The 142906-nt window shown below is 42.9% G+C and overlaps 1 protein-coding gene and 5 long non-coding RNA genes across 6 annotated transcripts; all 6 read right to left on the minus strand.

Annotated features, from left to right (window-relative positions):
• Positions 1-28494: 28494 nt before the first annotated feature.
• Positions 28495-33892, minus strand: LOC144146477 (uncharacterized). The gene is made up of 2 exons (XM_077678424.1): positions 31332-33892; positions 28495-28702 (listed from the first exon to the last, which is right to left on the minus strand). The coding sequence occupies exons 1-2, from the start codon at positions 33890-33892 to the stop codon at positions 28495-28497; spliced, it is 2769 nt and encodes a 922-aa protein (XP_077534550.1).
• Positions 33893-34921: 1029 nt separating this feature from the next.
• Positions 34922-115037, minus strand: LOC144146808 (uncharacterized). Its single transcript, XR_013317717.1, has 3 exons — positions 115013-115037; positions 36217-36283; positions 34922-35156 (listed from the first exon to the last, which is right to left on the minus strand). It is a non-coding gene; the product is annotated as an uncharacterized LOC144146808 (long non-coding RNA).
• LOC144144832 (uncharacterized) lies at positions 60065-63669 on the minus strand. The gene is made up of 3 exons (XR_013317344.1): positions 63611-63669; positions 61106-61182; positions 60065-60296 (listed from the first exon to the last, which is right to left on the minus strand). It is a non-coding gene; the product is annotated as an uncharacterized LOC144144832 (long non-coding RNA).
• On the minus strand, positions 73691-76356 carry LOC144146809 (uncharacterized). The gene is made up of 3 exons (XR_013317718.1): positions 76260-76356; positions 74987-75053; positions 73691-73926 (listed from the first exon to the last, which is right to left on the minus strand). It is a non-coding gene; the product is annotated as an uncharacterized LOC144146809 (long non-coding RNA).
• LOC144144833 (uncharacterized) lies at positions 98810-102435 on the minus strand. The gene is made up of 3 exons (XR_013317345.1): positions 102358-102435; positions 99851-99927; positions 98810-99041 (listed from the first exon to the last, which is right to left on the minus strand). It is a non-coding gene; the product is annotated as an uncharacterized LOC144144833 (long non-coding RNA).
• Positions 115038-138496: 23459 nt separating the features above from the next.
• LOC144146810 (uncharacterized) lies at positions 138497-142308 on the minus strand. Its single transcript, XR_013317719.1, has 3 exons — positions 142271-142308; positions 139793-139859; positions 138497-138735 (listed from the first exon to the last, which is right to left on the minus strand). It is a non-coding gene; the product is annotated as an uncharacterized LOC144146810 (long non-coding RNA).
• Positions 142309-142906: the final 598 nt, after the last annotated feature.

A 142906-nucleotide genomic window follows, 5' to 3' on the forward strand; every position in this document is an offset into this window, starting at 1 on the left:
AAACGTATGGAGCCGTCTTTTTTAGTGACGAGCACTACCGGCGATGACCACGGGCTTTCCGATGGTCGGATGACACCTCGCCGAAGCATGTCTTCAACTTGCTCACCAATGACGCGGCGTTCAGATGGTGATACGCGATATGGACGCTGGCGCAAAGGTGGCTGTGCGCCAGTGTCGATGTGATGGGCGACAGTTGACGTACGGCCCAAGGCAGTTTGGTTCGAGTAAAGGAAGAATGGAAGGCGCTTAGCAGTGCGAGCAATTGTGTGCGCTGCGTTAAGGTCAAGCTGCTGTCTAATGAAGAGGCGAAAGCATCGGCCGGTAGCGGATAGACAGGGGAGGACGGAGTGGTGAGAGCGTTGATGTCCAGGGCAGATGTCCTGGATTCGGCATTGTCAAAGTAGAGAATGGAGGCTATGGGTTCAATATTGCCGAGGGATTCGCCGCACAGCAAACTCAAAGGGCAGGGGGTCGGATTCGTAATCCACATTGACGTGCCGCCAGACTGGAGCTCCAAAACGGCGAAAGGAAGGGGTAGGTTTTTCCGGCGGCGGAATACTTCGGAAGGAGTAAACAGAACCGTGTCATCGGAGATAGAGCAGCAAGACAGAGGTACCAGAATACAGCAGTACGGCGGAATATGAGCGTCTTCGGAGATGATGATTTTGTCACTGGAAGAGGACGAACCGGAAACATCGCACAAAGTCTCATCATATTGAGCAGATAACTCGACCTCGGCACGGGCACAATCGACGATCGCGTGATGGCGAGACAGGAAATCCCAGCCCAGGATAATGTCGTGGGAACACGAGGCCAGGACGACGAGCTAAATGGGGTAAATGGCGTCCTGAATAATTACACCCGCTGTACATGTCGCATAAGGTTCGATTTGTTCAGCGCTTGCGGTACGAAGCGAAATGCCTGTGAGGGGTGTGGTAACGTTTTTCAATAAACGACAAAGTTTTTCACTTATGACAGAAATAGCAGCTCCTGTATCTACGAGGGCGACTGTGCGTATACCGTCAATTGTTACGTCGATGACATTTCTTGGGGGCGATCGAGGTCTTGTGCATTTCGATGGGTGCGCAGTTTGTGCCTCGTGAACTGCGCACGTTAGTTTCCCTCTTGGACATCTTCGGGGCGGCGACGCATGGGCGACAGTGAGCGGCGGCGTGGTGACTGTGAACGGCGGCTGGTGTCAACGGCACGACTGGGCGGAAACTGATCAGGAGTTGGACCAGGATGTGCGCCACGACGAAGCGGCGGTGGCTCATACATCGACATGGGATGGGGTGAGTAGGCAGCTGCACGAAGTGCGTCGGGACGAGATAGTGGCATACGGCGGCAATAACGTGCAACATGACCCGGTATGCGGCAGGCGAAGCAGATAGGCCGGTTGTCATGTGTTCGCCAAGGAGTGGTGTCTGGCGGCGTCATCTGACGAGGGGGCGGAGAAAACGTTGGCCCCAGACGACGAATTGCGGGGAACTGGCGTGGAGGTGGAGCTCGGGCCGCTAATTGAGCGTAAGTGAGCGGTGCGGCGTCTTCAGCAGAAAGTTCGGACGTCGGAAGCGCTTGGGCGATTTGCTCCTTAATAACAGTTTTAAGAGCAGGAGCTAGAGAGGATGACGTCTCCTGAAAGTGGGGCACGCAAGATATTTGGCGCGCCACCTCTTCTCGCACAAAAGCTTGTATTTTTGCCCAAAGGGACAGGCTATCCGAAGGGAGAGCGAGGCCCGATACGGTATTCACTGGTCCCAAAGATTGACGGGCCACGACCCGGCGCCTGCGCAGTTCGTCATAGCGCTGGCATAGACTTATAACTTGACTCACCGTGGTCGGATCTTTCGCAATGAGCATGTGAAAAGCACCGTCGTCGATGCCTTTCAAGATGTGCCGGATCTTCTCAGCGTCAGTCATTGCGTGGTCGACCCGCCTACACAAGTCCACGACATCTTCTATGTACCTGGTGAAATTTTCTCCCAGCTGCTTGGCTCGTCCGCGAAGGCGCTGTTCGGCGAGAATTTTACGCACGGGAGGGCGATCAAACGATTCTAAAAAGCGCGTTTTGAAGTCCGTCCAGGTATGAATGTCGGTCTTGTTGTTGTTCTACCACAGCTCTGCGACCTTCTCGAGGGAAAAACTCACGTTGTTGAGTTTCATCGGGTCGTTCCATCTGTTGTAGTTGCTGAAGCGCTCGTATGACGAAGCCAATCGTCAGCGTCATAGTAGCCAGTGCCGGTGAACTTGGCAGGATCCCGTTCCCGGAGCGCGCCAGAGCAGATCACAGGCGAGGGCGTCGGCTGCGGTTGAGTGGCGTTGTCGTTACCGGGCAGGGTTGGGGTTGGAAGCCACCGATTTGGAAGTTCCAGGGTGATGGGAGCTGAGCTCGAACCCGCACACTCCACCAAAATGTAGTGGGGTTTATTTAGACAGCCAAAGAACCGAGGGGCTCAAGCGACGGAGGCCAAAGGAGCTCGAGCAGCCGAAGAAGCAGGGGCAGCCAGAACTGAACTTGATCACGCTGTGCATGCTGCGCACTTGATGCGTGGGGATTGTCCGTGGGGATTGCCCGGCTCCAGCTTGAATTTCGGCCTGAGCTTTAATCCCTTGACCCGGACCTCTCTTCTTCGTTGCAATATGTTCTTTGTCCGATCAGAGTAGATAGGATTATCTTACAATCTTTACGCAAATCGAATATTTGTTTATATTGCTCCGAGTAGTGCATAGAAATATTTTGTGAGCTTCCGAATATAGGAACATAAAATTCGGTACCTGCTTATAGTATGTTGAACGCCTTGTTGCACTCTATAGAGCTGCTTCACCTTTCGTTATTCAGATTTGCTGCATTTGCATTTTTTTCTTTATACTGGCGTGTCCACATGCTTGTGGAGAGTACCACTCTTTTTGAAGTATAAACATTTTGTAGAACTGGTAACTTGTCAGCTTTCTAAAACTAGTCTTCAATATACACATTCTACGGGCGTATAAACAGCCCATTTATTCGGTAAGTGCTATGCCAGAGTATGAAAAAGAGCTGCAGCATTCAAATTTTGTTTATGCTTTGTAACCTATCCTCAGGCGCCTAGCAACTTCAGCTTCTTAGTAATCACAGTCACAAAATGACAGCTCCGCAAAACATTTTAGGCCAACTGCTACAACGCAAGGAAGATGTGGTTTGACATAAATTGTGGGGTGTTAAGGCATCTCCAGCGTGAGAAATAGAAGCCGAATTCACCTTTCTGGATACGTTCATACAATACTTCTCCTTTCCACATCAACCATCAGTCGATAATACACCAGAAACATCTAGAAATGTATGCTCTTGAATATTTCGAGTAAACATTCTTTGGGCAAAGAAGGACGAGAGATAGACCTTAAGGTTCTAATTATTATTATTCCTTATATATTGAGGAGAATACCCCTCCGCTAAAGCTGACTGTCCACTGAGAAGATAATGACAAATGGCTAACCTAATAACCAATGCAGTGATCGAGGTACCGTGGAGAAAGTGAAGAAGCAATAAAAGATCTCTTACCCCTTGGTTGGACAGCAGGAGAATATACGACCCACTTTCTATTTCACGTTTTGAGCACTGCTCCTTTGTGAGGAAGCTCGCATCATTGCGTACTGTTTACTAGTTACAGCTAGTGACTGTACCAGAGCATTCCACATGGGTTTTGGTAATGTTGCTGCTGAATGAAAACACGCTGCAAGGCGAGCAGAATCTGTTGGTTTTTCTCTTAATTTTTCAATGTTTGTGTTACTTTTATCTACGGCCAAGCATGCAAAACAAAATTCTGTTAAGCAAATATTGCCTCTCTTGCCCCGAGTTAGTACGTATAAACCACCAATAGCTATATTTTTTTGGTTTGTGAGCGTAGATAAATAACCAAAATGGGATGGAATGGAATGGAACCACCTTCCTTCATCAATACCTGTCATTGTTGATCATGCGTACTCGAACATGCTATAGCTAATATTGTATATTTAAAGGTTGCTTTGTTGTCATTTCCCTTCACGCGCATTAGCTAACACTGTATAATTAGGCTCAAATGTCTGATTTCACTATTTGCCTTATTATGCGTCAACTATATTTTTATGTTGAGAAGCCTATTTTGTAACCTTTTTAATGCCATTTACTGCTTTTGTAATTACGGTATTGTATCTAAACCACTCCCCTCTCCAATGGCTTATGGCCTTCAGGGTAATGTAAAGAAATCAATAAATAATAAATAACGTTACGCAAAGTGCCATTTGCTTTTTGACATTGCGGGGACTGTTCGTACCGCACCAGTGTTAATTTTGTATAAAGGTCAGAAGATATACGCACCTTCCCAAGAAGTACCTTCAATGGAAGAGCTGCCGTCAGATAAGGGGACACGTAGCACGCCTGCTTCCGTAAATGGGAGCTCCATCTCCTGATGGGGCAGCTTGTGCTCAACCAGCCAGAACAAGTACGCGCTAGCTACACTGAATGTAAGAAACGTTCCCTGTGTGCGAGATTACTCGCATCAAGGTACCTGCGCCAAGCAGACAGCGGGACAAATGGGTCCCACTTGAGCAAAGTGACCTTTCTTGGTGGCGGGCATACGGGTCTCATTTTGGTTCTGAGCAAGTGAATACGTCTTAGCTTTTGAATTTGTTTTGTTATAATCAAAAAATAGCAAATAGCTAACCTAGACAGTGTTAACACCATAACATATCTTTCCTTGTTGTGTCCACCACAGGGATAAAGACGCGGCAACAATTCCTAAGGAACGTTCACTCAAGAGAAGCCCCTCTTCCCGGTTTGACTTACGGTTTGCCTTCTTTGTTACGGTTTTTCGCGTGTAGTTTTGGCGGTACCATTTCTGGGGAAGCTCGGTGGCCGGTGAGAGGCATTCTTATAGGTGAACCGTAGGTTGTTAGATGACAGACAAATATATGGGGGCAATATTGCATAAGTTCCTACCATAGAGGTTTTTAACATATCTAGTGCGGTCTGGGTTGAAAAGCACTATCTTCCATCTACTTCATGCAAAATATTTTAAGCATGGTGGAAGTAATTTTGTATGATATAAGCTTAAATCGACGTTGTAAGGGATTTTCAAAAACAAATTTGCGTATGTCCGCCCGGATGACTGCGGAATTAATAGAAAATCCCTACTTTGCATTATGGCAGAAACATTGGCGCATCTTGCTTTAGTGGATCAAGTCTCAAGAAACAGCAAAAAATCCGTCCCCTCTATCTTCGTTGGAGACCCGGCTGCTGCACCTCCCATTTATTTTTGAACTCGCCGCTGAAAGTTGTTCGTGACTGGCAGACCCGGGTAATTTGGTCCGCAGGCTTTCACAACTCTCCCAAAGTGCACCGCGCTCGCACGCGGTAGACGACGCGGCCAATTACAGCTCGAGTGCCCAAGCTATGAAGCCAATGGAATGCTCTTTCGTCCGGAATCAGTTAGATGCCTGTTTCCTAAAGCCAGATATCCTGGTTTCATTTCAGCGACGGGAAACATTTTTTTAAATTGCCTGCACATATATTGTTCCCCTCCGCTGCAAACCCACCATACTCTCCAGGGTCTGGGGTGGCACCGTTGTGTGGTTGTGGTTCACGGCGTAAAGGCCCCAGGTTCGATTTCCCAGGACCTCCTACCGAAATTGTTTTTGAGGCCTCAAATGTTTTGGTACAATGGAGAGACGGCTCCGCCGAAATAGCCCTGCTAATGCAAAAGTTAGTATACTTCCACTATCACAATGGCTCTTTGAAATATGCTAACTATGAATAGACCTAGTAAGCAACTAAGGGTAGCAGTACATCAATTTATCTGCTGTAGTGGCTCAGTGACTAAGGCATTCTGCTTCTAAGCACGAGTACGCGGGTTCGATTCCCGGCCACGGCGGGTGCTTTTCTGATGGAGGCGAAAAGCGAAAACGTCCGTGCGTGTGAGATTTCAGCGCACGTTAAATATGCCCTGGTGGTCAATATTGATCAGGAGCCTTCCACTACATGCGCTCTTCATCGACTGCGTTGCGTCGACGCGTCGATGAAGAACCCTGCAATCAATTAATCAACGACATCAAATTACGGAGTACTAGATATCCGGCCTCCTTTCGTAAAAGCTTTGAGGCCAAATTTAAAGAACCATTCTGAGGGTAAACCTCTCAGTATTATTTATTTTTGAGCAATGTTAATAATAGTTCAAAGGAGTTTGCGTAAGTCAATCAAAAGTCGTCTTTAGAGGAGTTTACCTTTCATAGAACATATAAACAATAAATTCTGCAAGCCAGAACCGCAGTCAGAACTGCGAACTGCGCAAAACGCCGCAAATAAATACATGAATATGGCGTTTTCTTGAATTAATGCCGGTTTTGTGTGAATTCGTCTATGGATTTTTAGATGTTCAATATGTGTATTCATCACTCGATTCATGGTGACTTTTTTACACGCTTTAAAATGAAACCTCGGTATTTACACGATGTACGAGCGCTCCAAATACACCCAGAATAGAAGTAAATAAAAAACGCTACATTGCAGAATTGATAGTGACTTGCACCCAACTTTGCAATTATTCCCAAAACTGTGTTTGTATTATCATAACTATAATATTGATTAATGCGTTTGTATTCAGTACAGCACGACTGCGCGCTCAACAAAGACTTACCAGAACTACTGCAAGATTTCCAACTTTTTCTGGCCCCAAATCGTCGCAATTGTTCATTTTAATGGGTGCTTTGTATTACGTTTTTGCGCTTTCTATCCCGTGGCTGCCTTTTGTTTATTCGTTTGTCCACTTGTTATCTTTCGTATATGTACAGTAAACTCCCGATGAGAAACTCGCAGGGACATTGAATTTTTGTTCAAAATAGAAGAAACTTGTCTGAAGCGGGGTTTTCTCATTCTTGGCGTTACAAGAGAGCAAGAGAATTGTTCGTCCCAAAAAGATGTTCGTCCTAATCAAGTTAATACGGCGTATATACATGTGCGAATAAACAAGTCAGGAAACGATGAATCTTCGAAGATGCTGAGCAAACAAAAGAAAAATCGTCGGGCAAGGTGGCGGTTTCAGCGGCCTTGCTGAATTCATTTTCTCTTGAATATGGGCGCATTCTCTTGCACACAGACGTGGAAATTGACGTTTCTGGCACAATTTGTTGCTCTAGCCGGGAAGTACCTCACCAACCTATGAGCATAAAATTGTGAGGTGGCGGAACATTTCGAAAAAGGGTGGATACGTGAACAGAAAGGCGAAGGAGCCCAGAAATACATATTCCTGAGGCAAGTACCGTTCATATAATCATTCGGGCAACACCCGCGAGCTTAAAAAAATGACTCGAAATGAAGATGATACAACGCTCGACGTCTTCGCCAGTCTGTCGTAATGATTTGTGTGTGCATGATTTTTTTCTTTGGGTGGCGAGAAAATCTCACACTATTTTCGCACGCACCAGTTTCTCATTTTCGTTCTAGAATGCATCGAATAAGGTTGTCTTTCAGGTGTAAATAGTCATTTTCTTTTTCCTAGGAACACATAACTTTTGTGTTGGTTTACAAAAGCACACTCAAAAGGAGAGATAAATTTGGGCACCTAAAGCCATATAGTTTGCTCTAATCACCGCAATAAGAAGCCATTTTTTCCTAAGTACCTCTTTACTTGGTACGAAACCACGCCTAAGCACTGGTGTGACTATGTAAGCCCATCTCCACGCGCAAGCAGCTGGACAGAATAGAAGGTAAGTCTCACTTTTTTGCAAATGAGCTTCCCGTAAGTTGTTTGAGCTCAGTAGATTAAATTGCAATGGCTTCACTGGGACAATATGATCAAAAAGCAGGTAGTCAAATATAACGTCACAAAGATGCAGCCATTGTAATCAAAGAGCGGTCACGTGTAGTTTGGGAAAATTGGTTTCAATCTAGCGAGAAGGAGTTGAAGAAATTGTTTAGCTTATGTCAAGCCACGAGAATCCGCTCAGCACAGATTTTGCAGACACTGCAGAGACCCCATACGTGGCATGAGGGATATGTACTCCTTTGGCAGGGGATAGCAAAAGCGGCAGCTATCAGCCAGAAGCTACATTTTGCTGCAAAATCATAGCCAGCAGCAGGAAAAGCAGTTGCAGTAATGAATTGTTTTCAAACTTGCGGGTCATGCACTTCGCATTACATTTCTTTTATGCTGATGGCGTGGTGTTCCCTGAGATGCCATGTTTTCGCGGAGAGCACTAAAGCAGGCGAACGAATGAACCGATGAACAGGTATTTGGGGGAACGGGGAACTCATCAAATAATGCGTACGAGCAAAAATACAAAAAGACAACAGAGAGGTCGACAGAGGTTATCAACAATAGCGCAGAGAAGTTTTATACAGCTCCTAATGTCAGCCGTGGAAGAACTGTCACAATTGCACAATTCTCCACGCAAACTTTGTGGCGAATGCGCTAGTGTATTACGCAAAACAAAAAACTTTTTCTTGCAAAAAGTTCGCATATTTCATAGTTTATTACCCATGTGAGTATTCCCGTAAATTGCCTAAATTCGTTTGTTAATTTGGACCCGACACTGCGACATGGCACTATTATTAGACTGTTTACGGCTTCTTTCAGAGTTCGTGCCACGCATAGAAATGATTGACATTGTCACCTGTATTACTTTGTGATTTTTCACACCAAGTGAGACCATTATTATTCATTTAATATTGCAGTTTCGGTACTATTCCACGCAAAAAAAGTCGGATTTATAAACAGGATTTTTTTCTGAAGCCATTAAAAAAACGACCGCAATTAAGGGAGAACAGCTCGTTGCTGGGGATTTCTTCACCGAGCTTCCTAGTCCGGCCAAACACAGACGCTACGACAAGTGCAATCTCAGACCTCTCTGCTCATTCGCAGGTGTCGATACTTGTGAACGCCTACGTGATTTGCAGTCGTTGTCTGTGGGCTTTGGAGCAGTTCTACTGGCATCCATAACAATGAGTTGTGCCAAAAAGAATCACTATGCACGTGACTGTCGTCATTCGGTGGCTGGGAAACAAGCTTAGCCGAATAAAACATATTAGGACGCCCTATGAAAAGCGACACTCCGCCATGACTACGAAGAAGCTGCATCTAGAATATCCTCGAGCCTTTGCAAGAAATAGAGGTCGAGTATTCTGCACAAGTGTTATTACGGCTTGTAGTGCTAAGACTTGGGCAATTTTAAGCCGTTTCGTTTCCTTTGTGCTAAGGAGACAGAGTATTTCGCATCAACCTTACCGAGCGATATAGGTGGAAAATAGCACGAGACAACGGGGTGGCATGTTTCATTCACAGGGAGATAGGAGGAAATGTGGAACAATTTCTCACCCGCCGCGGTGGCTCAGTGGCTAAGGCGTTGCGCTGCTGAGCACGAGGTCGCGGGTTCGATTCCCGGCCGCGGCGGCCGCTTTTCTGATGGAGGCGAAAAGCAAAAACGCCCGTGTGTACGAGATTTCGGCGCACGATAAAGATCCCCAGGTGGTCAAAATTAATCCGGAGCCCTCCACTACGGTACGCCTCATCGCCTGCGTTGCGTCGGTACGTTAAACCCCACAATCAATCAATCAACAATTCCTCAGTGTAAAGAAACATGTCGGACTCGTGGTGGCCAAGCTCAAAAAACGATAAAGGTTAGATATATTACAAGCCTATGCACCAAATGATTGCTACGAAGATGAGGCCGTAGACAGTCTTTATGAAATGTCGCGTCTGGAATAAATAAGGAAACAACCCACTTCCCCATATAAATAAGAAACTTTAACAAAAAGTAGCTTGCAGCACAGCAGGGGAAATATGAATGCCATATTTCGAATATGCACTCGCGACAGAGAACCACTTATTGGATATGGGGACAGAAATACTCTGAAGATGCGGAACACATTTTCTCGAAAACAATGGAGTAGAAAATAGATATCTAAAGCTTCGACGGGATGTAAATAACGAAGTCTACTTAATAATATGTGGCAACCCATGTGTTATTCCCCATAACACATGGGTTGCCATGGGACATGGAGGTACTAGGCAAGATTTTTAACATTGATTGTAGGATAGACGCGTGAAAATGAGGCTTAATCTCGGAGGACGAAGACGAAAACAAGCGAAATGTAAGAAACTGACTATTGAGTATGTTAAAGCCAGGACACCAGGATAATTCAGATGAAATTTGCTTTATGAGCGGTTGAAAACGAGGAGAGTGTTAGAACTCTAATTCACAAACTAGTACCCCTGTAAAACGTGCCTATTTAAGTGCACTTGAGCCAAGTGTACTGGGGCTCCCCGAATGACACTTCTGCTGTGCGCTCTTAAACGACAAAGTAAGGTGCCTTTGTTGTCGATGTCAGTGAAGATAGCTGGCGTAAATATTCCGCAAATTGATTGGAAATTCCACCTTTTGTTCACATGAGTGACAAACTTGACGCGACATTATGTATACATTGTTCAACAATGCAACCGGCGTCTCGCACTGCGACTGAACACCGGAGGTGATGTTTTGATTGTTGTTTGCTGCGGAGTGAACCGCAGCACCATGATAGTGGAGGGAAAATTATCAGGCCGCTGGGTTCGTAATCGGAAAGATTGAAACGGGAACACGACCACAAAGCCACAACATAAGACTAACGCGAACGCCACAGAGAACGGTAGCATGGAGCAACTAATTCGAATTTTTGGATTATTTGTATTTTCGGATAATTCAAACTAAATGGCGCGGTCCCGCGATGCCCCATAAAGCCCCATGTTATAAAAGTTTGTAATACTGACGCCAATTTAGTCCGCCTGTAGTACTTGGTACTGCGAAGCGCCATAGATTGCAGCCGCTGTCGAAAATTGGGGCTGGCTAGATAAAAAACTCCACCAGTTGCCGCTGGTAGAAAGTTTTTATGCCAATTTCTCGAGTGATTACCTGTTCCTAGAACAACTAGGACTGCACCGTTGCGCTTCTCAGCAACCTGGGCCTGCTCGTGCGTGCCTGGGGCCTTGTTACAACGGCGATAACCACAAATTGTTTCCACCACCGCGCCTCCAGTGACGCTGACACGAACACCATTAAAATTCCAGGGAAGGTTCCCGTTCATGTGCGTGCTGAGTTCGGGGAAACGACTTTGGCGACCTAATGATTGTAAACCACTGCGCGGCTGTGTGCGGGGCCGTCACAAAAGACGAAATTATCGCGGATTTCTTCGGCGAAGACGAACTTGCCATGGACGATGACGACGCGAGTGCATAACATGAAGCAACGGTAAGACCTTCATTGTCAACAGTAATGGAATGCCTCGGTTACGAACGGCTGTTCTTAAGCTTTGAGGATGGGGAAGAAGACATGTTCTAGCACATTAGAGTTCTCGAAGATCGAGCAATGGTAATCGGATTTCGAAAAAAAAGCAAAGAAAATTTACCTAATTCCTTTCTCAATGAAGTATCCCCTGGGGCTGCTCCAGTTTCGTTTTCGAGTTTTGCTGTCTTACCCCATTTCGTTTGTTCGAATATCCGTTAATTGTAACTCGTTAGATGGCCAGGTAAAATTCTAAGTAACGAGCTTTCACTGTATTACACGGTCATCTTGATAACAGCAGACCTCCTAGTGGCGTGGAAAAAAACATTTGTCAAATCAATTCCTATTTCCGGAAAATTACGTAATGGTCCGGCGGCACTTCATCCCATATATCTGACCCTCACCATGGGGCTACCTTTCGAACGTGTGGTTGCACGCGTAATAAAGGGTTGGAAATTGTATAAACACCATGCATTCCCTTGAGTTCGTTCATGGTTTCTGTCTTTCCTTTCACTTTTCGACAGCCTTCTAATGATGGCTTATGATCTTCAAGGTTTTAATTAGCCAGGTGACCAGTATTCTCCTTCTTGGGAACGTCAAAAAATCTTTCGGCACTGCCCGACCAAAAATATACGTCTTCTCGAGGAGAGGAGACTTGGTTGGCAGCGAAGGCCATTTCTGGGGGGTTTTCTGCTCGAGCATTGCAAAACAGTTCAGCGGATGAGGAGTTCTCTACGCCTTGAGTGGCACATCGAGAAGCGCTGAATTGTGCCCTTTTAAGCCCGACACTAACTGATGTCTCGATTGCGTAATGACTCTGGGCTGTTCAAAAGGTTCCGTAGAAAGGACTACTATTTCTGCGGATGACATGACGTTGCCGACGAAAAACGGTAATTTCATAACACAAGAACAAACTATGCATCTAGTATTTCCTTCACAGTGGAAGTCCTTTGCAATCGTTGGCTTGGCTTCTCAGTTCAAGAACGTAAATAGCATCTACATGTACGCGGAGACGACCACACATATAAATCTACCGTTATAATCACGCTGTACAAAGACTCTAAGCCCCGCTGTTGAGCTTCTTAGTCGGTGAACCCAGAGATTCCAGCCCAGCCGTTTTCGACATGTTCAAACAACGGGCGGGTAATTTATTTATTTAAGATACCTTAAAAGCTAAATGAGAGCTTAATAGATTAATAGGGCGTTGCTCTATCATGCCGCTCTCTCACCTACAGTGAGGCCTTATTCAATCTAAGCAACGGTACGTTCTGCCATAAAATCCCAAACCATTTTTTTACTAACCCTAATAAAAGGAAAACTGTAGGATTGAGGATCGCATAAAGGAAGGAGAAGATACACACACATTCTCACAAAATGCACGCACCCAATAAAAGTGGTTAAGTAATTTGATGCCAATTATTCAGCAAGGTAAAGTAGAGGGTACAAGCTTTATTTCAAGAGCCAAAGATAACCGGCCTTCTCGAAAGAAGGCTGCCACGGTTGAGCTCTGTTTTTCTCCAGCTTGACCCCCTAGCGACAAATAGGTCCAATGCAACCTTGCCAACGCTGTATCTCTTCAGCAACTTCGCCATCGGCCCGATCGCTGGCTTGCATGTCAGCTCTAGCATCGGGAGCATCATTCAGTACGAGTTGTCCTGAAAAAATGGGTGAAAATGGAGAATGCGGTGCTAATAAACTTCGCGTCCTCTCCTTCTGAGGCACCGATTACGACCATACAAAAAAATGGAAGAATTGAAGAGGGAATAAAATAGTCACTCCAAAATTGAGCCCATAATGAGGAAAGTGACTGTAAGCAAATTTTTGGGAACAAAAAACGGGAACGCTTCAACATAAGCTATACCAACCATTACCCTCCTACTTTTTCAAAACATCAGAAAATAAAGGTGTTATTTTATATCACAATATTATTACATCAATTATAGCAGGGTATACGAAAGGATAAATGCGCTTCAATGTTGCACTTATAACCACAGCAACCCCAAAGAAGGGCGTGAAAAAATGGGAACCCGAAATATGCATGACTCCCAATTTTTCAATACAGAGACATTATATTGTTGCCTACGTGTATGGCGCAGCAAGGTAAACGAAATTGATTTGCGAACATCACTTTACTATTAAATACATTATCGTTCTCTCAGTGTTCGCTCCGTCTTATGTAGGGGGCAAGGATTCAAAAGCTCAATTCTTTCAATAATAAATAGAAGAAAACAAATATTTCCCCATATTGGCATTGCTTAAGGAAGGTCGCCATTGCTCACTCTAGAAACTGATATTTTAGACAACTTAGTGTAACAAAAATATCGTGTACATGTTTGTACGACGCCAATGTTTTTAGAGAGGAGAACTTAACATTGGCGCTTATAGCTAAATATGCACGCTTCACAATCTGGATTAGGCTCGGCCTAAAATTCAACTAGGTAAGCAAGAGTGGAGGCCCTCTTTTATTTCCCGCAGTTTGAGACACGTGACTACCAAAATTCCTGATGTGTTTTTTTCTTCTAGTGACAACATATCAACGTTATATAAAAAACGGAATATTTCCGCTGCGGACAGAGATTACAGAACCTTTCGTTTTGCGTAGTTTGAAAACCCAGTAATATATCATAATGCCATGATGTTTTGAAAACGTACGTATCACAAAGTTGGGCTGACATCTCTTATGAACAACGCAGATGTACCTTTATTTTTGAAGGCCTTGTGCTCCGTGAGGAATGAGTGAAATCTATCTACCATCTGCGTTATCTTACGCCGAGCTGGGCCCAGAAATTCCAGAAATTTTTCGGTAAGATTTTACCCACGGGACATTTGCGACAAAAACATGTCAAAGCCGGGAAGTATAAGCGGCGACGTTTTTTTACACATACAAAACGATACCATTTAATAAACCATGTAAAAAAAATTTGAACACGCTCCAAACTTTGTACATTTTGTGATGTTTTGTATCAGATGATACGTGCGCCAGCTTTGCGGTAACAAAGTTGTGTTTTAGACATTATCTGTCGGTGAGCAGGAAGTAATGTACCCTAGGAATTTCGGCCGGCAGTAAAGGTCACCAATATAGAACGCGTTGTTTTTCACCAACATTACGTATTTGTACAAGAGTCTTGATTTCATAGCAAAATTACTTTATAACCAAACTAACTTCACCTTTTTGGGCGTCCGAATGTTGTTTACTGTTTGCGTAGTCAGACAGTGTTAGCTTAGACAACAAATAATTAGGAATTTCAACACATCAGTCAAGAGTTTCTTCCAAAACAGAAATCAAGTATTACGTTTTCTTTCAAGTTTTGAAAAGCAAAGCATTTCTCAGCCATGCGGATGGATGTAACCCTACCTCAGAGTAACCCTGTCGGCAAATAACCTTGCCAGCCTGTGCGCACGAAGTCAAGCGAGCTTAATTTACATTTTTAGCTGGAGTAGAGACTCTTTTTGGAGAGTAGTACAGCACACTACTTGCGGTATCGCGGTACATCACTATTCTATACATTGTTTTTTCAGCCATCAAGCAAACGCATCTGTCCCAACAGGAACACGCATCACCTATTTTTCTCTTCGTTTTTCCATCCGCTTCCTACAAACAAATGCGCACTTGGCAATATAAGAGCCATTTGTTGACACTGTTTTTTCAACATGCTGATCAATCAATTAACAGAACACTGGACTCAACCGAAAAAACTCGTAAATAAAGCGGTTCACCAGTACACCCAATCTGAACACCGTGTGAATGTTTTACTGCAGTAAACGTTCCGCTGATATGCAAGTATGATCAGCAGGTATTGAGCCAGTTATAAGGTAGGATATTACTGGGATCGGTGAAGCAGCTTTGGACTATTTGTACTCGTTTGAACTCTAACACATTTTTTGCCAACGTTCTCAGCGAAGCTGTTTCCATTTATACCAAACAGGCTATTATATGGCGTCTTCAAGTACCAACATAGTCTGTTCTGACATGATGGGAGATGGTTTGTCTCAGCGTTTCTAATATGCATCCTTGCCTTTCGAAATCAAATAATAAAATAGGCGCGCATTGCCCTATTGTAACGTTTGCGGTAAATATGTGAAAATACTACTAGTTCCCTTTTCTTTATATCTGCTGTCTCTTTGTGCCTCGTGACAGCCGCTGGATATTTTTGCCACCATGTCAAATCTATTATTCCCGCAATATGAATAGCACTTTCAATATCCCAAATGTCTCATCCACGTATCGCACGCCTGTACCCCACATCCTACAAAGATTTTTCGGCAGCTCTGAGTATCGTGTTCTGGCCCGACGCAAACACTTTTTTTTTGCTAAACTACTTCATGCTGCCAGGTTCAAAATCCTAACTTCAATTTTACTCCGCATATTTTAACAAAAGGGATTAGAAGTGCAACCTAAAAAGTAACGAATGCTACGAAACCTTAGCACAATAACGACAATAGATAAACAGGTTACATCGTAGCTACTTCTGACTTCTCATATGCTAGGTCGCGGCGAAAAGTTGTGAATAAATGTAGGTATAAATACCAATATGCATTCAGCAACAGTTCTGTGGAGTTGACCACCAATACATTTTTCTGTACAGATTGTGCATATAATGAGAAATTACCGCATCGCTGCGGAGAGAAGAGGAGATAACGTCGCCCTGCTGCTCACCACGGAGCCTGGCCCGTGAATATCACACCACCCTTTGAAAGCGATGCATTTGTTACTGCTCGAATTGCTTGCGCATGTTCATGGCCGTTATTTCATAAACCATTCATCCCCAGTACCAGCGATCCTAAAACTTCTAGCTTTCCGTTATTTCTCCTGATGTGCATAAAAGAAGCCTTCAAGTGAACTCATGGTGGTCCATAACTTCCTTTTTTGCACAGAATATTTCAGATCCCTATTTTCGAACATAACACTGGGTTATCGTATGTCATATGCGCTAGAAGGGAAGGGAAGGGAAAGTATGAGGAAGCATTTTTGTGCACTTTCCAGCTAGTACAGTGAAATCACGATACAACGAACTTCAGGGGACCACAGAAAATCGCTCGTTATTCTGAAAGGTCGTTGTAGCAGAAATCGCAAATTTTCAGTCATAAAATAATATTTCAATGCCTAAAACCTCCTACCTGTACAGCAGTGTCATATTTAACAAAATAGGCACAAGTGATCATGAATAAATGGACGTGTATTTAAAGTAGTTGGCAAATTTTTTTTCTGGTGAGTGCTCCACAAGCTTTCTAGCACAAAGGACCCCAACTCTTCCACGTTCCTGTGGACTGACTCAGTAGCCGTGTGGTTTTTCCCCCGAAATGTGCGGAGTTTTCGTATGCTGTCCAGCACACTCGAGTGCTTCCGCGGCACATTCACGTCATTCACGCCGCCCTCGCTGCCTTGTTCCTCGTGAACGCTCACGCTCTGGAGAATGTCTTCTGTTCTGGAGGCATACGGGCCCCGAGTATAGGGGACCGCCCCATCGGTCGCCTTGATGGTGACCCCTCTATGGGCTCAAATAAAGTTCAACCAAGCAATCACGAAAGCGATCTGAGGGGCTAGTTGGTGTATTGACATGATGTAATAAGATTCGCATGTAAGGACGAGACAAGCGATGGGAGACAACACACAGCGCCACTGTTTTGAGCTCCACTGATGTCCGTGAAGATCGAGCAAGCCACCCGAGCAGCGGCGGAACGGAGAAAAACTTGGTGTGGGGCTCGATTAGCGCGACCGCGGCTTTCTGGGCGGAGGAGGCAACCCATGCTTCATTTTTTTCTTCTCCTCGCCTTCTTTTTTTTTTCTCTCTCGCATCGGCTCCCGCATTCTGAGGAGCAAGTTGCAAGGTGTCCTCTTCTGCGCTGCGCTTTGCCGTGTCGTCTGGTAGCATACGGCTCCGGTTGACGAGATCGTTTAACGGAAATCTAAGAATCTCCGGCCTCGAAAATATGAGTTTATTGTACTGAGGCGTTGTTAACATATAACGGAACTAAATAAAACGATCGTTATTTTGAAAAGTTCGCTATTCTGAAGTACGTACTACCGAAATAATTTGACTAAACCTATAGGCAGTCGGTGTGGGATCTCTTAAATGCTGGATAATCTGAAAAGTTCGTTAATGTGGTGTTCGTTGTACTGAGATTTGAGTGTATTTTAATTTTTATGTTCGTTTGTTTGTTGGTGCGGAAAAAATGGTTAACCGTTTTTGAGGAATTTCACCTTGACCTTAGAAAGAAGACACCCTCCTAACACGTCATTTAATTTGCCAAGTAAGCAGATCCTGCTGATAGATTGCAAAACACTGTCACTCCAACATCTTTTCTTAACTCCACAATTTTCTCATAACGTCACACAGTCACGAAGAGATGTGGCATGCTTTTTGACGTCATTGAAAAAGAAGATACTCTTAAGTGGTACAGGTTCAGAACCTTCGGCCGAGAGCCACGTCCTTAGGGAAAGCCCTGTCAAATGAGACAATACGGGGCTTAGCAAAGCACTGGACGGCACAACGACCTCCACCGCGTCAACCGACTTCGAAAACCTAACCTGCCATTGTACCCCATATACTGTTCCACTTTGTGAAAGCAATGTTACACCAGCAAAATTTTCTCACAGCAGAAAGAGTGCCATTTGGAGCCCTTGCCACCTTGCTATCTTGTACGCACAAACTAAGCAACAATAGTTATTTAGGCTATCTGAACATAAAATAAAATTCCTGTTTGCGATGCCATGTGGCACACGGTAAAATGCGGCAGTATAATATTTGTGCTTGCTTGTGTGCGCGTGTGTGCGTGTGTGTGTGTTGGGTGGGCTGAAGAGACTGATGATGGCAAAGAAGAAATGATCCATAATTGTTTCGTTTTGAGAACAATAGTTCTTGAAATGATATCAAATAATAGAAATTGTAGAACTAAATTATCTATAAAGGAAGCCGCATCTATTAACTCCTTTTATCTCCTCCCTTGATTTCGCATATTTCGAGAAACGCATCTTTTCAATGAGAAAAAAAAAACGAACCACTCTTGCAGTGCCTAGCGAGTATTCGTATTGTTACCACAAGAAATACCACCATTGTGCATCCGTGGGGGGATATAAAAACAGAACTATAAAAGCAACTGGTGAAGAAGACAAGCTGCCCCATGTCTGAAGTAGTTCGCCCCTTCTATTTCACAAAAACAGTGGTAAAATGTTTTAAAGAACAGAAGATGCGAAGGCACACGCCAAGATATCCCAAAAACAACCACCTAGGACTATGTGTCCACTAAACCCACCCGTTGATATTGCAGGCAGTATACCAGTATCCTAGCCACAAAATTCTTGTGTCTCTTTTTATCGCTCTATACTGGTTTGGAGCATCCCACAATGCCAGTAAATTTATGTTCAGCTCCTTGGGCTCCACGTAGTTGCCTTATATGTTTGTTGAACGGTTGTTGATATCAGAAAAATGCATCGCAGGCGGTAGCGTAAGACACAAGTGCCGCTGACGCGGTGCACATTACTACGTATAATGCTGTGTTCAGTAATTCACCATAGGATATGGTACCCTTGGATAATATTCACTACACTAGATTACAACAAAATTGTAGGGTATTTGAGGGTGTAAGAAGTCAAGGCATCAATTTAAAGCTTGTCTTAAAACGCTACCAGATATTTTTTTCTGACGTGCTGATAAGTAATACGACATCAACATCCGCCCTAAGTAACCTTAACTGCGTTGTAACTTGACGTAGCCATCACCAAGACTTCAATGAGCACCTGGCATGGACTACAGCAGTTGCGTTGTACCACAAAGCGGAACTTTCGGAATAATCTTGGGCCGCCGTATACGTCCTCGCCTACCTTCTCCTGGGCGTCAATTTTTGGGGGAGTAAGCTGTAGAATGGAAAATACTTGACGGTTCAGCAATGAGTCGCAAACCACTAACTGCAAAACCAGCCGGTGTAGGCTAATCGCAGTTCGCCCGAAAGATATTTTTGCGGGCAATGTTTATGGTAATGGTAGAACGTGTCAGGATGTAAAATGACTGTGTAATATTTCAGATGTCATGTATTTTGAATCTTGGTTCTTCACTGCCGATATTTTTTTGAGATTTGTTAACAAGGGTTGAGAGGAACTTATCCCCTTAAACGGTGGGCACCATTGACGGACAGAGGCTTCTGTTAGCGCAGCACATTTCCTAAAACAGCTACCTTTAGCATACGCTATAAGGCATGGATAAGGGAGTGGCAATTTCTACACAGTAGTCACCCACTCCTGCAGCGTACTGTGCCAATAGTCTACGAGAGTGGAAATGGCAGATGTATTAGTTTGTGTTTCATTTTTAAAATCCACACCCTTGTTTAGGCTAGCATATTGGTGCCTTCCTTCTGGCAATCTGTGCTATTTAAGACGTGTGTTCCCTTCGGTTTTGTTATTATACGAGACCCGTGATATCATCTTTTTGTGAGCGCCCAAGGCCTAACTCGTGATGCTCATGGCGTTTCACATCTTGTGCAGGGAGCTATTCTAAATTACTATGATGGTACCGGCACAAGTTGTAGTTCGCTTTGCAGCTTTCATAATAGGAACAAGTCCTGGGGCCGCCGTATATAAAAAATGAATCTACTGATTAGGTGGCAAATGGCAGCGCAACGTGGCTTTACATTGCTAACCATGCCTCTTCTTAAAGGGGAAGACGTTTTTCACGTAGGACTTAATTATTGACTGTCGTGAGAAAGCTGTGTAAAAAGTGGAATCACATGGTGTAACGTTTGGGCAGAAAATATTCGCTTTGTCAGAAGAATTCGATTTACCCTTTTTGATAATCTAACCTAACTCAAAACGGCACGCGTCTTTTGCAACCTTTCTTATCTCTGAAGAACCGACCCCAGAAATTTTCGAATGCGTTATGCTTATATTGCTCTCATCAAAACACACGTGGCATCAAAATTACTGTTATTTCGACCTGGTGAAAAGAGGTCATGGTTACACAAATAAAAATGCCTCTAAACATGTAGCAATTAAAAAGTAGCTTTTGCTTTTGTGGAGCTTTAGTGGGTAGTGATGTTTCAATAAAAACTGTCCCACAAGACAAGGCTGGGAATTGATGATGTACAGCCCGGAGCAGGACCTTTTTTCCAGGCTATTGTATTGAAGACAAACAAATAACGTATATCGAATGCTTTTTCGTAGGGGAATATACTGGGCCTTGAAAAATGCAGAAAATGTTCATTTAGCTGTTATCTGGACCTAACCCGGCCAGCCAATTATTTCTGAGAATGCAACAAAGCAATCTGGACATTTATAATCTACTTCAATTATGTGTATGTGCGTGTGTGTACAATGTACGCATACACGTACATGTAGGCGCACGGGTACGCAGAACATGGACAAATGTTTCGAGGATCTCGGTTTGTGTTGTTCATCATCTTATGCTGGGAAACGTGAATGTGCCATGAAAATGGTAAAATGGCGTATCTTGTGGCCATATGTGAATGAAGAATATCATGGCTAGCACTGAAATTTCGTCTTTGTATAAAAATAACCAGTGGAACAACTGGTTTTTGATGAACATTTTTTTGCCTCGAAAGAAGACACAATTTTAAGTATAAATTCCGAATACGAAACACAACTGAACGTCTTGAGCACGTGTATACCTAAGTACGGATAAAAAGCTACAGTGCACGTGTCACCACTGAGGATGGAAACCGTACAAACGGTTCCAACAAAGTGTCTCACTATCTAACTTTTTAATGATTGGCCTAGGAGTGTACTAGTCTGTAGAAAAGTGCATTCATGACGCGCAAACTTTTTTACGAACAGTAGCAACCGAGAACACCGTTGGTTTTATGCGAAATACCATCTTTTTGAACAAGCAATTCTTTTAACTTCTGGGCAACCAATAAAACGCTTGTGATTAGCAGCGAAATCCTGTTACATTTGCAATTGGTGGCATGGGTGGCATCGCTGCTTTTCGGAGAGAAATACGGTTGGTTGATGTATCTCGTTCCGACACTGCCCACTGTTCGGTACTAGCATAAGGTGTGCAATACCATGAACCCAAATCACAAGCATTACGTATTATAAATGTCTAAGCTTTCAATACTACTGAGCAGGCACAGTTGTTTGCGACAACAACATCTCAGGACACTTGGTTTGTAGTCCTTAAAGTTAAGACCAAAATGGCCTGCTTCGCACAGTACAGGGTGCCTTTACGAATCTGTTTTAACTTGGCACCGCAAAGTTGAACTTATAAAGGGAAAAAGAGAGCACAAGAGAGGTATCTCCAAAAATTAGCCAAAACAAATGCGGAAATGGTCGTGTGGGCAAAGGAACCACTAGAAAATAATCTGTCTTCTGACAATAACACCGCAAATACCCCTATAAAGTCCACACTGGCTGTTATCTCAATATAATATATAAATGAACTCACACTTTTTAAGGATGCCAATCTCGCATGCACATCGCCCTAAATTGCGTTCCCAATATTCAAACTTTAAAATCAACATCAACGTATGGAATAATAACTTATTATTTAACAGAAATATATTCTCTTATCCCAAACGCATATTCAAAAACGAATATTGGGAGGACAATTTTGCTCTCTTTTAATATCGATTGTTGGTGCCCTTACTGTATTTTTTCTGTCCTGTGAGCGCAATATCTACAGGACAAAATGCCTATCTGAATACTATTGAGCTGTTGCTAGGGATAGCGATTATCGTCCTTTATAACCGTGCTTTTGAGGTTTTACTCACTTCGCCGCATAAGCCATACTTTGGGCTTGTAGTACTAAGTATACAGCGGATATATGCGGAATAAATGCAGCGCGAACCGCTTGAGTGGCGTCTAAAGAACTAAAAGGAACCAAATAAATTCAGCAAGCGAAATTTGCGAGCATGGTCACGGCGTTATTTCTAAAGCCGGTAGTGGTTCCAATGCCGGTGCTGCTTCTTGCGCCCAGGCAGTGCCATCCTCCGCCTTATTATAGTATTGTACGTGCATGAGCAGGTGTTGGTGCCGGCTCGCTCACAATCCCCTGTGCAGTTACTGAGCTCGAAGAACTATAGGCAGAGCGAGAAATTTTTCATCGTGCTTCCACTAACAAATTACAGTTTTGCCCGGGCATGGGCCGGTGTTGGTGCCGTCTTCCACTCCATGTCCTCTATAGCTAGGGAGCTTAGAGTACAATAGGCACACCGACAAATATTTAATCATGCTTTCACTAACAAGGGGTGGGGGGATTTTTTCTGCTATATTTAGACCAAACTTGCGTCCATGATCTCTCTGGTTAATTTTGTTTCCACGGTAAGTTTCCTTTTCGTGCGCGATTGCAAGAAGTAGTTGCTGGTCATGCATCGGCTTGAACCATAGAGTTTCTTACAATATAACTAGAGGGGAAACTGGCGCTGCAATCGTACGCCTCAATGGTCGTGATGGGTAGTTGTGGATTCGGATTGGCGCTCGATGGCTCGTTGAACTCGCTATGGATTGCAGGCAGTTTCGTTTTCGTTTTGGATTTACATGAACGCATTTGCCTACGCGGGGTGTTGGGAGGAGTGATCAAAAATAAGTTTCTCCTTTAACTGCATGCCTCGCGTGCACTGACTCCGCCCTTAGTGGAATGTTTTATAACCAGAGTTGTGAATTCGGTTGCTTATCAATTCACTGCCGCACAGTGAGCACGAAAACACAAATGACGGCGCTCTGTGCGGTGAAGTTGTGTGCTAATTAGGAGTTGCGGCGCTGCTCATTCGGCAGAGCAATGTATTGTCAAAGCTGACGACGGTTGCGAATCGCTTGGAACAGCCACACGTTTCGTGCGAACGCCGGCTCCTACGGCGTAGAACACGGTAGAACAGCAGCACCGGCGGAGTGAGAAACTCTATGGATAGGAACGCAGCTTGATGGATGTCACTAATTCAGGCAAGAATAACTTCTCCAAAGGTAATCGGTTTCAATTTTTTATGAGCTCAAATCTTCTCTTACTATTACAAACCACCAGCGCCGAAACGTTTACAAGTAGTTATTAAAGAAGTCCGCACCCTGCAGTAGTTGGCGGAAAATGACAAACCTGCTCCACAAACCTCCTAGACTCCGCGTCTGCTTTTTATTTAAACGCGCAGTTTTTTTCGTACAAAACTGGTTTTTCGTCACCAACTTTCTTGTTCGCCATGTAATTTGCAAAGGGGGAACCGGGCAATAAGAGCATTCTTATCAAAACAACACATTTTGCGCAGCCACAAGCTCGTTTCGATCCCACGCAATCCGGTTCCAAACCTACCCATCATTCCCATTGAACCGTAAGCGCCGCTGCCATGTTCGCGTTGACACTAGCGCCAGTTTCCCCTCTAGTTATTTGTATGAAACTGTATGGTTTGAACACTTGCTCGGCCAGCCGAGCACGCACTGGCGGCATCCGCGACGAGCATTTTTCTGCGTGTAAAATTCTTGATGTTTTCTCGCGCTTTATCCGTTTACCTCCGAGCGATGGCCGCAATCTACAAACATATCTAATCTTTTGGGTAACCTAAAAAATTACCGAGAAAACAAGCTGCACCTCCCACTTTGGCTGGAGTCACGTGGAATCTCGCTGACTGTCCCAGGGACGCAAAAAACGCAAGCTCTTCGTGGGACGCTCACTCAAACAGCCATCCTATGTAAGTGTCCTTTTTGATGCGTTGCCTTTTCGCGCCTTTTAAAGCGAAGCTTTCTACCACTTCTCCGAAAGGTTTTTTGCAGCCGTTGGTGTCAACAGAAAACTCTCGAGAACAAATAAAGGAAGTTACTGACACCAGAAGGAATCAAACCTATAACGATTAGAGAAATGCAGCCAGAGCCAGTTGTCTTACCGATTGAGCTTCGACCCCACGCGGAGAAAGGGGAGACAGACGGTTCGCTCACTGAGCACATTTGCGGGTCTACCCCCTGCGTTCTCGCTAATTCAACGTGAAAGGTCCACGAGACCTCTCGCGCCACTGTGCGCTTCGTCCATGCCATTTGTGGGGGCTGTCTGCATGCGTTGCGCATGCGCCAGGAAGAATAAAAATTAATGGAAGCTCACACCAACACTTGTCATCGCACTTCTCCGTCTGTGCCGTCGATCACGTCATCTCCGTCGGCGGAGGCAGAGACGGAGAAGTGAGAGCGTCTGAAACCCCGTTTGAGCTTCCTTTAATGTTATAAAAAAAAGTCTCCACTCGTGTGCTTCTCCAACACAACTAAACCAACGACCGTTCATGAATCATGCATTCACTTAACCTTAGCAAAGAATATCTCTTTAAATTAATAAAGGGTGGGGCAAGTGCATATTCGCTTTTCTCTGCTTTTACTCTTTGTAGTGCCACGTGTGTGAGTTCAAGTGACTTCGTATGGCTAATCGTGGGTGTCGTTTACACCTTCCCTTTCCAGAAAACGTCACAGGGTAGATTGGAGCCCAGTTTTTTTTTATGCAAACATTTTTTTAAGGCGGGGAACTTAGTGCCCACTCTATTGCCAAAATCCCGTGCACGTCCCAAGAGAAACAATAATTCTCCAGATTTTTTGGTTCTGCGAACGCGGGCGATGGTGTCGCAATCCGCTCCAGGAGTTTAGACCATTGGCCCGCTATTCTTCATCTCCCTTCAAGGCTTGAAAAACCGACTAGTCGGTTTTTCAAGCCTTGAAAAAATAAAGCGGGAAAATTCTCGAACGTTTCTTAAAGATGGATTCCATATTTACGTGGGGACTCCACGGCTGCGGACTGCCACTTCTCTATGTAAATAATACGTAAATCTATAAAAAGCGTGAAAATATCTTTGTCCCACCAAATTTGATTTCAGAGTGCAACCGATTGTCAAAAAAGGAGAACTGGTAATCACCACGCGTTTCTTGAATTACTAAATGTATGCGCAGATAAAACATTAATTGGATGAACATCACTGCTAACCTTCATCGCCGAAGAAAAAAAATTTTGGAAGACAATCATCAGAATTTTTCTTACCTATATTGTGCAGGCCCAATCTCAGGTAAGCTGCTAGGTTTAGCAAGCCATCGATTTCCGGATTACCGAAGATGTAGTCTCCCATAGTGCTTGCCTGATGAAAAGTCGTAAACACATTTCAGCTTAAACGTCTGAGGACCTAGTATTCCTGTTCTGTGGGCAATAGAATAAAATCAAAACTTTTGAACAAGTCAATAAAAAGTACTCGTGTAAGGAGTTATCCTTTTACAGAATGTAATGAAGACTAATTTTTTAAAAGAGAACCAATGTGAGCAATGGTGAAACGCTGCGCGAAAAAAAACTCCGCCGGGTAACATACAAATCGTTAATGTAACCCTAAAATGAGCTAGTTTTCTGTAGCTTTACTTTTATTTTTTTTAAATGCCCAACGTAAGTACATATCAATCGTTTGAATCGGAATTTTTGAGAGACTTCCTAACAGCCACGATTATATCTACGCAATTTCGGCGCCCCCAGAATTCCCGAGAATGGAGACAGAGGTACAAATTCTCGAGTGCTGAACACGCAGTATCCTCCGCTCACTTGAAAAATCGTCTGCACGAGGGTCGTTTTATTATCTTTATCACAATCTTAATCAATAGATGTGTGTCTCAGGCAGTACAATGGCCTCTCTACCAGAGACCTATAAAACTCTTACACCAGGATATTAGGCGAAATTCCGGGCTGTAAAATGTTGATTTTTATTTTTTGACAGGTTTTAGTGTTGCGTGCTTTCTGAACATCAAAAATGACGGACAAAAAGAGAAAAAAATTGGACGAGGTAGGGATATCAGTTCGTTTATAACGCTTTCGCAAGAATGCTTGCGTTTTAGTTTTCTAATCCAAACCCTCGAAACGGCACAATGAGCGACTATGTTTATTTTATTTCTGTGGTATATGAACCGTTCGTCTGGAATATACACATGTACGTAGACAGTCATGGCAACATTTGCAGCTCTTCCCGGGAGCATTTCGTCGACGGCAAGATATGAATGCGTGAGGCGACAGCAGTTGTCTGAGAAAGCTCGGAGGGGTGAGAGAGAAACTGACGGAGAAGTGGGACTGCCAAGAGAGAGACAGAGGAAGGACGATAAAGATTGAACGAGGACATAAATGACATATAGAAGCGAAAGGCTGACAAACATGGATATTTCCTTACTACAGCTATCTGTAATTAATTGAACGCTGGCAACAAGGAAAGCGGAAAAGACCCAAAAGAAAGATGTGTGAAGGTCAAAGTTTACATATATTTGCCTTACTTTGTTACATGCTGTTTTTGCTACCTAAGGGATATAGCTTTCATTTCCCAACACAAAAATGTCATATTTTCTGCTGATTTTGCCGCAAAATTCGAATTTTTTTTTAACTATGGCTTGTCATTTATAGTAACCTAGGACCCACCGCGGTGGCTCAGTGGCTAAGGCGTTGTGCTGCTGAGCACGAGGTCGGGGGTTCGATTCCCGGCCGCGGTGGCCGCTTTTCTGATGGAGGCGTAAAGCAAAAACGCCCGTGTGTACGAGATTTCGGCGCACGTTAAAGAACCCCAGGTGGTGAAAATTATGGTAAATCGCTTTGTTTAACCCTCCCCCTTCCATTTTACTTAGAATAAAATCTTTGATTGAGCGCACGCGTGGCGTTTGTTATGCCTTCTTTGAAACGGCTGGGGGCATCATACGGTGGAACACATGTCACACCTTTTTTAAAAAAACACCCTACTCCATGATCGCACGCTCCACACGCTCCCCGAGGCCATTCGCCCGACGTCTTACTTCGACGAGGTGCTGCCTTTAACGCGGGACATCACCACGCTCACTTTGTTATGGACCTCTCTCGCCGCGTTTGTCTATGCCGACGAGGGTCCAAGGGGTGTGATGGGTAACTACTGCAGACACTCGCACCATACCACCCTCCCGCACTTACGCCCCACCACCTTCACAGGCCAGCAATGATGCAGACAGCAAGAGTGCTCTCGTAGACGTCTAAAATAAAGCACGTATCTCTCTCCCCATTAAAACAAGCTGGCTGATAGGGGTAAGGGTTTAGTACACTTCAATAAAATTTTCCCCAAAAGAAAATATAGTAGAAAGAAGGTTTTCTATTATGAATTTACATAACGTGTCTTCCGCTGTTCTTGTTATCGAAATAGTCGAGGACAGATTGGGGAACCTGGGTGTAATAAAAGATTAGGAATTGAAGAATTGACGGCTCACGTCAAGTCATGTGTTTCGCTCAATACTAATCTGCGCAATCCGAGGAGGCAGACGACCCCCGTAGGGGTAAGGTGAGACCCTGCATGTGCACCGTATGGTGGTGTTTCGGGCCGTGGCTGCTGTCATCGGAAGCTACATATTTTGACTGGGATCAGACTCAGAACCACGGGGATTATAGGTTTTTTCAAACTAACAGTTAACTTCCAATTCGCATTTGGTTAATGTTACATTGAAGGCGTAATATTACCAGAGATACCATGTCATTGAGGTCAGCGCTAAAATTGATGAAGACATGAGGGGAAAACCAGTGATTATGGGGATGGGATGGTGAAGAACTGTTGGGAAAGCGGCAAAAGAAATGCTTGCCAACTGAAAACAAAGTTTCAGTTGCGTGTACTAAAAAGAGACGTCGACAGAGCGTAACAAAATTTTGCGGTAAAGTTTAGACCACACATATTGTCATGCCAACTTCACGTTGTTTATTAGAAGCAGCTGAATCCTTTTCTTACGACGATAGAAATATCTGTACCAGTAAATGTTCTCCTGAAATTCAATGGTTTATTTGTTTCACTACACGCGATTTCCAGATTTTTCGGAGGACCCTACACGATCTCAGCGGTGGATAAACAGGTCCCGTCTACAAGAAGGGTGCAAAAGAAACAAGGCTAACCACGGGCAGGCCGCAATTACTTGGAAGGCGCCCACCAGCGGTGAAAGTTTGTTTTATACCACATTGAAATTATCTACGAGGGCATATGGTTAGCATAGCTGCAGCAGCAACAGGGAAACAAGGAACTGCAGAAAATGCTTGGTGTTCATTACTTTACGTCTGATATTGCTTCTCCCACGCTGTCACAATGTACCCGAGTTTACAGTAACATTCGCTACAATGAGTACTGTAAACTCGAGAAGACCCGACGCCGCGCTACCGTTCGGAACACCTCGCACTTTTATTTCTTCTGATTAAGCGCGAGCGCGCGCACAAAAACCCCGCGCTTTCTTCTCTTCTTCCAAGTGCTCGCGCACGCGCTCTCCCCCGTGCTCGAGAATCAACATCCTCCCGCGGCCGCGGTTGACTACAAAAGGCAGAGCCGCTGAATGGCGCGTCGGATTCGCTGTCCATTAGGTAGGAGAATCTCGTGGTAGCGCTGGACGCCATCTCTTCCCGGAAATGACTGGACCACACGGCCGATCTTCCAGCTCAGTGGGGCCACGTTGTCATCTTGAACCACGACCAGGTCCCTACGTGGAGTCTTGACGGGAGCGTTGACGTGCCGTGATGCGCTGATCGCAGAAGAAGCAGATATTCTTTCTTCCACCTGCTCTATAGTCGACGTACGGTTTCCTCTCTGTGCTTAGCACGTCGGCGCAGATCGGGTGCAGCGGACGTTGACATGATGCACTCTGTTTTCAAGGCCAGACTGACCGCGCGCTTCCCGATGAGGAAATCAGAAGGTGCGAGCGCCTTAATTTCGGTACTGTCATCGCTAACTGGAATGAGTGGACGGCAGTTCACAGCCGCCTCAACCTCCAACAGCACAGTCAGCAACTCTTCATAATCTAGACAGCTGCGTCCCAGACAACGTTTGAGCGAGTCCTTGATGGTACGGATCACGCGCTCCCAAAAACCGCCCCACCATGGAGCACGCTCAGCAATAAATTTCCACTCAATTCGCTTGGAGCTGGCATGATCTTGTATCTCTCGTGTAGACAACACTCGAAGCTGTCTTGCACAGCACTGGAAGGTCCTGGCGTTGTCCGAATACACAGTCGATGGTATTCCGCGTCTCGATGTAAAGCGCCGGAATGCGAGAAGGAAGGTTCGTGTGCTCAAATCCGAGGTTAGCTCTAAGTGCACCGCACGAGTGACTGCACAAGAAAACACAGTGATGAACAACTTCGTAGATGAATGGGAGCTAGTGCGTGAGTATAGTGGCCCACAGAAGTCCACACCTACGACGTCGAATGGTGAAGTCTCTGCTAGGCGATCCCTTGGCAATGGTGCCATAGGTGCTGACTCGGGACGGAGGCGCCTACGGCGGCACGGTAGACAAGACGTCAGTACATTTCGGACAGTCCGACGTCCCTTCAAAATCCAGAATCATGAACGGAGGTCGACCAGTGTAGTCTGAACACCCGCGTGTAGAAGGCGGGCATGCGTTGCATCGATCAACAGTCGGGTGAATCGGTGATCACCAGGTAGCAAGACAGGATGTTTCAGCTCCTCCGGGCTATCTAGTTCGTGTAGACGACCGCCCACTCGAAGTAGACCATCCTCGTCGATATCGGGTTGTGGGGTGAGCACCCTGGAGCTTGAGGGAAGTGGCTGGCCTCCACGATGTGCTGCGAGCTCGGAAGGAAAGGCAGTGTGTTGAACAAGTCGCAACCAGTACAGTTCTGCCTCGTTAATTTCCGTTGCTTGGAGTTGGCCAGAAACTGACGGCTTGCTTGGGGCAGCATTACGGTAGAACCTCATAACCCACGCAGTAACTCTGAGTAGCCTGGAGAGGCGACTATAGCGATCGAGGTCAAGCAGGTCGGCAGACTGAAGTTCCGGCCCTCGAACAACCCCAGCTGGGCACACGTATTCAAGCTCTGGAGACAGGTGACTCGTTGGCACTAATGGTAAAGTGGTATTAGGCCAGTCCTCTTCGGGAATTCTTAACCACGGTGGTCCCGTCCACCAAATCGTCTTTCGCGTGAGAGCCAGAGCCGACTCTCCACGAGTAAGCAAGTCAGCGGGATTGTGAGCACTCGTGCAGTGCCGCCAGGGACACAGTCTTGTTAATTGTTGAATGTCCGTGACTCGATTTCTTACGAAAGTCTCCCGGCGACTTGATTCCCCAAAATCCAGTGCAGCGCTATCGCTGAATCGGTCCAGAATGAAGCAAGACAATCTGCAAACTCCGGAACTTGTCTTATGTAGCTCCACAGCCTCGAAGCGAGAAGACATGCTAGTAGCTCCAGTCGGGGAAGGGAAACAGCCTTGAGTGGCGCGACACGGCCTTTACTCATAAGAAGCTTCGTGGTAAAGCTGTCGTCCGAGAGGTGTTGCCGGACATAAACAGCCACTCCATAGGCTAGAGGGCTTGCGTCAGCAAAAAAATGCAACTCGAATTTTGCACGGCCCTGAGATTCTGGGTAGCTGACGCATCTGCGAAGTCGCAGAGCAGACAGGGCGGGCAGCTCTGTTACCCACGCTTTCCACAGCTCTTCAACGTCTGGCGGTAACGGATCGTCCCATGCACAGTTGCGTCGCCACAGACGTTGAAAGATCAGTCTAGCTCGGACGTGAAACGGGCTTATCAAGCCTAGAGGATCAAAGAGCCGTGGAAAGGCTTGTAGCACAGTTCGCTTGGTGTATGGCTGTTTTGAAACGCAGGAAGACACGGCTTGAGTTGTCAGTATTATTTCGTCCGTTATGTGATCCCAGTGCAGCCCAAGAATCTTCGAAGTAGGCTTGCTTTCTCCAACGTTCTGAAGAGAAACAGAGTCCGCAACGAAACGGTCATTCAGTACGCCGGAGTTAGAGCACCACTTCCGAAGTTCCATGCTGGCATCGCTGATGATGGTAATAGCTGCTTCGTAAAGCTGTAAGGCTACCTTTTCTGACGATGTGCCGATGACAAGGTCGTCCACGTAGAAGGATCGCTGTAGGCGAGCTGCTATTTCTGGATACCGGTCCTTCCACGTTTCGAGATGATGCTGTAAGGTAGCTGCCAAAAGAAACGGGCTAGACGAGGCCCCAAACGGCACCCTTGTCATTCGCCATTCAACTATGTTTGGACTTGGATGCTCGCTGCTTGGCAGCCGATCAATCCACAGAAACCGCAGAGCGTCACGATCCTCTTGACGAATCGATATCTGTAGAAAAGCCTTTCGGATATCAGCAGTCATTACGACAGGATAGCACCTGAACTGCAAAAGTAACTGCAACAGCTCGGGACCAAGCTTAACTCCTTTGTCCAGCATGTCGTTAAGCGATGGCTCGCCTTTCTCGTGCGATGAAGCATCAAATACCACGCGAACCTTCGTCGTTACTGCCTCCTGTCTGACAACTGCGTGATGAGGGAGGAAGTAAACTGTTTCCCCGGGGACCTCCCGCTGCACCACTCGCTCAGCATGACCTTCCTTGAAGTATTCGCTGATGACGGCGTCGTACTCTTCTAAGAGATTGGGCTGATGTTCAAAGCGTTGTAGCTGCCGTCGAAGTCTGCTTTCCGCGACAGCTCGGTTAGTGCTGGACATAAGACCTGGTGTTTCGATCATAAGTGGCACGACGTATCGACCATCTTCCTCGAGTCCACTCCGAATTTTCACGAACGCATCGTAGTCTTCAGCCTTAGACTTCTCAGAAGCGTCCGTTATTCCTATAGCATCCAACCTCCACATTTCTGAGGGATCAATAATTTGGCAACTTTCGTCCGGTCCGTCAACGCAACCCAAAAACAGAGCATTCGTGCTGCTGCTACTCACCAGGGGATTGTGGGTACTTGAGTAAGGACCCTGGAGAACCCAGCCAAACACTGTCTCAACGGCGCAAAGGCAGTCGTTGATGCGCTCGATGCGTCCGCTCACGAGTCTCCAGTAGTTGTCGGAGCCCACCAGTACGCTTATAGTCGGTGTTTGTGTCTGCCCCTTTTCAGGTTCGTCGGCAACGAGTAACTTGCGGTCGCGAAGCAGCTTCACCACTTCGGTTTCCACGGGTGGACCCTTTACCGTGCAGACCTCTGGCACTTCAAGAGCATCGAGGGTAACTGGACTCAACTTATAGCGGCTTCGTAAGGTGATCGCCACCTTCCGGCACTGGTACGACCGCGGACGGTTCGAGCTGCCAAAAGTAAACACGGCCAAGTCCTCCACTCCAGAAGCAGGCAGGGCCAGCTGACGACACAGGTCACTGCTCACGAAGGTTCGTTGGCTCCCAGTATCGAGGAGTAGCCTGACCAACACCGGCCGACCGCAGTCACCAGATGCCCACACTGTAGCAGTTTGGAGCAGCACCGACGAGGAGCACGTGCTGCTGGCAGGAGCTGTCGTCACGTTACGATCTCGTTGTGGAAGTTGCTCACAATCGGTGTCTCCGTCACGGCGAGCAGCAGTCGTGGAAGTGGTCCCCGATCGCTCCCAAATGTCACAAAGGACGGTTATGTGAGGTCCCGAACAAGTATCACACTTGAGTGTCGTGCTAGAGCGGCAGCTGCGTGCCATGTGCCCTTGTCTCGCGCATCTAAAACAGCAGCGGTTCTTTGAAAGGCGGCGTCGCTTCTCTTCGACCGTCAAGACAGATCGGCATTCCTTTGCCTTGTGGCCCTGACTATCACACAGGCAACACATCAGTGGTCCTCCCGGCGGCGGATCCGTTGAACTGGATGCAAACCCAGCCGCCAATGCCAAGGCTGACGGCAAAAGAGGAGATGAATTTCTCGGCGGCTGTCGACCTGGTGACCTTTTCGACTCAGAATTTGACCTCAAAGCCCGACTCTCCTCCCTGCTCTCCACCTGCACCTTTAAAAACGCCATGATGGCCTTGACTTGCTGCTCTCGAGGCGTTGGCTCGGCGTTGGCATCGCTGGTTGTCTCCTTCATGCGCTCGCGGTATTGAAGTGCCAGGTCTTCTGACAGCGAGCGCATGAGGACTTGGTTCAGGATCACCGCGTACTCGGAAGCTGGAACGCCAAGGCTCTCGAGACAGCCAGTCCTGAATTGTACCTGCTCGTACAGGTCTCGGAGGAGTGCCACTTGCGTCGACGATTGAATCGGTGCGATGGAGAGTAGGCTGTCTACGTGGTCGTCCACGAGCAGTTCTGTGCGTCCAAACCGGTCGGTGAGGATCTTGACCGCCTGCCGGTAATTTGCGTCGTTTAGGCGAATCCATTCAACTGCGCGTTTTGCGTTTCCGGTGAGGTAAGATCTTAAATACTTAAATTTCTCTATGTCGGGTAGGTCCGGGTGGTTATGAATGGTCGCCTCAAAATGGTCCCAAAAGCCCTGCCATTCGCGTGGTTCGCCAGAAAAGTGGGGAACTTGCAGCGTCGGCAGGACAACCCGCGTTGTGAATGGACGAGAGCCGACGTACGGCGGCGGGTTAGGATGGGCTGCAGGGCGGACGCCTTCGACCTCCACGCTCTGCGGTTGAACTGGTGGTGGGTCCCCTGCAGTTCCTTCGCCGGAAGCTCTCATGGGCAACCGCAGCTCATTCAAGGCCGACCGCAGCCGACTGATCGCACGACATATGTTTTCTTGATATTCTATCACGTCGGCAATATCCTGGTCGAACTCGTCGCCTTCGAGTGCTTCCCCGATCTTGTCATCCAGTTCTTTCAGTGAGCGCTCTTTACTTGCCAGCTGGTCTATGGCCTCTTGCAGGTCACGCAAAGACGGCGAGAGGCTTTCGTAGATCTCGGTGGCTGCCTTCAGCAGCCTCGTGACGGCTCCACGGAGAGCGCCTCGCTGACGGCGGAGCTTGTCCATCGGTCAGGACACGATGCCGGTCTTCTCCCGGGTTTCACGGCACCAGAATGTAAACTCGAGAAGACCCGACGCCGCGCTACCGTTCGGAACACCTCGCACTTTTATTTCTTCTGTTTAAGCGCGAGCGCGCGCACAATAACCCCGCGCTTTCTTCTCTTCTTCCAAGTGCCCGCGCACGCGCTCTCCCCCGTGCTCGAGAATCAACAAGTATTTATTAAAAAAAATTTGGCCAACTTTACTGACGTGAAACTTGGGGAGGGGTAAAGCATGCAGTGTATAAGTGTATTCTTGGCGCCTCGGTCGTTTTGCGATTTGAGGTGAAACCGTTTGGAGGTAAGGTGTACAGCTTTGCTGTAAAGTAATATTTCTTTGAAGAACGAAGTTCTCTAGCGCGAGCCGTAAACGGGTGTACCACTGCAGTTTTATTACGTGTTAGAAGCGCTCAACGGGGCGTAAAGGAGAGTCACCGCGTTTTAACGTGAATACCCGACACGACGAAAACAACGATGACAGGAGGCGCCTACACACTCAACACCTACGGGGCTCCTCCCCAAATAGTACTTACCGTGACTGTTGCTTCTATCGGGTATTGTGGCTATTTTTCCTTAGGTACCTCTTGCTGATTTCGTCCTTAAAGCCTCCAAGCACAGAGTACCGCAGATAGTCATATGATTCCACGCGACATTAGTGAAAGTTTGCATAAATTCCTACACTATGCTAAGCAAGTACACGCCAGTTCAATGTTTCGCGTGAACATCCGGATGGCGACTTTCATCCTCACAGTGGGGCAAGGCCTAACCTTGGCGCCATCGCATAACCGCTAATTCTGTCCATCTGCAGCACACCATTCTCTGCAGAAGAATTAAAAATATATGCGGTATGCTTCACCAACGAGGCTACCACTACACAGAAAAAGTCTACCCAGTTACACCACATACATTTGCAACCAAAGAGTCAATACACACGTTCTCTCGAAACAGTGCTATACCATGGTAACTGTTGGTGTATGAAAATTCTCAGGCATCAATAGACTGGTGCGAAAGCAGTTTATTTTAGCAGCGATCGTGTCATCATTGGGCAACCACGAAGAAAGAGGGCGCGCACTGATCACTGCTTCAACCCATCTTCATCTTCTAGCCACAAAGAGATTCAATGCAGCCTGGGGGAAGAGGTGCCCGCTCCTGCTCGGTAGGTGCGGCTCCATCGGACCGTTCAACGGCGGGGCTGTCAGCGCTCGGCATGGGAGCAGCCTCCACTGTGGTTTCTGAAGGCACAGAAAAAAAACCGACAGCTGGTAGCTACAAACTTTGCATAACGGGCGACTGAAAATCGAGTAATGAGCATCACGAGGCATTAAAGAAGCCACATTATAAGGTAACTACCAGCTTAACAATATGCGAATGTATTTTTTTATTAAATATCGGCTGAGCCTACAGTAATTGAAATGGTCAAAGACATACCCCAAAGTGCGCAACGGTTTCTATGTTTGTGTTTTATAGCAAATAAAACCAAACATCGCTTTGTTTAGATCCAGTGCACCCTGCTGTCATTCTTCCAGAAGTCAAAATATCAGGAAAGCTCAAAACCCCGCATTTCTTTTTTCGCAGAGTTTTATTCAGGCAAATTGAAGGTTTAATAATACCTTGAGCAAATACTACAGAGAATAACGTCCTGAATGGACAAATGTTTTAGCTGGGTGGCACCAGAATCTGGAAGGTGCAACCTTGATCGTTTATGAAACAAAATATGTAGAGGTCCCAGCGCAGAAGCCGTAACTCGCATACTATATAGCAAAGCAAGGCTGAAATCGGCGTGCAGAAGAAAAAAGGAAACAGAGACAGAAAAGAGCTAAACTCTACAAAAGGTTACTTCATAACCATTCAAAATGTATTTTTTTAATTGATCCTCTTTGGATATGCATTTCTGCCTAACTGAGTTACACCGGGGCCTAATCGGAGTCTGAAGATTGCTTAAATGAATATGGTAGGCGTGGTAGGTGCCTAGAGTGAAAAAATCAGTCATTTATTTTTAATAGTAAAGGCGGCAAATTACGTCCTTCATCCTCTGAACTCTGATGCATCAAGCAATGCTCAGTTATCTTTTTGTTGAACCTCCGATTATAATTTAAAACCGATCTATTATAAATTAAATGTTTTGTCATTTTAAGTACGTCCTTCCGCCGCGATGTGGGCAGATACATATTTTACACTTTTTTATGTTTGTAATGCTTGAATAATTGTGAAAGCACACCCAGACGTTTTAACAAGAGGTATAGGAACCCTAGGACTGAAACTAATCATACGTTTTTCTGTCAACCTTCTTACCCGACACAAGAAGAAGACCGGAAATAGCCAGCGCAAGGAGCACCACTTGAAACTTCATGATGATAATCTGGAAGAACAGGAAGGCTCTGAGACCCAAATATACGTAACGACATTTTACATCAGAATGTTCAATCATCACAGCATTGATTTAAAAGTGTGAAGTTGAATTTTTTCTAGTGCGAACAATATCATACAAGCCCATAAATTTGAGATGTACGCCACGCACCATCTTTGTTTTAGTAGTGCTTCTCAAAGAAGTATTTGAATTCATTTACGTGGTTTAATAAAGTGCATTGCCACATTTCATAATGTTTTTTATCATTACAGCACAGAGGAAAAATCTAAAACCCTTAATTTTGCTGGCAAAGTATTTATAATGCCTTTGGGATTGTAGCAGCTACTGTGGTAAATTGGTTGCAATTGTACTCCTCCTGTGCTTGTAAAAAAATATGTGCTGCCTTGCATGCAGTGCCAATTCTGAAGTGATTGGGAAGTGTTTGTGCCTGCAAAGTTTTCGGTACATCAGGTGCGTACTGTGGCGTAGTTTATTGTATAGTAGTGGTCAATTTAAAAACTGTTTGTATATATGTCGCCGCAAAACAGCCCTACCCCAAATACAGTACGAAGTTCCGGCTCGCGTACCGAGCTACTAGTAGGTCCCATACAGAATCTTCCCTCTGCTTCCAAAAAACAAGGTTAAAAGTTCAGAAGCAAGAAAATTGTCTTTGCTTTCACTTTGCTGTTATTGTTTTCCCCACTGGCTTGTACTTACGATAGCTATTATGCGAGATGTTCGTGTCTTAGGCTACCGTGTGCCTGTGTGCGCGTCGGCACTTTTAGTGTGGACGGACACTGCCATTTTAGTTTTCCAGGGTGGGCGTTTAAACGTGTAGCGTTTAAACTGCCGAGGTATTTTTGAGTGAAAGCATCGAGATGCTTGCAGGTACTCTGTTGAATCGATAAAGTTACAAGAACACCTCAGTGCTTACTACACAAACATTTTCCCTTAAGGCTGAAGTGTATAGTAAAGTTATTAACGTATCTCGGCTAAAAAAGTGCTTGTTTGCTAATAAGAGTTTAAAACGAAATACGTCTAGTCTTTTTTACATGTAATGAATGTATCACTTTGCATATAGGGGAAATTTGGTACTCCTAAACGTACGTTTTCATCGTCGACATTAACGTTTGAAAAAGTCGAGTTTATGACCACATTTTTGACGTAAAGAAATATTACTATCAGCCACAGTTCCTTTCCAAAATAAAAGCCTCACCTTGAAACGGCAGGTGTCGAGCTAACCAAGTGGACCCTGAGGATGAACCTGTGAAGAAATCACCGAGTGCGGTGTGCTTATATTGTTCTCACTGCAAGGACACGTGACATTTGAAAATTCCTAATGTTCAATTATGTGACGCCAGGTCAGGGTTTCTCAAATTAAATGTCACTGCTGGAACTTATAATTGAAATGTCAGTTTTTGTTCTGTGCAGCCGTTTACTCGTCATTAATCGGGTCTCGATGTTTCAATGAAGATATGGCCTCGTAGCAAGTACCTGACATTTATTTTGCAATGCTATCATGCCTCACATTACCAAAAAAAAAATACATGTATAGGCTGCTTTTGACAACTCAGGTTACTGGACCGCGGGAAATGTAAAAATATTTGTTCTGGTGCTATCAAGCCGGAGCCTAGAGAGACCAGTAATCCCGCAGCAGCGAGAGAGTATATTGAAACTCTTAAGCTAGAGGGGGTATTGCACCTACGCAGGATAAGCAAAAATTTTAAAGATACCCAACGACTTTTGCATTCTTCTGTATCCGATGGTATACACTAAGCTTGTGTGTTTACTTAGCAAAAAATAACTATGAATTATTTTTGTGGCAGAGAGGAGCGTTTGCTCACCAGTGAAATTCTCAAGTTCGAAGCTCGTACAGAATAGTTTGGACAATCGATCTGTAGCCGTCGGAAAAATCGTTAATTGAGGCGAAGGTCCAATAGAGCTACAAACATTAATTTGAAAGTGTTGCTTTCCATATCTTTATGAAAACGTGTTTTCCCTGGCACTATCCGCACACAGGGATATTTAAAACGCAATTGTCAGCACTCAGTATTCATGCGATCTAAAACGTTGCGGCCGATTGGCTTCAACAAATCATTTTTCGGATGCATTGAAATCGTCGAACAACCTCACAGGATAATATATTCACAGGCATAAGCGTAACGATAGGCCCCAGCAAGAAAAACCTGCCCGAAAACTCTTTTTGAAAGGCTGCTCTTTACACCGTAAAAAAAACCTCCGGTTTAGGGAACAACCCAGAACTAATGAATTGCGGAGCACTTTCCGTAATTTCAAAAATGGACATTTTCAGGATAACGAAAATCTTGTTATACGGACTTCTTTATCTCTATTACTGAACTTACATGCATACTAAAATGTAAGGTTTACGTTTCCTTCTAGTTTAAATTCCGTAATTCAGAATCTTACGGAAAGCTCCCACTCTGCCAAACAACAATCCCCCTGCTCGAATTTAAAGTGTTCGTTCTCGTCTAACAATTCCGTAATTGTTATGTATTAACCGTGGTTTGGCAGTGGCTTGAGTAACCAGATGTCGAAAACATACAGGCGTTAAAATGTCAGTCCAGTATATTTCATCAATCATGTTCACCTTATGTATGCACGCAGGCAACGCCTGTAGCCCTCTCTCCGGAAGTTTCTGACACGTGGTGGGTTGAACACAAAAACAAACAATTTATTTTTAACAAACTGAACCCTTTGACCTGTTCCGTGGCATCGCCTAAAAGAGAGAAAGAAGAAAAAAATCAGAGCAATCCTCCGCTCCACGCAAATTTAACTTTAACACCAAATTTGTCTGTGTTAGATGTTTATCTGCCTAATACATACAGAGAGAAAAAGAAGTCACGGTGAAAAGCTGTAGTACACAGCTCGACAAGAGCGCAGCCCCCTCTCTACTCAACAAAAGCGTCGTGAGAAAGCGAGCGCAGGTATAACAAAGAAAACCGGAAAAATAAACAATAAAGAGCTTCTAGTCATACATTTCTTTGTATCTCATGAAATACCCGTTATCGGCAATGGGCGCAGAGAAATAAGCAAACAAGGAAGCTGTGTATACGGTTGCATAGCCGAACTAACCAACTGCTAATTTTCTTTTTGTCCAAACTGAGCCAAATTAGGCCTATGGTTTAAAGTAGCGTTTCTACTTTATATGGGACATGAAGACAGAGTGCAAGTTCGGGTTCACTTGAATGCCTCGTTAGAAACTCAGTGACTTTTACGACAAATTTTCAAAGAGTTTTTGAAAATATTCGAAGGAAAGAATTCAAAACGCACATCAAATTGTTTTAAGGTACCAAATGAGAAGCAAACAATGGAGTTTTCGAAGGGGACGGTTAAAAAGGCAACAAAAAAAGCCTGCCAAGGTGACGTCCCACTTTCCCCCCGTTTTCGCACGACCCCGTTGGAAATGGCACGTCCTTTGTGACAATGCAAAATAGCAAAAAAATGCACACAATTACACATATGAAATCAGCGTTCACTTTTCAGAAACAAAGAATATTACCATACAATTTCACTAAAAATACACATCAGCTCTTAAATTTCAGTAAACAATAAGTAAAATTCAAGATTCCACCCTAAAAAAGCAGAAAACCCGTCATCAGTTTTCATGAAAAAATAATATTACAGTACAAGATATCATGAAGTGAAAAAAATTACCTCTAGTTTTTCAGAAAGAAAGAAAAGTTGCAACACACGCTTGTTACTGTAGTTCTAAAAAGTACAAGCCTAATTTCTTTTTGAATCCTTGTTCAGATTTAGCATTGCGTGCCATTTTTAGAAGTTTGGTGTGTATATTTAAAAAGTTGGAAATCTGGTAGCTCAATTTCTCGGTACCGTAGTTTGTACGAGTTTTTGGTTTGGTGTATATTATCTGCCTAAATTCGTATGTATGTCTTGACGTGCATTTTCTGTAAACGGCATTAGGGTCAGTCCTTATTTCGTGATGAATAGTTTAAAAGAGTTTTTATTTAGAATGTTCATAATTAGAATGTTCATAATTGTCAATACCTGATCTTTCTTAAAAAAAGACTGACTGATTCGGGGGGCGTTTTCCATTATGCCTAAGACCTTTTTTTTGAACCGTTAAAGGTTTTCTATGTTTCTTTTTTCTGTTGAACCCCACACTAGAAAGGAGTAGTTTAGGCGAGAATGGACTGAACTGTAGTACAGTCGCCTTTTTAACCAAGCTGCTAGTAAATATTTCACCTTATAATTCATGCCAATGCACTCGGATATATCCATTCGAAGTTTCTCTATGTAAGGGGACAACGTTAAATTTTTATTGAACACAATTACAAGGAATTTGTGCGAACTCAATTGTTCTGTAAATTCGCCTCGGAAATGGAGGAAAACCGGTTGCCCTAAACTTTTGTTACAAGCTCTAAAAATTATATATTTTATTTTTTTGTGTTTATATTCAGTTTATTTGTACTAAGACAAATCCACAAATCTTCAATCCATTAATTTGTTTGTCTTTCAAGCGGCGCCACACCTCTCACAGAAAAAAAACAGGTTTGTGTAACCTGCATACAATAATATATTCTGGGTTAGACACAAGTTACCAATGTCATTTATATATAATAAAAAATTAGCGGGCCGAGAATAGATCTTTGTGGAATACTGTACTTAATTTGTACAAAGCTGGACCTTGCGTAAGCAATTTCAGAGCATTGAAGGTGATTGTGCAAGTAACTCTTGAATAGACTGAGGGACGTTCCCCTGATTCCTTAATAGCTAAGTTTCTGTAACAATATATCGTTTTTGATAGAATCGAAAGCCTTTTTAAAATCTAGAAACACACCAATCGTAAAAATGTTTATTCGTAGTTATCAATATTTTATCTTTTACATTTATTATTGCCATTTCGGTTGATTTTTGTTTATGGAAGGCATACTGTCGTTTGGCAAAGATATGGTTATTTTATAGAAGCTTAAGATTCGTGTAATAATTGCCTGTTCTATTACTTTTGAAAAAATGGGCAGAACTGAAATCGGTCGGTAATTGTTCATGTCATTTGTATCCGCAATTTTGAAAATTACGGAAAGTGGAAATTTTCAAAACATCAGGAGAATCACCAGAATTTATTATCAGGTTGCATATATGTGAAGTTGGCTTACATAGAGCTTTTGCGACTGCTTTTATCTTCTGTATTTTAAATTCATCAATCCTACATGCCCTCCTGTTGTTTCGTTTTTGAGTAAGCTCAGAGTTTCTGATTCAGTAACGGCAAACAAAAATATTGAGCATCCAGTACTAGATGGAATACAATGTTTCTTACTGAGATTATCTGTGTGTGTGACCGTAGCAGCACCCGATCATAAAAAAATGTTTGTTGAACTTATACGCAAGCAAACTTCACGTGCACTGTTCTCCGTCAATAATAATGTCAGAAATAACTCGTCTCTCGCCCTTCGCCATGAGGTTATTAATAATATTCTAGATTTTCTTGGGGTCGTTAGAAATAGCTGCAAATCTATTTTCAAAGCATGCATTACGCGCATTTTTTAATGGAATTTATTTGTTCGTCACTTTTTTAAACTTATTAAAAACATCATGATTTCTAGTCTTTATGAACGAAGCAATGAGTTCTTTTTTCTTTGATTCTCCTAAGGAGACCACAGTCAGTCCTTGTTTTTCTTATTTTTTGTTTCTCTTTAGCTCTACATTAGGAAATGCTAAGTTAAAATTGAAACTAATTTTGTGTGCGAACATGTTGTAGGCATCTTTAGGATTGGTCACAAGCAAAACTGGGTTCTATTAGGTTACTGCCATTACTTTCCGAAATATCGTAATAATATTATAATTTATTATTCTTGGCGTGGTGGGTGTATTTGTTGCAGTTTGTTTATGTCGACTTGAAAAGGGTGTGTAAAAAATGAAGATTGCCATATGATCACTAGCATCTGAAATTATTAAACCTGTTTGCAAACTGCTTGTTTCGTAATTCGTGACACATTATTTAATCAATGTCTGAGATACCACCGTTACTTGTGTTGGGAATAATAATAATGTTTTTATACCCACAGGGAAGAAAGATGTCCAGAAGATGTTGTGAAGAAGATTTTCGGGATAATAAATCGTCAATAAAATCGCCAGTTACGATTACCGGCGTACGGATAGATTCACAGTATTGCAAAACATTTTCTAATAATTCCAAGAACACAGTCAATGTGCCAGAAGGGAGTCTGTACGCAACAAAAAATACTTTTGAAACATCTTATCTTGTGATAGATTCGTAGTGAGTATTACCAGTAGAAAATTATCTGACAAGGGCAGAATGTACCTTTTCTTTGACGTAAATGGTTACGCCCCTCCACTCATATTGCTCGGACACATTGATGCACATCTATACACGGTAAAGTGCACATTATACCAGTCACCTGAAAACAATGCTTCAGAAAAAGCTAACAGATCAAAATTATGACTAAGCGTTTGAAGGAGCATATGAACAGAATCATTTTTATTTTTTAGGCTTTGAGCATTAAAGTGAAACAAGGAAAACTGCTGTTTGTGACGTAGCGCATCCCAACGCTTGAAAGAATCGCGATCAAGATAACTGTTATGTGCCGGATAACTAGATATTTTAGTACGAAATACCCCTTTTGTGAGGAGTAAGAATCCTAAAAAATGCAGCAAAAAGACTTAACTCGCCCAAAATTTGTTTAAAGGTGTGGTTTTATAAGAATTTAGTAAACCCTTTGGTGTGATTCAATTACTCGGCTACATGGTGGAATAAGCAACTTTCACTTTTAGAATACCCTGCACAAATTCAGCCACCGGAACAACAGCACGTCATGAACAATTTTCTTATTGATTACTAACGATTACTGTCGTGACTTTTTTCACTCGTTGTAACCTTGCTCTGGAAAAAAACATTGCTTTCATTGTGAATTCCGGAGTTTTGTTAAGTGTTCAGTTCCGCACTCTACTGTAGCATCAGTACGTGCTTTGAAGTAGTTCCTTGCAGCGGGGGGACTTCGTTCACTCTACATGGCCTTTTTCTTAAAACACTTCTATCTCCAGTGTAATCTATTTAGCTGTTCCCTTTAGTGTGTTTCTTGAGCTCACCCTGCCACTAGGCCTAGCACAGACTCCCAGACCAAGCAAACATTTCGTGACAGAGAAAGAACAGTCTTTTTTCTATTTGCTATTGTTCTTTGTTGTCATGAATACGAGAGGAAGGTTATGGGAATTTAGCGCTGAAAATTAAGGTTCACGGTGGTTCCATACGCGAGTGTTCATATTTAAAATGGTTCAAATTTGCTTGTTACTTTTACTGTAAACGGCGCCTTGCAATTTCTTTTTCGCTGTTCTTATTTGCGGTTCCTGCTTGCAGGAGGTGAAGAGTTGTGCGAGGAAATAGCAAAAGACAATACCAAGGTGCAGTACTCCATTACGAACAGTTTACACTCGCATATTCAATGATACACTCTTGAAAGCGCTGGTGGTAAACAGAGCCAGATGATCAGCGCTCGCTTTCTTGTGATGCAATCTTCTATAGATAGCTTCAGTTAACCGCACACCATTATGGCAGCATGCGTATGGAGCGAAGAGACACCAAAGCCGTTACGCGCGTAAGGCCAAAAACCTGCATACTTCAGCGTTACCTACTTCTGCCGGCCAAACCATAAGAACCGGCCAAAAACCGGCCAAACTTCGACACACTTAGAGCTGAATTTGTTGGGGTTCGATAGAATAGGTGACCAAATTTCCATCGACGTCGCTTTTATTTTTGTTGGTAAGTGAGTTTTAAGAATAGTTTGCGGTAAACCTTGAGTAGACAATAGCCTTATTTTGCGCCTTGTTTGATAGCGTTATTCGTAAAATAAATCTCTGTATTCTTTTATAGATATATGTAACGGAATATTCGTACCTGTTTATAACGACTGGTTTCATTGACCAACCAAAGCACGACACGTTCAAGCAAAATGTGAGACGTGTAAATTCGAAGAGTATTTATAGTCAAAATAAAATGTAAGCTCCGTTTAGCCTTGCCGTTTATGGAAAGAAATGATTCTTTAAAATTCTAGCCATCACGCATTTCCAATACCGCTTCTTGACACAACGTTTAGTTATTATTGGGATTGGTTGAATGTTTTAAACTAAAATATCGCGTTTAATTATAGGCACCCGGCGCCGAACAGAGCTCGCAGTGGGTGAACCCCATTTCCTCATATAGCTGCAGTAGCACACGGTAGAGAGCATCGATAAGGAAGTTGCGATTTCTTAACCAGTAATTACCAACTTCCCTGAGCGTGTTGTGGCAGTATAGTATACGGGGTTGCAAGAGATAAATGCATCGAATTGGCTTTACCATCTACGGAATTTCCTTTAGCAGTTTATTATATACAACTGCATAGGTGGCGACAACACCAACAATTGACATCTTGCTATGTCTCCCAGAAAAACAGTGCGTTCCTTTCGGTTTTGTATGATGTAAACCTAGATACCTTCTCTGTGTGGGTGCCCGTGAATTGATTTGAGATAATCATGGCTGCTGGTCTTTTGTGCAGGGCGCCAAAATTAAAGCAATTTATTTTACGTGCAGAGCACGGCATACGCTTTGCATCTTTCACAGCAAAGATAAGACCCGGAACAACAGGATATAGAAAATAGAGCAGCTGCTTGGGTGGCAAGTATAAGCGCACCTTTCAAATATATTATTCACAGTGCGTCAGCGTACAGGTGAAGGCAATTTGTCGGAAGAAGGTAATTTAAAAGCGGCTGCATATGGTCGTAACTTTCTGCACACAAATAATCTCTTGGTCATAATAATTCCTTGCACAATTTTAACGAACCAACCCTATTCAACAATACACGTGTCTGTTTGCACGAGTGCGCTCTCGGAAAAAACCTGCGGAGACGTTCCCGAATGTGATGAGCTTATATTGTCTTATTGCAAGAGAAGTGGCGTCGAAAAGTTTCGTGTTTTGACGCAGTGAGAAGAGTTCATGTTTCCTCAAATGGAAATGCGTCCCTAAAACTCGGTACTTAAAAGTATTTTTTTCCTTTCGTGAAACCCTGAACTGCATGCCAGATGGGTACTCATGTTTTCAAAAAAGAATTTCCTACAACACACTGAAGGTAGACAATATAGAGCTGGATATTTTTTTCTAGGCTATCGTGCACAAGAGAAACAAAAAAAACCTATTTCGAATTCTTTTTCGTAGCTGAGGTCACTAGGCTTGGAACAACGCAAAAAATGTTCAATTAGCCATTATCTCGCCATAGCCTAGCAAGCCAATTATTTCCGACATAGAAACGTAACATCTTTGACGTTTAGAAGCTAATTCCAGTACGTGTACATGTACGCAGTATACAGGTGCACGTACGCGTACGTGTTCAAAATTTTCGAAGGCCTCAAGTTATTTATGGCTACGCTTATGATGCCCTACGAGAGTCACGTGCTATAAGACGAGTGAAGTTATGTAGGTCGAGGCAACAACTGCCTTTAGAAAGATTGGAGTCTACAATCCAGCCAGCCTCTGCATTCATAAGTGCCCACGTAAAACGTCTACTTTATTATAAGCATTGGTTACCCACGAAAGGAGGCACAACTTCAGTAAAAAGTCTCAGTATTGTACGCAGCCCAACTTTGTGGGCGCGTTAATACACTCTCAAAAGACAAACATGTAGTCGAATTACCAGGGCTTAGAATCAAAACCCCCCAATGGTTCCAGAAAACTGTGACACTATCAAATTTTTAATAATTGGCTGATCTGCTGAATATCTTGAAAGAAAATGTACCCATGATTCACATACTTCTCTACAAACAATAACAACCGACTACAGCAACACCAGAATTTTTATACTAGACCAATGTTTTTGAACATGAGCAAGTAATTAAAGCAGTGCGATCAGCAGAAAAACACTTGTGCTACACTTGTGAACACACAAGAATTGGTAAAATGGCTGCCTTTCTCAGAGAAGCGGGGTCAGTAGACATACGTATCTTCCTTATGTGGTACTACCTTAAGGTTTACAATTGCGTGAATCATGCGGCACATGAAATACGTATAGATCCCGTTCAAAGGATGCGGTTTTACATAAAGATGAACAGTTTTTCGCAACCACAACTTTCACGAGCACCTTATTGAGATTCTTAAAGGCAAGAACAAAAAGGTCTGCTACGCAAAAGTACATTTCAATCCTCTGGGTCTTTTGTGATTCGCCGGGAAAAGCGCAACAAGACTAGGGCAACATCTAGTTCGAGAGAAAAACTCTAAAACCAGTGCCCAAAAACCGATGCAAAATCATTCGTCTGGTCAAAGGAACCACTCGAAAATATGCGGTACTTCCAGCAGTATTTCGGACTACTTTCTCCGCCTTAAAATTTAAGTATAAACACCTAAACATTTAATATTTAAATAGTCATAATAAATGAAAATTCACTGAAACTTTTTCAGTGATGCGAAACCCTTCTTTATATCTCCTTAATTTGTTTTTTCAGGAAAATAGTACCCAAATAGCTTTCGAGGTGCCAAACATACAAAGTGTGTAATAAACATAAGCGTGAGTATTGCTGAATTTTTATTCCTAACATATTTATTATCTTGTTAAAAATGCTTATGCACAAATGATTACTTGCAGGAATGTTGTGCTATCTTTTATTATGTAGCATTGCTGCCCTCACTTGATCTTTTCCATGCGGTGTGCTTGATTATAAGGTTTACCACGCCGAAACTACACGGGTTACGAGGCGGGCCATACAGAGGGGTTCCGGAGTAGTTCTGACGACCTGCGGATCTTTAACGTGCGCCTAAATCTTGAACACAAAGGCGTTCTGGCTGTTCGAATGCATTAGAAAGGCAGCAGCCGCAGCTGGGACTCGAATCCACGTCCTTTGGCTCAGCTGCCGTCTGGCGTACTCGATATTTGCAGGAAAGAGCCCCTAAATAAATAATATGGAGCGGTTGGTAGACATAGCCACTAGTGTGGTTGCTAATCCGGCTGTTCAAGTTTGACACGCTTTTTCGCCATATCCGCAACACTTCACCTCCACAGCACTAAGCAAGAGAACCACCGCAATGCTCGTAGATTTCGGATCTTAGATATAGATTTCTTGACATAAAAGTGGGTACCAAAGTACGGTGCCTGCGTGTTCATTGTAGGTGGATAATACCAGTAGTGCCAAGAAACTTGCTTGAATAACCGCCTACTTGAACCAGAGGATGTTTGAGGCAGGTGAGTGTTCGTCTAATTTACTACAGCATAAAAGTAAAAATCACAAAATGTTCACCTTTTCAGTAAATTCTTATGCCTCTTATCTAAATTGTGAGTTTTTTGAAGACGGGCTTGCCATTGAGTAACGATGACATAAGGTTGTTTACTCGTTTTCAAGTTCTCTTTTGTTTCTTTTTGCCAAAGATGTAAATTTATATCACTATAGCGCTAGGTGCCTATATTCGCAAATCATGTATTTTTAGCCATGGCACCAGGCAAGGGTGGACCGTTTTCGCTGCTTTTTACTCGTGCTTCCAATGCTCCTTTTTCACGCTTTTTAGTTCATTGTTCGTTTTCTGGAGTTGGATACGATCCGTTCTCTTGTATTTCGACAATTGCTTTGATACCATTTATGTTTTATATTTAGTAGTTCTCAAATTTTCAAAATTCAGCTCCACCAATTAGGTCAATTTGCATATTAAAATGATCATACATGCTGCTTCCGCAGGCCATGCATCTTGGTGAAAACGCCGCGCGTTACTCAGCTTCCCGTATTCTCTATTTTTAATTCACATTTTAAACGTTCCTTTCTGGGCTTCTGTATTTCGGACTTCGTTTTCTGCAGGATATGTATAAACTGCAGATTGTGATTTATTAAAGTAGTTTTTTTAATAATGTTATGTTCTCTCTTGTTCTTATCGGTGGTTTTTACACAATATATTCAAGGAAATCATTTATTTTTATGCTTTTGTAAGACTAAACATGCTGCTTCCACAAGTAATTATTTTTGTGAAAATTCATGGCGTTGCAAGACCGGCCCATTCTCGCTAATTTGTCGAATTTCGAACATTTTTTGGAGATCTTTTTTAGCTTTGTCCTCGTCCTATTGTAGGAACAGGATTAGGTGTGTGTGTTCAGTTCATCACATGATTTTTGTGAATTTTTTTTCTTTTCGTTGTTATATTTTCAGGTTATTTTAACTTGCGTTTGATTAATTATATCAATTTATACCACTATAACCAACAAATGTATTGCTTCCGCTACGTATGCTTTTTGGTAAAAGGAAAGGTGTTATAGTGTTTAACCGTTTTCGTTTTTCCACCGATATTTTCCAAGTTTTTATTGCGGTCTTTGTTTTTTGTAGGTGCAGAATATTTATATTGTTGATCTAGTCAGCGGTCTTTTGCAAATTGTTTTTTATTTCTCGTATTTGTTTTTCAAAATTTCGTTCTACCAGTTATTCACATTTACGCTGTTAATACCGAACGCCAACTCTATTTTTGTGCAAATTCAGGGCGTTGCATGGTCCTTCGTAGGGTGTGTGTGTTTGTGTGGGGGGGGGGCTCGGGAAACAGTGCTACGTAGTAAAACAACATACACGCCAAGGCCAGCTTGGCTGACTCTATACATACCAGCCATTCTTATGCGCTGCAGTGTAACTCGGCAGCAGCTCATGCCCATTCTGAGATAGAAGTCTCTACATCAATGCTGGAAAGTAAGTATTGTCTGATAACGGGAATGTAAGTAGTCTTATTGCGTATTTGGTTGGCCGCTTAGGTCCTCTGTCCCGGAGTCGCCAGATGCCACGGCGGCTCGAAATCAGAGCGCGAGAGGCAGCGTACCAACCGAATGCATCGGCGATCTCGGAGTAGCGCGCCTGTGGCACCACCTTGCAGCCAGCGCGAGAAGCCGCCGGGTAAACATGCCTGTGTTGTATCGACAAATGGTGCCGATCAGTTAAGTGGCCAAACCGCGGCGTTTTGTGTCACGTGACCCGTCTTCCCGCCCAGATCGCGCCACGCTCTCACTTCCAAGTCAGAGCGGTGGGGAGCGCTCCGAGTCGGAGGCTGACGCTCCACAAGAACCAACCGAAGGTAGTTCGAGCGCTTGAATTTTATCAACCGAAGGCGCGGCCGCTTTTCAAAGCACTCCAGAGCGGTCGTAAACGCCCAACCGAATGCGCCATTAGTATGTTTTGCATAAATATTCCCATTATTAGGTTTATAGTTGTTACACCACGCTGCACCTCTCCTTCCAGAGAACACAAAGGTAAAAGGGTGGACGTAGTTCACAAGATAGCCAATGGTATATTCGTACTAGAAGGACGGCTACTAATAAATTTTGCGTGAGGACGCCCCTCGTAATAATTGTTGTTAAGGTAATTTTCTTCCCCAAATCAAGTTTTTTTGGAATATACGTTTCTCTTAAACTCAGAACACTGTCGGTGGGTTGTCCACAGCGGATTCTAATTTTGTAACTTGCCAGGTGATAGTGCCACAATCTTTCCGGTGTGGTGTATCACTTTTATAGTTGTTCGATCAAGATAGCCTCAGAAAGCTTGGAAGCATTTTTCTTGATATATTACAATCGACATATGTTTGCATTACACTGCTTCTGACAAAATATTATCGAATATTCTTTTTTAGAAGAGAAATGTTTGGATATCTATTTCTCGTGTAACGCACTGACTTCAAGCGCTCTCGCACACTCTTCCCATTCGTGTTAAAAAGTATTTTTTATACGTTTGCTTCCTAAAACGTGGGCCCAAGTTCTCTAAAAACGACGGCCGTAACTTTGAACTGACCCAGCGTTGGCGCAAAAGTGCGTGTGTTTCTTGGCTAAGCAGCTCTGCGGGTGGCCTAAAAACTTCACAAAACAGGCAGAACCATCCAGGGTGAGGGCCTCGTATTCGACCTATATCGACACTTACAACAAAGACACTGAGAGCCTCACAGAAAGCAGTAATGACCAGAGGGCACCCTAACAAGCGTGGAGAATTTTCCCTCCAATTTTTTCGCGTTAGAGTAGCTCGGGTGCCATATGTGGGGATCGCGCAAGGCGTTTTGGAAATTACAGGCCTGCAGTACGAGCCACATTATTCATTTTGAATCTGGCAGTTATAGACGACAACTCGCGACAAAATACTTCCGATGTGCATGTTTCTACTTGTTTGACACCGCGCCTTCGTACGTATTTTATCAGGGTAGTTCTGATCTAACACATGAGTTCGAGCGTTTTGTTAAACTACTCGCCTTCGATAAGAGGCCAGGTATTGTCAGCAGTCAAGAGTTTCCATTCCCCTCCATGGTGAATAAATTATGACAAATTATAACCGTTGGTCATTAAGGGTAACAGAGTGGATCCCTAGAGAAGGCAAGCGTTGAAGGGGGTGGCAGAAAGTTGGATGGGCAGATGAGATCAAGAAGTTTGCGGGGATGAATTGGTCGCAGTTATCACAGGACCGGGGGAGTTGTAGAATACTGGGAGAGGCCTTTTCCCTTTAGTGGGCGTAGATAGACTGGTGATGATGATGATGATGATGCTGATGCTATTGTTGATGATTATGATGATGACAGATGTGAGTCTTCACGTATATTGCATGACTTTGTTCTTTATTTCGGACCCACGACCGAGCCATGACACTATTGTTAGGCTGTTTATGGCTTGCTTTAGTGATTGTATCATGCATAGGACTAATTGACATTATCACCTTGTAACATTCTCACGTTTCACACCAAGTGAGACCATATTATTCGTTTAATATTACACTTTACTCACTATTCTACGCAAAAAGAGTGGTTGCACGATTTTAAGATCCTAATTACAAAAACTTCATTGAGCCATGAAGATGGGATAAAAATATGAAGTTTTATTTCTGAAGCTATCCAAACAAAACAACAGCAATTAAGGGAGAACGTCTAGTTGCTGGGGGTTTCTTCACCGAGCTTCCTAGTCAAGCCAAACAAAGAGGCTACGAAAAGTACGATCTGAGGCCTTGCTGTTCATTCACGGGTGTCGGTTCTTCTAAACGCTTCTCGATTCAAGTCTTTGTTTGTGGGCTTGGGAGCAGCTTCTACTGGCATCCCTAACAATGATTTGAGCCAAAAAGTGATACTATGCACGCGACTGTCGTCATTCTGCGGCTGGGAAAGACGCTTACACCAACAAAAACTTTTAGGACCCACTATGAAAAGCGACCCTCCACCATTTCCACGAAGAATGTGCGTGTAGAATATCCTCCAGCTTATGCGAGAAAAAGAGGTCGACTATTCTGCACAAGTACTGTCGGCGTTACGGATTCTACTGCCAAGACTTGGGAAATTTTAAGCTGTTTCGTTTCTTATGCACTAACAAACGATCAAGCCGTAGGGATCAAGCCAAGCAAGCGATACAGGTTGAAAATAATAAAGGACCATAGGGTAGCATGTTTGATTCAAAGGGAGATAGCAGGGAACGTGGAACAATTCTTCAGTGTGAGGAAAAATATGTCGGAGTCGTTGGGGTTGAGCTCATAAAATGGTTAAGGTTAGAGATAGTACAAGCCTCTGCACCAAAAGCTAGCTACGATGATTTGGCCGTAGATAGTCTCTATGAAGACGTCGATTTAGAAAAAAATAACGAGACAACACATTTTCTGATGCTAATAAGATATTTTACCCAAAAATGTAGCTTTAAGCACAGCAGAAGAAATATTAGTGGGATATTTTGAGTATGCACTCGCAACAAAGAACCACTGAGTGGATATGGGCACAGAAATACTCTGAGGCTGCGGATTTCTTTCTCTCGCAAACAAAGGAGGAGAAAATTGACATAAACAACTTCTCCCTAAAGACCATAAACGAAGTCGACTTCATGTTAAGTGGTAAGCCATGAATTCAGGAAGACATGGGTGTACTAGGCAAGATTTTGAGCATCGATTGCAGGATGGGTACGTCAAAAAGAGGCTGAATCTCAGAAGACGAAGTGAAAAACAAGCGAATCGTAAGAAACTCACTATGAAGTCAGTTAAAATTAGGACATCACAATCCTTCTGTCGAAATTCGCTTCAAGAACGGGGGAGAACGAAGAGGGTGTTAAAACTCTAAATCACAACCTAATACCCATGTAAAACGTGCCTATTTAAGTGCCCTTATTCTCCGAGTACACTCGGCCTCCGCGAAAGACACTTTTTCTGCGCGCTCATAACGACGAAATAAAGTTCCTTTGGTTGTGATGTCAGTGACGATAGCTGGCGTAAATATTTGGCAACAAACTTGAAATTCCACCTGTTTTTTCACATGAGTGACAATGAAGACATGTCATTGTGTTAACGTTCTTCAATACAGCACCCGGCGTCTGGCACAAGTCTACAAAAAAAGCCGTTAGAGCTGCGACTGAACACCGCCGGCCTTGTTTTCCTTTTTATTCGCAGCGGAGCGAATCGCAGCAGCATTATAGTCGAGGAAAAATTATCAGGGAGCGTAGATTGTCCCCGAAAAGATTTAAATGGGAACACGGTCACAAAGCCAACACATACCACTAACGCGACCACCGCAGAGAACGGCGACATGAAGCAACTAATTCAAATTTTTCGATAATTTTATTTTCGGATAATTCGAACAAAGGGGTGCGGTCCCGCCATGCCCCATGGAGCCCATGTATAAAAAGTCCGTTAACACTGACGCCAATTTAGTCGGCCTAGGATAAATGGTACTGCGTGACGCCATAACAACCTTGCAGTGGCTTTCAAAAAATGGTACTGGGTAGACAAAAAATGGCAGCATCTTGACTCCGTGGATGATCGCGAGGGTGTGGAGTACGGGGACTCAAAATTTCATCCATGTGGTGCCCCGAGTGACATCCCATTTGCGCACCCAGCGCCATTCGACTTGAGCCGTGGATTGCACGATGATATACCCTAATTGAAGCTGCAACTCACGGCCCAAATTATATTTCGCTTGATTTTCGCTTGATGGCAGTATGCGCACGGATGAACGCGGACCGACATTGGGAGGCCCTAATCACCGTTAGAGGCGAGTGAGAAAGCCATTCGACTCTCGGTTTCTAACTCACGGTCGTAGCCCATTGGGTAAGACGACTAACACTAACTGTCTGGTCTACCAGACACAGGCTCGAATCCTGGCGATGCCTGTGTGCTTTTTTGCGATTGTAGATGCTATGCGCACGGACGCGGCCAGCCACTGTATGGTCCTAAGCTGCTCCGCACCTAAACCTCGACCAATTCTCGGTGGTAGAAGATTTTGTCGTCGCCATGTTCTCGAGAGATTTCCTGTTCCGAGAACGACACGTAAGGCACCGTGGTGCTTCTCAGCGCCCTGCGCCTGCTGCTGTGCGCCAGTGGGCTTGCTGCAACGGAAACAATCTCAAATTTTTTCCGTCACTACGCGTCTGGTGACGCTTACATGAATACCAGTGAAGTTGCGGGGGAGGTTCCCGTTCGTGTGCGTGTGGGGATCGAAGATATCAACTTCGGTGACTACATGAAAATAGACAACTGCGCCGCTGTCTGCGGGGCCGTCACAAATGACGAAATTATTGCGGAATTCTTTGGCAAACACTAACATGCCGTCCTCGATGACGACGCGAGTAAAAAACATGAAGCACTGGTAAGACATGCGTTGCCAAAAGTATTGGAAGCCGTCGGACACGCCAGGCTGTTCTTGAGCTTCGAGGATGGGGAAGAAGTCACGTCCCGGCACAACAGGGCTTTCGAAGATCCAGCAATGGTTATCGCCTTTTAAAAAAGCAAAGAGGATAACCTAATTATTCTCTAAATAAACGTAGCCCCTGGAGCTGCCCTCAACTTCTTTTTCGTCAAGCTTTGCTGTATTAATCCCTTTTGTTTGTTCGAATATCCGTTACTTCGAACCCCGTAAAATTCGAATTAATCAGTTTTTTAGTACTGTACCTCCATCTAGATAACAGCAGACCTCGTACTGACGCAGAAAAAAAACATCGGGAAATCAATTCCTATTTCCCGGCAAATCACGTAATGGTCTGGCGGCACTTTATCCCATATATCTCACATCCACCATTGGCTAACTTTCGAACATATGATTGCACGCCTTAAGAGTTGGCAATTAGGGAAAGATAATGCATTCACTAGAGTTCAAAGGGGGTTTCTGACTCACCTTTTAATTTTAAACAGCCTGCTTATGATTGCCTATGATCTTAAAGGTGCTACTCAACCAAGTGACCAGTATTTTCCTTGATGTGATTGTCCCAAATCTTTCGGCATTGCCTGACCAACAATCATACATCTTCGGAAAGCTAGGAGACTTGGTGGCAGTTAAGGCGGTTTGTGGAGGGTTTTCGGCTCGAGCGTTGCATAAAACTTCTGTCTGTGAGGTGTTCTCTACCCCTCGAGTGGTAATCGAGATGCGTCTCATTGTGCCGTTCTAAGCCCGACACTAACGAATGTATTTATGGCATAAACTCCCTTGGCTTTTCAAAAGGTTCCGTCGCTGGGAACTACTATTTATGCCATTGACATGACTTTCCCGACGTCAAACGGTGATGCCATAAACTATTCCGCTAGTATTCCCGTCCAGGTGGAAGTCTTTCGCAATCGTGGTCTTGACCTCTCAGTGGGAGAAGAACTTAAATGGCATGTGCATGCACGGGGAGACCACCACACATCAACATCCAACTTCATGATCATCCTGCACACAGACTGTTTAAACCCGCTAATGAGATTCATAGTCGGCGCAATCATGTTCAATCAAAGTCAAGTTTACGAACTCCTAGACTCCTGCCCACCCATTTTCGAACATGCTCAAGCAATGGGCAAGTTAAGATGAGCGTTGCACTATCAAGACGCCCCCTCAGCTATACACTAAACACTTTTCAGTGTAAGATATGATACGTCGTGCCATACCTCTCAGTCTAATATGCTTTGCCTTTGAATCGGCGCGGCATAAAATACAACTTGGCTTTCCAACACAGACCTTCAGCCTGGACCTCTTCACAGATGCTGTCATCAACTCCCTCGTCGACCTTACCACCAAGTGGCATCTAGCTTAGCAGCTTCACCTAGGTATGATGGCTTCCCCGCCTCCGAAATTTAGTACTAAACACCATTAAATAGTCCCGCCCAGGAACACGACGATTGTTTCTGGAAGGATCGCGGACTGCAGATTTGCAAGCGTGCGTCCACAGTCTTGGACACTGCAGCACCCTTCATTGCTCAAGTGGGACATGGAATCTGCACTGTACCACCGTTGTACACAAGCGACTAGATGAAAATTACAACATGATTTTGTGTTTTAACTGACAGCTCAGTTAACCCAATCAATGGATTGCAAGCGTTGCCTTCGTGTGTGCGGAATGCGAAGAAAGCTAAATGTTCACCATTTCCAGAAGACGACGCCCGAGATGACCGAGCTGATAGCCATATATCGGGGTGTGTAATGACTATAAATGAAAAACCGGCTCAAAAATTGTGATCGTTGAAGACGATTGCGTGAATGTATGCCGGCTGAAACGTCCAGACGAAACTTCCGAGCTTATTTTAAATTGCAGCAACGAGTTGCCATGATGCCTGCCCACAAACGTCTAGGAATCAGGCCGAGACAAATACGTTCGGCATAGCAAAAAACACCGTGCGCTCGTGCCGACGTGCATTCGGTGACCGCTAATTGTTAGCTAGGCCCGCGCGTAGGCTTCGGCCACCGTCAGCGTGTCGGCGTGTAGCGATGGGCACGCCACAGATCTGCCGCCCCGAAGACGATGAATCTGTCAAACCATTCCTAAACCATTGTCAAATAGATATTAACGCATTAGTCACAAAAGTGGAGGGAGCATTTGGTGGCAGTAAAAGGCTATGTGGGAAAGGAGCAGCAAGGCGCCGGGACACACTTTTGCTGTTATACCGATCCTACGTCACGTCAGTCATGGCGTTTGTGTGCGTCTTGAGTTGCAGTTGCCCTATCTCCAAACTTCGACTGTTACACCTGTTGGAGAGCCACATTCTCCGATTTTGCCTTGGCCTCCACCGGTTCGTCTCCAAGCGAGTTCCGTACTTAGAGGCACGCGTTCCTGAACTCAGGGCCCGATTTCTCATGCTGACGGTTCAAACTTACCTCCGCATGTACAAGCCCCCTCTGGAGCTGCCAAGTCTGTATTTATTTCTGATCCGATGTTTTTACATTTCCGCGGCCTCAGCGTATTTCCCCCTAAGTGCTATTTGTTCAATCATGCATGGATAGTATTTCTCTTAAGCTATATGAAGTTATTTCGGTATCCACAATTGAAAGAAAACCTGAGTTTTTTTTTTCAAAACCCCTTCCCTTCGGCTGCAAAACTTCTCCAACGCTCGCTTTTAGCTGCTATTTTAATAAATATTTATCCATGTCTCCTGCTTCTTCAGTGATTTATACTGACGCATTTCAAAATGGCGAGAAATGTGGAACTCGTGTTTTTTCAGAATCTCTACATTGGAGTTATTCGCTACGAATCCCGTAATACACACCCTTTTTTATGGCCGAATTTTTAGCAATCGTTCTCGCTCTATGCAAAGTGCCGCAGCATGTATCAAAAATCACAATATTATCCGATTCGATGGCATTTATATTGACATTACTTCCTCTTCCGGCTCTCCAGTGTAGCGCAAAATATTATTTTTTGTTTCTATGCAGGTGAAGTAGGTACGCTTATCTTGGGTCCCTGGCCACACGGACATCAGAAGCAACGAGCTAACGGACCATTAGCTAATATCGCTGTCACAGCTCCCATTCAATTCGGAATACCTAATCTGGCTCTATTTGCATCTTCAAGATTAAGACGATATTGACATTTAGACGCTACTTACTCAGACTCGCTTTTATCATTTGAAGAGTACAACATTTAAAGTTCGGGTGGAAAAATAATTTTTGTGGTTCTCGGCAATGCGAGGTGACCTTCGCCGAGCTGCACTGCAGGATTCCAAGGCTCAATTTCTACTGTTCAAATCAGGACTTTCACTTACGGAACTATGTGTGCGCTGCCAGCTCCCTGAAACAATCGAACATTTTTTTCTCAAATGCAGTCGTTTCTCAACAGCTAGACAACTGCTTTTAAAGGAGCCAATTGGGCGTTGGGGGTTGGCCTTTTTAATTTCACTTATATTATCCATTGGCGCATCAAACATGGGGTTTGCCAAAAAAAGATATATATGTTGCATTGAAAATTTTCTCTCTGCTTCAGGTGGTTTGAATTGATGAAGGTTGCTAATTAATGGGTAATTCGGGTTTCATTCATAACTGAGTATTCTTTTACAGCCTCTGTCCGGAAATTATTTATAATTTTGAAGTCCCCAGGTATTTCAACAACCTACTTAGCCCTGGCCAATGCCCCTCCCCCCTTGTGGGTACATGCCAAAATCTTTGAGGACATCATCATCATTATTATCATCATCATCACCACCACCATCCACACGTGAAGACGGCGAGCTGTGAAGCTGAGGATGAGTTCGATGTCTATCGAGCGGAGTACGCGGTACAAGACGCCTTTGCCCCACGCGGTTGTTTCGTTGGAAGACGGCAAACAGGATGAAGATGAGCGCTACTAAAGAAAACGCTGCGCATACTCTAATTGTCTTTGTGTAACAGGGAAGTCCAAAACGGATTTGTACAGGAGGAATGTGGCTGCTTTGTCTTTCTTCTTGGATGCGCGCATAGTGCATGGAAAAGTTAGGTCGAACCCAGACCTGCTGTTTCCTCAACCCCGCACCAGTACTGAAATCATTACCAGTTTTTTTTAGGTACCAACCCACGCAAGAATATCGGGCAATGTCAAGGCGCCCTCTCGTTTGTAAGGAATAAGAAATCCATCTACTGGGCGAAGGTGCATCAGCCGGGTCAACCCCATTCGTCCGAGCGTACACAGTATCCTGAGAGGCCTTCGGCCATAACTCCATAATCTTGGATGCAGGACAAGCAGGTAGATGAAGGCTATGACAAAACAGTTGAAGCATTTAAGCATTTTTAATTTTAGCCCGTACCTTTATCCCTGCCCCAAGATGAAAAGAAGGGAGCTACAGACGCCACCAGATAAAAAGCGTCTAGACATTCTTCAACACTGGCCCAGGAAGGGGCAAACTATCATCGTTTTGTTTTGAGCTGTGTCGGCAAGAACAGCAGTTTTTTCGCTAAAAGAAACGGTAGTCTAGATGAACACGAGTGCGCGCGTTGCTCAGCCAAAAATGACCTGCACCCAATTTGAGGAACTATCCTCGCTGTGCAAACTGCCCACAAGAAGCCTCCGAAAAAGTGGGATTGTCCAGCTAAGCCAGTCTTAACGATTGGCTTTACAGAAGTCTTCCTAATCCAAGCGGAGAGCAGTGTCTGCTCACCGCTCTTTGTAATTTTCTTGTAACAAATCTACTCCACCACTTCATTTACCTTCCTACCACATTGCAGTCAGCATTTTATATTATAGCCAATTTTAATACTACCCCCTTCTCCTAAGTCGCTAAACTTTGCCATAGCGTAAGACTGTGAATTTACGCTCCAGAGCTTTGTGCTTTTCCAACAGTACTGTAATAATTCAATGCCACAGGTGCCACAGGATGTTGTCGTGCTTGTTAGTTCTTCGTGTGCTGCAGTACAGCCTCTCCGCAAAGCACCATACGGCAAAAATCCATGGGTAAATTGGCGTATTTTATTACAAAGTCATGACAGTCGTTATCTCAACCTTTCTATTTGGACATAGGGATGAAGCTCTCCTAAACTAGAAGAAGAAAATACCACAAGTTGAATCAATAAGTGCCTAATAGTGGACGATTATTAATATTGTCCTAGTGTATTGCGTTAGGCATGCATTGCCTATATTTCCCAGGTGAAGTCAACACTTGCGTGGCGGGATAGAATAGCTATAAAAACAGGCGTACTTTACTTTGGCATTCTTAAGAAGTTGTTATCACGGATATTTTTTATATTCCAAGAAAAGTATTTCTCTAAAGTTTTTAGAATGTGTTTGCAGGCGCTTTCTGCACCCTCGGGGCTTCCATCGTCTGCGGGATTTTGTAGTTTCAACCCTCTTCATGTCTGGTCCACTGCTGGCTACTACATCAAACAATTCTGATGTTCTAAATAACAGCAACGTTCATGATGTCACTGAGGACGTGTTTAGTACGTGTTTCCAACATATAGTACGGGTTTCCAACACCCATAGAACCACAAATCAGCGTTTCTACCAAAATCACATGCCTCTAGTGCAGGTGACATTACGATCTTGGAGCTCACTAGAAAAAAACACAAATGCTTTTGTCTGGGCCTTTGTTTATCAGCGTTTATGCTGATAAACAAAGCCGTACTTTATGCTGATAAACAAAGCCGTACAAAGCCGTGCGTTTATCAGCGCTTTCTGCACCCTCGGGGCTGTCTTCGTCTGTGGGATCTTGTAGTTTAATCCCTCTTCATGGCTGGTCCACTGCTGGCTACTACATCAAACAACTTTGATATTCTAAACCACGGCAACGCTCCTGATGTCACTGAGGACGCGTGTTCACAATATTATAGTACGTGTTTCAAACGCCCATAGAACCACAAATCAGGGTTTCTCCCAAAAGCAGATGTCTCTTGTGCAGGTGACATTACGGTCTTAGAGGTAACAAGAAAAAAACAAATTATTTTGTCTGGGCCACAATGTTACCCTCATGGTCATTCCCTGAAGCTTTCGTAACTAAAGAAATAAAACTTAAAATCTGAAAGCCTTTTTTACTAACCGTACTCAAAAGGAAAACTGTAGGATTGAGGATAACACAAAGCAAGAAAAATATGCTTACACATGCTCACGAAATACACGCAACCCACTCATGTGCGTGAGTCGTGAGATGGCAATCATTCAACATGATGAACTAGAAAGCACAAGCTTTATTTCAAGAGCCAGCTATACCCCGGCCTTCTCGAAGAAGGCTGGCACGGTTGAGCTCTGTTTCTCTACAGTTTGACCCCCTAGCCACAAAGGGATGCAAGGCACTCCGGGCTAAGGCCACCCTGTCGCTCTTCAGCAACTTCGCCATCGGCACGCTCGCTAGCTTGCATGTCAGCTCTAGCATCGGGAGCATCGTTGAGTACGGCTTTTCCTGGTAAAAAATGGAGGGAAAGTGGAGAATTCGATGCTCATACACTTCACGTCTGCGCATTCTGATGTACTGGTTACGACCATACAGAAAAATGCACGAACTCAAGAGGCAATAAATAGTCACCCCAACATTCTGGCCCATAATAAGGACAGTGACAGTAAGCTAATACTTGTGAATAAAAAATGGAAATGCTTCCGCATAAGCTATCAATTATTACCCTCCTAGGTTTTGAAAACATTACAAAACGGAGTTTTGCTTCTATATAACAAAATTACTACATTAATTATAGCATAGAATAAGAGACGATGAATGTTCATTAGTGCTGCCCTTATAACCATAGCAAGTTTATAAAGAATCGCGTGAAGAAATGGGAAGCACGAAATATGCAGGAATCACATTTTTAAATACATGGACATTTATGCTGTTGTCTTCGTATATGGCGTAGCAAGGTAAACGAAATTGTTTGGTAAGCTTTTCGTTACTATTAAACACACTCTCTTTCTCTCAGTGCTTGCTGCGTAATATGCAGAGGGCAAGGCTTCAATCGCTGAATTTTTTCATAATAAGTGCAAGACAACCACTATTTCCTCATATTGGCATTCCCTGAGGAAAGTTGCCAATGGTCACTGTAGAAACTGATATTTAACACAACCTAATGTAATGAAAATACTGTGTAAATGTTTGAGCGACACCACGTTTGTAGGCAGGGTTACTTAACATTGACCCTAAAAGATATCTATGCACGCTTCAGAACGTGGGCCATGAACAAAATGCGTTGAACAAGTAATGTTTGCTGTAAGACTTCCTACCGGACGCAAGCAGAAGGCCCGAAACAGCCAAAACAAGAAGAAAAAGTTGCAGCTTCATGACGACAACCTGGAAAAGACTGTAGAACAACAAATGTATTTGCGTTTTTTCATCACTCGAAATACTTATAAAACCTACCATAAAAAAGTTTTTATAGAGTACACACAATATTCGTCCCTTTCAAAAAGAAGCGCGAATAAGGAAGACAAACAAGAAACATGCGACGACACAATGTTAGGGCTCTTCCTAAAGAACCTTAATCAAGAAAACTTTTTACGCCTTTCAACCTGTCTCAAAAAGCGTTTTAGGTGGAGTCAACAAATTATTTTGTGCTAGAATTGACTAGAAACCTGACGGAGGGATTAAAGGCGGACCAACTTATTGATAGCAACCTATATCTACCATCAGCGTATTGTAACCCCATCTTGGTAAAAATATTCTCAAACTTTCCTCCCTTAGGGCCCTGCCTATTACGGAGTTAAAGCAAGTATTTTTAGGAACTCATTTTTCAACTCAAGTACGCTCTGTGTTCTGCATATGATTGCAGCTTGTTCTTTATGTGTACCTTGATTTCAGGATATTTGTGATCCGCATTTTTATAATTTACCCGCTGCACAACAAACGGCCGGAAAAAGCTTCCACTCATTGGAAGCACTTGGATAGCTTCATTGATCCCTGGGGCCCAGCGGCACTGAATATTTTGCTCGTCGCAGCCGATAATGCTTGTGGTTCGGCATTCTTTGTTTGTTTTTTTGTCAAAAATGGATATCTCTGCACATAAATTTCTGGAAATAAAAGCAAGCCAGACAATAGATTCGGTGTGGTTTGAGGGACGTCCTGAAGCCTTCAAGAAATATAAACGCTGAAAAACAAAAATATATTCTTTATGCTATTATAAAGCGTTTATGGTGTAGAACAGACAAACTTGGCGTGGTTGCTTCAGTTTTACTCATATTGTGTACTGTTAACCTTTGTTGACTTGTTAAAAGCATTTCATATTTTTTCAAACAAAAACGAAAATAATGCTTTACTGGAGGTCAAACCGGCGCTAGTTTGGCACGTTGGCTCTAGAGATTGTACAACCACGCTCCCGCATGAGAGAAGGAATTGTCGTGTAGGGAGAGGATACCTGCTCTTTACACCGGCAGTCTGTGCATGGCGGTATTCTCGAATAAACGCAATAGCTGCCCAGTACCTCTCGCGTTTGAGAATATTTGTCTGAGTATGTGAGTATGGCTGCGCCAAGCCAAAATATAGAGATTATTTTCGATGTTACATTCGGACGTCGGAAATTTCATTCTATGTAACAAATTTTAGCGGCCGCTGTTGTGTGGTAACTGGCTCCGAGGTCATGAGAATATGAAAGCGCCAGGTGAACGGTACATTTAAACTGCGCTCATTAAAACTATCTGATACCCTTTGGCAGGAGACTCGTGGAGCCTTCTACAACAACATATTTGTACCCTTTGTCGCTTAGATACAGATGTATATATTTCCCAAAGTTGAAAGCTGGAACAGTTGGTTTATGGTTCCTAAAGAGACAGCCATTTCCAAAGACGCTGCACAGGAGGCAAGAAGCACGCACGGATGACACTGGCTTAGAACAGTACGGGGGTTTCCCGGGTACGCTTTATTCCGCCTCTTGGATGTAGTACAAATTCGGCCCTCGAAATTTGACAAGCCGCTTGCAAGGGAGTCCGACCTCTGCAATTACTGCCATCGACGCTACATGCTCATTGAGAGAGCATGCGCGACTAATTGTTGAGGGTGGGAGCCGGCGGGCAATTCAAATGCTTTCAACATACCGTGCTTTCTTATAGTTGACATTTTTAAGCAATGCTGGCATAGGTTTAACGTTGGAACATGCGAATCTATGAAAAGGCGCTCCTGATTTCTTGCATGTTTCATTGAAGTAGCACCGAGCGCACGCAATTGTTCATTTAAACTCCTGAGCATATAAATCAGCGGGGGCTGGTTTTGGCAGTCAACAGCAATTTTTCGTGTATGCAAAAATCCAAACTGTGCGAGGGTTGGCAAAGATAATTCGTGTTTACTTGTTAAGTCCTGAATGTACCCAGGAGTTTCAGGCGCCCATATCGCCTAACAGCTTTACTGCCAGAAGCAACGGGGCAAAATATGACGTATTATGTATGCTGAGACCTTTAGAATTCGTTCCGTAAAACTACGTACCGCAAAGTGAGTTGACATCCATTAGGACCCATGTGAAATTATTTGAGTTATCCTCCGGTTATATTGGTTTTTACGCCCAATTCACGATTTTAAAAATGAAAACACCTTCCTCACTCAATAGTTGTGTGAATGCACTATTGTGCGGAACAAAATTTTACGAATTATTGTAAAAAGACACAAAGTTGCTACTTCCTACTACCTAAGCTTAGGGCTGAACAACTAGTTGAAAAAGCGTTCATCACATCAGATGTTTTTTTTTCAAAAAACAAATCAGGGTTTTAAAATAAAAATCGCTGTTAGACGTTTCCAAAACTTACCCTCTGTGAAGGAAGATGGGTTTCTCGTCGCCTGTAGTCTCGGCCTAAAATTCAACGACGTAACGAAGATTGCAGGCACTCTTTTATTTCCCGCGTTGTGAGACACGTGACTAGCCAAAATTCTTCATGTTTTTTTTTTCTTCTAGTGAGTAGGTATTACCGTGTCAGAAATTACGGAATATGACTGGGGCGGACAAGATTACTAAAAAATTTCTTTTTAGTTGTTTACGAAACCAAACACATATAAAAATGTCATGATGTTTAAAAATGTTAGTATCACAAGGTTGGGCTTGACATCTCTTATCAACAACACCACTCAACCTTCATTTTTCAGGGCCCTGTCCACCCTGAGGAATGAGTGAAATCTATCTTCCACTTGTTTTATCTTCCGGTGAGCTGCGCACACAAATTCCAGACATTTTTAGGTAAGATGTTACCCACTGGACATTTGCGACAAAAGCATTTGAAAGCAAGTAAATATATACGGCGACGTTTTTTGACATGACAAAACGAAAACATTTCGTAGGCCTTGTATATAAAATTTGAACACACCCCAATCTTTGTATATTTTGTGATGTTTTGTGTCGGGTGATAAGTGCGCCATCGTTGCAATAGCAAACAAAAGTTGTGTTTTAGACATTGTCTGTCGGTGACCAGGAAGTAATGTGCCTTTGGAATTTCGGCCGGCAATAAAGGTCACCGATATAGGACACATTGTTTTTCAGTAGCATTGCGTATTTGTACAAGTCTTAATTTCATCACAAAATTACATTATAACCAAACACACTTCAACTTTTTGGGCGTCCAAATGTAGTTTACTGCTTGCGAAGTCAGACAGTGTTACGTTGGACAAAATATTTTGAAGAATGTCAACACTGGCAGTCAAGAGTTTCTACCAAACAGATATCAAGTATCACGTTTCTTTTGAAATATCAAAAAGCAAAGCATTTCTCGGCTATGCGGATCTAACTCTGCCTCACGTAACCCTCTCGGCAAATAACCATGCCAACATGTGCACACGTAGTCAAGCGCGCTTAATTTAAATTTTGAGCTAGAGTAGAGGACTCTTTTTTGTGGAATAGTGCAGCTCAATACTTGCATTATCATGGTACACCACTATACTATATATTGTTTCTTCAGCCATCAAGCAAACTCATCTGCCTCAAACAGGAACACATATCACCTATTTTTCTTTTCGGTTTTCCATCCGCGTCCTTCAAACATATGTGCACTTGACACTGTAAGAGCCAATTGTTGAAAGTGTTTTTCCAACATGCCGATCGATAATTCAACCGAACACTGTGCTCAATCGAAACAAACTTTTAGATTTAAATGCTCACCATTACACGGAATCCGAAGATCGTGCGAATATTTTAGTGCGTGAAACGTTAAGCTGATATGCAACTATGATCAGCCGGTGATGAGCCAGTTATTCAACAGGCAAATTGTAGGGATGGGTGAAGCAGCTTTGGACTATTTGGACTCGTTTGAACTCAAACACGATTTCTTTGCCAACGTATTCAGCGAAGCTGTTTCCATATATACCACACAGGCTATTATACAGCGTCTTCTTGTACCAGCATAGTCTGTACTGACATGATGAAGGATGGTTTGTCTCAGCTTTTCTAATATGCATTCTTGCTTTCGAAATGGAATAAAAGAATTGCAGCTAAATCAAATATTGCTAATTTTGGGGTAAATAGTAAACATATTAGTACACCCCTGTTCTTTATATCTGCTGTCTCTTTGTGCCTCGTGACAGCCGCTGGATATTTTTGCCAGCACGTCTAATCTATTACTCCCAAAATAGGAATAGCGCTTTCAATATCCCAAATGTCTCATCCACGTATCACACGCCTGTACTTCACAACCTACAAAGATTTCTCGACAGCTCTGAGTATGGTGTTCTGGCCCAATGCTACATTGCTACAATGTTGCAATGTTACATGTCAAAGGTTTGTTTGTTTATTTTTTTAGGCAGAATACAAGTTCACCGTGCAAGGTAGAATAATTTCTATTCTTCTGCCGAGGCAAATGGGGCAAAAGTTTCCACTTGATCGAGCCCGATCGGGCCGCCTGACGAGGCCCGGTCTCTGATGTAGCACAACGGCAGCAGCACTAGCGACGCACATTCAAGCACGAGTCAATGAAGTTATAAACATGCAACAAACCAAATGACATAACAGGCAAACTATATCAACACAATTGTTGTCTATATAAAGCAATGACAAATCACAAAAACCGTAATGATAACAGATATATGCTACGCAAAAGATAGAGACCGTGACACGAGTAGAAAAAGTTTAGGAAGATGAAGTTTTAGCAGAAAAACACCAAAGCAAAGTTTTTTTTGCACTTACAGCGAGTAGGCAACATAATATTACGGTATACCTAAAACAGTATTCAAGTAAACCTTCTCATGACGGCACATACTACGGCATATAAAGCGGTCGCACGCGAGTACCGACATTCATGTTGTCCGTAAAACAATTATATTTTTTTCGAGGTATATGTAACAAGGAGAACTTTTTCACGATTGTCTTGGGGTACATGGCGAAATGCAAAACCATACCTGACTGGGCCATCGCACCCTATCGCTGTAGAAGCTTCGAGTTGTAATTTGTTTACAATTTTCACACACAACACCAAATAGATGTACATAACTGCAGAACAGAATTAACTATCACCTCAGGTAAATAAAGGGTTTTTTGCTTAAGCCATTGCATAAACAATGAAATTAGGATAATAGATTTTGTGTACACGGACTGATGAAAACAAAACATAACAAAACAGTCGTGTGAGGTATATAAAATACAACACTGCGAATAGGTTGTCACACATTTCAAATCTAAATTAACTTTCAGATGCCATTTTTCCAAAGAGTATTTTTCTACAAGTATTTTGAAAGTTATCACTCTTAGAGAACTATATAAATTATGCAATAAAATTGTGTTTTCGTTTAGCAGATGAGGTATTTGAGATGGTAATCTCTGAGTACCATATTTTTGTTCGAGAGCGCGGTTTTTCTATTAGATTTCTTCGTAGTTCGTAAGAGGTGTTTTTCGGGAGTAGTTAGTTTTAAACAGTGCTTTATCGGTCCTATGCTGATGGAAGATATCTAGGATTAGTTTGTATTTGTATAAAGTTCGGATATCGAATACTTATAAGTTTCAAAGTACGGCGCTACGCTTTCAGTTATGTGCAGGTTGGAAAAAGCCCGCATTCCTCTCTTTGTAGCTTTAAAAGGTTTCTTAGGTTAGACTGAGTTGTGGTCGCCAAAGCTATGCAGCAGTAACTTATACGTGAGTGGGCGAGCGCATAATATATATCGCGTTTAACAACTGCTGGTAGGCAATGTCTTAGCTTGTTAAAAATTCCAATTCCACGACAGAGATTTGATATAAGTGATTGTACGTGTGGTGTCCACGAGAGATTTTTTTGGAACAGGACTCCGAAAAACCGAGTTGATGTTGATTCCTGGATAGGGGAACTGCGGAATTGTATGTTTAAATTTAAAGGAACGGGTATCCCTGCGGGAAACGGTGCGGGTGAAGGTGCGGGTAAAAATAGATTGCCGCCGCTAGGCAGAGTTAATCTGCCTTCTGCCTCTCCTCCCGAGACATGGTTTGGTTAAATAAACAAACTGAGCTGAACGAACTAATGGAGAGACTACCCAGACTTTAGGAACATTTAGGAAAACATCTTAGAGTTTGTTAGCGTTGGTCTCACATGCGACCGGATCCTTGTTCCGGAGTTCGACTCTATCCATGGAGAACATGTCTTCGATGGACCTCTGGATTTCGCAAGTACTGTGCGCCCTCAAAAGATCTAGCATGGCGATGAGCCGATCCGGTGCACTTCCGAGGCAGACGTGGTCAAGAAGAAGCCCACCGCTTACGCTGTTGCCTGATCATAAAAAATACTTCCTTCTTTTGTTATTGCCAGTAATGGGCTGTGTTGGCAACGCCTTGAATAAACGTCAAGTCCGTGATGACCGCCTCTCGCACGACGTCCCCGTCTTGTAACTGCCTTGTAGTAATCTTGTTAATGGCCTTGTTCATCCGGAAGGTCAGAGTTTTTTCGACCACCTTGCAGGAGAAGACCTTCATTGCCATATAGAGAATATGATCCCGTTCAACGCCGCACCTGTCCGTGCGCATTATCTCACGGCTCGCATTTGCTAGCGGTGTAAGATGTACACTGGTGATTTTTCAAGGGCGCCCGGTGTAGATTTGAAGGAACGCCTATTCGTCTCCATGCGCGTAGCAAAGTAGCAAAACCTCAGTAAAGCCCGCCCCCGGTGCAAACGCTGTTGTGAGTGCCTCCCGCGAGACCCATCTCGTCGTACACGACTGCCCGACTGACGGAGTGAATATCCGAGGCGCACTGAACGGGCTTTTTGATTTCCATCACCTCATTCAAGCCTCAACTTCGTCGTGTACCGGAGCATCTCCGGGGATGTAGCACTTGTACAGACGCGCATCCATCAAGTATTCCTACCAGGCCTTGATTACATCGTTCTTGACCACTCCTGACTTGTTAGTCGGCTTCTGTGTGAGTCGGCACTTGATGTAAACGTCTACCGCGCTGTCGTCCAAGATGTGGCAAGGGAGACACTGCAGGGTTCTTTCCACATCTATGGGAAGCTTAACTATCTGGCCTCCGATACCGTACTGACCGCGTACGTGAGAGAGACGCCTTATGCACAAAAACATCAAACGGGGTGTGATCAGGCGCCCCTCGACCTCGTTTAGGCGAAGATGAATTGTGCGCGGCAGGAATACGTAGCCGAAAGTGGTCGCGTACTTAGGCATAACGCTATTTAGTGAGGAGGACTCCACCTTTAGTTAGGACGAACACCTTAACGTTGGAAGACCTTTTATGAAAGTATTCGGCCACAATCGAAGCGTGGGGTTTTTCCAACCCGAATGTTTAGAGTTTCCGATTTTGAGCACGTCATTGTGAAACCCGAATCTATCGCACACTTCACAACTAACGCCGAAATGACGATCGAGGAAATTGCTTTTAAATTTTGAAAGTACACCTTTGAAGGCATTGTCCTGCGTGGCGGCGCGGTAACGGCGCAGCTTTGCGGCGTTCTCAGTGTTGCGTTGTTGTGCGTCGCCTTGATTGCTGAAATTTCGACTCTTTGCCTCAGCTTACCCGGTTCGTGGTGCTCTGCGGCGACGTTGATTCTCCCTTTGGTATGCGCGGCTTTGTTCATCGGTTGATCTAAGTGCCTCCAAGGAGCTAATGACTGGTGGCCGCCCCATGGCTCGCAGGCTTTGCACACCATCAACTATACAGCGGTGCAAGTTCTTTGCGGGGATCGCTTGACGAGAACCCGATGCACCGCCACCTTTCTGGCTAAATCTTAGGCGTTTCCGTTTTTAAAGACGTTGTTAATAAACCAGAAATTATCGCAATATTCAATACTGGCACCGAAATGGCGATCAACGAAATCCCATTTGAAATTAGGCAAATAGTACTTCATGTTCTGGGGTTGCAGCTTTGCGTTGTTTTTGCGTGCATTCGCGCTGCTGTGCGTGCCGATGCTCCTTTTATCGCCACTACTATTATCGCGAGTGAACCACACGCGTACGTCCCAATGGGAGTGAAAAGTGCAGTTTCTGATAACGGTGCTAGCGCAATTGTCAGCCGATTGGGAAACTTGTCAAAAATGCATAGCTGGTTGCGAGGAGAATAGCAGCCGTGGAATGCGGATCGGCGGTGGCGAGGAGAAGCACTGGATAGGCGCCGTGCAAACCACTGCACCGGAGCAAAAACTGGGGGAGGGAGTTACCATATGCTGCTTTCCAGTAAAAATACCCGGGCAATACACCTTGTGGAGGTGTGGAGACATGCAACACGTTCTTTGAGATTACACTGCAGCGCGATGTTCAGAACGCCGTTATGATGAGTGTTAAACGCACTGAGAATTTGCGTTTTCACAGCAGTTCTATTCTTCGTGAACTTTAGGTCAAAGTGCGTTTTACGGATTGCAGTCGGTTCTTAGGTATCGTTGTTGAACTCCATTCCAAACTCTTCTCGAGGACTAAATGCCCGAACCACTATCACTTACACGGCCGCTACCCGTGACTTGAGCGGAGCGCCTGGCAGCACGAAAAGTCGCATAAAGCTATCATGTACCATTCTGAAAACATGATGCCGGTAAACCCGAAGCTGTGCTTTGTGCGTACAGCATCTTACTCCTACCTGACCGCGTGCGCCGGTAGCTCAATTGCAAAAAGAATGGGATCTCGCTCTACATTTTTATTCGATGCATGTTCGATTCCTTGCGGTGCCACTAATTTATTTTGTTTGTTCGCAGGTGTTTTCTGGTTGACGCCGTGGTCGCTACACAACTTTTGGCGTGTAGAGGTACGAAGTGTTGCTTTAAAACTTGTGGTTAGGGAGAGGCCTCCGCGAATTAAAACGTGCTCTTGCATGGCTGGCTCAGTGGCTCTGGCATTGTGCAGGTGAGGACAAGAACCCGGGATCAATTTCTCGGCACGGCGGCCGCTTTTATGGCAGAGGAGAAAAGGTAAAAGGCCTGTGTGTTGGAGATTTAGGCGCCATAGATTGTCAGGGGAAAAAATATTTCCGACGCCCTCTACTATGGCGCGTCTCATCACCTGTGCAGTGTCGGTGCGTTAATTCATGCAATCAATCAATAAACTGATCAATCAATTCTTCCATCACTCAATCAATTATAGAATTATAACAGTAATTTTTCATGGTGAATCCGGCAACGTAGACACTGGACTACCCAAAAGGAAAAGCTTTACGGGTTTGCAGCGGCGGGGAACAATAACATGAGCAACCACTTTGAAAGAAAACAGTTCCCGTAGTAAGAATGGAACCTGGGTCCATCTCGTTACAAAACCTGAGAACATTCCATGCGTAGTATTTTGCTTTGGCTCAACAATTTTTTTCTTTTTTTCATAATTATCCGATAAATTTGCGATTACAAATATGCAACAAGATTTCGGGCCAACAGCCGAAGCAAGTTGAGGCCCAGATAAAGATAGACTGCAGGGAAAACAAAAACTTAATTAACCACTTGGCTAAACAAGTACAATACTTGGTGTACGCAAAGTGTGTAAATAGATAACGCAAAAGCACTCGTAAGCCGTGATTGAAGAAAATAATAACCAATATCAATCAATACAGTGAAAACAAAATATGCCCTTTCAAACATTTCAGTCTTACACTCGAGATTTAGTGTTTAATAAAAAGGTAACTTTACACTAGTCTTTTCTTCAAATAAATATATTCAGCGTCTATGTAGACACAGATACAAAGGTACGTGTACAGACCCAAGAACGTTATCACCGAAATTAAACGTTTATATTTGGCTGTGGGTATATAAACCTATTGTTCAGCATCTGCCTCATATTTGGCCCGGCGGCTTACTCAAGAGAAAGCATAAGAGTTGCGAAATTGCCTAGGGACATGGACCCTCAAACATTGATGAGGTAAAGAGGCAAAGGGAAATATTTCCTAGGAAGTTATGCCAATGAGTGGAATATAGACATGCTTCTGGAGAGTATTGATTCTTTTCGGGGAGCCTCTGAACTATGTAAAAATTTGGCCATTCCTTGCGAAAGCGTGCGGGAGGTTTTGCTTAGCAGCATTGTTGAATGAAATATTGAGGGAATGACAAGAGCAATGCGTGTATTAAGCTGTCATCGCTTAACCGGAGCACAGAATTTCTTTTTTTTTTGTTGCGCGAGCGTTGTCTTTGGACTTGAGCGCAGTTTCTAGCGCCTAATGACACCTTCCACTTTCGGTGCCATGTGAAAGCTTTACAACGAAACAATCCGGACTTACCAGGCATTGAGGACTATTAGCGACATGTTTGATAATAGTGATTTGAAGTGATGATTAATGGAGCGGGAATGGGCGCCTTGCTAAGCAATTTGAATAAAAAACTTAGCTCGGCTAAACGGGCCAGGGAATGAATATTCATCAGAGAAACACTTAGGACTGAAAAAACTTCCTTGATTGGGGAACAATTTAGAGCAGAAGATATCATAGTTCACATCATGTACAATAAATGGACTTTGGTTGGCAACATAATTCGGCAAAATGACAGTCGGTGGGCTGCCAGGGTGATAGAGTACACACCGGGAGAGGGTGTAAAAAAGAGGAAGGCCGATTACTCAATAGAAATGTTAAATAGAGAAATACGGAGGCAAACAGTAGACTCAAGCGACGCAGGAAAGGAGCAGTTGGAGGTCGATGAAACAGGCCTTCGTCCTGAAGTGGATGTGGTGGGCTCCTAATGCTGACGATGAAGCAAGAGGCGGGTCTCATACAAAGGATGAGGGGTCGCCAGCTTTACTGTTTCTTAACCCCTCCACAACTTGTGCAAGCTGCACCCTTTTATTGTGGCTGTTGTAGTGGAACAATTGGGTACCTAGAGATTTCAATTTAAACGATATTTAAATTGAACCCCACTTTTTTGACAGCCTATGTTCGTTAGTGTGGCTTTACAAGTAAATAATATCCACGTCAACTGCGATCCGCAGCCCCAACCTAAAAGCCTGGTATCTGCCGTGGCAAGATAAGAAATAAGAGAATCATTCCATAAAAGAGTACATTGTGTGTGAGTTGTTCCCGATGATCTCCTGCCACTCCCACTTCCAACAATATTAGTTTGGTCGACCTTTTTTTAGTTTGACTCATGCGTCTATGATAACTGTCAGGCCAGCTAATGTAGGTTCTTTCTATGGATAGACCACAAGGAGTAAAAAAATAGACAGGCGATTTCACGGCGAAAGTAACGACTACGGTGCTAAAAGCATATATTCTCGCTGGTTAAGAGTTTTCCCATTTACTGCTGGAGGGGCTCGTTCCTATGTGGTAAGGTAAAACGTCGCTACTTGTCACAGTGCTAACACCAGTTTTTAATACAGACACAAATTTGCTGTATCTGTTTCTCCTTATGCTTGCTCATTAAAATATTTTTCAGTTATTTATTGATGGCTTGGTGCATACCAAGTTATTGATTTAGTTTTTGATACCTTGGTGCATATTACCGGATTCTCTGCGGGGCAGCATTTCAAGGAAGGCGTGCACCAGCGGCGTACTTTTCTGTTTTATAATGCATTGAAATTAGCTACCATAGGGATATGGTTAACGTAACTGCATCCGCAACAGAATAACTGCAGGAACTCTGGAAATCGATTGGTGTTCATTAGTTGTCGTCGACATTGCTTCTTGAGGGTCGTATGCCGTCGACTTGTACCTTACCGGTATCCAAACAATCGCCGCAATAAGTACTATGTTGAAACAAAATCTCGGGCCAACTGTAATAACGTGAAACCTGGGGAGGGGCGAAGAATGCAGAGTATGCGTGCATTCTTGACCCCTTGGCATTTTTCCAACGGTGATGAAATCTTTGGAAGGTACAGGTTTACAGCTTTGCTGCAAAGTCTATTGTCTTTGATGCTCGCACCCCTCTAGCGCGAGATGTAAGCGAGTGTGCGGGTGTTTTTAGTGCGCGTTACGTTCTACCGCGAGGCGTAAAGGAGTTTCCTGGTGTTTTAGTACCGTGACTTCATGAGACGACGATTACGGCGATGATAACGACAGGAGATGTAAACAGCCGCAGCCTCTAATGGGCTGCTCCTCTAAAAGTGCTTATTCTGGCTGTCCTTTCAATCGGTTATAGAGACCATTGTTTGTATAGATAACGGTTGCCAAATTTCCCCTTAAATTCTCAAAGCATCGTGTGCGAAATGTAGTCGTATCTTTAGGCGGGATGTTAGTAAATGTTTGAATGACGTCGTACACCATGTCCAATACCTGCACGCCAGTTTAATGTTTAACGCAAAGATGCCAATTACGACTTTCACCCTCACCCTCCTGTCCATCTGCAGCACACCATTCTCTGCAAAAGAAATAAAAATATACGCGGTGCGCTTCCCAGACGAGGCTACAGCTCCACACAAAAAGTCTGCCCAGCTGCACCAATTACCATCTGCAACCAAAGAATAAATACACACCTTCTCATGCAACAGTGGTATACCTAGGTGACTGTTGGTGTATGAAAATTCCTAGGAATCAATACACTGGCGCGAAAAACAGTTGTTTATTTTAGCAGCGATAGTGCCATCATTTGGCGAGCAGGAGGAAAGCGAGCGGGCGCTGATCACTGCTTCATCCCATCTTCATCTTCTAGCCACACAGAGATTCAAGGCAGCCTGGGGGAAGAGGTGCCCCCTCCTGCTCGGTAGGTGCAGCTCCATCGGAGCGCTCCACGGCGGGGCTATCGGCGCTCGCCATGGGAGCAGCTTCCACTGTGGTTTCTGAAGACACCGAAGAAAGAAACAGACAGCATGATATCTACAAACTTTGCATGATGGCCGACTTACAACCGATTATTGAGCATCATGAGGCAATCAAAAAGCCGCTTCTTAAGGTAACTACCAACGTGCCAATATCTGAATGTATGTTTTTATTTGATATCGGCTGAGCCTACAGCAATGTAATAGGTAATCTTCACCCTACAAACTACGCAGAGGTTTTTATGTTGCTATTCTATAGCAAATAAACCCAGACATCGCTTTATTTTGTTCGAGTGGACCGTGATGTCATACTTCAATACGTCAAAATACCAGGAAAGCTCAAAACACCCCATCCCTTTTTGCAATGTCGCAGAGCTTCATTCGGTCAAATTCAAGGCTGAATACATTGAGCAAATACTACAGAGAATACCGTCCTGAATGAACAAGTGTTTTAGCTGGGTGGCACCAGAATCTGGAAGGTGACAACATTTATCGTTTATGAAGCAAAAAATAAGTAAAGGGCCCAGCGCAGCAGGCGTAACTCGCATAGAATATAGCAAAACAAGGCTGAAAGCGGACAGCAGGAAAAAATAGGAAACAGAGAAAGAAAAAAGCTAAGCACTAAAAAGCGTTTATTTCATAGCCGGGCAAAATCGGTTTTCCTAATTTTCCTAATTCAAGCTCTTTGGATATGCATTTCTGCCTAACTGAGTTACGCCGTGTCGTAAATCGGAAGGTTGCTTGCATGAATATGGTGGTACTTATAGTGAGAGAATCAGTCATTTATATATAAAAGTGAAGACGGTAAATTATGTCCTTCAACATCTGAACTCCGATGAATAAAGCAAGGTTCAGTTATCCTTTGTTGCACCTCGAGTTTTATTTGAAACAGAGCTATTAGAAATAAACGCTTTGCATTTGAAGTACATCCTCCCGCCGTCATTTGCGCAGATATGAATAGTAAACCTTTTTTTGTTTCAAATGCTTGGATTATTATCAAAGCACACTCAACCATTTTATCAAGAGGTTTAGGAACCGTGGGGCTGAAACTAACATTACGTTTTTCTGTAAACCTTCTTACCCGACACAAGAAGAAGACCGGAAATGACCAGCGCAAGAAGCACAACTTGAAACTTCATGATGATAATCTGGAAGAAGAGAAAGGCTTTCAGACCCATATATATGCAACGATGTTTCACATCACAGTGTTCAATCATCGCAGCACCTAAATAAAAGGGTCAAGTTGAAATTATTTTATTGCAAACAATAACACACAGCGCACAAATCTGAGGTGTAAGTTACACACCATTCTTGTTCTAGTAGTGTTTTCCAAGGAGATATTTGAATCCATTTACGTGGTTTAATAAAGTCAGTTGCCACTTTTGATGATGTGTTTATCACTCGACTACACTGAAATAATCTAAAACTGTTTATTTGATTAGCAAAGAATAATTTTGACTTTTTGTTTCTAGCAGCTAGTGATGTAAATGTTTTGCAAAATTACTCCTCCATGGCTTGTAAAAAATATGTACCTGCCTTGCGTACAGTGCCAATTCTGAAGTGATTGCGAAGTGGTTGCAGCTGCAAAGTTTTCGGTATCTCACGTACGTACGCTGCTGTAGCTGATCGTATAGTAGGGGTCAGTTCAAAAACTGTTATCATATATGTCGCTGCAAACCAGCCGTTCCCTGAATACAGTACGGCGTTCCGGCTCGCGTACCGAGCTTTTAGTAGGTCACATACAGAATCTTCCCTCTGCTTGCCAAAACAAGGTTAAAACTTCAGAAGCAAGAAAATTGTCTTTGCTCTCTCTCTGCGATTATGGTTGTCCCCACTGGCTTCTAACTACGATTGCAATTATGTGAGATGTTCGTGGCTTAGGCTACCGCTTGTCTTTGTGCGCGTCGGCACTGTTAGTCTGTACAGACACTTAATTTTCAATTTCCGGAGTGGGCGCTTAAACGTGTAGTGTTTAAACTGCGCAGGTATTTTTTGAGTGACCGCATCGAAATACTTGGAGGTACTCTGTGGAAATCTATAAAGTTACAAGAGAACCTCAGTGCTTACTAAACAAACATTTTTCCTTAATTTTGAAGTGTATAGTAAAGATTTTAACGTTTGTCGGCTAAACAATCGCTTGTTTGCTAAGTAATAAAAGTTTAAAACAAAATACGTCTACTCTTTTTTACATGTAATGAATGTATCACTTGGCATATAGGTGAAATTTGGTACTCCTGAACGTACGTTTTCATCGTCGACATAAATGTTGTAAAAAGTTTAGTATATGACCACACTTTTGACTTAAAGTAATAATAATATCAACCACAGTTTTCTTTTCAAAATAAAAACCTCACCTTAAAACGGCAGGTGTGGAGTTCACCAAGTGGACCCTGAGGATGAACCTGTGAAGAAGTCACCGAGTGCGGTGTGCTTATATATTTCTCACTGCAAGGACACGTGACATTTGAAAAGTCCTAATGTTCAATTTTATGACGCAAGGTGAGGGTTTCTCAAATTAAATGTCACTGCTGGAACTTATAATTGAAATGTCAGTTTTTGTTCTGTGCAGCCATTTACTCGTCAATAATTGGGTCTCGATGTTTTAATGAAGATGTGGCCTCGGAGCAAGTACCCGACATTTATTTTGCAATGCTATCATGCCTCACATAAGCAAGAAAAAATACATCCATAGGCTGCTTTTGACAACTCAGGTTACTGGACCGCATGAATTGTAAAAATATTTGTTCTGATACTATCAAGCCCGAGCATGGAGAGACCAATAATCCCGCAGCAGCGAGAGAGTAATTGAAACTCTTAAGCTAGTGGGCTATTGCACCTACGCAGGAAAGGCGAAAATTTTAAAGATACCCAACGACTTTTGCATTCTTCTGTATCCGATGTTATACACTAATATTGTGTTTACTTAGCAAAAAATAAATATGAATGATTTTTGTAGCAGAGAGGAGAGTTTGCTCACCAGTGAAATTCTCGTGTTCAAAGCTCGTAAAGAATAGTTCGGACAATCGATGTGTAGCCGTAGGAAAAATCGTAATTAAGGCAAAGGACCAATATGGCTACAAACTATAATTTGAAAGTGTTGCCTTCCATATCTTTATGAAAACGTGTTTTCCCGGGTATTATCCGTACACAGGGATATTTAAAACACCAATTGTCAGCACTCAGTATTCATGCAATCTTAAAGGTTGCAGCCGATTGGCTTCAACAAATCATTTTTCGGATGCATTGTCATCGTCGAACAACCTTTCAGGATAATATATTCACAGGCATAAACGTCGCGATAGGCCCTAGCAAGAAAAACGTGCACGATAACTCTTTTTGAAAGGCTGCTCTTTACACCGTATAAAAAAACCTCCGGTTTAGGGAACAACCCAGAAGTAATGAATTGCAGAGCACTTTCCGTAATTTCAAGAATGGACATTTTCAGGATAACAAAAATCTTGTTATACGGACTACTTGATCTCTATTGCTGAACTTCCATGCATGCTAAAATGTAAGGTGTACGTTTCCTTCTAGCGTGAATTCCGTAATTCAGAATCTTACGGAAAGCTCCCACTCTGCCAAACAACAATCCCCCTACTCGAATTTAAAGAGTTCGTTCTCGTGTAACAATTCCGTAATTGGTATGTATTAACCGTGGTTTGGCAGTGGCTTGAGTAACCAGGTGTCGAAAACATACCGGCGTTCTATGTCAGCCCAGTATATTTCATCAATCATGTTCACCTTATGTATGCACGCAGGCAACGCCTGTAGCCCTCTCTGCTTAAGTTTCTGACACGTGGTGGGTTGAACAGAAAAACAAACAATTTATTTTTAACAAACTGAACACTTTGCCGTGTTCCGTGGCATCGCCTAAAAGAGAGAAAGAAGAAAAAAATCAGAGCAATCCGCCGCTGCACGCAAATTTACTTTAACACTTAATTTGTTTGTGTTAGATGTTTATCTGCCTAATACATACCGGCAGAAAAAGAAGTGACGGAGAAAACCTGTAGTACACAGCTTGACAAGATTGCAGCTCCCGTTCTACTAAAAAAAAGCGTCGTTAGAGAGCGACCGCAGGTATAACAAAGACAACCAAAAAAATACACAATATAGAGCTTCTACTCATACATTTCTTTGTATCACAAGAAATTCCCGTTATCTGCAACGGGTGCAGAGAAATAGGCAAACAATAAAGCTGTGTATACGGTGGCATAGCCCAGCTAACCAACTGCTAATTTTTCCTTTTGTCGAAACTGAGCCAAAGTAGGCCTATGTTTTAAAGTAGCGTTTCTACTTTATACGGGACGTGAAGACAGAGCGCAAGGTCGGGTTAATTTGAATGCCTCGTTAGAAAATCACTGACTTTTAAAACAATTTTTCAAAGAGTTTTTGAAATATTCGAAGGAAAGAATTCAAAACGCACATCAAAGTGTTTTAAGGTACCAAATAAGAAGCAAACAATGTAGTTTTCGAAGGGGATGCTTAAAAAGGCAACAAAAAAAAAGCCTGCCGAGGTGACGTCCGGCTTTCCCCCCGTTTTCACACGACCCTGTTGGAAATGGCACATCCTTTGTGACAATACAAAATAGCAGAAAAATGCACACAATTACACATAGGAAATCAGCGTTCACTTTTCACAAACAGCGAATATTACCATACACTTTCACTTAAAACACACATCACCTATCATATTTCAGTAAACAATAAGTAAAATTCAAGATTCCACCCTTAAAAAGAAGAAATCATGTTCTCAGTTTTCATGAAAAAACAATATTACAGTAAAACATATCATGAAGTGAAAAAAATTACCTCTCGTTTTGCAGAGAGAAACAAAAGTTACAACACACGCTTGTTACTGTTCTTCTAAAGAGTACAAGCCTAATTTCTTTTTGAATCCTTGTTCAGATTTACAATTTCGTGCCATGGTTACAAGTGTGGTGTGACTATTGAAAAAGTTTTGAAATCTGGTAGCTCAATTTCTCGGTACCGTAGTATGAACGAGTTTTTGGTTTTGTGTATATTATCTGCCAAAATGCGGATGTACGTCTTGACGTGCATTTTCCGTAAACGGCAATAGGGTCAGTCCTTATTTTGTGAGGAATAGTTAAAAAGAGTTTTTTTTAGAATGTTCATAATTAGAATGTTCATAATTGCAAATACCTGATCTTTCTTAAAAAAAATACTGGCTGATTTGGGTATCGTTTTCAAGTATGCCTAAGACTATTTTTGGGAACTGGTAAAGGTTTTCTGTTTCTTTTTTCTGTTGAACCCCACACTAGAAAGGAGTAGTTTAGGCGAGAACGGATTAAACTGTAGTACAGTCGCCTTTTTAACCAAGCTGGTAGTAAATATTCAACTTTATAATTCATGCAAGTGCACTCGGATATATCCATTCGAAGTTTTTCTATGTAAGGGGACAACGTTAAATTTTCATTGAATAAAATTACAAAGAATTTGTGTGACCTTAATTGTTCTGTAAATTCGCCTCGGAAATTGAGGAAAACCGGTGGCCCCAAACTTTTGTTACAAGCTCTAAAAATTATATATTTTATTTTTCTGGTCTTTTTATTCAGTTTATTTGTACTAAGACAAATCGACAAATCTTCGATACATAAATTTGTTTGTCTTTCTAGCGGAGCCAGAACTACTCCAGAAAAAAAAGAGGTTTGTGTAACCTGTATAGAATAATATATCCGTGGTTAGACACAAGTTACCAATGTCATTTATATATAATAAAATTAGGCGGGCCGACAATAGATCCTTGTGGAATGCTCTACGTAATTTGTACAAAGCTGGACCTTGCGCGAGCAATTACAGAGCATTGAATGTCATTGTCCAAGTAACTCTTGATTAGACTGAGGGAAGTTCCCTTGATTCCTTAATTGTTAAGTTTCTGAAACAATATGTCGTTCTTGATATAATCAAAAGCCTTTTTAAAATCTAGAAACACACCAATCGTAAAAATGTTTATTCGTAGGTATCAATAATTTTAACTTTTACATTTATTTTTGCCATTTCAGTTGATTTTTGTTTATGGAAGGCATACTGTTGTTCGGCAAATATATGGTTAGTTTTACAGAAGCTTAAGATTCGTGTATTGATTGCCTGTTGTATTACTTTAAAAAAAAATTGGCAGAACTGAAATCGGTCGGTAATTGTTCATGTCATTTGTATCCCCAATTTTAAAAATTACGGAAAGTGGCAATTTTGAAAACATCCGGAAAATCACCAGAATTTACTATCAGGTTGCATATATGTGAAGTTGGCTTACATAGAGCTTTTGCTACTGCTTTTATCTGCTGTATTTTAAATTCATAAATCCTACATGCCCTCCTGTTGTTTCGTTTTTGAGCAAGCTCAGAGTTTCTGATTCAGTAACAGCAAACAAAAATATTGAGCCTCCAGTACTAGCTGGAATACAATATTTCTTAATTGGATTAGCTGTGTGTGCGACCATAGCAGCACCCGATTGTAAAAAAATGTTCGTTGAACTTACACGCAAGCACACTTCGCGTGTACTGTTCTCCGTCAATAATAATCACTGAAATAACTCGTCTCTCGCTTTTCGCCATGAGGTTGTTAATATTATTCCAGATTTTCTTGGGGTCGTTAGAAATAGCTTCAAATCTATTTTCAAAGCATGCATTACGCGCATTTGTTTATTGGAATTTTTTTGTGCGTCACTCTTTTAAACTGATTAAAAACATCATGATTTCTAGTCTTTAGGAACGAAGCAATGAGTTCTTTGTTTTGATTCTCTGAAGGAGGCCACAGTCCGTCCTTGGTTTTCTTATTTTTTGTTTCTCTTTAGCTCTACATTAGAGAATGCTAGGTTATAATTGAAACTAATTTTGTCTGCGAACATGTTGTAGGGAGTTTTAGGATTTGCCACAAGCAAAACTGGGTTTTATTCGGTTACTGCCATTACTTTACGAAATATCGTAACAATATCATAATTTATTATTCTTGGCATGGTGGGTGTATTTGTTGCAGTTTGTATGTGTCGACTTGAAAAGGGTGTGTAATAAATGAAGATTGCCATATGATCACTAGCATCTGAAATTATTACACCTGTTTGCAAACTGCTTGTTTCGTAATTCGTGACACATTATTTAATCAATGTCTGAGATACTGCCATCACTTGCGTTGGGAATATTAATGATGTTTTTATACCCACAGGAAGAAAGATGTCTAGAAGATGTTGTGAAGAAGATTTTCGGTATAGTAAATCGACAATAAAATCGCCAGTTATGATTAGCGGTGTACGGATAGATTCACAGTATTGCAAAACATTTTCTAATAGTTCCAAGAACACAGTCAATGTGCCAGAAGGGGGTCTGTACGCAAAAAAAATAATGTTGAAATATATCTTATGATGGATACGTGGTGAGTATTACCAGTAGAAAATTCTCTGACAAGGGTAAAATGAACCTTTTCTTTGACGTAAATGGTTACGCCCCTCCACTCATATTGCTCCGACACATTGATGCACATCTATACCCGGTAAAGTGCACATTAAACCAGTCACCTGAAAATTAGGCTTCAGAAAAAGCTAACAGGTCAAAATTATGACTAAGCGCTTGAAGGAGCACATCAACAGAATCATTTTTATTTTTTAGGCTTTGAGCATTCACGTGAAACAAGGACAACTGCTGTTTGTGACGTAGGAATCGCGGTCAAGATAACAGTTATGTGCCGGATAACTAGACATTTTAGTGCGAAATACCCCTTTTGTGATGAGTAATAATGTTAACAAATGAAGCATATAGACTTAACTCGCCCAAAGTTTCTTTGAACGTGTGGTTTTATAAGAATTTAGTAAAGCGTTTAGTTTGATTCAATTACTCGGCTACATGGTGGAATAAGCAACTTTCGCTTTTAGAATACCCTGCTCAAATTCAGCCACCGGAACAACAGCACATCACGAACAATTTTCTTATTGATTACTAACGATTACTGCCGTGACATTTTTCAGTCGTTGTAACCTTGCCCTGGAAAAAACCTTGCCTTCATTGTCAATTCCAGAGTTTTGTGAAGTGTTCAGTTCAGCACTCTACTGTAGCATCAGTACGTGCTTTGAAGTAGTTCCTTGCAGCGGGGGGACTTCGTTCACTCTACATGCCCTTTTTCTTAAAACACTTCTATCTCCAGTGTAATCTATTTAGCTGTTCCCTTTAGTGTGTTTCTTGAGCTCACCCTGCCACTAGGCCTAGTACAGACTCCCCGACCAAGCAAACATTTCGTGACAGAGAAAGAACAGTCTTTTTTCTATTTGCTATTGTTCTTTGTTGTTATGAATACGACAGCATGGTTATGGTAATTTCGCGATGAAAATTAGGGTTCACTGTGGTTCCATACGAGAGTGTTCATATTTAAAATTGTTCAAATTTGCTTCCTGCTTTTACTGTAAACGCCGCACTGCAATTTCTTTTTCGCTGGTTTTTTTTTTTGCGGTTCCTGCTTGCAGGAGTCGAAGAGTTGTGCGAAGAAATAGCAAAAGACAATACCAAGGTAGAGTACTCCATTACTAACAGTTTACACTCGCATATTCCATGGTACACTTTTGAAAGTGCTGGGGGTAAACAAAGCCAGGTGATCAGCGCTCGCTGCTTGTGATGTAATCTTCAATAGATAGCTTCAGTTAACCGCACACCGTTATGGCAGCATGCGCATGGAGCGAAGAGACACCAAAGCCATTACGCGCGTAAGGCCAAAAACCTGCATACTTCAGCGTTAACTACTTCTGCCGGCCAAACCATAAGAACTTCGACACACTTAGAGCAGAATTTTTTGGGGTTCGATAGAATAGGTGACCAAATGTCCATCGACATCGCTTTTATTTTTGTTGGTTAGTGAGTTTTAAGAATAGTTTGCTGTAAACCTTGAGTAGACAATAGCCTTATTTTGCTTCTTGTTTGACAGCGTTATTCGTAAAATAAACCTTCGTATTATTTTATATATGTATGTAACCGAATATTCGCACCTATTTATAAGGAATGGTTTCATTCACCAACCAAAGAACGACACATCCAAGAAAAATGTGAGACGTGTAAATGCGCAGAATATTTATAGTCAAAATAAAACGTAAGGTCTGTTTAGCCTTGCCGTTTATGGAAAGAAATTATTCTTTAAATTTCTAGCCGTCATGCATTTCCAATACCACTTCTTGACACAACGTTTAGTTATTATTGGGATTGGTTGAATGTTTTTAACTAAAATGTCGCGTTTAAAAATAGGCACTCTGGCCCGAACAGAGCTTGCAGTGGGTGAACCTCGTTTCCTCACATAGCTGCCAGTAGCCCACGCTAGAGAGCATCGATAAGGAAGTTGCGATTTCTTAACCAGTAATCACCAACTTCACTGAGCGTGTTGTGGCAGTATAGTATACGGGGTAGGAAGAGATAACTGCATCGAATTGGCTTTACCAGGTACCAAATTGCCTTTAGCATTTTATTATATACAACCGCATAAGTGGCGACAGCACCAACAATTGACATCTTGCTATGTCTTCCAGAAAAACAGTGCGTTCCTTTCGGTTTTGTATGATGTAAACCTAGATACCTTCTAAGTGTGGGCGCCCATAAGTTGACATGAGCTAATCATAACTGCTGGTCTTTTGTGTAGGACGCCATAATTAAAGCAATTTATTTTACGTGCAGAGCACGTCATACACTTTGCATCTTTCACAGCAAAGATAAGACCCGGAACAACAGGATATTGAAAATGAAGCAGTTGCTTGGGTGGCAAGTATAAGCGACCTTTCAAATATATTATTCACTGTGCGTCAGCGTACAGGTGAAGGCAATTTGTCGGAAGAAGGTAATTTAAAAGTGGCTGCATATGGTCGTAAGTTCCTGCACACAAATAATCTCTTGGTCATAAGAAGTCCTTGCAAGCTTTTAACGAACCAACCTAATTCATCAATACACGTATCTGTTTGCACGAGTGCGCTCTCGGAAAAAACCTGCGGAGGCGTTCCCGACTGTGATGAGCTTATATTGTCTTATCGCAAGAGAAGTGGCATCGAAAAGTTTCGTGTTTTGACGCAGTGAGAAGAGTTCATGTTTCCTCAAATAGAAATGCCTCCCTGAAACTCGGTACTTAAAAATATTTTTTTCCTTTCGTAAAACCCTGAACTGCATGCCAGATGGGTACCCAAGTTTTCAAAAAAGAATTTCTACAACACACTGAAGGTAGACAAAGTAGAGGTGGAGATTTTTTTCTAGGCTATCGTGCACAAGAGAAACAAAAAACCTATTTCGATTTCTTTTTCGTAGCTGAGGTCACTAGGCTTAGAACAACGCAAAAAATGTTCAATTAGCCATTATCTCGCCATAGCCTAGCAAGCCAATTATTTCTGACATAGAAACGTAACATCGTTGACGTTTAGAAGCTAATTGTAGTACGTCTACATGTACGCAGAATACAGGTGCACGTACGCGTACGTGTTCAAAATTTTCGAAGGCCTCAAGTTATTTATGGCTACGCTTATTATGCCCTACGATGGTCACGTGCTGTAAGACGAGTTAAGGTATTTAGGTCGAGGCGGCAACTACCTTTAGAAAGACTGGAGTCTACAATCCAGCTATGCTCTGCATGCATAAGTGCCGACGTAAAACGTCTGCTTTATTATAAGCATCAGTTAGCCACGAAAGGAGGCACAACTTCAGTAAAAAGTCTCAGTATTCTACGCAGCCAAACTTTATGCGCGTCGATACACTCTCAAAAGACAAACATATAGTCGAATTACCAGGGCTTAGAATCAAAACCCCCAAATGGTTTTAGAAAACTGTGACACTATCGAATTTTTAATAATTGGCTGATCTGCACAGTATCTTGAAAGAAACTGTACCCATGATTCAAATACTTCCCTACAAACAATAACAACCGACTACAGCAACACCAGAATTTTTACACGAAACGAATTTTTTTGAACATGAGCAAGTAATTAAAGCAGTGCGATCGGCAGAAAAACCCTTGTGCTACACTTGTGAACACACAAGAATGGGTAACATGGCTCCCTTTCACAGAGAAGCGGGGTCAGTAGACATACGTATCTAGCACCGACACCGCTTCCTTATGTGGTACAACCTTCAGGTTTACAATTGCGTGAATCATGCGGCACATGAAATGCGTATAGATCCCGTTCAAAGGATGCGGTACTACATAAAGATGCACAGTTGTTCGCAACCACAACTTTCACGAGCACCTTATTGAAATTCTTAAAGGCAAGAACAAAAAGGTCTGCTACGCAAAAGTACATTTCAATCCTCTGGGTCTTTTGTGATCCGCGGGAAAAGCGCAACATGACTCGGGCAACAGGTAGTTCGAGAGAAAAACTCTAAAAACAGCGCCCAAAACCGGAGCAAGATCATTCGTGCTGTCAAAGGAAAAACTCGAAAATATGCGGTACTTCCAGCAGTAATTCGCACTACTTTCTCCGCCTTAAAATTTAAGTATAAACACCGAAACATTTAATATTTAAATAGTCATAATAAATGAAAATTTATTGAAACTTTTTAAGTGATGCGAAACCCTTCTTTATATCGCCCTAAATTGTTTTTTCAGAAAAATAGTACCCGAATAGCTTTCGAGGTGCCAAACATACAAAGTGCGCAATAAACATTTGCGTGAGTATTGCTGAATTTTTATTCCTAACATATTTATTATCTTGTTAAAAATGCTTTTGCACAAATGACTACTTCCAGGAATGTTGTCTCTCTTTTAATATGTAGCATTGCTGCCCTCACTTTATCTTTTCCATTTGTCCATCCGGTGTGATTGATTATGAGGTTTACCACGCCGAAACTACACGTGTTACGAGGCGGGCCATACAGAAGGGTTCGGGAGTAGTTTTGACCACCTGCGGATATTTAACGTGCGCCTAAATCTCTAACACAAGGGCGTTCTTGCTGTTCGGATGCATTAGAAAGGCAGCAGCCGCAGCTGGGACTCGAATCCGTGTCCTTTGGCTCAGCTGTCGTCTGGCAAACTCGATATTTGCAGGAAAGAGCCCCTAAATAAATAATATGGAGCGGTTGGTAGAGATAGCAACTAGTGTGGTTGCTAATCCGGCTGTTGACGTTTGACACGCTTTTTCGCCATATGAGCAACACTTCACTTCCACAGCACTAAGCAAGAGAACCTCCGCAATGCTCGTAGATTTCGGATCTTAGATGTAAATTTCTTGACATAAAAGTGGGTACCAAAGTACGGTGCCTGCGTGTTCATTGTAGGTGCATAATTCCAGAAGTGCCAAGACACTTGCTTGAATACCCGCCTACTTGAACGAGAGGCTGTTTGAGGCAGGTGAGTGTTCATCTAATTTCCTACCGCATAAAATTAAAAATAACCAAATTTTCACCTTTTCAGTAAATTCTTATGCCTCTTATCTAAATTGTGAGTTTTTTGAAGACGGACTTGCTTTGAGTAACGAAGACATAAGGTTGTTTATTTGTTTTCAAGTTCTCTTTTGTTTCTTTTTGCCAAAGATTTAAATTTATATCATTATAGCGGTTAGGTGCCTATATTCACAAATCATGTATTTTTAGCCATGGCACCAGGCAAGGATGGACCGTTTTCGCTGCTTTTTATTCGTGCTTCCAATGCTCCTTTTTCACGCTGTTTAGTTCATTGTTCGTTTTCTGGAGTTGTATACGATTTGTGCTCTTGTATTTCGACAATTGCTTTCATACCATTTATGTTTTATTTTTAGTAGTTTTCGAATATAAAAATTTGGCTCCACCAATTAGGTCAATTTGCATAATAAAAGGATTATACATGCTGCTTCCGCAGAGCATGCATCTTGGTGAAAACACCGCGCGTTACTCAGCTTACAGTATTCTGTTTTTAGTTCACATTTTAAACGTTCCTTTCTGGGCTTCTGTATTTTGGACTTCGTTTTCTGCAGGATATATATAAACTGCAGAGTGTGATTTATTAAAGTAGTTTTTAATAATGTTATGTTCTCTCTTGTTCTTATTGGTGGTTTTTCCACAATATATTTAAGGAAATCATTTATATACATGCTTTTGTACGACTAAACGTGCTGTTTCCGCAAGTAATTATTTTTGTGAAAATTTATGGCGTTGCATGACCGGCCCATTCTCCCTAATTTGTCGAATTTCCAACATTTTGGGAGTTCTTTTTAGCTTTGTCCTTGTCCTATTGTAGGAACAAGATTAGGTGTGCTGTTCAGTTCATCACATGATTTTTGTGATTTTTTTTTCTTTTCGTTGTTATATTTTCAAGTTTTTTAAACTTGCGTTTGAATAATTATATCAATTTATACCACTATAACCAACAAATGTATTACTTCCGATACATATGCTTTTTGGTTAAAGGAAAGGTGTTATAGTGTTAAACCGTTTTCGTTTTTCTAACGATCTTTTCCAGGTTTTTATTTCGGTCTTTGTTTTTTGTAGGTGCAGAATATTTATATTGTGGATCTAGTCAGCTGTCTTTTGCAAATTTTCTTTTTATTTTCCGTATTTGTTTTTCAAAATTTTGTTATGCCAGTTATTCACATTTACGCTGTTAATACGAAACGTATTATGGCGCCAACTCTGTATTTTTGTGCAAATTCAGGGCGTTGCACGGTCCTTCGTAGGGTGTGTGTGTGTGTGTGTGGGGTGGGGGGGGGGTCTCGGGAAACAGTGCTACGTAGTAAAACAACATACACGCCAAGGCGAGCTTGGCTGACTCTATACATACCAGCCATTCTTAAGCGCTGCAGTGTAACGCGTCAGCAGCTCATGCCCATTCTGAGATAGAAGTCTCTACATCAATGCAGGGAAGTCAGTATTGTCTGATAACGGGAATGTAAGTAGTCTTATTGCGTATTTGGTTGGCCGCTCAGGTCCTCTGTCCCGGAGTCGCCAGATGCCACGGCGGCTCGAAATCAGAGCGCGAGAGGCAGCGTACCCACCGAATGCATCGGCGATCTCGGAGTAGCGCGCCTGTGGCACCACCTTGCAGCCAGCGCGAGAAGCCGCCGGGTGAACATGCCTGTGTTGCATCGACAAATGGTGCCGATCAGTTAAGTGGCCAAACCGCGGCGTTTCGTGTCACGTGACCCGTCTTCCCGCCCAGATCGCGCCACGCTCTCATTTCGAAGTCAGAGCGCTCGGGAGCGCTCCGAGTCGAAGGCTGACGCTCCGAAAGAACCAACCGAAGGTAGTTCGAGCGCTTGAATTCTACCAACCGAAGGCGCGGCCGCTTTTCAAAGCACTCGAGAGCGGTCGTAAACGCTCAACCGAATGCGCCATTAGAATGTTTTGCATAAATATACCCATTTATAGGTTTATACTTGTTAAGCCACGCTGCACCTCTCCTTCCAGAGAACACAAAGGTAAAAGGGTGGACGTAGTTCACAAGATAGCCAATGGTATATTCGTAATAGAAGGACGGCTACTAATAACTTTTGCGTGAGGACGCCCCTCGTAATATTTGTTGTTAAGGTAATTTTCTTCCCCAAATCAAGTTTTTTTGGAATATACGTTTCTCTTAAACTCAGAACACTGTCGGTGGGTTGTCCACAGCGGATTCTTATTTTGTAACTTGCCAGGTGATAGTGCCACAATCTTTCCGGTGTGGTGTATCACTTTTATAGTTGTTCGATCAAGATAGCCTCAGAAAGCTTGGAAGCATTTTTCTTGATATATTACACCCGACATATGTTTGCATTACACTGCTTCTGACAAAATATTATTGAATATTCTTTTTTAGAAGAAAAATGTTTGGATATCTATTTCTCGTGTAACGCACTAACTTCAAGCGCTCTCGCACACTCTTCCCATTCGTGTTAAAAAGTATTTTCTATACGTTTGCTTCCTAAAACGAGGGCCCAAGTTCTCTAAAAACGACGGCCGTAACTTTGAACTGACCCAGCGTTGGCGCAAAAGTGCGTGTGTTCCTTGGCTAAGCAGCTCTGCGGGTGGCCTAAAAACTTCACAAAACAGGCAGAATCATCCAGGGTGAGGGCCTCGTATTCGACCTATATCGACACTTACAACAAAGACACTGAGAGCCTCACAGAAAGCAGTAATGACCAGAGGGCACCCTAACAAGCGTGGAGAATTTTTCCTCCAATTTTTTCGCTTTAGAGTAGCTCGGGTGCCATATGTGGGGATCGCACAAGGCGTTTTGGAAATTACAGGCCTGCAGTACGAGCCACATTATTCATTTTGAATCTGTCAGTTATAGACGACAACTCGCGACAAAATACTTCCGATGTGCATGTTTCTACTTGTTTGACACCGCGCCTTCGTACGTATTTTATCAGGGTAGTTCTGATATAACACATGAGTTCGAGCGTTTTGTTAAACTACTCGGCTTCGATAAGAGGCCAGGTATTGTCAGCAGTCAAGAGTTTCCATTCCCCTCCATGGTGAATAAATTATGACAAATTATAACCGTTGGTCATTATGGATAACAGAGTGGATCCCTAGAGAAGGCAAGCGTTGAAGGGGGTGGCAGAAAGTTGGATGGGCTGATGAGATCAAGAAGTTTGCGGGGATGAATTGGTCGCAGTTATCACAGGACCGGGGAGTTGTAGAATACTGGGAGAGGCCTTTTCCCTTTAGTGGGCGTAGATAGACTGGTGATGATGATGATGCTGATGCTATTGTTGATGATTATGATGATGACAGATGTGAGTCTTCACGTATATTGCATGACTTGGTTCTTTATTTCGGACCCACGACCGAGCCATGACACTATTGTTAGGCTGTTTATGGCTTGCTTTAGTGATTGTATCATGCATAGGACTAATTGACATTATCACCTTGTAACATTCTCACGTTTCACACCAAGTGAGACCATATTATTCGTTTAATATTACACTTTACTCACTATTCTACGCAAAAAGAGTGGTTGCACGATTTTAAGATCCTAATTACAAAAACTTCATTGAGCCATGAAGATGGGATAAAAATATGAAGTTTTATTTCTGAAGCTATGAAAACAAAACAACCGCAATTAAGGGAGGACGGCTAGTTGCTGGGGGTTTCTTCACCGAGCTTCCTAGTCAAGCCAAACAAAGACGCTACGAAAAGTACGATCTGAGGCCTTGCTGTTCATTCACGGGTGTCGGTCCTTCTAAACGCTTCTCGATTCAAGTCTTTGTCTTTGGGCTTGGGAGCAGCTTCTACTGGCATCCCTAACAATGAGTTGAGCCAAAAAGTGATACTGTGCACGCGACTGTCGTCATTCTGCGGCTGGGAAAGACGCTTACACCAACAAAAACTTTTAGGACCCACTATGAAAAGCGACCCTCCACCATTTCCACGAAGAATGTGCGGGTAGAATATCCTCCAGCTTATGCGAGAAAAAGAGGTCGACTATTCTGCACAAGTACTGTCGGCGTTACGGATTCTACTGCCAAGACTTGGGAAATTTTAAGCTGTTTCGTTTCTTATGCACTAACAAACGATCAAGCCGTAGGGATCAAGCCAAGCAAGCGATACAGGTTGAAAATAATAAAGGACCATAGGGTAGCATGTTTGATTCACAGGGAGATAGCAGGGAACGTGGAACAATTCTTCAGTGTGAGGAAAAATATGTCGGAGTCGTTGGGGTTGAGCTCATAAAATGGTTAAGGTTAGAGATAGTACAAGCCTCTGCACCAAAAGCTAGCTCCGATGATTTGGCCGTAGATAGTCTCTCTGAAGACGTCGATTTAGAAAAAAATAACGAGACAACACATTTTCTGATGCTAATAAGATATTTTACCCAAAAATGTAGCTTTAAGCACAGCAGAAGAAATATTAGTGGGATATTTTGAGTATGCACTCGCAACAAAGAACCACTGAGTGGATATGGGCACAGAAATACTCTGAGGCTGCGGATTTCTTTCTCTCGCAAACAAAGGAGGAGAAAATTGACATAAAAAACTTCTCCCTAAAGACCATAAACGAAGTCGACTTCATGTTAAGTGGTAAGCCATGAATTCAGGAAGACATGGGTGTACTAGGCAAGATTTTGAGCATCGATTGCAGGATGGGTACGTCAAAAAGAGGCTGAATCTCAGAAGACGAAGTGAAAAACAAGCGAATCGTAAGAAACTCACTATGAAGTCAGTTAAAATTAGTCACAATCCTTCTGTCGAAATTCGCTTCAAGAACGGGGGAGAACGAAGAGGGTGTTAAAACTCTAAATCACAACCTAATACCCATGTAAAACGTGCCTATTTAAGTGCCCTTATTCTCCGAGTACACTCGGCCTCCGCGAAAGACACTTTTTCTGCGCGCTCATAACGACGAAATAAAGTGCCTTTGGTTGTGATGTCAGTGACGATAGCTGGCGTAAATATTTGGCAACAAACTTGAAATTCCACCTGTTTTTTCACATGAGTGACAATGAAGACATGTCATTGTGTTAACGTTCTTCAATACAGCACCCGGCGTCTGGCACAAGTCTACAAAAAAAGCCGTTAGAGCTGCGACTGAACACCGCCGGCCTTGTTTTCCTTTTTATTCGCAGCGGAGCGAATCGCAGCAGCATTATAGTCGAGGAAAAATTATCAGGGAGCGTAGATTGTCCCCGAAAAGATTTAAATGGGAACACGGTCACAAAGCCAACACATACCACTAACGCGACCACCGCAGAGAACGGCGACATGAAGCAACTAATTCAAATTTTTCGATAATTTTATTTTCGGATAATTCGAACAAAGGGGTGCGGTCCCGCCATGCCCCATGGAGCCCATGTATAAAAAGTCCGTTAACACTGACGCCAATTTAGTCGGCCTAGGATAAATGGTACTGCGTGACGCCATAACAACCTTGCAGTGGCTTTCAAAAAATGGTACTGGGTAGACAAAAAATGGCAGCATCTTGACTCCGTGGATGATCGCGAGGGTGTGGAGTACGGGGACTCAAAATTTCATCCATGTGGTGCCCCGAGTGACATCCCATTTGCGCACCCAGCGCCATTCGACTTGAGCCGTGGATTGCACGATGATATACCCTAATTGAAGCTGCAACTCACGGCCCAAATTATATTTCGCTTGATTTTCGCTTGATGGCAGTATGCGCACGGATGAACGCGGACCGACATTGGGAGGCCCTAATCACCGTTAGAGGCGAGTGAGAAAGCCATTCGACTCTCGGTTTCTAACTCACGGTCGTAGCCCATTGGGTAAGACGACTAACACTAACTGTCTGGTCTACCAGACACAGGCTCGAATCCTGGCGATGCCTGTGTGCTTTTTTGCGATTGTAGATGCTATGCGCACGGACGCGGCCAGCCACTGTATGGTCCTAAGCTGCTCCGCACCTAAACCTCGACCAATTCTCGGTGGTAGAAGATTTTGTCGTCGCCATGTTCTCGAGAGATTTCCTGTTCCGAGAACGACACGTAAGGCACCGTGGTGCTTCTCAGCGCCCTGCGCCTGCTGCTGTGCGCCAGTGGGCTTGCTGCAACGGAAACAATCTCAAATTTTTTCCGTCACTACGCGTCTGGTGACGCTTACATGAATACCAGTGAAGTTGCGGGGGAGGTTCCCGTTCGTGTGCGTGTGGGGGTCGAAGATATCAACTTCGGTGACTACATGAAAATAGACAACTGCGCCGCTGTCTGCTGGCCCGTCACAAATGACGAAATTATTGCGGAATTCTTTGGCAAACACTAACATGCCGTCCTCGATGACGACGCGAGTAAAAAACATGAAGCACTGGTAAGACATGCGTTGCCAAAAGTATTGGAAGCCGTCGGACACGCCAGGCTGTTCTTGAGCTTCGAGGATGGGGAAGAAGTCACGTCCCGGCACAACAGGGCTTTCGAAGATCCAGCAATGGTTATCGCCTTTTAAAAAAGCAAAGAGGATAACCTAATTATTCTCTAAATAAACGTAGCCCCTGGAGCTGCCCTCAATTTCTTTTTCGTCAAGCTTTGCTGTATTAATCCCTTTTGTTTGTTCGAATATCCGTTACTTCGAACCCCGTAAAATTCGAATTAATCAGTTTTTTAGTACTGTACCTCCATCTAGATAACAGCAGACCTCGTACTGACGCAGAAAAAAAACATCGGGAAATCAATTCCTATTTCCCGGCAAATCACGTAATGGTCTGGCGGCACTTTATCCCATATATCTCACATCCACCATTGGCTAACTTTCGAACATATGATTGCACGCCTTAAGAGTTGGCAATTAGGGAAAGATAATGCATTCACTAGAGTTCAAAGGGGGTTTCTGACTCACCTTTTAATTTTAAACAGCCTGCTTATGATTGCCTATGATCTTAAAGGTGCTACTCAACCAAGTGACCAGTATTTTCCTTGATGTGATTGTCCCAAATCTTTCGGCATTGCCTGACCAACAATCATACATCTTCGGAAAGCTAGGAGACTTGGTGGCAGTTAAGGCGGTTTGTGGAGGGTTTTCGGCTCGAGCGTTGCATAAAACTTCTGTCTGTGAGGTGTTCTCTACCCCTCGAGTGGTAATCGAGATGCGTCTCATTGTGCCGTTCTAAGCCCGACACTAACGAATGTATTTATGGCATAAACTCCCTTGGCTTTTCAAAAGGTTCCGTCGCTGGGAACTACTATTTATGCCATTGACATGACTTTCCCGACGTCAAACGGTGATGCCATAAACTATTCCGCTAGTATTCACGTCACAGTGGAAGTCTTTCGCAATCGTGGTCTTGACCTCTCAGTGGGAGAAGAACTTAAATGGCATGTGCATGCACGGGGAGACCACCACACATCAACATCCAACTTCATGATCATCCTGCACACAGACTGTTTAAACCCGCTAATGAGATTCATAGTCGGCGCAATCATGTTCAATCAAAGTCAAGTTTACGAACCCCTAGACTCCTGCCCACCCATTTTCGAACATGCTCAAGCAATGGGCAAGTTAAGATGAGCGTTGCACTATCAAGACGCCCCCTCAGCTATACACTAAACACTTTTCAGTGTAAGATATGATACGTCGTGCCATACCTCTCAGTCTAATATGCTTTGCCTTTGAATCAGCGCGGCATAAAATACAACTTGGCTTTCCAACACAGACCTTCAGCCTGGACCTCTTCACAGATGCTGTCATCAACTCCCTCGTCGACCTTACCACCAAGTGGCATCTAGCTTAGCAGCTTCACCTAGGTATGATGGCTTCCCCGCCTCCGAAATTTAGTACTAAACACCATTAAATAGTCCCGCCCAGGAACACGACGATTGTTTCTGGAAGGATCGCGGACTGCAGATTTGCAAGCGTGCGTTCACAGTCTTGGACACTGCAGCACCCTTCATTGCTCAAGTGGGACATGGAATCTGCACTGTACCATTGTTGTACACAAGCGACTAGATGAAAATTACAACATGATTTTGTGTTTTAACTGACAGCTCAGTTAACCCAATCAATGGATTGCAAGCGTTGCCTTCGTGCGTGCGGAATGCGAAGAAAGCTAAATGTTCACCATTTCCAGAAGACGACGCCCGAGATGACCGAGCTGATAGCCATATATCGGGGTGTGTAATGACTATAAATGAAAAACCGGCTCAAAAATTGTGATCGTTGAAGACGATTGCGTGAATGTATGCCGGCTGAAACGTCCAGACGAAACTTCCGAGCTTATTTTAAATTGCAGCAACGAGTTGCCATGATGCCTGCCCAGAAACGTCTAGGAATCAGGCCGAGACAAATACGTTCGGCATAGCAAAAAACACCGTGCGCACGTGCCGACGTGCATTCGGTGACCGCTAATTGTTAGCTAGGCCCGCGCGTAGGCTTCGGCCACCGTCAGCGTGTCGGCGTGTAGCGATGGGCACGCCACAGATCTGCCGCCCCGAAGGCGATGAATCTGTCAAACCATTCCTAAACCATTGTCAAATAGATATTAACGCATTAGTCACAAAAGTGGAGGGAGCATTTGGTGGCAGTAAAAGGCTATGTGGGAAAGGAGCAGCAAGGCGCCGGGACACACTTTTGCTGTTATACCGATCCTACGTCACGTCAGTCATGGCGTTTGTGTGCGTCTTGAGTTGCAGTTGCCCTATCTCCAAACTTCGACTGTTACACCTGTTGGAGAGCCACATTCTCCGATTTTGCCTTGGCCTCCACCGGTTCGTCTCCAAGCGAGTTCCGTACTTAGAGGCACGCGTTCCTGAACTCAGGGCCCGATTTCTCATGCTGACGGTTCAAACTTACCTCCGCATGTACAAACCCCCTCTGGAGCTGCCAAGTCTGTATTTATTTCTGATCCGATGTTTTTACATTTCCGCGGCCTCAGCGTATTTCCCCCTAAGTGCTATTTGTTCAATCATGCATAGATAGTATTTCTCTTAAGCTATATGAAGTTATTTCGGTATCCACAATTGAAAGAAAACCTGAGTTTTTTTTTTCAAAACCCCTTCCCTTCGGCTGCAAAACTTCTCCAACGCTCGCTTTTAGCTGCTATTTTAATAAATATTTATCCATGTCTCCTGCTTCTTCGGTGATTTATACTGACGCATTTCAAAATGGCGAGAAATGTGGAACTCGTGTTTTTTCAGAATCTCTACATTGGAGTTATTCGCTACGAATCCCGTAATACACACCCTTTTTTATGGCCGAATTTTTAGCAATCGTTCTCGCTCTATGCAAAGTGCCGCTGCATGTATCAAAAATCACAATATTATCCGATTCGATGGCATTTATATTGACATTACTTCCTCTTCCGGCTCTCCAGTGTAGCGCAAAATATTATTTTTTGTTTCTATGCACGTGAAGTAGGTACGCTTATCTTGGGTCCCTGGCCACACGGACATCAGAAGCAACGAGCTAACGGACCATTAGCTAATATCGCTGTCACAGCTCCCATTCAATTCGGAATACTTAATCTGGCTCTATTTGCATCTTCAAGATTAAGACGATATTGACATTTAGACGCTACTTACTCAGACTCGCTTTTATCATTTGAAGAGTACAACATTTAAAGTTCGGGTGGAAAAATAATTTTTGTGGTTCTCGGCAATGCGAGGTGACCTTCGCCGAGCTGCACTGCAGGATTCCAAGGCTCAATTTCTACTGTTCAAATCAGGACTTTCACTTACGGAACTATGTGTGCGCTGCCAGCTCCCTGAAACAATCGAACATTTTTTTCTCAAATGCAGTCGTTTCTCAACAGCTAGACAACTGCTTTTAAAGGAGCCAATTGGGCGTTGGGGGTTGGCCTTTTTAATTTCACTTATATTATCCATTGGCGCATCAAACATGGGGTTTGCAAAAAAAAGATATATATATTGCATTGAAAATTTTCTCTCTGCTTCAGGTGGTTTGAATTGATGAAGGTTGCTAATTAATGGGTAATTCGGGTTTCATTCATAACTGAGTATTCTTTTACAGCCTCTGTCCGGAAATTATTTATAATTTTGAAGTCCCCAGGTATTTCAACAACCTACTTAGCCCTGGCCAATGCCCCTCCCCCCTTGTGGGTACATGCCAAAATCTTTGAGGACATTATCATCATTATTATCATCATCATCACCACCACCATCCACACGTGAAGACGGCGAGTTGTGAAGCTGAGGATGAGTTCGATGTCTATCGAGCGGAGTACGCGGTACAAGACGCCTTTGCCCCACGCGGTTGTTTCGTTGGAAGACGGCAAACAGGATGAAGATGAGTGCTACTAAAGAAAACGCTGCGCATACTCTAATTGTCTTTGTGTAACAGTGAAGTCCAAAACGGATTTGTACAGGAGGAATGTGGCTGCTTTGTCTTTCTTCTTGGATGCGCGCACAGTGCATGGAAAAGTTAGGTCGAACCCAGACCTGCTGTTTCCTCAACCCCGCACCAGTACTGAAATCATTACCAGTTTTTTTTAGGTACCAACCCACGCAAGAATATCGGGCAATGTCAAGGCGCCCTCTCGTTTGTAAGGAATAAGAAATCCATCTACTGGGCGAAGGTGCATCAGCCGGGTCAACCCCATTCGTCCGAGCGTACACAGTATCCTGAGAGGCCTTCGGCCATAACTCCATAATCTTGGATGCAGGACAAGCAGGTAGATGAAGGCTATGACAAAACAGTTGAAGCATTTAAGCATTTTTAATTTTAGCCCGTACCTTTATCCCTGCCCCAAGATGAAAAGAAGGGAGCTACAGACGCCACCAGATAAAAAGCGTCTAGACATTCTTCAACACTGGCCCAGGAAGGGGCAAACTATCATCGTTTTGTTTTGAGCTGTGTCGGCAAGAACAGCAGTTTTTTCGCTAAAAGAAACGGTAGTCTAGATGAACACGAGTGCGCGCGTTGCTCAGCCAAAAATGACCTGCACCCAATTTGAGGAACTATCCTCGCTGTGCAAACTGCCCACAAGAAGCCTCCGAAAAAGTGGGATTGTCCAGCTAAGCCAGTCTTAACGATTGGCTTTACAGAAGTCTTCCTAATCCAAGCGGAGATCAGTGTCTGCTCACCGCTCTTTGTAATTTTCTTGTAACAAATCTACTCCACCACTTCATTTACCTTCCTACCACATTGCAGTCAGCATTTTATATTATAGCCAATTTTAATACTACCCCCTTCTCCTAAGTCGCTAAACTTTGCCATAGCGTAAGACTGTGAATTTACGCTCCAGAGCTTTGTGCTTTTCCAACAGTACTGTAATAATTCAATGCCACAGGTGCCACAGGATGTTGTCGTGCTTGTTAGTTCTTCGTGTGCTGCAGTACAGCCTCTCCGCAAAGCACCATACGGCAAAAATCCATGGGTAAATTGGCGTATTTTATTACAAAGTCATGACAGTCGTTATCTCAACCTTTCTATTTGGACATAGGGATGAAGCTCTCCTAAACTAGAAGAAGAAAATACCACAAGTTGAATCAATAAGTGCCTAATGGTGGACGATTATTAATATTGTCCTAGTGTATTGCGTTAGGCATGCATTGCCTATATTTCCCAGGTGAAGTCAACACTTGCGTGGCGGGATAGAATAGCTATAAAAACAGGCGTACTTTACTTTGGCATTCTTAGGAAGTTGTTATCACGGATATTTTTTATATTCCAAGAAAAGTATTTCTCTAAAGTTTTTAGAATGTGTTTGCAGGCGCTTTCAGCACCCTCGGGGCTTCCATCGTCTGCGGGATTTTGTAGTTTCAACCCTCTTCATGTCTGGTCCACTGCTGGCTACTACATCAAACAATTCTGATGTTCTAAATAACAGCAACGTTCATGATGTCACTGAGGACGTGTTTAGTACGTGTTTCCAACATATAGTACGGGTTTCCAACACCCATAGAACCACAAATCAGCGTTTCTACCAAAATGACATGCCTCTAGTGCAGGTGACATTACGATCTTGGAGCTCACTAGAAAAAAACACAAATGCTTTTGTCTGGGCCTTTGTTTATCAGCGTTTATGCTGATAAACAAAGCCGTACTTTATGCTGATAAACAAAGCCGTACAAAGCCGTGCGTTTATCAGCGCTTTCTGCACCCTCGGGGCTGTCTTCGTCTGTGGGATCTTGTAGTTTAATCCCTCTTCATGGCTGGTCCACTGCTGGCTACTACATCAAACAACTTTGATATTCTAAACCATGGCAACGCTCCTGATGTCACTGAGGACGCGTGTTCACAATATTATAGTACGTGTTTCAAACGCCCATAGAACCACAAATCAGGGTTTCTCCCAAAAGCAGATGTCTCTTGTGCAGGTGACATTACGGTCTTCGAGGTAACAAGAAAAAAACACAAATTATTTTGTCTGGGCCACAATGTTACCCTCATGGTCATTCCCTGAAGCTTTCGTAACTAAAGAAATAAAACATAAAATCTGAAAGCCTTTTTTACTAACCGTACTCAAAAGGAAAACTGTAGGATTGAGGATAACACAAAGCAAGAAAAATATGCTTACACATGCTCACGAAATACACGCAACCCACTCATGTGCGTGAGTCGAGAGATGGCAATCATTCAACATGATGAACTAGAAAGCACAAGCTTTATTTCAAGAGCCAGCTATACCCCGGCCTTCTCGAAGAAGGCTGGCACGGTTGAGCTCTGTTTCTCTACAGTTTGACCCCCTAGCCACAAAGGGATGCAAGGCACTCCGGGCTAAGGCCACCCTGTCGCTCTTCAGCAACTTCGCCATCGGCACGCTCGCTAGCTTGCATGTCAGCTCTAGCATCGGGAGCATCGTTGAGTACGGCTTTTCCTGGTAAAAAATGGAGGGAAAGTGGAGAATTCGATGCTCATACACTTCACGTCTGCGCATTCTGATGTACTGGTTACGACCATACAGAAAAATGCACGAACTCAAGAGGCAATAAATAGTCACCCCAACATTCTGGCCCATAATAAGGACAGTGACAGTAAGCTAATACTTGTGAATAAAAAATGGAAAAGCTTCCGCATAAGCTATCAATTATTACCCTCCTAGGTTTTGAAAACATTACAAAACGGAGTTTTGCTTCTATATAACAAAATTACTACATTAATTATAGCATAGAATAAGAGACGATGAAGGTTCATTAGTGCTGCCCTTATAACCATAGCAAGTTTATAAAGAATCGCGTGAAGAAATGGGAAGCACGAAATATGCAGGAATCACATTTTTAAATACATGGACATTTATGCTGTTGTCTTCGTATATGGCGTAGCAAGGTAAACGAAATTGTTTGGTAAGCTTTTCGTTACTATTAAACACACTCTCTTTCTCTCAGTGCTTGCTGCGTAATATGCAGAGGGCAAGGCTTCAATCGCTGAATTTTTTCATAATAAGTGCAAGACAACCACTATTTCCTCATATTGGCATTCCCTGAGGAAAGTTGCCAATGGTCACTGTAGAAACTGATATTTAACTCAACTTAATGTAATGAAAATACTGTGTAAATGTTTGAGCGACACCACGTTTGTAGGCAGGGTTACTTAACATTGACCCTAAAAGATATCTATGCACGCTTCAGAACGTGGGCCATGAACAAAATGCGTTGAACAAGTAATGTTTGCTGTAAGACTTCCTACCGGACGCAAGCAGAAGGCCCGAAACAGCCAAAACAAGAAGAAAAAGTTGCAGCTTCATGACGACAACCTGGAAAAGACTGTAGAACAACAAATGTATTTGCGTTTTTTCATCACTCGAAATACTTATAAAACCTACCATAAAAAAGTTTTTATAGAGTACACACAATATTCGGCCCTTTCAAAAAGAAGCGCGAATAAGGAAGACAAACAAGAAACATGCGACGACACAATGTTAGGGCTCTTCCTAAAGAACCTTAATCAAGAAAACTTTTTACGCCTTTCAACCTGTCTCAAAAAGCGTTTTAGGTGGAGTCAACAAATTATTTTGTGCTAGAATTGACTAGAAACCTGACGGAGGGATTAAAGGCGGACCAACTTATTGATAGCAACCTATATCTACCATCAGCGTATTGTAAACCCATCTTGGTAAAAATATTCTCAAACTTTCCTCCCTTAGGGCACTGCCTATTACGGAGTTAAATCAAGTATTTTTAGGAACTCATTTTTCAACTCAAGTACGCTCTGTGTTCTGCATATGATGCCAGCTTGTTCTTTATGTGTACCTTGATTTCAGGATATTTCTGATCCGCATTTTTATAATTTACCCGCTGCACAACAAACGGCCGGAAAAAGCTTCCACTCATTGGAAGCACTTGGATAGCTTCATTGATCCCTGGGGCCCAGCGGCACTGAATATTTTGCTCGTCGCAGCCGATAATGCTTGTGGTTCGGCATTCTTTGTTTGTTTTTTTGTCAAAAATGGCTATCTCTGCACATAAATTTCTGGAACTAAAAGCAAGCCAGACAATAGATTCGTTGTGGTTTGAGGGACGTCCTGAAGCCTTCAAGAAATATAAACGCTGAAAAACAAAAATATATTCTTTATGCTATTATAAAGCGTTTATGGTGTAGAACAGACAAACTTGGCGTGGTGGCTTCAGTTTTACTCATATTGTGTACTGTTAACCTTTGTTGACTTGTTAAAAGCATTTCATATTTTTTTCAAACAAAAACGAAAATAATGCTTTAGGGAGGTCAAACCGGTGCTAGTTTGGCACGTTGGCACTAGAGATTGTACAACCACGCTCCCGCATGAGAGAAGGAATTGTCGTGTAGGAAGAGGATACCTGCTCTTTACACCGGCAGCCTGTGCATGGCGGTATTCTCGAATAAACGCAATAGCTGCCCAGTAACTCTCGCGTTTGAGAATATTTGTCTGAGTATGTGAGTATGGCTGCGCCAAGCCAAAATATAGAGATTATTTTCGATGTTACATTCGGACGTCGGAAATTTCATTCTATGTAACAAATTTTAGCGGCCGCTGTTGTGTGGTAACTGGCTCCGAGGTCATGAGAATATGAAAGCGCCAGTTGAACGGTACATTTAAACTGCGCTCATTAAAACTATCTGATACCCTTTGGCAGGAGACTCGTGGAGCCTTCTACAACAACATATTTGTACCCGTTGTCGCTGAGATACACATGTATATGTTTCCCAAAGTTGAAAGCTGGAACAGTTGGTTAATGGTTCCTAAAGAGAGAGCCATTTGCAAAGACTCTGCACAGAGGGCAAGAAGCACGCACGGATGACACTGGCTTAGAACAGTACGGAGGTTTAACGGGTACGCTTTATTCCGCCTCTTGGATGTAGTACAAATTCGGCCTTAGAAATTTGACAAGCCGCTTGCAAGGGAGTCCGACCTCTGCAATTACTGCCATCGACGCTACATGCTCATTGAGAGAGCGTGCGCGGTTAATTGTTGAGGGTGGGAGCCAGCGGGCAATTCAAATGCTTTCAACATACCGTCCTTTCTTATAGTTGACATTTTTAAGCAATGCTGGCAAAGGTTTAACGTTGGAACATGCGAATCTAAAAAAAGGTTATCCTGATTTCTCGCATGTTTCATTTAAGTAGCACCGAGCGCACGCAATTGTTCATTTAAACTCCTGAGCATATAAATCAGCGGGGGCTGGTTTTGACAGTCAACAGCAATTTTTCGTGTATGCAAAATTCCATACTGTGCGGGGGTTGGCAAAGATAATTCGTGTTTACTTGTTAAGTCCTGAATGTACACAAGGAGTTTCAGACGCCCATATCGCCTAACAGCTTTACTGCCAGAAGCAACGTGGCAAAATATGACGTATTATGTATGCTGAGACCTTTAGAATTAGTTCCGTAAAAATACGTACCGCAAAGTGAGTTGAGATCCATTAGGACCCATGTGAAATTATTTGAGTTATCTTCCGGTTATATTGGTTTTTACGCCCAATTCACGATTTTAAAAATAAAAACACGTTCCTCACTCAATAGTTGTGTGAATGCACTATTGTGCGGAACAAAATTTTACGAATTATTGTAAATAGACACAAAGTTGCTACTTCCTACTACCTAAGCTTAGGGCTGAACAACTAGTTGAAAAAGCGTTCATCACATCAGATGTTTTTTTTTTCAAAAAACAAATCAGGGTTTTAAAATAAAAATCGCTGTTAGACGTTTCCAAAACTTACCTTCTGTGAAGGAAGATGGGTTTCTCGTCGCCTGTAGTCTCGGCCTAAAATTCAACGACGTAACGAAGATTGGAGGCACTCTTTTATTTCCCGCGTTGTGAGACACGTGACTAGCCAAAATTCCTCATGTTTTTTTGTCTTCTAGTGACTACGTATTACCGTGTCAGAAATTACGGAATATGACTGGGGCGGACAAGATTACTAAAAAATTTCTTTTTAGTTGTTTACGAAACCAAACACATATAAAAATGTCATGATGTTTAAAAATGTTAGTATCACAAGGTTGGGCTTGACATCTCTTATCAACAACACCGCTCAACCTTCATTTTTCAGGGCCCTGTCCACCCTGAGGAATGAGTGAAATCTATCTTCCACTTGTTTTATCTTCCGGTGAGCTGCGCACACAAATTCCAGACATTTTTAGGTAAGATGTTACCCACTGGACATTTGCGATAAAGGTATTTGAAAGCAAGTAAATATATACGGCGACGTTTTTTGACATGACAAAACGAAAACATTTCGTAGGCCTTGTATATAAAATTTGAACACACCCCAATCTTTGTATATTTTGTGATGTTTTGTGTCGGATGATAAGTGCGCCATGTTTGCAATAGCAAACAAAAGTTGTGTTTTAGACATTCTCTGTCGGTGAGCAGGAAGTAATGCGCCTTTGGAATTTCGGCCGGCAATAAAGGTCACCGATAGAGGACACACTATTTTTCACTAGCATTGCGTATTTGTACAAGTCTTCATTTCATCACAAAGTTACATTATAACCAAACGTACTTGAACTTTTTGGGCGTCCAAATGTAGTTTACTGTTTGCGAAGTCAGACAGTGTTACGTTGGACAAAATAATTTGAAGAATGTCAACACTGGCAGTCAAGAGTTTCTACCAAACAGATATCAAGTATCACGTTTCTTTTGAAATATCAAAAAGCAAAGCATTTCTCGGCTATGCGGATCTAACTCTGCCTCACGTAACCCTCTCGGCAAATAACCATGCCAACATGTGCACACGCAGTCAAGCGCGGTTAATTTAAATTTTGAGCTGGAGTAGAGGACTCTTTTTTGTGGAATAGTGCAGCTCAATACTTGCATTATCATGGTACACCACTATACTATATATTGTTTCTTCAGCCATCAAGCAAACTCATCTGCCTCAAACAGGAACACACATCACCTATTTTTCTTTTCGGTTTTCCATCCGCGTCCTTCAAACGTATGTGCACTTGACACTGTAAGAGCCAATTGTTGAAAGTGTTTTTCCCGATGCCGATCGATAATTCAACCGAACACTGTGCTCAATCGAAACAAACTTTTAGATTGAAATGCTCACCATTACACGGAATCCGAAGATCGTGCGAATATTTTAGTGCGTGAAACGTTAAGCTGATATGCAACTATGATCAGCCGGTGTTGAGCCAGTTATTCAACAGGCAAATTGTAGGGATGGGTGAAGCAGCTTTGGACTATTTGGACTCGTTTGAACTCAAACACGATTTCTTTGCCAACGTATTCAGCGAAGCTGTTTCCATATATACCACACAGGCTATTATACAGCGTCTTCTTGTACCAGCATAGTCTGTACTGACATGATGAAGGATGGTTTGTCTCAGCTTTTCTAATATGCATTCTTGCTTTCGAAATAGAATAAAAGAATTGCAGCTAAATCAAATATTGCTAATTTTGGGGTAAATAGTAAACATATTAGTAGACCCCTGTTCTTTATATCTGCTGTCTCTTTGTGCCTCGTGACAGCCACTGGATATTTTTGCCAGCACGTCTAACCTATTACTCCCAAAATACGAATAGCGCTTTCAATATCCCAAATGTCTCATCCACGTATCACACGCCTGTACTTCACAACCTACAAAGATTTCTCGACAGCTCTGAGTATGGTGTTGTGGCCAAATGCTACATTGCTACAATGTTGCAATGTTACATGTCAAAGGTTTGTTTGTTTATTTTTTTTAGGCAGAATACAAGTTCACCGTGCAAGGTAGAATAATTTCTATTCTTCTGCCGAGGCAAATGGGGCAAAAGTTGTTAAAGTCCACTTGATCGAGCCCGATCGGACCGCATGACGAGGCCTGGTCTCTGATGTAGCGCAACGGCAGCAGCACTAGCGACGCACATTCAAGCACCAGTCAATGAAGTTATAAACATGCAACAAACCAAATGACATCACAGGCAAACTATATCAACACAATTGTTGTCTATATAAAACAATGACAAATCACAAAAACCGTAATGATAACAGATATATGCTACGCAAAAGATAGAGACCGTGACACGAGTCGAAAAAGTTTAGGAAGATGAAGTTTTAGCAGAAAAACACGAAAGCAAAGTTTTTTTTTGCACTTACAGCAGGTAGGCAACATAATTTTAACGGTATACCTAAAACAGTATTCAAGTAAACCGTCTCATGACGGCACATACTACGGCATATGAAGCGGTCGCACGCGAGTACCGACATTCATGTTGTCCGTAAAACAATTATATTTTTTTCGAGGTATGTGCAACAAGGAGAACTTTTTCACGATTGTCTTGGGGTACATGGCGAAATGCAAAACCATGCCTGACTGGGCAATGGCACCCTATCGCTGTAGAAGCTTCGAGTTGTAATTTGTTTACAATTTTCACACACAACACCAAATAGATGTACATAACTGCAGAACAGAATTAACTATCACCTCAGGTAAATAAAGGGTTTTTTGCTTAAGCCATTGCATAAACAATGAAATTAGGATAATAGATTTTGTGTACACGGACTGATGAAAACAAAACATAACAAAACAGTCGTGTGAGGTATATAAAATACAACACTGCGAATAGGTTGTCACACATTTCAAATCTAAATTAACTTTCAGATGGCATTTTTCCAAAGAGTATTTTTCTACAAGTATTTTGAAAGTTATCACTCTTATAGAACTATATAAATTATGCAATAAAATTGTGTTTTCGTTTAGCAGATCAGGTATTTGAGATGGTAATCTCTGAGTACCATATTTTTGTTCGAGAGCGCGGTTTTTCCATTAGATTTCTTCGTAGTTCGTAACAGGTGTTTTTCGGGAGTAGTTAGTTTTAAACAGTGCTTTATCGGTCCTATGCTGATGGAAGATATCTAGGCTTAGTTTGTATTTGTATAAAGTTCGGATATCGAATACTTATAAGTTTCAAAGTACGGCGCTACGCTTTCAGTTCTGTGCAGGTTGGAAAAAGCCCGCATTCCTCTCTTTGTAGCTTTAAAAGGTTTCTTAGGTTAGACTGAGTTGTGGTCGCCAAACCTAAACAGCAGTAACTCATACGTGAGTGGGCGAGCGCATAATATATATCGCGTTTAACAACTGCTGGTAGGGAATGTCTTAGCTTGTTAAAAATTCCAATTCCACGACAGAGATTTGATCTAAGTGATTGTACGTGTGGTGTTCACGAGAGATTTTTTTGGAACAGGACTCCGAAAAACCGAGTTGATGTTGATTCCTGGATAGGGGAACTGCGGAATTGTATGTTTAAATTTAAAGGAACGGGTATCCCTGCGGGAAAAGGTGCGGGTGAAGGTGCGGGTAAAGGTAGATGGCCGCCGCTAGGCAGAGTTATTCTGCCTTCTGCCTCTCCTCCCGAGACATGGTTTGGTTAAATAAACAAACTCAACTGAACGAACTAATGGAGAGACTACCCAGACTTTAGGAACATTAAGGAAAACATCGAAGAGTTTGTTAGCGTAGGTCTCACATGCGACCGGATCCTTGTTCCGGAGTTCGACTATATCCATGGAGAACATGTCTTCGATGGACCTCTGGATTTCATAAGTACTGTGCGCTCTCAGAAGATCTAGCATGGCGATGAGCCGATCCGGTGTACTTTCGAGGCAGACGTGGTCAAGAAGAAGCCCACCGCTTACGCGGTTGCCTGATCATAAAAAACACTTCCTTCTTTTGTTATTGCCAGTAATGGGCTGTGTTGGCAACGCATTGCATAAACGTCAAGTCCGTGATGACCGCCTCTCGCACGACGTCCCCGTCTTGTAACTGCCTTGTAGTAATCTTGTTAATGGCCTTGTTCATCCGGAAGGTCAGAGTTTTTTCGACCACCTTGCAGGGGATGACCTTCATTGCCATATAGAGAATATGATCCCGTTCAACGCCGCGCCTGTCCGTGCGCATTATCTCTCGGCTCGCATTTGCTAGTGGTGTAAGATGTACACTGGTGATTTTTCAAGGGTGCCCGGTGTAGATTTGAAGGAACGCCTATTCGTCTCCATGCGCGTAGCAAAGTAGCAAAACCTCAGTAAAGCCCGCCCCCGGTGCAAACGCTAAGTTGTGAGTGCCTCCCGCGAGACCCATCTCGTCGTACACGACTGCCCGACTGACGGAGTGAATATCCGAGGCGCACTGAACGGGCTTTTTGATTTCCATCACCTCATTCAAGCCTCAACTTCGTCGTGTACCGGAGCATCTCCGGAGATGTAGCACTTGTACAGACGCGCATCCATCAAGTACTCCTACCAGGCCTTGATTACATCGTTCTTGACCACTCCTGACTTGTTAGTCGGCTTCTGTGTGAGTCGGCACTTGATGTAAACGTCTACCGCGCTGTCGTCCACGATGTGGCGAGGGAGACACTGCAGGGTTCTTTGCACATCTATGGGAACCTTAACTATCTGGCCTCCGATACCGTACTGACCGCGTACGTGAGAGAGACGCCTTATGCACAAAAACATCAAACGGGGTGTGATCAGGCGAACCTCGACCTCGTTTAGGCGAAGATGAATTGTGCGCGGCAGGAATACGTAGCCGAAACTGGTCGCGTACTTAGGCATAAAGCTATTCAGTGAGGAGGACTCCACCTTTAGTTAGGACGAACACCTCAACGTTGGAAGACCTTTTATGAAAGTATTCGGCCACAATCGAAGCGTGGGGTTTTTCCAACCCGAATCTTTAAAGTTTCCGATTTTGAGCACGTCATTGTGAAACCCGAATCTATCCCACACTTCACAACTGACGCCGAAATGACGATCGAGGAAATTGCTTTTAAATTTTGAAAGTACACCTTTGAAGGCATTGTCCTGCGTGGCGGCGCGGTAACGGCGCAGCTTCGCGGCGTTCTCGGTGTTGCGTTGTTGTGCGTCGCCTTGATTGCTGAAATTTCGGCTCTTTGCCTCAGCTTACCCGGTTCGTGGTTGTCTGCGGCGACGTTGATTCTCCTTTTGGTATGCGCGGCTTTGTTCATCGGTTGATCTAAGGGCCTCCAAGGAGCAAATGACTGGTGGCCGCCCCATGGCTCGCAGGCTTTGCACACCATCAACTATACAGCGGTGCAAGTTCTTTGCGGGGATCGCTTGACGAGAACCCGATGCACCACCACCTTTCTGGCTAAATCTTAGGCGTTTCCGTTTTTTAAGACGTTGTTAATAAACCAGAAATTATCGCAATATTCGATACTGGCACCGAAATGGCGATCAACGAAATCAGATTTGAAATTAGGCAAATAGTACTGCATGTTCTGGGGTAGCAGCTTTGCGCTGTTTTTGCGTGCATTCGCGCTGCTGTGCGTGCCGATGCTCCTTTTATCGCCACTACTATTATCGCGAGTGAACCACACGCGTACGTCCCAATGGGAGTGAAAAGTGCAGTTTCTGATAACGGTGCTAGCGCAATTGTCAGCCGATTGGGAAACTTGTCAAAAATGCATCGCTGGTTGCGAGGAGAATAGCAGCCGTGGAATGCGGATCGGCGGTGGCGAGGAGAAGCACTGGATAGGCGCCGTGCAAACCACTGCACCAGAGCAAAAACTGGGGGAGGGGGTTAAAATATGCTGCTTTCCAGTAAAAATACGCGGGCAATACACCTTGTGGAGGTGTGGAGACCTGCAACACGTTCTTTGAGATTACACTGCAGCGCGATGTTCAGAACGGCGTTATGATGAGTGTTACACGCACTGAGAATTTGCGTTTTCACAGCAGTTCTATTCTTCGTGAACTTTAGGTCAAAGTGCGTTTTACGGATTGCAGTCGGTTCTTAGGTATCGTTGTTGAACTCCATTCCAAACTCTTCTCGAGGACTAAATGCCCGAACCACTATCACTTACACGGCCGCTACCCGTGACTTGAGCGGAGCGCCTGGCAGCACGAAAAGTCGCATAAAGCTATCATGTACCATTCTGAAAACATGATGCCGGTTAACTCGAAGCTGTGCTTTGTGCGTACAGCATCTGACTCCTACCTGACCGCGTGCGCCGGTAGCTCAATTGCTAAAAGAATGGGATCTCGCTCTACATTTTTATTCGATGCATGTTCGATTCCTTGGGGTGCCACTAGTTTATTTTGTTTGTTCGCAGGTGTTTTCTGGTTGACGCCGTGGTCGCTACACAACTTTTGGCGTGTAGAGGTACGAAGTGTTGCTTTAAAACTTGTGGTTAGGGAGAGGCCTCCGCGAATTAAAACGTGCTCTTGCATGGCTGGCTCAGTGGCTCTGGCATTGTGCAGGTGAGGACAAGAACCCGGGATCAATTTCTCGGCACGGCGGCCGCTTTTATGGCAGAGGAGAAAAGGTAAAAGGCCTGTGTGTTGGAGATTTAGGCGCCATAGATTGTCAGGGGAAAAAATAATCCGAAGCCCTCTACTATGGCGCGTCTCATCACCTGTGCAGTGTCGGCGCGTTAATTCATGCAATCAATCAATAAACTGATCAATCAATTCTTCCATCACTCAATCAATTATAGAATTATAAAAGTAATTTTTCATGGTGAATCCGGCAACCTAGACACTGGACTACCCAAAAGGAAAAGCTTTACGGGTTTGCAGCGGCGGGGAACAATAACATGAGCAACCACTTTGAAAGAAAACAGTTCCCGTAGTAAGAATGGAACCTGGGTCCATCTCGTTACAAAACCTGAGAACATTCCATGCGTCGTATTTTGCTTTGGCTCAACAATTTTTTCTTTTTTTCATAATTATCCGATAAATTTGCGATTACAAATATGCAACAAGATTTCGGGCCAACAGCCGAAGCAAGTTGAGGCCCAGATAAAGATAGACTGCAGGGAAAACAAAAACTTAATGAACCACTTGGCTAAACAAGTACAATACTTGGTGTACGCAAAGTGTGTAAATAGATAACGCAAAAGCACTCGTAAGCCGTGATTGAAGAAAATAAAAACTAATATCAATCAATACAGTGAAAACAAAATATGCCCTTTTAAACATTTCAGTCTTACACTCGAGATTTAGTGTTTAATAATAAGGTAACTTTACACTAGTCTTTTCTTCAAATAAATATATTCAGCGTCTATGTAGACACAGATACAAAGCTACATGTACAGACCCAAGAACGTTATCACCGAAATTAAACGTTTATATTTGGCTGTGGGTATATAAACCTATTGTTCAGCATCTGCCTCATATTTGGCCCGGCGGCTTACTCAAGAGAAAGCATAAGAGTTGCGAAATTGCCTAGGGACATGGACCCTCAAACATTGATGAGATAAAGAGGCAAAGGGAAATATTTCCTAGGAAGTTATGCCAATGAGTGGAACATAGACATGCTTCTGGAAAGTATTGATTCTTTTCGGGGAGCCTCTGAACTATGTAAAAATTTGGTCATTCCTTGCGAAAGCGTGCGGGAGGTCGTTTTGCTTAGCAGCATCGTTGAATGAAATATTGAGGGAATGACAAGAGCAATGCGTCTATTAAGCTATCATCGCTTAACCGGAGCACAGAATTTCTTTTTTTTTCGTTGCGCGTGCGTTGTCTTTGGACTTGAGCGCAGTTTCTAGCGCCTAATGACACCTTCCACTTTCGGTGACATGTGAAAGCTTTACAACGAAACAATCCGGACTTACCACACATTCAGGACTATTAGCAACTTGTTTGATAATAGATATGAAGTGATGATTAATGGAGCGGGAATGGGCGCCTTGCTAAGCAATTTGAATAAAAAACTTAGCTTGGCTAAACGGGCCACGGAATGAATATTCATCAGAGAAACACTTAGGACTGGAAAAACTTCCTTGATTGGGGAACCATTTAGAGCAGAAGATATCATAGTTCACATCAAGTACAATAAATGGACTTTGGTTGGCAACATAATTCGGCAAAATGACAGTCGGTGGGCTGCAAGGGTGATAGAGTACACACCGGGAGAGGGTGTAAAAAAGAGGAAGGCCGATTACTCAATAGAAAGGTTAAATAAGAAAATACGGAGGCAAACAGTAGACTCAAGCGACGCAGGATAGGAGCAGTTGGAGGTCGATGAAACAGGCCTTCGTCCTGAAGTGGATGTGGTGGGCTCCTAATGCTGACGATGAAGCAAAAGGCGGGTCTCATACAAAGGATGAGGGGTCGCCAGCTTTACTGTTTCGTAACCCTTCCAAAACTTGTGCAAGCTGCACCGTTTTATTGTGGCTGTTGTAGTGGAACAATTGGGTACCTAGAGATTTCAATTTAAACCATATTTAAATTGAACCCCACTTTTTTGACAGCCTATGTTCGTTAGTGTGGCTTTAGAAATAAATAATATCCACGTCAACTGCGATCTGCAGCCCCAACCTAAAAGCCTGGTATCTGCCGTGGCAAGATGAGAGATAAGAGAATCATTCCATAAAAGAGTACATTGTGTGTGAGGTGTTCCCGATGATCTCCTGCCACTCCCACTTCCAACAATATTAGTTTGGTCGACCTTTTTTTAATTTGACTCATGCGTCTATAATAACTGTCAGGCCAGCTAATGTAGGTTCTTTCTATGGATAGACCACAAGGAGTAAAGAAAATAGACAGGCGATTTCACTGCGAAAGTAACGACTACGGTGCTAAAAGCATCTATTCTCGCTGGTTAAGAGTTTTCCTATTTACTGCTGGAGCGGCTCGTTCCTATGTGGTAAGGTAAAACGTCGCTACTTGTCACAGTGCTAACACCAGTTTTTATTACAGACACAAATTTGCTGTATCTGTTTCTTCTTATGTTTGCTCATTAAAATATTTTTCAGTTATTTATTGATGGCTTGGTGCATACCAAGTTATTGATTTAGTTTTTGATACCTTAGTGCATATGACCGGATTCTCTGCGGGGCAGCATCTCAAGGAAGGCGTGCACCAGCGGCGTACTTTTCTGTTTTATAATGCATTGAAATAACCGACCATAGGGATATGGTTAACGTAACTGCATCCGCAACAGAATAAATGCAGGAACTCTGGAAATCGATTGGTGTTCATTAGTTGTCGTCGACATTGCTTCGTGAGGGTCGTATACCGTCGACTTGTACCCTACCGTTATCCAAACAATCGCCGCAATAAGTACTATGTTGAAACAAAATCTCGGGCCAACTGTAATAACGTGAAACCTGGGGAGGGGCGAAGAATGCAGAGTATGCGTGCATTCTTGACCCCTTGGCATTTTTCCAACGGTGATGAAATCTTTGGAAGGTACAGGTTTACAGCTTTGCTGCAAAGTCTATTGTCTTTTATGCTCGCACCCCTCTAGCGCGAGATGTAAGCGAGTGTGCGGGTGTTTTTAGTGCGCGTTACCTTCTACCGCGAGGCGTAAAGGAGTTTCCTGGAGTTTTAGTACCGTGACTTCATGAGACGACGATTACGGCGATGATAACGACAGGAGATGTAAACAGCCGCAGCCTCTAATGGGCTGCTCCTCTAAAAGTGCTTATTCTGGCTGTCCTTTCTATCGGTTATAGAGACCATTGTTTGTATAGATACCGGTTGCCAAATTTCCCTTTAAATTTTCAAAGCATCGAGTGCGAAATGTAGTCGTATCTTTAGGCGGGATGTTAGTAAATGTTTGAATGACGTCGTACACCATGTCCAATACCTGCACGCCAGTTTAATGTTTAACGCAAAGATGCCAATTACGACTTTCACCCTCACCCTCCTGTCCATCTGCAGCACACCATTCTCTGCAAAAGAAATAAAAATATACGCGGTGCGCTTCCCAGACGGTGCGCTTCCCAGCTCCACACAAAAAGTCTGCCCAGATGCACCAATTACCATCTGCAACCAAAGAATCAGTACACACCTTCTCAGGCAACAGTGGTATAACATGGTGACTGTTGGTGTATGAAAATTCTTACGAATCAATACACTGGCGCGAAAAGCAGCTGTTTATTTTAGCATCGATAGTGCCATCATTGGGCGAGCAGGAGGAAAGCGAGCGGGCACTGATCACTGCTTCATCTCATCTTCATCTTCTAGCCACACAGAGATTCAAGGCAGCCTGGGGGAAGAGGTGCCCGCTCCTGCTCGGTAGGTGCAGCTCCATCGGAGCGCTCCACGGCGGGGCTATCGGCGCTCGGCATGGGAGCAGCTTCCACTGTGGTTTCTGAAGACACCGAAGAAAAAAACAGACAGCTTGGTATCTACAAACTTTGCATGATGGCCGACTTACAACCGATTATTGAGCATCATGAGGCAATCAAGAAGCCACTTCTTAAGGTAACTACCAACGTGCCAATATCTGAATGTATGTTTTTATTTGATATCGGCTGAGCCTACAGCAATGTAAAGGGTAATCTTCACCCTACAAACTACGCAGAGGTTTTTATGTTGCTATTCTATAGCAAATAAACCCAGACATCGCTTTATTTTGTTCGAGTGGACCGTGATGTCATACTTCAATACGTCAAAATACCGGGAAAGCTCAAAACACCCCATCCCTTTTTGCAATGTCGCAGAGCTTCATTCGGTCAAATTCAAGGCTGAATACATTGAGCAAATACTACAGAGAACACCGTCCTGGATGAACACGTGTTTTAGCTGGGTGGCACCAGAATCTGGAAGGTGACAACATTTATCGTTTATGAAGCAAAAAATAAGTAAAAGGCCCAGCGCAGAAGCCGTAACTCGCATAGAATATAGCAAAACAAGGCTGAAAGCGGACAGCAGGAAAAAATAGGAAACAGAGAAAGAAAAAAGCTAAGCACTAAAAATCGTTTATTTCATAGCCGGGCAAAATCGATTTTCCTAATTCAAGCTCTTTGGATATGCATTTCTGCCTAACTGAGTTACGCCGTGTCGTAAATCGGAAGGTTGCTTGCATGAATATGGTGGTACTTATAGTGAGACAATCAGTCATTTATATATAAAAGTGAAGACGGTAAATTATGTCCTTCAACATCTGAACTCTGATGAATAAAGCAAGGTTCAGTTATCCTTTTGTTGCACCTCGAGTTTTATTTGGAACAGAGCTAGTAGAAATAAACGCTTTGCATTTGAAGTACGTCCCCCCGCCGTCATGTGCGCAGATATGAATAGTAAACCTTTTTTTGTTTCAAATGCTTGGATTATTATCAAAGCACACTCAACCGTTTTATCAAGAGGTTTAAGAACCGTGGGGCTGAAACTAACATTACGTTTTTCTGTAAACCTTCTTACCCGACACAAGAAGAAGACCGGAAATGACCAGCGCAAGAAGCACAACTTGAAACTTCATGATGATAATCTGGAAGAAGAGAAAGGCTTTCAGACCCATATATATGCAACGATGTTTCACATCACAGTGTTCAATCATCGCAGCACCTAAATAAAAGGGTCAAGTTGAAATCATTTTATTGCAAACAATAACACACAGCGCACAAATCTGAGGTGTAAGTTACACACCATTCTTGTTCTAGTAGTGTTTTTCAAGGAGATATTTGAATCCATTTACGTGGTTTAATAAAGTCAGTTGCCACTTTTGATGATGTGTTTATCACTCGACTACACTGAAATAATCTTAAACTGTTAATTTGATTAGCAAAGAATAATTTTGACTTTTTGTTTCTAGCAGCTAGTGATGTAAATGTTTTGCAAAATTACTCCCCCTTGGCTTGTAAAAAATATGTACCTGCCTTGCGTACAGTGCCAATTCTGAAGTGATTGTGAAGTGGTTGCAGCTGCAAAGTTTTCGGTATCTCACGTACGTACGCTGCTGTAGCTGATCGCATAGTAGGGTTCCGTTCAAAAACTGTTATCATATATATCGCTGCAAACCAGCCGTTCCCTGAATACAGTACGGCCTTCCGTCTCGCGTACCAAGCTACTAGTAGGTCACATACAGAATCTTCCCTCTGCTTGCCAAAACAAGGTTAAAACTTCAGAAGCAAGAAAATTGTCTTTGCTTTCTCTTTGCGGTTATGGTTGTCCCCACTGGCTTCTAACTACGATAGCAATTATGCGAGATGTTCGTGGCTTAGGCTACCGCTTGTCTTTGTGCGCGTCGGCACTGTTAGTCTGTACGGACACTTAATTTTCAATTTCCGGAGTGGGCGCTTAAACGTGTAGTGTTTAAACTGCGCAGGTATTTTTTGAGTGACGGCATCGAAATACTTGGAGGTACTCTGTGGAAATCTATAAAGTTACAAGAGAACCTCAGTGCTTACTAAACAAACATTTTCCCTTAATTTTGAAGTGTATAGTAAAGCTATTAACGTTTGTCGGCTAAACAATCGCTTGTTTGCTAAGTAATAAGAGTTTAAAACAAAATACGTCTACTCTTTTTTACATGTAATGAATGTATCACTTGGCATATAGGTGAAATTTGGTACCCCTAAACGTACGTTTTCATCGTCGACATAAATGTTGTAAAAAGTTTAGTATATGACCACACTTTTGACTTAAAGTAATAATAATATCAACCACAGTTTTCTTTTCAAAATAAAAACCTCACCTTAAAACGGCAGGTGTCGAGTTCACCAAGTGGACCCTGAGGATGAACCTGTGAAGAAGTCACCGAGTGCGGTGTGCTTATATATTTCTCACTGCAAGGACACGTGACATTTGAAAAGTCCTAATGTTCAATTCTATGACGCAAGGTGAGGGTTTCTCAAATTAAATGTCACTGCTGGAACCTATAATTGAAATGTCAGTTTTTGTTCTGTGCAGCCATTTACTCGTCAATAATAGACCTTTCCGGAAAGTTGCGCGCGCCCCCAAACGGCGGCCGCAAAGCAGCCTGGGAACTGTGAGCGCCGCAGCAGCCGCCGCCGCTGCCGCCCGGGCCGCTCTTCATGTAGCTCTACCGTGCCAAACCGGGCCGTGCGCGACAGCGCCTGTGGAGGCAGCATTTGTTGACGGTACAGCTTCGGCGTTTAACATTGTGTGATGCATGCAGAACATCTGCTGTCCTGGACAGCTGACCCGCCGCGGTGGCTCAGTGGCTAAGGCTTTGCGCTGCTGAGCACGAGGTCGCGGGTTTGATTACCGGCCGTGGCGGCCGCTTTTCTGACGGAGGCGAAAAGCAGAAACACCCGTGTGTACGAGATTTCGGTGCACGTTAAAGATCCCCAGGTGGTCAAAATTAATCCGGAGCCCTCCACTACGGCGCGCCTCATCGCCTGCGTTGCGTTGGCGCGTTAAACCCCACAATCAATCAATGAAGTCCTGGACAGCTGTTTTCTTCACTGGCTTCTTTTTCAAACTTCAGCCTTCTTACCACCGCCCGCATTTCTTTAACAAACTGCTGCATTTTGGGGAGTTGCAGTGTGTATCCCGTCCATTCATGCTACACTATGTCTGCATTTGTTTCAAGTACTGTTGCCCAAGAGGTGGCGAGTCTTATAGTGCAATCCTAAGCTCTTTTGATGTTTTCGGCTGTGTGTAAATATGAAAATAGAAATGTTTATTTCAGTCGAAAAAAAGACATGTACACTTTTAATTACTCCGTTAGAAAAACTAACCAATACCGACTAAAAGGTAAAACTGTTCAGAGGGCGCTAATACAAAACACGCATAGTTGACATTTTGCAAAATTATCAATTGAGAAGTGGTTCATGTGTGAAGTTGCTCAGGTAGCAACAAATTTTCCGTATCTGGTTTGGCTTGTCAGCCATCGCATTAGGGAAAACATACGACGGTATTCTCAAATTCTTCACTTCTCGACTAACTCGCTCAACGTGTCGCCTGAGGTTGGCGATTTGCCGTGTGCGTGTTTCCTCCGTTACTGTCAGTTGACGCCGACCATTTAACATGGGGGGGTCTGTTCAATTTAACGCCAAGTTCACGGAGCTCATCTTCGATCAAGAATCCTGGGTCAGCTATGACGAGCTGTCTCCTTTGTTTTCTCACAGGAAGTACACCACACCTTAAAAGTGGGAAATAATAATTCCACAATGAGTGACCGAAAAGGAATAGTCGAAATGCTGAACTCACTACAGCAGAAACCCCGTTCCTCCAATGCCGCAGGAAACGGGCTGCAGGCAGTCGTTTTCGTTGGAGAGACCGCATCGTTGCCTGCTGGAGTTAAAATATTGCTTCATGCCCTGTTACGCCGTTTGTGCTAAAATTCATTACAAAACGGGCGTTCATTACTTTGAGCTGACAGAGGTATCTCGACAGTGCTGCATATCACTAGTTCGTCTTGGATGCCTGGAAGTGGGACGGGCGCTTAGGAAGGGCGGCGTTTCATTCACTTCGCGGCAGCAAGGAAACAAAACATATAAAAAGCATAATTTACGTTATAATGCTGGGCGTACCTGTTTTTACCGGAGGACACCTCTCGGAGAAGACCCGGTGTGGAAAAATGGTCGCATACGGTCCATGTAACATTTGCGTCTGCTCGCGTTGAAATGGGCTCCACATATGCTGTGATGTTCGGACGGCTCCGACAAAGCGAATCGGCCATCACAACCCTGGCGATTTATCTGGCGAACCTATTCCTTTTTAAGTTTCTTGTCCTTCGGAAACTTGTGCAATGAAACATGCCTGTCTCGTAGCGTATTGTTGTCCCATCCGATCACACAGCACGTTTTCCCGCCTCCTGCAGCTTCCTTGGCGCCATATCGTCAGTATCGCGTGAACTACAAACGCTAAGGCAGGTCGTAAACGAGTGTAGCTTTACACACGCGGAAATTCATCACGAATAACGTGTGCACACGATATGGGCTTCTTTGTTTTCCCACTCGGCTCCCCGCGGGCTGCCGGAGGCAAGAGCTGGTTATTTGTATTTTTCTCTGGGAGCTCAAGTGTCACATTTGTTTTTTATTTCCTCGTGTTGAGGAATTTCTCTTTTCCCGCGGGCAGCAAGAAGCGCGAAGACGCTTTTCAACTGGCAGCTAGCCGACGACGTTGCTAGCAGACGACAAAAGGTTCTCAGGCGGTGCAGGCAGTTTCAGAAGGATGCGGAGTTTATTTCTTATTTTGGGTTCTATGGTTTAAAGGTGATTTAATTGATGCGCAACATAACTTTGCAAGCCCATCCTTTCGCGCTACTTAAACTTGGTCCTTTGACGGGCTCGCTCCGCGCACGCGGCGCGACCACCGCGTCGCCGCTCGCCCCGCGCGCGCACGCAGTTCCCATGACGCCTTGCGCGCGCCCGCCAGGGGAAGGAGCGGCGCTGCAGTTTCTGGAAAGGTCTATTGGGTCTCGATGTTTTAATGAAGATGTGGCCTCGGAGCAAGTACCTGACATTTATTTTGCAATGCTATCATGCCTCACATAAGCAATAAAAATACATCCATAGGCTGCTTTTGACAACTCAGGTTACTGGACCGCAAGAATTGTAAAAATATTTGTTCTGATACTATCAAGCCGGAGCCTGGAGAGACCAATAATCCCGCAGCAGCGAGAGAGTAATTGAAACTCTTAAGCTTGTGGGCTATTGCACCTACGCAGGAAAGGCGAAAATTTTAAAGATACCCAACGACTTTTGCATTTTTCTGTATCCGATGTTATACACTAATATTGTGTTTACTTAGCAAAAAATAAATATGAAATATTTTTGTAGCAGAGAGGAGAGTTTGCTCACCAGTGAAATTCTCGTGTTCAAAGCTCGTTAAGAATAGTTCGGACAATCGATGTGTAGCCGTAGGAAAAATCGTAATTAAGGCAAAGGACCAATATGGCTACAAACTAAAATTTGAAAGTGTTGCCTTCCATATCTTTATGAAAACGTGTTTTCCCGGGTATTATCCGTACACAGGGATATTTAAAACTCAATTGTCAGCACTCAGTATTCATGCAATCTTAAAGGTTGCAGCCGATTGGCTTCAACAAATCATTTTTCGGATGCATTGTCATCGTCGAACAACCTTGCAGGATAATATATTCACAGGCATAAACGTAACGATAGGCCCTAGCAAGAAAAACGTGCACGATAACTCTTTTTGAAAGGCTGCTCTTTACACCGTATAAAAAAACCTCCGGTTTAGGGAACAACCCAGAAGTAATGAACTGCAGAGCACTTTCCGTAATTTCAAGAATGGACATTTTCAGGATAACAAAAATCTTGTTAAACGGACTACTTGATCTCTATTGCTGAACTTCCATGCATGCTAAAATGTAAGGTGTACGTTTCCTTCTAGCGTGAATTCCGTAATTCAGAATCTTACGGAAAGCTCCCACTCTGCCAAACAGCAATCCCCCTACTCGAATTTAAAGTGTTCGTTCTCGTGTAACAATTCCGTAATTGGTATGTATTAACCGTGGTTTGGCAGTGACTTGAGTAACCAGGTGTCGAAAACATACCGGCGTTCTATGTCAGCCCAGTATATTTCATCAATCATGTTCACCCGATGTATGCACGCAGGCAACGCCTGTAGCCCTCTCTGCTTAAGTTTCTGACACGTGGTGGGTTGAACAGAAAAAAAACAATTTATTTTTAACAAACTGAACACTTTGCCGTGTTCCGTGGCATCGCCTAAAAGAGAGAAAGAAGAAAAAAATCAGAGCAATCCGCCGCTGCACGCAAATTTACTTTAACACTTAATTTGTTTGTGTTAGATGTTTATCTGCCTAATACATACCGGCAGAAAAAGAAGTGACGGAGAAAACCTGTAGTACACAGCTTGACAAGATTGCAGCTCCCGTTCTACTAAAAAAAAGCGTCGTTAGAGAGCGACCGCAGGTATAACAAAGACAACTAAAAAAATACACAATAAAGAGCTTCTACTCATACATTTCTTTGTATCACAAGAAATTCCCGTTATCTGCAACGGGTGCAGAGAAATAGGCAAACAATAAAGCTGTGTATACGGTGGCATAGCCGAGCTAACCAACTGCTAATTTTTTCTTTTGTCAAAACTGAGCCAAAGTAGGCCTATGTTTTAAAGTAGCGTTTCTACTTTATACGGGACGTGAAGACAGAGCGCATGGTCGGGTTCATTTGAATGCCTCGTTAGAAAATCACTGTCTTTTAAAACAAATTTTCAAAGAGTTTTTGAAATATTCGAAGGAAAGAATTCAAAACGCACATTAAAGTGTTTTAAGGTACCAAATAAGAAGCAAACAATGTAGTTTTTAAAGGGGATGCTTAAAAAGGCAACAAAAAAAAAAGCCTGCCGAGGTGACGTCCGGCTTTCCCCCCGTTTTCACACGACCCTGTTGGAAATGGCACATCCTTTGTGACAATACAAAATAGCAGAAAAATGCACACAATTACACATAGGAAATCAGCGTTCACTTTTCACAAACAGCGAATATTTCCATACACTTTCACTTAAAACACACATCACCTATCATATTTCAGTAAACAATAAGTAAAATTCAAAATTCCACCCTTAAAAAGAAGAAATCCCGTTCTCAGTTTTCATGAAAAAACAATATTACCGTAAAAGATATCATGAAGTGAAAAAAATTACCTCTCGTTTTTCAGAAAGAAACAAAAGTTACAACACACGCTTGTTACTGTTCTTCTAAAGAGTACAAGCCTAATTTCTTCTTGAATCCTTGTTCAGATTTACAATTTCGTGCCATGGTTAGAAGTGTGGTGTGACTATTGAAAAAGTTTTAAAATCTGGTAGCTCAATTTCTCGGTACCGTAGTTTGAACGAGTTTTTGGTTTTGTGTATATTATCTGCCAAAATTCGTATGTACGTCTTGACGTGCATTTTCCGTAAATGGCAATAGGGTCAGTCCTTATTTTGTGAGGAATATTAAAAAGAGTTTTTTTAGAATGTTCATAATTAGAATGTTCTTAATTGTCAATACCTGATCTTTCTTAAAAAAAAGACTGACTGATTTGGGTATCGTTTTCAATTATGCCTAAGACTATTTTTGGGAACTGGTAAAGGTTTTTTGTTTCTTTTTTCTGTTGAACCCCACACTAGAAAGGAGTAGTTTAGGCGAGAATGGATTAAACTGTAGTACAGTCGCCTTTTTAACCAAGCTGGTAGTAAATATTCAACTTTATAATTCATGCAAATGCACTCGGATATATCCATTCGAAGTTTTTCTATGTAAGGGGACAACGTTAAAGTTTCATTGAATAAAATTACAAAGAATTTGTGTGGCCTTAATTGTTCTGTAAATTCGCCTCGGAAATTGAGGAAAACCGGTGGCCCCAAACTTTTGTTACAAGCTCTAAAAATTATATATTTTATTTTTCTTGTCTTTTTATTCAGTTTATTTGTACTAAGACAAATCGACAAATCTTCGATACATAAATTTGTTTGTCTTTCTAGCGGAGCCAGAACTACTCCAGAAAAAAAAGAGGTTTGTGTAAGCTGTATAGAATAATAAATCCGTGGTTAGACACAAGTTACCAATGTCATTTATATATAATAAAATTAAGCGGGCCGACAATAGATCCTTGTGGAATGCTCTACATAATTTGTACAAAGCTGGACCTTGCGCGAGCAATTACAGAGCATTGAATGTCATTGTCCAAGTAACTCTTGATTAGACTGAGGGAAGTTCCCTTGATTCCTTAATTGTTAAGTTTCTGAAACAATATATCGTTCTTGATATAATCAAAAGCCTTTTTAAAATCTAGAAACACACTAATCGTAAAAATGTTTATTCGTATTATCAATAATTTTAACTTTTACATTTATTTTTGCCATTTCAGTTGATTTTTGTTTATGGAAGGCATACTGTTGTTCGGTAATTATATGGTTAGTTTTACAGAAGCTTAAGATTCGTGTATTGATTGCCTGTTGTATTACTTTAAAAAAAATGGCAGAACTGAAATTGGTCATTAATTGTTCATGTCATTTGTATCCCCAATTTTAAAAATTACGGAAAGTGGCAATTTTGAAAACATCCGGAAAATAACCAGAATTTAGTATCACGTTGCATATATGTGAAGTTGGCTTACATAGAGCTTTTGCTACTGCTTTTATCTGCTGTATTTTAAATTCATAAATCCTACATGCCCTCCTGTTGTTTCGTTTTTGAGCAAGCTCAGAGTTTCTGATTCAGTAACGGCAAACAAAAATATTGAGCCTCCAGTACTAGCTGGAATACAATGTTTCTTAATTGGATTAGCTGTGTGTGCGACCCTAGCAGCATCCGATTGTAAAAAAATGTTCGTTGAACTTACACGCAAGCACACTTCGCGTGTACTGTTCTCCGTCAATAATAATCACTGAAATAACTCGTCTCTCGCTTTTCGCCATGAGGTTGTTAATATTATTCCAGATTTTCTTGGGGTCGTTAGAAATAGCTTCAAATCTATTTTCAAAGCATGCATTACGCGCATTTGGTCATTGGAATTTTTTTGTGCGTCACTCTTTTAAACTGATTAAAAACATCATGATTTCTAGTCTTTAGGAACGAAGCAATGAGTTCTTTGTTTTGATTCTCTGAAGGAGGCCACAGTCCGTCCTTGGTTTTCTTTTTTTTTTGTTTCTATTTAGCTCTACATTAGAGAATGCTAGGTTATAATTGAAACTAATTTTGTCTGCGAACATGTTGTAGGGATCTTTAGGATTGACCACAAGCAAAACTGGGTTCTATTCGGTTACTGCCATTACTTTCTGAAATATCGTAACAATATTATAATTTATTATTCTTGGCATGGTGGGTGTATTTGTTGCAGTTTGTATGTGTGGACTTGAAAAGGGTGTGTAAAAAATGAAGATTGCCATTAGATCACTAGCATCTGAAATTATTACACCTGTTTGCAAACTGCTTGTTTCGTAATTCGTGACACATTATTTAATCAATGTCTGAGATACCGCCATTACTTGTGTTGGGAATAATAATGATGTTTTTATACCCACAGGAATAAAGATGTCCAGAAGATGTTGTGAAGAATATTTTCGGTATAGTAAATCGACAATAAAATCGCCAGTTATGATTACCGGTGTACGGATAGATTCACAGTATTGCAAAACATTTTCTAATAATTCCAAGAACACAGTCAATGTGCCAGAAGGGGGTCTGTATGCAAAAAAAATAATGTTGAAACTATATATCTTATGATGGATACGTGGTGAGTATTACCAGTATAAAATTCTCTGACAAGGGTAAAATGAACCTTTTCTTTGACGTAAATAGTTACGCCCCTCCACTCATATTGCTCCGTCACATTGATGCACATCTATACCCGATAAAGTGCACATTAAACCAGTCACCTGAAAATTAGGCTTCAGAAAAAGCTAACAGGTCAAAATTATGACTAAGCGCTTGAAGGAGCACATCAACAGAATCATTTTTATTTTTTAGGCTTTGAGCATTCACTTGAAACAAGGACAACTGCTGTTTGTGACGTAGGAATCGCGGTCAAGATAACAGTTATGTGCCGGATAACTAGACATTTTAGTGTGAAATACCCCTTTTGTGATGAGTAAGAATGCTAAAAAATGCAGCAAATAGACTTAACTCGCCCAAAGTTTCTTTGAAGGCGTGGTTTTATAAGAATTTAGTAAAGCGTTTAGGTTGATTCAATTACTCGGCTACATGGTGGAATAAGCAACTTTCGCTTTTAGAATACCCTGCTCAAATTCAGCCACCGGAACAACAGCACATCACGAACAATTTTCTTATTGAGTACTAACGATTACTCTCGTGACATTTTTCAGTCGTTGTAACCTTGCCCTGGAAAAAACCTTGCCTTCATTGTCAATTCCGGAGTTTTGTGAAGTGTTCAGTTCAGCACTCTACTGTAGCATCGGTACGTGCTTTGAAGTAGTTCCTTGCAGCGGGGGGAGTTCGTTCACTCCACATGCACTTTTTCTTAAAACACTTCTATCTCCAGTGTAATCAATTTAGCTGTTCTCTTTAGTGTGTTTCTTGAGCTCACCCTCCCCCTAAGCCTAGTACAGCCTCCCCGACCAAGCAAACATTTCGGGACAGAGAAAGAACACTCTTTTTTCTATTTGCTATTCTTCTTTGTTGTCAATAATACGACAGCATGGTTATGGTAATTTCGCGATGAAAATTAGGGTTCACTGCGGTTCCATACGCGAGTGTTCATATTTAAAATTGTTCAAATTTGCTTCCTGCTTTTACTGTAAACGCCGCACTGCAATTTCTTTTTCGCTGGTTTTTTTTTGCGGTTCCTGCTTGCAGGAGTCGAAGAGTTGTGCGAAGAAATAGCGAAAGACAATACCAAGGTGGAGTACTCCATTACTAACAGTTTACACTCGCATATTCCATGGTACACTTTTGAAAGTGCTGGGGGTAAACGAAGCCAGGTGATCAGCGCTCGCTACTTGTGATGCAATCTTCAATAGATAGCTTCAGTTAACCGCACACCGTTATGGCAGCATGCGCATGGAGCGAAGAGACACCAAAGCCGTTACGCGCGTAAGGCCAAAGACCTGCATACTTCAGCGTTACCAACTTCTGCCGGCCAAACCATGAGAACTTCTACACACTTAGAGCTGAATTTGTTGGGGTTCGATAGAATAGGCGACCAAATGTCCATCGACATCGCTTTTATTTTTGTTGGTTAGTGAGTTTTGAGAATAGTTTGCTGTAAACCTTGAGTAGACAATAGCCTTATTTTGTGCCTTGTTTGACAGCGTTATTCGTAAAATAAATCTTCGTTTTCTTTTATATATGTATGTAACCGAATATTCGCACCTATTTATAAGGAATGGTTTCATTGACCAACCAAAGCACGACACATCCAAGAAAAATGTGAGACGTGTAAATGCGCAGAATATTTATAGTCAAAATAAAACGTAAGGTCTGTTTAGCCTTGCCGTTTATGGATAGAAATGATTCTTTAAATTTCTAGCCGTCATGCATTTCCAATACCACTTCTTGACACAACGTTTAGTTAATATTGGGATTGGTTGAATGTTTTTAACAAAAATGTCGCGTTTAAAAATAGGCACTCTAACCCGAACAGAGCTTGCAGTGGGTGAACCTCGTTTCCTCACATAGCTGCCAGTAGCCCACGCTAGAGAGCATCGATAAGGAAGTTGCGATTTCTTAACTAGTAATCAACAACTTCACTGAGCGTGTTGTGGCAGTATAGTATACGGGGTAGGAAGAGATAACTGCATCGAATTGGCTTTACCAGGTACCAAATTTCCTTTAGCATTTTATTATATACAACCGCATAGGTGGCGACAGCACCAACAATTGACATCTTGCTATGTCTTCCAGAAAAACAGTGCGTTCCTTTCGGTTTTGTATGATGTAAACCTAGATACCTTCTATGTGTGGGCGCCCGTAAATTGACATGAGCTAATCATAACTGCTGGTCTTTTCTGTAGGGCGCCATAATTAAAGCAATTTATTTTACGTGCAGAGCACGTCATACACTTTGCATCTTTCACAGCAAAGATAAGACCCGGAACAACAGGATATTGAAAATGAAGCAGTTGCTTGGGTGGCAAGTATAAGCGCACCTTTCAAATATATTATTCACTGTGCGTCAGCGTACAGGTGAAGGAAATTTGTCGGAAGAAGGTAATTTAAAAGTGCTGCATATGGTCGTAAGTTCCTCCACACAAATAATCTCTTGGTCATAAGAAGTACTTGCAAGCTTTTAACGAACCAACCTAATTCATCAATACACGTGTCTGTTTGCACGAGTGCGCTCTCGGAAAAAACCTGCGGAGGCGTTCCCGACTGTGATGAGCTTATATTGTCCTATCGCAAGAGAAGTGGCATCGAAAAGTTTCGTGTTTTGACGCAGTGAGAAGAGTTCATGTTTCCTCAACTAGAAATGCCTCCCTGAAACTCGGTACTTAAAAATATTTTTTTCCTTTCGTAAAACCCTGAACTGCATGCCAGATGGGTACCCAAGTTTTCAAAAAAGAATTTTCTACAACACACTGAAGGTAGACAAAGTAGAGCTGGAGATTTTTTTCTAGGCTATCGTGCACAAGAGAAACAAAAAACCTATTTCGAATTCTTTTTCGTAGCTGAGGTCAGTAGGCTTAGAACAACGCAAAAAATGTTCAATTAGCCATTATCTCGCCATAGCCTAGCAAGCCAATTATTTCTGACATAGAAACGTAACATCGTTGACGTTTAGATGCTAATTGTAGTACGTCTACATGTACGCAGTATACAGGTGCACGTATGCGTACGTGTTCAAAATTTTCGAAGGCCTCAAGTTATTTATGGCTACGCTTACTATGCCCTACGATGGTCACGTGCTGTAAGACGAGTAAAGTTATTTAGGTCGAGGCGGCAACTGCCTTTGGAAAGACTGGAGTCTACAATCCAGCTATGCTCTGCATGCATAAGTGCCGACGTAAAACGTCTGCTTTATTATAAGCATCAGTTAGCCACGAAAGAAGGCACAACTTCAGTAAAAAGTCTCAGTATTGTACGCAGCCAAAATTTATGCGCGCGTTGATACACTCTCAAAAGACAAACATATAGTCGAATTACCAGGGCTTAGATTCAAAACCCCCAAATGGTTCCAGAAAACTGTGACACTATCAAATTTTTAATAATTGGCTGATCTGCACAGTATCTTGAAAGAAAATGCACCCATGATTCAAATACTTCCCTACAAACAATAACAACCGACTAGAGCAAAACTAGAATTTTTATACGAAACCAATTTTTAAACATGAGCAAGTAATTAAAGCAGTGCGATGAGCAGAAAAACCCTTGTGCTACACTTGTGAACACAAAGGAATGGGTAACATGGCTGCCTTTCTCAGAGAAGCCGGGTCAGTAGACATACGTATCTAGCACCGACACCTCTTCCTTATGTGTTACCACCTTAAGGCTTACAATTGCGTGAATTATGCGGCACATGAAATACGTATAGATCATGTTCAAAGGATGCGTTACTACATAAAGATGCAAAGTTTTTGGCAACCACAACTTTCACAAGCACCCTATTGAAATTCCTAAAGGCAAGAACAAGAAGGTCTGCTACGCAAAAGTACATATCAATCCTCTGGGTCTTTTGGGATTCTCCGGGAAAAGCGCAAAATGACTCGGGACACAGGTAGTTCGAGAGAAAATTTCTAAAAACAGCGCCCGAAACCGGTGCAAAATCATTCGTGTGGTGAAAGGAACCACTCGAAAATATGCGGTACTTCCAGCAGTAATTCGCACTACTTTCTCCGCACTTAAATGTAAGTATAAACGCCTAAACATTTAATATTTAAATATTCATAATAAATTTAAAAGCACTGAAACTTTTTAAGTGATGCCAAGCCCATCTTTATATCGCCTTGGTTTGTTTTTTCTGAAAAAAAGTACCCAAATAGCTTTCGAGGTGCCAAACATAAGCGTGAGGATTGCTGAATTTTTATTCCTTACATATTTATTATCGTGTTAAAAATGCTTATGCACAAATCATTACTTCTAGGAATGTTGTGCTATCTTTTAATATGTAGCATTGCTGCCCTCACTTTGTCTTTTCCATCCGGTGTGCTTGATTATGAGGTTTACCTCGGTGAAACTACACGGGTTACGAGGCGGGCCATACAGAAGGGTTCCGGAGTAGTTTTGACCACCTGCGGATCTTTAATGTGCGCCTAAATCTCGAACACAAAGGCGTTCTTGCTGTGTGAATACATAAAAAAGGCAGCAGCCGCAGCTGGGACTCAAATCCGCGTCCTTTGGCTCAGCTGCCGTCTGGCGTACTCGTTATTTTCACGAAAGAGCCTCTAAGTAAATAAAATGGAGCGGTTGGTACACATAGCAACTAGTGTGGTTGCTAATCCGGCTGTTGAAGTTTGACACGGTTTTTCGCCGTATCAGCAACAATTCACTTCCACAGCACTAAGCAAGAGAACCTCCGCAATGCTCGTAGATTTCGGATCTTAGATGTAAATTTCTTGACATAAAAGTGGGTACCAAAGCACGGTGCCTACGTGTTCATTGTAGGTAGATAATACCAGTAGTGCCAAGAAACTTGCTTGAATACCCGCATACTTGAACGAGAGGCTGTTTGAGGCAGGTGAGTGTTCATCTAATTTACTACCACATAAAATTAAAAATCACAAAATTTTCACCTTTTCAGTAAATTCTTATGCCTCTTATCTAAATTGTGAGTTTTTTTGAAGACGGGCTTGCCTTTGAGTAACGAAGACATAAGGTTGTTTATTTTTTTTCAAGTTCTTTTTTGTTTCTTTTTGCCAAAGGTGTAAATTTATATCATTATAGCGCTTAGGTGCCTATATTCGCACATCATGTATTTTTATCCATGGCACCAGGCAAAGATGGACCGTTTTCGCTGCTTTTTGTTCGTGCTTCCAATCCTCCTTTTTCACGCTTTTTAGTTAATTGTTCGTTTTCTGGAGTTGTATACGATCCGTACTCTTGTATTTCGACAATTGCTTTCATACTATTTATGTTTTATTTTAGTAGATTTCAAATGTTCAAAATCCCCTCCACCAATATAAGTCAATTTGCATAATAAAAGGATTATACATGCTGCTTCCGCTCCGAGTCGGAGGCTGATGCTCCCAAAGAACCAACCGAAGGTAGTTCCAGCGCTTGAATTCTACCAATCGAAGGCGCGGCCGCTTTTCAGAGCACTCCAGAGCGGTCGTAAACGCCCAACCGAATGCGCCATTAGTATGTTTTGCATAAATATTCCCATTATTAGGTTTATAGTTGTTACACCACGCTGCACCTCTCCTTCCAGAGAACACAAAGGTAAAAGGGTGGACGTAGTTCACAAGATAGCCAATGGTTTTTCGTAGTAGAAGGACGGCTACTAATAAATTTTGCGTGAGGACGCTCCTCGTAATATTTGTTGTTAAGGTAATTTTCTTCCCCAAATCAAGTTTTTTTGGAATATACGTTTCTCTTAAACTCAGAAAACTGTCGGTGGGTTGTCCACAGGGGATTCTAATTTTGTAACTTCCCACGTGATAGTGCCACAAACTTTCCGTTGTGGTGTATCACTTTTATAGTTGTTAGTTCAAGATAGCCTCAGAAAGCTTGGGAGCATTTTTCTTGATATATTACACCCGACATATGTTTGCACAACACTGCCTCTGACAAAATATTATCAAATATTCTTTTTCAGAACAAAAATGTTTAGATATTCATTTCTCGTGTAACGCACTGACTTCAAGCACTCTCGCACACCCTTCCCTTCTTGTTAACAAGTATTTTCTATACGTTTGCTTCCTAAAACGTGGGCCCAAGTTCTCTAAAAACGACGGCCGTAACTTTTTACCGACCCAGCGTTGGCGTAAAAATGCGTGTGTTGCTCGGCTAAGCAGCTCTGCGGGTGGCCTAAAAACTTTACAAAACAGGCAGAACCATCCAGGGTGATGGCCTCGTCTTCGACCTATATCGACGCTTGCAACAAAGACACTGACAGCCTCACACAAAGCAGTAATGAACAGAAGGCACCCTAACAACCATGGAAAATTTTTCTTCCAATTTTTCCGTGTTCGAGTAGCTAGGGCGCCATATGTGGGGATCGCGCAGGGCGTTTTTTGAAATAACAGGCCTGCAGTACGAGCCATAATATTCATTTTGAAACTGTCATTTATAGACGACAACTCGCGACGAAATACTTCCTATGTGCATGTTTCTACTTGGTTGACACAGCGCCTTCGTACGTATTTATCAGGGTATTTCTGATATAACACATCAGTTCGAGCGTTTTGTTAAACTACTCGCCTTCGATAAGAGGCCATGTATTGTCCGTAGTCAAGAGTTTCCATTCCCGTGCAGCTCCACGGTGAATAAATTATGACAAATTATTACCGTTAGTCATTAAGCGTAACAGAGTTGATCCCTGGAGAAGGCAAGCGTTGCAGGGGGCGGCAGAAAGATAGATGTGAGATGAGACCAAGAAGTCTATGGGGATGAATTGGTCGCAGTCAGCACAAGACCGCGGTAGTTGTAGAATACCGGGAGATGCCTTTTCCCTGCAGTGGGCGTAAATAGGCTGGTGATGATGATGATGATTATTATTATTATTATTATGATGATGAAGATGATGATGGCATATGTGAGTCTTCACGTATATTTCATGGCTTTGTTCTTTATTTCGGACCCACGACCCAGCCATGACACTATTGTTATACCGTTTATGGCTTGCTTGAGTGTTTGTATCATGCATAGGTTTAACTGACATTATCAGCTTGTAACATTGTCACGTTTCACACCAAGTCAGACCATTACTATTCGTTTGATATTACACTTTCCTCACTATTCTACGTAAAAAGAGTGGTTTCACGGTTTTAAGATCCTAATTACAAAAACTTCATTGAGCCAGGAAGGTGGGATAAAAATATGAAGTTTTATTGCTGAAGCCATCAAAACAAAACAACAGCAATTAAACGAGAACAGCTAGTTGCTGGGGGTTTCTTCACAGAGCTTCCTAGTCCAGCCAAAAAAAGACGCTACGAAAAGTACGATCTGAGGCCTTGCGGCTCATTCACGGGTGTCGGTTCTTCTAAAGGCTTCTAGATTCAAGTCTTCGTCTGTGGGCTTGGGATCAGCTTTTACTGGCATCCTCAACAATGAGTTGTGCGAAAAAGTATTACTATGCACGTGAGCGTCGTCATTCGGCGGCTGGGAAACATGCTTAGCCCAATAAAAACTGTTCGAACGCACTATGAAAAGAGACACTACACCATGACCATGAAGAATGTGCGTGTAGAATATCCTCGAGCTTATGCGAGAAAAAGAGGTCGACTATTCTGCACAAGTATTGTCGGGGTTACGGATTCTACTGCCAAGACTTGGGAAATTTTAAGCTGTTTCGTTTCTTATCCGCTAACAAACGATCAAGGCGTAGAGATCAAGCTAAGCAAGCGATACAGGTTGAAAATGGTAAAGGGCCATAAGGCACTGGAAGATACCAGGGAATGTGGAACAATTCTTCAGTGTGAGGAGAAATGTCGGCGTCGTTGGGGCTGAGCCTATAAAATGGTTAAGGTTAGAGATAGTACAAGCCTATGCACCAAAAGCTAACTCCGATGATTTGGCCGTAGGTAGTCTCTACGAAGACGTCGATTTAGCAACAAAAATAAGGAAAGAACACATTTTCGGATGCTAATAAGCACGTTTAACCAAAAAAGTAGCTTTACGCACAGCAGACGAAATATTATTTGGATATTTTGAATATGCAGTCGTAACAAAGAAACACTGAGTGGATACTCTGAGTGGATACTCTGAAAGAAACACTGAGTAGAAATACTCTGAGGCGGCGGATTTCTTTCTCTCGCAAACAAAGGACTAGAAAATTGACATACAAAGCTTCACCGGAAATGCCATAAACGAAGTCGGCTTTATGTTAAGTGGTAAGCCATGAATTCTAGAAGACATGGGTGTACTAGGCAAGATTTTGAGCATCGATTACAGGATGGTTACGTCAAAAAGAGGCTGAATCTCAGAAGACGAAGAGAAAAACAGGTGACTCGTAAGAAACTCACTATGAACTCAGGTAAAGTTAGGACATCACGATCCTTCTGTCGAAAGTAGCTTCAAGAATGGGTGAGAACGAAGAGGGTGTTAGAACTCTTAATCCCAACCTAATACCCATGTGAAACGTGCTTATTTAAGTGCCCTTATTGCGAGTGCACTCGGGCTCCCCGAATGACACTTTTTCTGCGTGCTCATAATTAGGAAATAAAGTTCCTTTGGTTGTGATGTCAGTGACGATAGCTGGCGTAAATATTTCGCAACAAACTTGAAATTGCACCGGTTTTTTCACATGGGTGGCAATGTAGACATGTCATTGTGTTGACGTTGTTCAATACAGCACCCGGCGTCTGGCACAAGTCTACAAAAAAAGCCGTTAGAACTTCGACTGAACACCGCCGGCCATATTTTCCTTCTTATTCGCAGCGGAGCAAATCGCAGCAGCATTATAGTCGAGGAAAAATTATCAGGGCGCGCAGATTGTAACCGAAAAGATTTAAATGGGAACACGGCTACAAAGCAAATACATACCACTAACGCGACCACCGCAGAGAACGGCGACATGAAGCAACTAATTGAAATTTTTCGATAATTTTATTTTTGGATAATTCGAACTTAGTGGTGCGGTCCCGCCATGACCCATAGAGCCCATGTATAAAAAGGTCGTTAACACTGATTCCAATTTAGTCAGACTCCGTGGATGATGGCGAGGGTGTGGAGTACGAGGACTCAAAATTTCATCCAAGTGGCGCCCCGAGTGACATCGGATTTGCGTACCCAGCGTCATTCTACTTGAGCCGTGGATTGCACGATTATATACCCTAATTGAAGCTGCAACTCACTGCTCAAATCATATTTCGCTTGATTTTCGCTTGATGGCAGTATGCGCACGGATGGACGCGGACCGACTTTGGGAGGTCCTAATCACCGTTAGAGGCGAGTGAGAAAGCCATTTGACTCTCGGTTACTAACTCACGGTCGTAGGCCAATGGGTAAGATGACTAACACTAACTGTCTGGTCTACCAGACACAGGCTCGGATCCCTGCGGTGTCTGTGTGCTTTCTTGCGATTGTAGATGATATTCTCACGGACACGGTCAGACACTGTGCGGTCCTAAGTTGCTCCGCACCTAAACCTCGGCCAATTCTCGGTGGTAGAAGGTTTTTGTCGTCACCAAGTTCTCGAGCAATTTCCTGTTCGAGAACGACATGTAAGGCACCGTTGCGCTTCTCAGCGCCCCGCGCCTGCTGCTGCGCGCCAGTGGGGTTTATGAAACGGAAACAATTTCAAATTCTTTCCGTCACTACGCGTCTGGTGACGCTTACATGAATACCAGTTAAGTTGCGGGGGAGATTCCCGTTCGTGTGCGTGTGCGGATCGAAGATATCAAATTCGGTGACTACAATAAAATTGACAACTGCGCCGCTGTCTGCGGGGCCGTCACAAATGACGAACTTATTGCGGAATTCTTCGGCAAAGACTAACCTGCCATCCTCGATGACGACGCGAGTAAATAACATGAAGCGTCGGTAAGACGTTCGTTGCCAAAAGTAATGGAAGCCGTCGGATACGCCCGGCTGTTCTTGAGCTTGGAGGATGGGGAAGAAGTCATGTCATGGCACAATAGGGCTTTCGAAGATCGAGCAATGGTTATCCCCCTTTAAAAAAGCAAACAGGATAACCTAATTATTTTCTAAATAAAAGTGGCTCCTAGAGCTGCCCTCAATTTCTCTTTCGTCAAGCTTTGCTGTGTTAATCCCGTTTGTTTGTTCGAATATTCGTTACTTCAAACTGGTTAGATGGCCCCGTAAAATTCAAATTAATCAGTTTTTTTAGTGTTGTGCCTCCAAGAAGATAACAGCAGACCTCCCACTGACACGGGAAGAAACATCGGCAAATGAATTCCTATTTCGCGGCAAATCACGTAATGGTCTGGCGGCACTTCATCCCATATATCTCACATCCACCGTTGGCTAACTTTCTAAAGGACGATTGCACGCCTTAAGAGTTAGCAAATAGGGAAAGATAATGCATTCACTCGAGTTCAAACTGGGTTTCTGACTTCCCTTTTAATTTTAAACATCACATTGCATCACATCACTTTATTACCTTGAAGACGCCCAATTAGAGGGTATTACATAAGGGGAGGGTTACAGATAAATGTACACAGGTCGTCAAATGAAAATGTGCGTGGGGACCTTCTCTTTATATGCTGATGAACACGTATGGCCGGAAGGTCTCAGGGAAGGCCATTCCAGTCCACTGCTACACGGGGGGAAAAAGAGGCAGAAAAATAGAAGTGCGAGCATGTGGACGGACAATTTGATACGGGTGGGCTGTGCGGTGAGATATGCGCGTGGGTGGTACGATGTAGGGTGCTTGATTTAGAGGGCTGCAGAAAAACTTGTGTAGCAAACAAAGGCTGGTGATGCGGCGGCGCACTGAAAGATTTGAAGACCAGTTTCGCGTTTAAGGGATGATATGCTTATGTCATATGAATATAAGGAATGAATGAACCTTGTTGCCCGGTTTTCCACCGATTTTAATTCATTGATCAAGTATACCTGGTGCGGACTCCATATGGGAGCCGCATATTCTAGTTTAGTTTGGATTAGAGATTTATAGGCGAGAAGTTTGACGTCCAGTGGGGCATGACGCAAATGGCACTATAAGAAACCCAAAGATCGGTTTGCTGATAATATGACGTTCGTGATATGCGTGTGCCATGAAAGATAACTGTTTAAAGTGACGCCTAAGTATTTATAGGATTGAACTTGTTTAAGAGTCGAGTTATCTATTACGTAAGAGAAATACAAGGGATTACGCTGGCGTTGAAAAGAAACGAGTTTTCATTTAGCGGGATTAAGCTCCATTAACCACAGGTCGCACCATTAATGTACACGGTTAAGGTCATTTTGAAGCGCAGTTTGATCAGAATGGTTAGTAATTTTGCGATATAGAACACAATCGTCGGCAAACATGCGGATGTGAGAAGATACATGCATGGGTAGATTGTTAATATATATTAGAAACAGAAGGGGTCCGAGGACAGACCCTTGGGGGACACCCGATGTTTCTGAGAGGGAGCTAGAATAAGTATTTTTATAAAGGACAAACTGGGAACGGTTAGCAAGAAATTCTGAAATCCGTGCTAGAATTTTGCGGTGCAGATTCATCAGGGCACGTTTTAGTAAGAGGCGTTTGTGTGGTACTTTGTCAAAAGCTTTAGCGAAGTCTAGAAAGATTCTATCTGTATGGAAGTTACGGTCAAGATTAGCATGCAAATCATGCGTAAATATCGCTAGTTGTGTTTCACAAGATAAAGATTAACGGAAGTCACGTTGGGCAGAATGAAAGAAATTGTTAGCGTACAGGAAGTGCATTATGTGAGTGAATAGGACGTGTTCCATGATTTTGCATGAGACGCTGGCTAGTGAAATGGGACGGTAATTTAGGGATGACTGTTTGTTACCTGATTTGTGGACCGGAATGACCTTTCCCACTTTCCAGTCGTCTGGTAACATTCCTGTTTCAAGCGACAACGAGAACAGCATCGAAAAATACACTGCAATAATTTGTTTAGTGTTTTTCAACATTTTGGAGTTAATGTTGTCTACGGCAGCCGATAATGAAAGTTTAAGACTGTCGATAAGGGACGAAATGCCAGCAACAGCAAATTCAACTGGAGCCATTATCGGTAATGTCGTAGTAGGTGGCGAGGGAAGTGGCGAATCTGGTTCTTTAGTGAACACAGAGCAGAACGCGATGTTAAATACGTCGGCACAATCAGGGTCGATACCTTCCTCTCCATTATGGTCAGTAAGCGTAATTTCACGTGTCGGTGGCGGGTTTATAACTTCCCAGAACTTTGTAGGGTTATTTGTAGAATTTTAGGCCGGCCTGCTTATGATTGCCTATCATCTTGAAGGATCTAATCAACCAGTTGACCAGTATTTTCCTTGATGTGAGTGTTCCAAAATATTTCGGCATTGCCTGACCAACAATCATACATCTTCGGAAAGCTAGGGGACTTGTGTGGCAGTTAAGGCGGTGTCTGGAGGGTTTTCGGCTCGAGCTTTGCATAAACGTTCTGTCTGTGAAGTGTTCGCTACCCCTCGAGTGGTAATCGAGATGCGTCTCATTATGCCGTTCTAAGCCCGACACTAACGAATGTCTTTATGGCATAAACTCCCTGGGCTTTTCAAAAGGTTCCGTGGCTGGGAACTACTATTTATGCCATTGACATGACTTTCCCGACGACAAACAGGGATGCCATAAACCATTCAGCTAGTATTCCCGTAATAGAGGAAGTCTTTCGCAATCGTGGGCTTGACCTCTCACTGGGAGGAGAACTTAAATGGCATGTGCATGCACGGGGAGACCACCACACGTCAACATCCACCTTCATGATCATCCTGCACACAGACTGTTTAAAACTGCCAATGAGATTCATAGTCGGCGCAATCATGTTCAATCAGAGTCAAGTTTACGAACCCCTAGACTGCTGCCTACCTGTTTTCGACATGCTCAAACAATGGGCAAGTTAAGATTGTTGTTGCACTATCAAGACGCCCCCTCAGTTATACTGAACACTTTTCAGTATAAGATATAATATGCCCAATCATACCTCTAAATCTAATATGCTTTTGCCTTTGAATCGGCGCGACATAAAATACAACTTGGCTTTCCAACACAGACCTTCAGCCTGGACCTCTTCACAGATGCTGTCATCAACTCCCTCTTCGACCTTACCACCAAGTGGCATCTAGCTTAGCAGCTTCACCTAGTTATGATGGCCTACCCGCCTCCAAAATTGAATACTAAACACCATTAAAAGTCCTACCCAGGACCATGACGGTAGTTTCTGGAAGCATCGCGGACCGCAGATTTGCAAGCGTGCGTCCACAGTCTTGGACACTGCAGTGCCCTTTATTGCTCAAATGGAACATACAATCTGCACTGAACCACCGTTGTACACAAGCGACTAGATAAAAATTACAACATGATTTTGTGTTTTAACCGACGCCTCAGTTAACCCAATCAACGGATTGCAAGCGTTGCCTTCGTGCGTGCGGAATGCGAAGAAAGCGAAATGTTCACCATTTCCAGAAGACGACACCCGAGATGACCGAGCTGATAGCAATATATCGGGGTGTGTAATGACTATAAACGAAAAACTGGCCAAAGAAATTGTGATCGTTGCAGACGATAGCTTGAATGTATGCCGGCTGAAACGTCCACACGAAACTTTCGACCTTATTTTAAAGTGCAGCAACGAGTTGGCACGGTGCGTGCCCACAAACGTCTAGGAATCAGGCCGAGACAAATACGATCGGCATAGCAAAAAACACCGTGCGCACGGGACGACGTGCATTCGGTGACCTCTCATTTTTAGCTATGCTCGCGCTTAGGCTTCGGCCGTCGTGCGCGTCGACGTGTAGCGATGGGAACGCCACAGGTCTGCCAGCCTCAAGACGATGACGATGAATCTGTCAAGCCATTCCTAAACCATTGGCATATACATATTAACGCATTAGTCACAAAAATGGAGAGAGAATTTGGTGGCATGAAAAGGCAATGTGGGAAACGAGCAGGAAGGCGCCGGGACACACTTTTGCTGTTACAGCGATCCTACGTCAGGTCAGTCATGGCGTTTGGGTGCGTCTTGTGTTGCAGTTGCCCTATCTACAAACTTCGACCTTTACACCTGTTGGAGAGGCACATTCTCCGTTTTTGCCTTGGCCTCCCCCGGTTCGTCTCAAAGCGAGTTCCGTACTTAGAGGCACACGTTCCTGAACTCAGAGCCCGATTTCTCATGCTCACGGCTAAAACTTACCTCCGCATGTACAAGCCCCCTCTGGAGCTGCCAAACCTGTATTTATTTGTGACCCGACTTTTTTACATTTCCGCGGCGTTAGCGTATTTCCCCCTAAGTGCTATTTGTTCAATCATGCATGGATAGTATTCCACTTAAGCTATATGAAGTTATTCCGGTATCCACAATGACAAAGAAAACATGAGTTTTTTTTTTGAAAACCCCTTCCCTTCGGCTGCAAAACTTCTCCAACGCTCGCTTTTAGCCGCTATTTTAATAAAGATTTATCCAAGTCTTCTGCTTCTTCTGCGATTTATACTGATGCATTTCAAAATGGCGAGAAAGGTGGAATTCGTGTTTTTCACAATCTCTAGATTGGAATTATTCGCTACGAAACCCGGAATACACACCCTTTTTATGGCCGAATTTTTAGCAATAGCTCTCGCTCTATGCAAAGTGCCGCAGCATGTATCAAAAATCACAATATTATCCGATTCGATGGCAGTTTTATTGACATTACTTCCTCTTCCGGCTATCCAGTCTAGCGCACACTATTATTTTTTGTTTCTATGCACGTGAAGTAGGTACGCCTATCTTGTTTTCATATTCAGTTTTCATATTCAGTGCTGCAGGGGCTGGGTAATATGTGGTAAGGTGAAATGTAGCTAGTTTTCACCGTGCTAACATCAGTTTTTAATACAGACTCGAATTTGCTGTCACGGTTTCTCCTTATGCTTGGTCAATAAAATATTTTTGAGTTATTTTAGATGACTTGGTGCATACCAAGTAATAGATTAGTTTTTTGATACCTTGGTGCATATCACCGCATTCTCTGCGGGGCAGCATCTCAAAAGAGGCTTGCACCAGCGGCGTATTTTTCTATTTTATGAAGCATTGCAATTCGCTAGCCAGGAGATATGGTTAACATAACTGCCGCGGCAACAGAATAACTGCACGAATTCCAGAAATGAATTGGTGTTGATTAGTTGTCGTCAACATTGCTTCTTGAGGTTCGTACGCCGTTAACCTGTACCCTTACGTTATCCAAACAAACGCCCCAATAAGTACTATGTTGAAACAAAATCTCGTGCCAACTGCACTAATTTGAAACCTGGGGAGGGGCAAAGCATGCAGGGTATGCGTGCATTCTTGATGCCTTGGCATTTTTCCAACGGTGATGAAACCGTTGGGAGGTACAGGTATACAGCTTTTCTACAAAGTCTATTGTCTTTGAAGCTCGCAGCCCTCTAGCGCGAGATGTAAGCGAGTGTGCGGGTGTTTTTAGTACGCGTTACATTCTAGCCCGAGGCGTAAAGGAGTTTCCCGGTGTTTAGTACCGTGACTTCATGAGACGTTGATTACAACGACATTAACGACAGGACATATGAACAGCCGCAGCCTCTAAGGGGCTGCTCCTCTAAAAGTGGTTATTCTGGCTGTCCTTTCTACAGGGTATTGGGACGATTGGTCTTATAGATACCGGTTGACAAATTTCCTGTTGAATTCTCGAAGCATCAAGTTCGGAATGTAGTCGAATGTTTAGGCGGAACGTTAGTAATAGTTTTAATGAAGTCGCACACTATGCCCAACAACAGCCCACCAGTTCAATGTTTAACGTAAATATCCCCATTACGACGTTCACCTTCACACTCCGGTTCATATGCAGCACACCATTCTTTGCACAAGAAATGAAAATACATGTGGTACGCTTCACAAACGAGGCTACAGCTCCACACAAAAAGTCTGCCCAGCTGCACCAATTAACATCTGCAAAAAAGAGTCAATACACACCTTCTCACGCAACAGCGGTATACCATGGTGACTCTTGGTGTATGAAAATTCTGAGGAATTAATACACTGGCGCGAAAAACAGTTGTTTATTTTAGCATCGATAGTGCCATCATTGGGCGAGCAGGAGGAAAGCGAGCGGGCACTGATCACTGCTTCATCCCATCTTCATCTTCTAGCCGCACAGAGATTCAATGCAGCCGGGGGGAAGAGGTGCCCGCTCCTGCTCGGTAGCTGCAGCTCCATCGGAGCGTTCCACGGCGGGGCTATCGGCGCTCGGCATGGGAGCAGCTTCCACTGTGGTTTCTGAAGACACCGAAGAAACAAACAGACAGCTTGGCATCTACAAACTTTGCATGATGGGCGACTGGCAACCGAGTAATGAGCATCATGAGGCATTCAAGAAGCCGCTTCTTTAGGTAACTACCAACGTACTAATATCGGAATGTGTGTTTTTATTTGATATCGGCTGAGCCTACGGTAATGTAAAGGGTAAACGTCACCCTTCAAAGTGCGCAGAGGTTTTTATGTTGGTGTTCTATAGCAAATAAAACCAGACATCGCTTTGTTTTGTTCGAGGGCACCATGATGTCTTACTTCAAGACGTCAAAGATACCTGGAAAGCTCAAAACACCGCATCTCTTTTTCGATGTTGCAAAGCTTCATTCGCGCAAATTGAAGGTTAAATACCATGAGAAAATACTACAGAGGATACTATCCTGAATGAACAAATGGTTTAGCTCTGTGGTGCCAGAATCTGGAAGGTGACAATCTTGATTGTTTATGAACCACAATATCTAAAGGTACCAACGCAAAAGCCGTAACTCGCACACAATATAGCAAAACAAGGCTGAAAGCGGCCTGCAGGGAAAAATGGGAAACAGAGACAGGAAAAATCTAAGCCCTAAAAAAGGTTTATTTCGTAGCCGGGCAAAATCTATTTTCCGAATTGATGCTCTTTGGATATGTATTTCTGCCTAACTGAGTTACGCCGTGTCGTAAATCGAAGTCGGAAGGTGGCTTGCATGATTGTGGTGGTACCTTTTGTAAGAGAATCAGTGATTTATATATAATAGTAAATACGGTAAATTACGTCATTCAACCTCTGAACTGAGGTGAATCAAACAATGTTAGGTTATCTCTTTGTTGCACCTCGATTTTTATTTTACACAGGGCTATTATAAATGAACGTTTTGTCTTTTGAAGTACGTCCTCCCGCCGTCATGTGCGCAGATATCAATAGTAAACCTTTTTTTGTTTGTAATGCTTGGATTATTGTCAGAGCACACTCAACTGTTTTAGCAAGAGGTTGAGGAACCCTAAGGCTTAAAGTAATTTTACGTTTTTCTGTAAATCTTCTTACCCGACACAAGAAGAAGACCGGAAATCGCCAGCGCAAGAAGCACAACTTGAAACTTCATGATGGTAATCTCGAAGAACAGGAAGCCTTTGAGACATAAATATATGCAATGACGTTTTATATCACAATGTTCATTCATCACAGCGCAGAATTAAAGGAGTCAAGTTAAATTTGTTTATTGCAAGCAATACCGCACGAGCCTACAAATTGAAAATATACGCGACATACCATTTTTGTTCTACTGGTGCTTTTCAAAGAAATATTTGAATCCATTTACGTGCTTTAGTAAGGTTTATTGCCACATTGATGATATTTTCATCATTGCAGTACACACAAAAACTTTAAACCCTTAATTTGGTTAGCAAAAAATAATTATGACTTTTGTTTTGTGACAGCTACTGAGATAAATTTTTTGCAATCTTTCTCCTCCTGCGCTTGTAAAAAAATATGTACCTGCCTAGCATACAGTGCCAATTCTGAAGTGATTGCGAAGTGTTTGCAGCTGCAAAGTTTTCGGTATCTCAGGTGAGTACTCTGCTATAGCTTATCGTATAGTAGTGGTCAGTTCAAAAACTGTTTTCATACATTGCGCTGCAAAGCAGCCGTTCCCCGAATACAGTACGGAATTCCGGCTCGCGTACCAAGCGAATATTAGGTCACATACAAAATCTTCCCTCTGCTTGGCGAAGCAAAGTGAAACCCTGAGAAGCAAGACAATTGTCTTTGCATTGTCTTTGCTGTCATGGTTGCCCCCACTGGCTGGTAACTATGATAGCAATTAGGCGATATGCTCGTGTCTTAAGCTACCAACCGTCTGTGTGCGCTTCGCCACGGTTAGTCAGTGTGGACGGAGACTGTTATTTTCAATTTCTGGCGTGGGCGTTTTTACTTGGTTGTCTTCTTCTGTCCGCAATCTCTTGATGTAGTTAAGGTGTTACATGATATAATAAAAAAGGGCATTTCAAAGCGAAAGTGCAGCTTTGTGCACTACGTGCCAGAGCTTCTAAACTACCTTCGTCCCATAGCATCGCGGGAACCCAAGTGTCCGAAATTCGATTCAGACCCATATGACGAACGAGCATAGTCCTCATGCGTACTATTCGTAGAATCTCTACCTCTGAGCATTGCAGCACTTTTGGAGCAATAAATAATACCGCGCGCTTGGTGGGAGCGGCGGGAGAGTTAATTTAATAGGCGCTCTGACAGTAATATATCTTCCTGAAAACTGCCAGCAGGATTCAGCCTGAAAACAAGATTTTCTGTTTGGTTTTTTCAATATTTGTCGTTTGCATGCCACAATGAGTGATGAAATGTCGCTGGAAATTTTGTGGAATCTCTTTTTTCTGGCCATAGTTTGCCGCCTACCTAACACAACGTATGCAGTTTTCAATTCTTATGCGTCTTTTGAAATGTCTTTTATCGTACTTTTGTTGTCGAACTATTTTGTTACTATATCTGGTTGTGTATCCCATAATGATAGTCGCTGAAAAACGGGCTTTTATTTCTTAAGCAAAGAAAAAGCCGGCACAAAAACAGCCGCGTACTTCGGTCTTTGCTGCAAAAGTCGAAGGGCAATATGATTCGCTCTCCCCGCCAGGCCAAATCCCGTTTTCTTCCCTCCATCTTGCATTGTTACCCCGCCATTTCGTGTGTCACGGGACGAATGTAAGATAAAGTTGGCTAAATTCTATCAAATATTGTGTTCGCAGAGCTTGCGCACAATCTATAAGAAATTTTTATCTTCATTGCTTCCGTAGCACCACGGGGCGTCGCCTTTGTCTTTTCTTGCATTTATCTGGAGTAATCACCTAGTTCTGTGTGCTACTGCAGAAACTAAGCTTGTGTTTTTTGTAAAAAAAACATGCTTGTATTTTTAGGTATTTATATTAACTTTATTTATCTGGAATGTTTTCTTTCTATTGAGCAACCTCAATACACATGATGTATGTCACCAGTTCTACTTTCATGAGATTATTTGCCTAAATCACCTTATTTAAAAGCGATTTTTTAATTTAGATAGAGGCTGTTGAATCAATTAACATGGTGGCTGACAGACTAAACTTTTGAAATTTATAATGCCCAAGGAAGGCAATCGTCTTTAATAAAGTAAAACGTTTAAATTGCGGAGGCATTTTTCGAGCCATGATATCGAGTTACTTGAAGGTACCCTCTGGAATTCGACAAAGTTACAAGTGAACCACACCAAACTTTTCACGTAACGTTGAAGGGTAAAGTAAATTTAATAATGTTTCTCGGCTAAAGAATGGCTTGTTTGCTAAGTAATAAAAAATTAAAACAAAATGTTCATACTCTTTTTATGTGTTATGAATGTATTCTATTGTTTTAGGTAAAATTTTGCAACTGGTTAACATACATTTGAGCGTCGACAAAAAGTTTCAAACGGTTAGTTATGATCACATTTCTGACTTCAAAAAGTACCTTTATCAGCAAGAGTTTCTTTTACGAAATTAAAAACCTCACCTTAAATTGGCAGATGTCGAGTTCACAGTGGACCCCGAGGATGGACCTGTGACAAATCACCGAATGAGGTGTGCTTATATTGTTCTCATTGCAAGGACACGTGACATGTGAAAATTCCTAATGTTCGATCCCATGACGCGAGGTCAGGGTTTCTCAAATTAAATATCACTGATGGAACGTAGTAATTGAAATGTCAGTTTTGGTTCTGTACAGCCAAGTACTCCTTACTAGTTGGGTCTCGATGTTTAAGTGAAGATATGGCTTCGTATCAAATACCTGACATTTATTTTGCATTGCTATCATGCCTCACGTCACTACGAAATAAAATACCTGTATAGGCTACTTTTGACAACTCAGGTAACTGGACCGCGAGCAATGTAAAACCGTTTGTTCTGGTGCTATCAAGCCGGAGCCTGGAGATACCAGTAATCCAGCCGCAGCGATATAGTATATTGAAGCTCTTAATCTAGGGTGGGTATGGCACCTACGCAGGATAAGCAAAAATTTGAAAGATACCCAATGACATTTGCATTCTGCTGTATTTGATATTATACACTGAGCTTCTGTGTTTACTTAGCAAAAAGCAACTATAAAATACGTTTGTGGCTGAGAGGACGAAATTGCTCACCTGTGGAA

Source organism: Haemaphysalis longicornis, unplaced genomic scaffold, assembly GCF_048455015.1.
Source record: "Haemaphysalis longicornis isolate Haplotype H1 unplaced genomic scaffold, Haemaphysalis longicornis Haplotype H1 scaffold_7, whole genome shotgun sequence".
NCBI lineage: Eukaryota > Metazoa > Arthropoda > Arachnida > Ixodida > Ixodidae > Haemaphysalis > Haemaphysalis longicornis.

Bases quoted from the DNA above. Each gene is read 5' to 3' on its own strand.
- LOC144146477 (XM_077678424.1), bottom strand. From the start codon at position 33,892: ATGGACAAGCTCCGCCGTCAGCGAGGCGCTCTCCGTGGAGCCGTCACG. The intron at 28,703-31,331 runs GTGCTATCCTGT...TTCTGCGATCAG, and splicing joins CAGTTACTTTTGCAGTTCAG to CGCATCACGGCACGTCAACG.